We start from the raw sequence: 138456 nt of genomic DNA, 5'->3' as shown, positions 1-138456 counted from the left end.
TGAGCCCTGCATCAGGCTCTGTGCTGACAGCTCAGAGCCTGGAGCCTGCTTCATATTCTGTGTGTGTGTCTCTCTCTCTCTGCCCCTCCCTGCTCACGCTCTCTCTGTCTCTCTCAAAAATGAATAAACTTCAAAAAAAAAATTTAGAAGTGGACTTAAAGTAGGAACATCTTTGTATCACATGATTACATCCCCAGAGAGCATCCGCCATTGATGAGGAAGAGGACAAGCAATTAGACAGATGACTCAGCCCACCGACCTCAACCAGCCTCTCTCATCGGCCACTCTAGTGTTGGCACAATGGAAATATGAACAAAGTGTCGGAGCAGAGATGAAGGTTATCCATGGGCCAATGGCACAGACTCTCACTTACCAAAGATAATTTGGCTACTGCTGCCACTGGAGATATCCAGCCTACTGCAGCGAGCAGCACCAAGTCCCCAGTATGACGCCATATTGGTTGCTCTTCCTCAAGAGACAAACCCATCACTTGGCAACAAGTTGACCGCATTGAGCCCTTTCCATCCTGGAAAGGTCAGAAGTCTGTTCTTTGTTCTCAGCATATGTACATATTCAGGTCACGGATTCCTGACCACAGAGTCTCAAATAGCACCACCATGTGAAGGCTTACAGAATGTTCAATCCACTGGCATGGGATTCCGTATAATATCGCCTCAGACTAGAAGACCAACTTAACAGCATAGAAGTTATGTGAAAGAGCTCATGACCATGGGATTCACTTTATCGTAGCATACAATTCATCACCTAGAAGCTGCCGGCCTGACCTAGCTAAAGTGCCATATCAGAGGTAACATTCTGTGAGTATGGGTGTCACCCTCCAGGATTCAGTATATGCACTGAGTCAAAAACCTATATATGGTACCATGCCCACAAAAAGGACACAAGGGTCTGAGTCCCAAGGAGTAGCCGCACTTACCATCCTATTTATTAATCCACTTTCTGCTTTCTTTCCCCCTAACTCTGAGCTCTGCAGGCTTTGCAGTCCCGCTGAATTGTGAGCTTCCTATGTCCAAGCACTAGCAGGCAAGAGTAACCTTGTCAATAGTGTAACTGACCTGATCATCAGGAAGAGGAAGGGCTGCTATTACACGATGTGGGCAGAGAAGAATCTGTTTGGCACCCAGGTGTAGAAAAGATGTTTTTGTTTCAGTGGACGCTATGCATCATTTATAGAATACTTTTCCAGATTATCAGATTCTGGTCATGTTCCATGTCTTCAAGCTCTTTTTCAACTCTTTGTAAATTGTAGGTAATTATACGTAAATGCTGTCTCGTCTGGTAGTGATTTTGATTGACTTCCCCCTGTTGGAAAAAAAAAAAAATTGGTCTCTACTTGCAATTCATCCCAACATTCCTTAATGCCAAGTATGCCTGTGCTCTTTTGACTTTCTTGAATACACACATATAATAATACACATATAATTCATTCATCTTTGTGGCTGAGAGTCCTGATTTTTTTTTCTAAAAATAAAATTATCTTTTAACATGTGACTTGGGCACATCTGGTACTCTCTTGCCCAATAGTGGCTGTAAATAGAGAGCCATAGAAACCTCAGCTTACAAAGGGGCTCGCGCCCCTAGAGATGAGGTATGGGTCCTATCAGACTAGCTTCTGAAGCCAGGAGGAATGGTAACTGATGATGAAAGGCATCCACAATGGATGAGCATCACTTGTGACCCAGAATCCCACTGCACCATTTGGGGCTGGCTCATCCTACTAATTTCTCTCTTCTGAGTTTCTTCTCAGGAAGAAAAGCTCACCAGAATCCTGAAAGAACTGCTGTCTGAACGTGTATGGAAAAGCAAACTGAATGGCACAAAGAGTGAACTATGGTGGACACAGAAACGCACCGCCCAGACCTCTCTCCAAGAAAGGACCTGTTTCGCAGGTGTGGGCACAGGTCTGGGGGCTACAGGAAACAGTGTCTGAGCTGACAGCTCCTTCAAGGTCGGCCTCAGCGGCAGAGAGCTGCCTCACCCAAAACCATGCCCTTCCTGGGGCAACCCACACATGTTCAGTGACTAGACAAATCCACATGGAGTGAGTGTACTTTATACCGGGCACATAAAAGCACAGCCATCTTGTCCCCACACACGACACTCTGAGCTACCGCATTCGCTCCAGAGTTCCATGCTGGGTTGGCCAAGGTTTTGTCAGCCCTGCACTGCAGTTCAACTTCTCCCTGTCCCCATCCTCCTTCTCCCCCTTCATTTCACAGCTGCAGATCTCTAACAAACACCATCCACCCCCAACCCCCTCTCACTGCCTTCTTTTGGAAACCTACCCTGAAGTGCTAGTCCCTTGCTTCTAATCCATCTTGCCTCTACCCTCTGGAACGTCGTTTGGTTTGTTTTTTTTAAACACTCATCCAACCGTGTCATTCCATCAGTGACTCAAAATCATCAGTGACTTATCAAACCAGGGTATTTGTTCCTCTAGGTATGCCAGGAGATACGAGAAGTCAAAAATTGTACTCTCCTGTAATTTTAAACGTTACCTACAATCAGTTCTATGCATTGTAGGACACGAGGCCCGTTGGAATCTTACCTCCGTCTGTTAGGCCACCCTCATCTCTGTCTGTTCTCAAAATGGAACCTCTAGGAAGGCATGTGTCTCTGTCTCTGTGCGTGAGGCTGATTCTCCAGAGAACTCTCCCCTCCTGCTCTTTACCTGTCCAGGCAGTGCCAGCGAGCAATACTTCTCACTTACTCCTTCAAGAAGATTAACGTGCCCCCATTATTATTCCCCATTAGAACGCTTCCTTATCTTTTTTTTTTTTACTTTTTTTAATTGAAGTACAGTCAACATACAATGTTACATGAGTTTCAAGTGCATTAACATAGTGACTGGACACCTCTCTACATTATGCTCTCCTCATCACAAGTGTAGCTACCATCTGGCACCATACGACGCCATTGTCATTGACTGGATTCCTTATGCTGTACCTTTCATCGCCATGACTTATTAATGCCGTGACTGGAAGCCTATACCTCCCACTCTCCTTCACCCGTTTTGCCCACCTCCCTACCCCCTTTTCTCTGGCAACTATCAGTGTGTTCTCTGTATTTATGGGTCTGTTTCTGCTTTTTTGGGGGGTTCATTCATTTGCTTTGTTTTTTAGATTCCACATAGAAGTAAAATCGTATGGTATTTTTCTTTCTCCGTCTGACTTTTGCACTTAGCATTTTACCCTCTAGGTCCATCCACGTTGTTGCAAATGGCAAGATCTCATCCTTTTTTATGGCTGAGTGATAGAGCACTCCTTATCTTTACTAAATCTGGTAACTTTGGGGGCGCCTGGGTGGCTCAGTCAGTTGAACGTCCAACTTTGGCTCCGGTCATAATTTTGCAGTTCGTGAGTTCGAGCCCCGCGTTGGGCTCTGTGCTGGCCACTCAGAGCCTGGAGCCTGTTCCAGATTCTGTGTTTCCCTCTCTCTCTCTGCCCCTTCCTCACTCATGCTCTGTCTCTCTCTGTCTCTCAAAAATGAATAAACGTTAAAAAAAATTTTTTAAATAAAAAAAAAAATAAATCTGGTAACTTTTCAGTCTTCCCACCACTTCAACACCCCCCCCCCCTTCATGCTAGACTGTTCTCAAGGGCTAGAATGCTATCTATTTTTCTGTCTTTGGTGTCCAGCCATAATGCCTAGCTTACATTAGGAAAGATTAATTGAATAAATAAGTTGAACAAATTCACAAAAGATAACTTTTTGTGTATGAATGCTAATAGCTTTATTCATAATTGCCAAAAACTGAAAACAAGAAAATATCCATCTATAGGTAAATGAATAAACAAATTGGGTATATAGTCTTAGTCTGGTAAGGCTACCCCAACAAAATATTACACACTGTGTAGCTTAAACCACAGAAATTTATTTTTTATTGTTCCGGAGTCCAAGATCAAGGTATCAGCAGATTTGGTTACTCCAGAGGCCTCTCTCCTTGACTTGCTGATGACTATCTTCTCACTGTGTCCTCACATGGCCCTTTCTCTGTGGATGTGTCAAAAGATAGTTTTTAAAAGAGAGTGTAATCATGCCTCTCCTATAGCTATAAAATGGACACATGTCAGAAATTTTATTTAGGTCATTAATTAATGAGAGAACCAGTACAATGTTACAACCTACTTAAAAGAGAATCCAAAACACGGGCAAACATATAGACATCTGGAATGTTGAGAAAAACTTATAAATAAATGCAAAATCAGCAATATTTGGCTGGTCAATATTCATGAGGCAATTTCTCTAAACGCAACTGGCATTTCTATGGATAAAAATCATTTGTACTACTATCCATTTTTCTACAACTTATAGAATTCTAAAGTAACTTAGATAATCTGGAAGGAGGCACTAGATGGTCCCCCCAATAATCTTTTTGGTCCATGTCAGCATCTTTCACGTTTTCCCCTATAGTTTAATTAATTGCTAACCCCTCCACCCCAAATTATACATTTATTTATCAAGCCGTGTGACACAACTTTTTACAAGCCACACAACAAAATGCTCTAGTCTCAAAAACCCTAGAGAAAAGTCCTTTTCAGCTTTAGCCAGTTAGCTAAAGCCTGCAGCGTGGTTGAGGTCCTGGGGCAAATGGAATCCCCTTCAGTTGTCCTTGTTTCCTCTAAATCTTCACAGAAATGGCCCGACACTTAGTAAGAGATATCATCTCAATATCAATATTAGCAAGGGAAAGACTTTTTGTCTTAGATGCTCCATATCAAAGAGTGAGAAAAAGCTAACCATCTTTTTGGTGATGTGTAGGGATCTACCAAACATGATTTTCACCACTGCTTTCTTGGGGAAGAAAGAAAACTCGTGGGCCCAGCTCCCGAGGCTGGTGCCAAAATGGAGCTGGATGTTGGGGGAGAAATGTCGGGGGAGGGACCCAAGGGAGAGAAGGGAGAATAGGAATCCAGATGGGTGATTCTGAGTGAACAGCATCTTTTTTTTTTTTTATGTTTATTTATTTTTGAGAGAGACACAGAGTATAAACAAGGGAGGGGCGGAGAGAGAGGGAGATACAGAATCCGAAGCAGGCTCCAGGCTCTGAGCCATCAGCACAGAGCTGGACATGAGACTCAAACCCACGAACAGTAGTGAGATCGTGACCTGAGCCGAAATCAATGCTTAACCGACTGAGCCACCCAGATGCCCCTTAAGTGAACAGCATCTTGAAGGGAAAAGTAAACAGCAATGAACTGTACAGACTACGTCTGTAGACATGGCTGCTTATGAAGAGGCGATGCGGGGCTCAATGGGAGCAGGACTTCGCACATATAAAATCAGAGCTTTCAAGGGCTTGAAAACCCCCAGACACTGACCCTGCCAGAAGGCTTTCTAAGAAGTTGCACAGAATCCACTTGGGCCTGATCTCCGAGCCTACCTGACTCAGAGCTCTGCTTCCCTTAGCTCACTACAGATGGTACTTGACACCCTGTCTTAGCCCACTGACACCCTTTCTCAGGATGCTCTGAAAAGGGCCACTGTGTCACAGCCGCTCCATACCTTAAACACACGCCCCCACACACAAGCCGAGACCTCTCCCAGGAGCTCCTTGAGGACACCCTAACGTCCCCGCTGTCCCACCCACCCCTTTGCTCCCTACCACAGCACTTTTAAATTGGTTTGGGGCCCCAACCTCTTGAGTCAGGAGCGCCTTACCTTTTCATTACCAGCTGATCTCTTTATTACTTTTACAGATACTAAGTTTGTTAAAAAAAAAAAATCTGTCCAACAAACCTACCATATTTATTGCATAATAATCCTTGTCCCCCTGACAACCAATGCTGCCATACTGACTTGATACAATACCAGTCAAAAGCAAAGACACTTCTCATGGTAAATGTATAATTTCCATTAGACCTCTTTAAATATTAGAAATAGCTTATGCTTTTCTCCCCATTAGGTGTCTGAGGACCCCAGGTCGGGAACTTCCGAGGGCTAATGCTGTATGGGTGCCAATCAAGTCTCCCTAGCTCTCCCTTTTCACAGATGGGCAAACTGAGGCTGTTAGTTTTAGGGTGCATTGACATAATCAAATTGACAAAGAATCAGAGTATAAATTGGGTTGTTTTTTTTTTAAAGTCTCCCCTTTTTGGTCTCTAACTCATAGTACTAGGTTTTCTAAAATAAATAAAATAAAATAAAATATAAAATAAATAAAATAAAATAAAAAATAAAATAAAAAATAAAATAAAATAAAATAAATAAAATAAAATAAAATAAAATAAAAAATAAAATAAAATAAAATAAATAAAATAAAATAAAATAAAAAATAAAATAAAACAAAATAAAATAAAACAAAATAAAATAAATAAAATAAAATAGAGCTGGGAGGGGCTGCTCCTTGGCCCTGAGGGAGGCTTCTCTGCTTGCAGTGTGGACCTTTCTGTGGGATCTTGGAAAGCGCTGTACAGCAGCTGCCTGCTCCCCCCAACCCCCGGGGTGGAGAGGCCTGGCCGATCCTGGTGAGAAGAAACCTAAGAGGCCATCTGGTCAGGTGGTCCCAAAGTGGACATCCCAGGATGTCGATTGTTATTTTGAGGGAAACAGCTTCTATGGTCAATTACTTTTGAGGAAGGCAGGGTGAAACAAAGGCAAACTCATTTAGTCTGGTTTTGTTTTGTTTTGTTTTGTTTTGTTTTGTTTTGTTTTGTTTTGTTGTTAGTTCAAAACTTCCCTGAACCTCTGAAATGCCTTTGGGCCTAATGACCTGCCAGGAAAATGAGATAGCCTATATTATTACCCAAGCTTATGGGACCTGATTTCTCTTTGTCATAGGAGACATACGATGATAAATAGAGACAGAGTCTTTGCCCTCATAAAGCTTACATTCTTGAAGGCGAGATAGACAATAAGAAAGAGAGTTGCTGAATGAAATCTTGCCATTTGCAATTACGTGGATGGAACTGGAGGGTATCATGCTAAGCGAAATAAGTCAGTCAGAGAAAGACAAACATCATATGACTTCACTCATATGAGGAATTTAAGATACGAAACAGATGAACATAAGGAAAGGGAACCAAAAATAATATACAAACAGGAGGGGGACAAAACAGAAAAGACTTAAATACAGAGAACAAACAGAGGGTTGCTGGAGGGGCTGTGGGTGGGGGGATGGGCGAAATGGGCAAGGGGCATTAAGGAGGGCACTTGTTGGGATGAGCACTGGGTATTGTATGTAGGGGATGAATCACTGGAATCTACTCCTGAAATCATGACTGCACTATATGCTAACTAACTTGGATGTAAACTAAATATATATATAATATATATATAATATATAACATATATATTATTATATATTTTAATAAAGTTACTGAATAAAATAATTATTGACTATAATATCTAACCTCCACCTAGGAATAGGGATCTGACTCAGAGGGGTGAGGTATATTTCGCTGACTCCTTATCTCTACCCCACTGTGGAGTACTGTTTACCCAGTTCTATCTCCCTGATGCCCGGGAGACTCATCCTGTTCCCTGCAAGGGATAATACCACCAATCAGGGAAGATGCTTACTGACCCAGTAAACTTAAAACAAGAAGAGACACTTCCTTTATTTGATGGCTTACAGAAGGAAGACAGTGATAAGTGGTCCTCTAAAATTAAATGGCAGAGAGAATGTTGATTGATACTCTCAGAGAGGAACGTTATTCCTCTAAATGCTTTTTATAACATTATAATGACTCCTTTTCTGCCTATGTAAAAAGCCTGAAAATATCAAAAAGTATAAATTACCCAGGCCCCCAAACTCAGAGATGAATATTTTGATGTATTTTCTGTCTTATTTTGTATACAGATAGAGAAGTACAAATGTAGATTTCACATACATGTTTTATATACTTAAAATCCAACTGTAGATTGTTTCATATCCTGCTTCTTTGCTTAACGCTATTATTACATGAGCATGTTCCTTTTAAAAAATTTTTTACTTATTTTTTGCATGAGCATATTCCTATTACACACATTTCAAAATAGGGCTTACTTCTAATGGCTACATAATGCTCTACCTTTTGAAGATCATCATTTCCATTTTAGTTGGACATTTGGGTTGTTCCAATATTTTGCTCCTACAAATAATGCCAAATGAACTTCCTTTTATCAAATCTTTCTCCTCATTTTTTAGTTCCTTAACACAGATCTTAAGAAAGACGGGGGCACCTGGGTGACCCAGTCAGTTAAGCATTCAGCTTTTGATTTTGGCTCAGGTCATGATCTCATGGTTCAGGAAATCAAACGCCTGTCTGACTCTTTGCTGACAGCACAGCAAAGATTCTCTCTCTCTCTCTCTCCCTCTCTCTCTGCCCCTCCCCTGCTCCTGCTGTCTCTGTCTCTCTCTCAAAAGAAATAAATAAACTTTTAAAAAAAAAGAAAGAAAGAAAAACATTGCTTTGTCCAGAGCTGTTAGCATACTTCAGACCCCTGTTTCACAATGCCACATTGTCTTTAAAAGTGCTGTATCCCCACAAGAAGTATATGAGAAAGCTCATCTAACTGTATTCTCCCCAATGTTCAGTATTAACATTGAAACATGTTTTTCTATTTTAAAGTGTTAAAATGATAACTTTGGGATAGTTTGTTTTCATTTCTCTGTTTTCTAATGATTTTAAACATACCATTTTATGGTTATTAACTGTTTATAGTCCCTCTTCTATAAACTGTTTATGTACTTTGCTCATTTTTCTTTTCTTTATTTTGTTTTACTTTTTTTAAGTTTATTTATTTATTTTGACCGAGAGAGTGCGTGAGCAGGGAAGGGGCAGAAAGAGAGGGGGGAGAGAGAGAATCCCAAGCCGGCTCCTCACTGTCAGTGCAGAGCCCAGTGTGGGGCTAGAATTCACAAACTGTGAGATCATGACCTGAGCCAAAATCAAGAGTCTGAAGCTTAACTGACTGAGCCACCCAAGGGTCCCTTTCCTCTGCTCTTTAATGTAGTGGTATCACATTGTGATTTAATTTATACTCGTCTAATGACTAATAATTTTGAGCACCTATTCACATGTTTGTTGATCATTTGAATATCCTCCTTGTGAAATGCCTGTTCAAGTCTTTGGTCCATTTTAAAAATTGGTTTCTGTCTTTCCTTGATTTTAAGAAGTTCAGGTATATAGTGGCCATATATAGATATTGCAAACATCTTCTCCAAGTCTGTGGTTTTCCTTTTCAGTATCTTAAAGATGATTTTTGACAGAGATTCGTAATTTTGACAAAGTCCAATTTATCACTTCTGTCTGAAAATTAGTACTTCTTGTGCCCCCTGAGGGAAGATTTTCCTGACCCAACACCATAAAGATATTGTCCTGTTTTCTCCTAGAAGCTTGATTGTTTTGGCTTCCGTATTTTGTTCTATAATCAATCTCAAATTACTTTTTGTGAATGGTATGAGGTAGGGGTCAAGGGGTCAAGGTTTATTTCCTTTCTGATATGGATATACAATTGACCTTGCATTGATAATTGAAAAGACTATCCTCTCTTGCAATGCACTGCTGTAGAGCCTTGGTTGTACATCAGGAGACTGTGCCTGCGTGAGTCTGTTTCTGGACACTCTATTCTATTTGTCTATACTTTTACCAATACCACATTGTCTGAATTGGAGTCATTTTATTGTAAGTCTTGAGATCTACTAGCATAAGTCTTCCAGCACTGTTCTTTTTAAGAATTGTCTTAACAATTTTATATCCTTTACATGTCCATATAAACTTTAGGATCAGCTTGTCAATTGCTACCAGAAAGAAAACCTGTTGTAATACAGATCAGAATACATTGAGTACTGTTATGAGTTGAGCTGTGTCCCCTAAAATTTATACGTGGAAGTCTTAACTCTCAATACCTCAGAATGTGCCCTTGTTTGGAAATAGGACCGTTGCTAGATGTAATTAGTTAAGATGAGGTCATACCAGAGTAGGATGAGTCCCTAATCCAATATGACTATGTCCTTATACGAACAGGAGATTTGGACACAGACCCTCACACAGTGAGAATACCACGTGAAACTCAAGTTGTATTGCCACAAGCCAGCTACCAGAAGCTAGAAGAGAGGCCTGAACCTAGAGCCTTCAGATGGATCATGGCCCTGCTGAGACCTTGATTTTGGACTTCGGGCTTCCAGAACTGTGAGACAATACATTTTTGTTGTGTAAACCACCCAGTTTGGGGCACTTCATTACCACAGCCCTACCGAACTATAAAACGAATATTTAGATCAATCCTGGAGGAACTGACATCTTAATGACAGTAAGTTTTCTGATCAATGAACGTGGCGTATTCCTCCACTTATTCACATTTCTTTAATTTCTCCCGGTAACGTTTTGTAGTTTTCAATGTAAAGTCTTCCCAATGATCTTTGTCAGGTTTTATTCCTAGGCATTTGATGATTGATGCTTTCGTTCATGGTATTTTTTATAAATCTCACTTTCTACCTGTTGCTAAGTGCATAGAAATACAATAGATTTTTATATATTGATTCTGTAGCCAGAAGCCTTGCTGAATTTACTTCTAAATTTTGAGAGTTTCTTTTGGATTGTTTTGTAATCATGTAATTGGCAAGTAATTTTGTCTCATTATTCATGCTTTCTTTTCTTTTTCTAGCTGTATTGCACCAGATAGGGATTCCATTACAACACTGAATAGGAGTGCTGGTACTAGATGTCCTTTCCTTGTTCCCAAACTCAGGAGAAGTGTTCAACATTTCGCTACTGAGTATCATCCTGGTTATATATTTTTTGTAAATGCCCTTTATTAGATGAAGAAAGTTTAGGATCTGTTTTTATACTATGTGCATAAATATACTGTGTGTATACCATGTACATATACAACATACTATATATATATATATTCATACTATATTATATAGTGTGTGTATATATATATATATATATATATATATATATATATACTACATTCATTCTGTTACATTGCTCTGTTTATTTTGGCATCAGTCCATCTCTATATTAATTATTATAAACTTATAGCACAATTTTGTATTTTGTAGAGTAAGCCTCCTCTCATTTCTTTTTTTTCTTTCCTTCTCTTTCTTGTATACATTTTTTTCTCTTAAATATTTTTGCCTATATATGGACTCTTGGCTGAAATTATATTTAACTCTTTAGATCCAAGGAAAATTTTCATCTTCATAATATACAATAAGTATCAGGAACATGGAGTAAATATTTCTCCATTTACTCAGGTCTTCTTTCACATAGATGGTAAAGAGGGTTTTTTTTTCATATATAGATTCTATATTTGTAAAAAATTATGTTGTATGTACATTATATATATTTTAAATTATGGCATGTGTTGTATGCACATTATATATATGCTACATATTACATACATTATATATATTATATGGTGTGTGTGTATACACATGTGTATATATATATATGCGTGTATATATATATGCATATATATATATAATGTACATTGTAAACATCCATATATTCACCACCTAACTCAAAAAAGCATTACCTCTGCCTTTGAAACCCTTCATACCCTTCTCTCCAATTGTCATCTGACATTTTTTTCCCACACTGAGGCCATTATATTATTATCTGTTTTAATAATTCTCTTGCTTTCCACTAGTTTGACCTCCTATGTAGTGTATGTGTCTCTAAAGAATTTTCTGCTTAATGCCATCTGTTTCTTTTTTGACTTGTTTGCTCAACAACCTGTAAGAATCAGCCACGTTGTTCTATGTAGCTATCATGTGTTCATTTTTATTGATATCTAATATTCCATTTTACAAATATGCCAAAATTATCTTTTCTACTATTGATAAACCTTTGGATGGTCTTCGGATGTTTTGTACTGTGAACAATGTTGCCATTAACTTTCTTGTAAATGTCTTTTGGCATAAAAGTTATTTCTAAATGGGCTATTACTTTTCCAGATTATACTAATATATTCCTTCATCATCTCTCATATGTCTTTTTTTTTTTCATCTCTCATATGTCTTAAGCAAATTACTAATAGATTTCTGAGCACTTTTCTGTCTTTTCTCAAGATGAAAAACTGTCACAAACATGACTTCAGGGCTGAGTTCCTCCTCCAATATCTTTCTCCCTGAATCTGCTTTCATTTGTAGATGAGAAAATTGACTCAGCCAAGATGATAGTGGTTATTGATAGATAAGTTAAAGCCAGGTGCCCTCTCCTCACATTGATGCCCCCACCACAGAGCAGGCCATGGTAGAGTAGGAGGGAGAGCATTAAAATATTTTCCTAATCCTAGTCATTTCCCTGTGATTAGGATTATGAAATGAAAAGCTGCTGTTTGGACTTGGGCATAGGAACAGATGCCTAGCAGAGTCAGGACAGATGTGGGGTGAGTGGGCATCAAAGGCAGTGATGTCCAAAGTCTTTATCTTCGGGGAAGGTCCCTGTCCTGCCCCAGTGGGCTCCCTGCTGGGGGGAGTGGTTCAGACTAACTGAGGCCAGGTAAGAACCACGCTTCTGTTCTCCCTGGGACTTGGTCCATTCAGGCAGGTGTGGCATAGGAGAGCATGGCATGTATGTGTTCCCGCACATGTGTGTGTGTGTGTGTGTGTGTGTGTGTGTGTGTGTGTGTTGGAGTGTGCAGAGAGGCATGACAGGGTAGTTGCTCTCTGGAGGGCCCAGATGGTACATTGCCTGACCGTATGTATTTCTGGGATCCTCTCCCACCCTGTTTGTGCTTCCCTCTCGTGATCTGCTCTCTCTCCTCCCCCATCCATTTCTTCTTCTGGGAGCTATTTTATCTCCAAATTTCCAGGCTCACTCAGAATTGGAGTCCCATACCACTGCCGGTGACAAACGGCTGTTTGGAAAAGAGGGAGGAAGGGCAGAGGCCAGTAGGCCTGGACATCAGGTGAAAATCAGAGTTGGCCAGGAAGTCTGGGTGCTGGTCCTAGCCCTGCCAGTGACCTACTTTCTCACAGACCCTGGGGCAGGACTGGCCAAGTCAAGAGAATGAACCAAATCCTTTGGAAGGTGACCTTGATCCTTTGAACAAGCAGCGCCCCTATTCTCCTGTCAGGCATCCTTACCTGACAAGGATTTTTTTTCCTTCTTTTAAGCGCCTGGCATTTAGTCAATACCTTTTATGTGGCAGGCACGTTTCAGGGGCCAGGGACACAGATCCGGATCAGGAAGTGCTCTGTGAAGTGTCAGTGTGACAAATGGTCTGGAAGCAGCGGGCCCAAGGCGCTGTAACCCAGGTTAGGAGGACTGTGGCCGGCACTGGGGAAGGCTTTCCTGAGAAGGTGCCATGTGAGCTGTGTGGGAGTTCCAGGAGGAGACAGTCAAGTTGGCACGTATGTGGAGGGAAGCAGGTGGTTCAGGCTGGAGGAAAGGCTGGGCAAAGGCAAGAAGACATGACCCAGCATGCCCGTGGAGGGGGGAGTGGGGTGGGGGCTGGAAGTAGTTCCGTGTGGCAGGCGTGCAGGATGGGCTGTTGGGCCGTGAGCTCACACCGGAGGCCCACCAGGCCATACGAAGGGGTTTGAGTTTGCACATAGGGCCCATGCTTCTCCAAACTGAGCCTGAAAAGCATATAGGAAGACTATTAGGAGACAGACCCCTGGGCCTTACTCCAGCCTACAGAATCAGAACCTCCACGAGTCAGACCTCGGAATCAACCCTTCGCCGTGTCTCAGGAGAGTCCGCAGAGGCCCAAGGAAGTGGTGGGGGAGTTCTAAGCAGGGGAGAGGCAGGCACAAGGGAAACAAGTCCCAGTGCTCTCCTGGGCCTCTGCTGGAAAGAAAAGTCCCTGGGGCTATGAACAGCGTCCCCAGAAGCTTCTTCCAGGGTCCGTTGCCTGTGTGTTGAGACCAGGTGTCTCATGACCGAGACAGGGGCAGGCACAGAATTGGGGTTTCTGGTTGGACAAGCTCCCCCAGGTAGTACAGTAGAGGGACGGGAGAGGTGTCCCTCCCACCCCATTCCCACGCCACTCACCCCTAACGGTGTCACCTTATAGGACCATCTCTCGCCCATCCCTTCATCCTACATGAAACCCGATTTCCACATCCTATGCGGCTCCTTATTCAAGCTGCGTGTTCAGAACGTGTTGGGGGAAGGTGAGGAGGAGGACTGAGGCCGTGTTTTCACCCAGGCTAAGGGGAAGGAGGCTTCTTGGGATGGTGGGTTCCCTTAGTTGTTCAAAGCGGTTCCCTAGTTGTACGAGCCCTAGGAAGAAGGCTATGTGATGGCTTCGTACCTCCTAGTGTGATTGTGTCCCTCCTCCTAGACTTCTCTCCAGAAAATGGTAATGATGGATTCTGATACACAGGACGTAAATTAGTTCTCCAGTCCAGAAACGTGCTGTGCTCAAGGGAGCCCACCTCCTAGGGGTTCCCACGACACAGAACAGCACCCAAGTTCCTCACCCGGACCCCAGAGGAGTCACCCCTGCTTTGCAGCTTCAGCCCTGCCCTTGCCTTTTTTTTTTTTTTTAACGTTTATTTATTTTTGAGACAGAGAGAGGCAGAGCATGAATGGGGGAGGGTCAGAGAGAGAGGGAGACACAGAATCTGAAACAGGCTCCAGGCTCTGAGCTGTCAGCACAGAGCCCGACGCAGGGCTCGAACTCACGGACCGTGAGATCGTGACCTGGGCTGAAGTCGGATGCATACCGACAGACCGACCGAGCCACCCAGGCGCCCCACCCTTGCCTTTTAACCAGTGTAACTTTTGCACTTTAGAACAGTGAAACCAGGCAGTTTCGCACCTGGATGCCAGTGGTTATGCTAATCTCTCTGACAGAAATGGCTCTCCCACCCCTCCCCCTCTGTCTGGCTAACTCCAAGACCCACTCTCTGCGATACCCCTCCCACCCAAGACACACCTCAGTCTTGCTGTTCCTGGGAGCAGACCTATACCTCCACCCTGTGCTACCCTGCCTGGGGAGCACTCATATGGAAGTTTTGTTTCCCTTCCCCTGCACCAACTTGACCAGAAATTCCTCAAGGACAGGGCTTATGGTATTACATTGTGTCTTTTCAGTGCCTGGCATGTAGTAGAAACTCAACAGATATTTGCTGAACCAGACAGAATCCAGATGAATGAGAATCGCTCTCAGACATGTGAATGCGGTGATAATTTAATAGCTTGTGAGGATTTGCCTGTTGGTATTTTTAGATGGCTTTTAAAACCTCTATAGAGATGTGACACCCATTACCCCTACATTAAGTGTAAAGTAACAAACATAATGAGTCAACTGAAGGTGATTATTTGCATCTCAAAAGGCGGGGGGGAGCAGGTTTCCTTTAAACATTAAGCTTTTGCTGGAACTTTCAGAAACTTGCCTTACAGATCATTAACTTCTGGGGGTGGGGAGCAGGAGTCCTAAAGTTACCCTTAAGAGTCTGAGCTCTGAGAGCCTCTGGAAGAAGGAAGCAAGGCAGAAGATCGTGGAGCCATACAGGACTGGATTCAGATTCTGACTATATTAGCTGTGGGTCCTCAGGCAAGTCGGGTAATCTGTCTGTACCCCAATTTCCTTATCCCTAAAGTGGAGATGTACTATACTGACGTTGTGATTGTTGTAAAGACCTAAAGGATCCTATATTGAGTACCTTAGCTCATAGAAATTCCCCAATAACCGTAACAGTACTGTTGTTAGCCTTGACACCGCACATGGAAGAGAGGTTTGCAAGGTTTACGGGACTGTACCCTGGATCGCAGGAAGGATGGCAGAAGGTATCCAGACAGGGAGGGCCAGACTGTGCGGCAGCTAACTTTGCTCTTACAGCACTTCACAAGTTTTTGATTCTTTAAACTAAATCCTTCCGTGCTGAATGTGCACAAGCAGAAGGCTGGCGACAGCGCCGGGCAGTGTGGTTGAGGGGAGGGTCTCGGACTCTAGAGAGCCTACCACTCACTAGCTCTGTGATCCTGGCGAGATCACCTCACTCAGTTTCCTAAGCTGTAGAAAGGATGCTCCGTACACCCTCCATAGACGGCACATGACCGTATTATGAAGTGGTCAGGATTAATCAACAGCACAAAGTGCCCTGTTGGAGGAACTGATTGCTCTGGGAATAATGGAGAGAGAGGGGATGCAAGAGCTTTGGTCCCAGGCTTTGGACACCTGACAGGAGAGAGCTGTTTGAGCTTGCGTGTGTTCTGTAACACAAAGGGTTTGCCCTAGATAATCCACTGGGTTCCTAAAGTAGCCCAAGGCCAATCTAGCATAGTTCCCCAAACAGCTGCTCTCAGGCCTGGGGGGTTGTGCCCGGATGCCCCCACCTGCTGCAGGATAAGTCCTGCCCACTCCAGAGCCAGGCCTCCTCTGGAAACCATCCTTCCCTCGCGCCCCCGCCCCCCCATTGTGTGGTCCTCATTGCGCCCGTGCCTGTCATCTGGATGGTGACGGTAGTGAGCAAGGTACAAACAGGAGAGCAAACCATTTTGAGTGAGAAGCTTGTCATCTGAAGCAAAGATGGATGAGCACTTTGCCTTTGTAGAGATTTCTGGAATCTCCTGGGTCCTAACTCTTTTGCTGTTTCCCGTCCTTTGTGTAGAAATGTTTGGTAACAGGTGAGATTCTGTTACCTCCCTCTGGGTGGAAAGAGAAAGAAAGTCCCGTTGGTTTGGGTCACAGCTGCAGGTAAAGCCCTTGGCTGCTACTTGCTCCCGGGTGTGGAAGAAGCGACCCGGTCTCTTCAAGAGTCCCCAGGACTCTGAGAACCGATCCCTATCCCAGGGGCTGGCAACGCAGGGACCAGGCTCTCCCCCTGACCGGGCAGGATGAGGGAGCCCGCCTCCACTCCGGGTACCCGCGAGCGTCTGGAAAGGGCACCTCGGGGAGGGCGGACCGAGACCTCGGGAAAAGTTGTCTAAACAAAGGGCATTCCTTAGCTTCCCCCGGGACAGCCGAGCCTGCTCCCCAAGCCCCGGGTGTGGAGTTGCACGCTTCCCCGGGGAGCCGGGGAGGAACGCGAGGTCTTCCTGGCCCTCGCCCGCGTGGAGCCGCGTCCCCCGCTGCGCACGCCCCGAAGCCTGGCCCGGCCCCGCGCCAAGGGGTCGGTCCCCCGGCGCCCGGGCCCCGCTCGTCCTCCCGCCCGCGAGAAGGAGGCGAGCGGAGGGCGGCGGAGGCCTGGGTGGGGGCCCGGTCCCGCTCCTCCAGCCCCTTCCGCCGCCCCGCCTTTCTGCCCTCCGCGCTCCCTCTCTCCGCTCCCGGCCCGGGGCGCGCCCGGCTCGGCCTCTCTCCGCGCGGGCAGAGCCGGGACCTGGCAGCCCATGCCGCTTCCTTCCAGCCCGGGCCGCGCCCGCTTGGCCCTCGGACCCCGCAGGCAGGCGGCGGCCCGCACCCCACACCGCACGGCGGGGCCGGAGGGCAGAGGGCCGGAGCAGGGCCGCGCCGCGGGATGGAGGGGGTGCCGGAGGCGGCGGCGGCCCAGCCGGCGGGCGGCGGCCCCCAGTGAGTACTCGGGAGCGAGGCGCCGGGCGGGCCGGGGCGGAGGGGTGGGGGAGGGTGGGGGGGGGTGCGAGCAGAGGCGCGGGGGAGGGCGCGGAGAGTCCTTCCCGCTTCAGCCTGTGGGGGCGAGAGCCAGCGCCTCCCCGGAAGGCTGCCCGCGCCCCGGGGAGCCCCCGTTGGAGGAGACGTGTTCTCCGGGGACGCGGTGCCAGAAGTCTCCCCGTCGGAAGTGCTTTTCCCCTGGCTGGGATTGCCCCGAACCCCCTGTTTTCTGAACTGAACTTTACAAGAGAGGATTCGGCGGCCGGGCTGCAAGAGAAAGTTGTTAACTTCTAGATCAACCGGTGGAGGAAATGATCTCGCCCGCCTGACGATACCCCTGGCGCTTCCCCGGCGTAAGGCTTATGTGACATTTTTGCACTGTGTCCTTTGCTTTATGAAGTGTGTACATTCCTGCAACGTGTTTAAGTCGATTGGTCGTAAACGACTATTTCGGGGAATTCTGTGATGAACTTTTTTTGAAGTGAAAAATTAACTCCTAATTTGTCACTTAAGTAAATACGGATTTTTCTACATAAGCCGTTTACTTCAAGTGAGACATATATAAACGTATGGTGTTTCAGAGCATTTTCCCAGAGAGCGGGTGGATATTAACACGTCGTGGCACGTATGTGTGCACTGAACCACTTGGTGAATAAAATCCCGTGCTCATTTTCATTCCCTGTGAAGACTATGACATCAACCATGCCACCAAGGAGTGTTGTGATTCTGGCAAGTCACTTAACCCCTCCAGTCTGGATATTCTCCTCTACAGAATGAGGGGGGTGGGGGGTAAGTGATCCCTTGATCACTGAGTGCTTTGAAAAAGCCCTGGCCTTGGAAGGAGAAGCTTTGCGTTGCAAACCCGGCCTCCGCCTGCGTGACGGAATCTCTGTGTGCCTCAGTTTCCCTGTCTGTGAAAATGAGGAAGATAATCCCATCCTGGCAGAGTGTGTGAGGATTATTTGAGAGTGTCTGAAAGCCCTTGCAGGCCTGCCTGGTACACAGCACATGTGGACAGGAGTCCGCGACTAATTGTGGCCACCATCTGAGCGCAGCCCCATGCTGCAGTCCTGTGGCTTGTACACAGGTGGGCACCTTGAACCAGAGAGTCAGATCCTGTGGGGTATCTTCCTGAAGCCCCTCATCTGCACTGGCTTCCCTTAAAAAGGGAAGAGCGTGTCCGCTATTAGCAGAGGTTGACATCCTCTGAGGTCACTTGTCAGCAAAGCAAGAGGCCAGGGACTGGGAAATCTGGCCCCTGTTTTCACTCCGGTCCACAGTTGGCTGTTGTTTGAAGCTTCATTGTGCTCCATCTGTAAAATGGGGGTAGAAAAACCAGAACACTCCTCAGACTTGGAAGAAAAAACTCAATAGTAACTTGTTTGTCCCATCCAATGATTTATACTTTTCAAAGCTCTGTCCCCACGTTTTTCTCACCTGGACAGGGCTCAAAACCAAGGCACTCTGGGGACCCAGGAAGGTGTTGGAGCTACTAGCCATATGCTGGGTCTCAGGAGCTTTGTCTGTTTTCTTTTCCAGAGGGACCAAAACAGGGAGCGGAACAGCCAGCTCCATGGAGATGACCTCAGGTGTGGAGAGAAGTGGCCCTGAGCCACGGCTGGATAATGGACACCTCCCAGGACCCTGGTCCTGCTCTCTGGAAGACAGAACACCCAACCTGATGGTCCCCCAGCACCCCGGTGCACTGGGGATACACCGCCAAGGTCCCTCTGTGCTGGAGTCCAAGGTGAGGGCCTTGAAGGAAAAGATGACAGCAGGCAAACAGGGGGTGAGCCCCTGCCTCACTTCTCAGGAGAGGCCATCTAAGAAATCCAAATGCAGGCGGGTCAGGGTGGGTGGAGCTGGGACTCTGTCAGAGGGGTCTTCCTTGCCGGATGCTGAGGTGGTCCTCCCTGCTCAGAACCTGACTGATGCGCAGCTGGACAGTGTTGTCAACAAGAGTGACCCTGCCAGGAAGGAGGTTCCCAGACTGCCCAGGCCGCCTTCTCCTGGGCTTGAGTGCTGGAACGGGAAGAGCCCATGGCCTCCAGAAGCAGTGTGGGCATCGCCGGACAATGAGAGGAGCCTGCTTCCAGGGCCTGGCTCTTTGCCAGAGAGCCCTATCCACAGAGTCACTCCGGGCCGGCCTGGGGGCCCTGGTCCTTGTAACAAAATCACCCACGTGCCCCACCTGAGGAAAGGAAGGTCATATGCCCTTCAAGATGGTCTAGTTACAGGTGGAGACCTGGACAGCTTGTCTCTGACCTCCGAAGAAGACTTTGTCCCCAGGCCAGCCCTGCTCGGGGGGCTCTGGCGAGCTGGAGACCTGGGGGCTCTGGGCACTGGGGGCAGTGCCTTGTCCCTGTCTGACCGGGTGGAGAGGAACCGCCTTTTGCTGCAGGAGATGCTCAGTGTTGGGGGGCAAGGCCCCGCCAAGGTGGAAATCTCAGCCTGGACTCCATCCCGGGACAGAGGTATACCAGGTGAGGCTCACTCTGTAGGTCTGGGTGGTGGGGGCAGAAGGAGGGAGTCCAGGAGGGGACAAGGGGGAAGAGGGCACCTGTGGAGGGGTGGGGCGGGAAGGGGAGAAGAGCACAGCTGCCTGTCACCTAATTCATCAAGAAGTCCTTTTATTCTGGCTCTGACATAGATTCTCTACCTGTCTGCTGAAGACCCCATGACCTCCAGACCAACTGGAGGCCACCCTCTGCTTGGCGTGGAGGCTACCATGATTTCTTCCCTTTCGTTCTCTCTTGTGGTCCTTTTGGAGTGGGATTTTGCACCTCCCTCCTCTGACTTGCCCTCAGCTCCCAGGGGACCTCTTTTCCTCCTGGGGGAAACCCTACCCACAAACAGGTCAGGTGTTCTGTTAGGTGGGCGGTACTCGGGCAGCGGATGTGAAGTGTTCAGGTCCGAGAGCGCCTTCTTTCACGTCCTTCCTCCCACCCCAAAGTCCATTCCTCACCCCACACCTGACAGGACCCACACGGTCCCCTGGGCCCATGGCAGTGCCCGCCAGCTGTCACCGTGACAGGCCGTGCCTCCACTTCTTAGACTGAGACACAGAGTAGAGTTGAATTTATCTGGGGAGCAAACTGCTTGTGAAGAAGACTGTCTTCTCCATGTTCATTGAGTGGCCCCTGAGAGCCCAGTTTCTGGCTCTGCCCTGATCTCTGCTTCTGTTCTGCCTCTTAGAACGACCACCCGGGGACGTGGACTGGGACTCAGGCATCTCCCTGCAGGACTCAGACCAGAACAGGTAAGAGCCCAGGGTGCGCACCTCCTCTCCTGGCCTCCTTGCTGTGGTCCCCTCGCTTACCCAGCACCGGGAGAGTGGGAGACCTCGAGAAAGCAAGAGGCAGGCAGATCCCACACCAGGAGACCAGTGCACAGTGGACCGCTGGGGATCCTCCTATGTGAGACCCCATAGAATGTGCCAGTCACCCCCAGCGCCCACTGGTGCCTGGCTGCCGCTTGAGCAAAACTGCTGGGTGCAGGGCACAGTGCCATGAGTATACCAGCAACCTGCTCTGCCTCCCTGGGTCATATCCCCTGTTCTGGGCTCTGTCTCTTTATCTTTAAAGTGGCCCAAATAGTATCTGTCTGGTTGACTTCCCAAGACTGTCGTGAGACTAAAATGAGAGAAGAGTTTTGAAAATCCTTAGGGAGGGTACACAAATGCAGAGCTTTCACCCCACGGTCCCTTTCCCTTCCGGGGGGGTGCTGGCTCCTGTAAAGGATTTCACCTCCTCCAGTCTCTCCTGTGACATCCCACAGACTTTGCTCCAGCCCCTCCACCAGTGTCTCGGGGACCTGGCACACCAGGGTGGTTGGAGCAGTGGGGCCACTTTCTGACATGGGTAGTGTCCTGACCCGGCAGGACGTGCGCTCGGTTGGGGTGAGCGGCTCTCTCCGGCACCCACTCAGAGGTTGGCCTCGGCCTCAGTCTTTGCCGAGCTCTTGGCTGCAGAACGCCAGGCGCCGGAGAGGCTCCATTTCTCCGGCTGTGCAGTGTCGTCACTTGTTGAGGGTCTCATGGTTTCTGTGGAGGTCAGAGGTCGGAATTGTTACTTCTTCATCACCAGGCCATTCCATACATAAATTCCACTTCATCTGACCTGCCCTCCAGAAAATGTGGAGGGCACATTTCTTGGCCCTGCCTTTACAAATTGAGGACTCCCCAGATTCAGGCGACCCAGCTCCTGCTTGGCTACTGGCCTTTGCAGTGGCCTTGGCTAAGGGCCTGTTGGACAGGGGGCTGTCTGGCTCCTTCGTCCCTCACTATCTATGACTTGGAATCATAGTTGACTCCGCTCTGCTAGGGTTCTCTTCTTCTGCCTCCATGGCCACTGTCTTCTGCCTCCCATCAGGTCTCCCCGTAGCCCGGCCACGGCATGGAGTGTTGTGACCGCAGAAAGGACTGTGGTCCTCAGCGACACCCTGTCCTCCTCCCTCTCCCTCCTACTTCCTCGGAGAGCCCGCAGAGAAGGCAGCTGAGGCAGGCAAAGATGGTGCGTCCTCTTCCTGTGGCTGCTTCTGCCCCCCACCCCTCACACCCTTTCTTCCGGGGCTGGGAGAGAGGCCCAGCTGCAAGGTGCTGCCACTGGGGGCTTTGTCCGGACCTCTCTCTTGAAGGGAGAAGCCAAAGCTCCCAACTTGCATGTTGGATAATAAGTGATGAAAATACCTGTTTTAAAGGAGGAGAACCTCAACCATAGCAAAGGAAGGTATTCTCCCCCCAGCACTGTGAGGAGATGGCATTTGTGTATAATCCTCAGGATGGCGATTTCTAGACTGTGGTTTAAACTGCCAGGACACCTGCAGCATTTTAGGGTTCAGGTCGAGTGTATGTGTGCAGGTGCAGGATACATGAATGTGTGCATATATGTGTACTGTGTGATATGTAGGTATCTGCTGGGTGGGTATGGGTGTGTGGAGAGAAGTTGTGTGAGTGAGCTTTCAGACTGTGCCCAGCATATATCTGGGCATAGAGTTGGCATGGGGAAAACTTCATCCTCTGGTTTGTTTGGAAGGTCAGAGTGCCTCACTGACCTCTATTGGCAATCTACAGTCAGGCCCCTGCTGAGTAGACCCCCACGCTGAAGGGCCAGGGAACGTGTCTAGTTAAAGGATGAGAGAAAGGTCGGCCATGTGTTGAGGCCCCCTTGGACAGGGCTCCTCATTTGGTTCTATTACTGAGTCTCCTGGCAGATATGAAGGTGGTCCCTAAGACACGGCAGGCTCCATCTGTCCCCTGACGGGGGTGGATTTACTGATGCCATTTCTGTATAGCTAACCTCCCCAAGAGACTTCCGAAGTAAGGCATGCTACTCTCCGCTCTGCAGTCCAGGAGCACCACATGGGACCAGTGTCCTGGGGATTTCGCGTCTGTACTGAGAGACTTAGGACCCTGGGCAGTGGGGTGTTCTGAAGCTATGGCTGGGCATCAAGATGGCCATCCTTAAGGGGTCAGGACGTGCTCGGGCAGTGAGTCCTCTCCTCTGAGGGTTGGAGGCATAAATGGTCCTGCTTCACACTCAGGTTAGCATCAGTGCCATTCAGTATTGCATCAAGTAACCATTTGATGGAATTAACCCAAAGTGTATTTAATTATAAAATACACATTAATCCAATGTGTATTTGATTATAATTGTCTACAATTGTTACTGCTTTGCAAGGTGATAAGACAAGAAGCTCACGAAATGATGGTTACTGCAGAGCCTAAGACAGTCGTCACTGTCTGATGGTCGGGGGTGGGGATGTGTGGCCAGCCTGTTGAGGGGGGTGGTCACGGGGAGAGTCGGCCTTGGAGGTGAGGTACCTGTGATGCCGTGGGAACATCAGAAGTGCGCTGGGACCCTGCATGCTGAGGGCCAAATGCTGACCTCCATCCCCTGACCCCAGTGTTGCCCCCAGTGTTGCCTCTTGAGGGGCAAGACAAGGTCCTGTCCTAGAGAGCTGGAACATCCCAGTGGCCAGTCCTTCCCTCCAGAGGACCATGCGAGGGAGGAGGACAACGTGTTGTTGAGGACCACAGCTCTTGTTGTGTGCCAGGGCCTGTGCTAAGTGCTCACCACATTCTCACTTTATCCTCATAACTAGCTATATGGATTGTTCCTGCTTCGCTCACAAAGAGGCCCCTCTGGGGAGAGATTAAATGACTTGCCCAGGGTCATACAGCTATGAAGTATGGGAATGCAGGGCTGCTTGGTGCTGAAACCTGCGCTCTAACCCTCTTCCCACACTGCCACAGCTGTCCTGTCTGCGCCCCACAGGCCACTCCTTGAGTGGGGGTCTTCTGCCTCCCCCAGCGCTGGCCAGGTGTTCTCAGGGATAGGCAAAGAAGGGGAGGTGATGGGCTCCACAGGCCATTCTTGTTTCTTCCAAGCCACTGTTGAGATGATTTGGGAAGTGGGAATTTGGGGAGAAGAGGGGGGCGGTAAGCACTTCAGAGAGGGCAAACGGGGGCCAGTGCTGTCAGCCACCTGTTCACGGGCCAACTGGGAACTGGGCTTGTCAGAGACAGGAGTGGGGAGGACAGTGAAGCGTGTGCTCTGCCCAGGCCTGGCCCTGCCCTCTTCCATTCTTCGCAGCCCGCGAGCATCCCATCCCCACAACGTAAAATAGCCACGACCAGCTCAGCCTTTTCCCTATCTTGAGGCTCGGAGAGAGCAGATCAGGATTACAGATTGCCTCAGGATCTCAAGTGAAGCATGGGATCCCAGCGTGTGCAAAACCTGTGTGAAGCCAGAGGTGCCAGGGTGCCAGGGCGCCCTCTTGAGGCTGCTCCGGCTCAAATCAGGACCTTCCGTGTGCGCGATCAGTGCCCCAGGTCCTCAAGTGTGTCTGCAGGGCTTTAATTACCACTCTGCTGGGAGGGGGAAATGGAGAGGAGAGGGTCCCTGGGGCTGTGTTTTATTTGTGCTCTGATGATGAAGGAAACTCAGAGGATTCCCTAGGCTGTTGATTCCAACTCCCCCCCTCCCCAACCCCATCCCTGTGGTAGAATCGTGCCCACTTCAGAAGCTGAGGCTCAGGGGAAGCCCAGTCTCCAGTTCCCACGCCTCTTCATGAAAAGAGAGGGCAGAGTGCCAGCCTGCAGCAGCTCACACTCTGGTGGGTCCCAGTGTTCAGGCCCCTGTTGGGATTGCTAGAGGTCAAAACTCCCCGCCCAAAGCAGTTTGTGAGACTCCAGTTTAAAGTGAGGCAGGCAGGGAGCCCCCGAGAATTTCAGAGGCCGTGCCTGTGGCTCTAGTGGTCAGACCCACAGCTGCGAGAATATTGCCAGCTTTTTAGAAGTTAATGTATTCACTAACACTTTTAGAGAGTCTCCTGTGAACCGACCCCTGTGTATAATTTCAGAGGGAATTGCCCGTTGTTGTGCTCACTGCCTTCTCTGCCTGCCTCAGTGTTGGCCGTAGATGTTGCTGGTGGGTCTCCTCCTGGAGCTCCTTGGGGGCAAAAACTGTGCCGGTCTTATCTCCGGGACCCGGTACCGGCCAAGTAGCTGCACAGAACAGGCTTCTTGGCAGAAGCACATATGCATGAGTGTAGGTGGGCTTGATAGGATCTGGATGGAAACAGGAGAGGACACTCCCGGTGGGTAGGACCTACAGGAATGCTTGGGAGAAGGGTGAGGTGGAATGCGTGGGTACTATCGGGATACAGGGTGGGGAAGCTGGCTCTCCATAAGTGGAGAGCTTTGGAATTTAGATTTTAAGTAGGGCAGTAAAAAACGAGAGACATTAACCATCTTCCTCCTGCCACACCCACTCCCTCTGTGGTAAGACCACAGCGTCTTCTGACAGTGCGGGACCGTTGCTGTCCCCTGTGGCCTAGTGCCCATGCTACAGAGCTGGTGAGAGAGTTGGAGATCACTCTGGCTTACCAGTCCAGTTCTGGATCTTCTGGGCCCCTAGGATTAGGAGGTACGTGAAGAGTCCTGGGGGTGAGCATGGGAGAAGAGCCACTCTTGCACATCCCCAGGATGTTCAGGGCTATAGGTGTACCTGAGGACACCCCAGAGCAAGGGGTTAATGAAAGCTGGCAGAGCCAACCTGTCCTGCATATCCCCAGCCACCTGCCATCCTGCCTACCCAGATATACAGACACGAGGGCACCTGGGTGGCTCAGTTGGTTAACTGCCTGACTTTGGCTCAAGTCATGATCTCGTGGTTTGTGGGTTCGAGCCCTATGTTGGGCTCTGTGCTGACAGCTCAGAGCTTGAAGCCTGCTTTGGATTCTGTGTCTCCCTCTGCTCCTCCCCCATTCATACTTGGTCGGTCTGTCTGTCTCTTTCAATATTAAATAAAGATTAAAACAATTAAAAAATAAAAGATATACAGACACAAAGGAAAACTGGATGAAAGCCCCCTTAGCAATCTCAAGCCTACCAAGAATAAAACTAAAAAGAAAAATTAAACCACCCACCAGTGTTTTCAAATGCTTACTGTGCTCCCGCTCACCTAGTGCTCTTAAGTCCTGGGTGGAGAAGGAAGGACACTAACACTGAAACCCTAATGCACAGCGAGTGCCACCTGGAGCTTTCTGCCACGCCATTACCTCACTCACATACACGCCACACATTCTCATTATGGTCCCAATCTTTGTGAAAATAGAGGCTGTAGAAAATTACTTTACCCTAGACCGTCTGTGGGGGGTGGTCTGAAATTCAACAAGAGGAAACCCTCCTTCTTGGCCTCCAGAGTTGAGCCGGCCACTCTTCCCACTATGTGGGGGTGTTTCGGACACCTGCCTCCACACACTGAGGCCAGGCGGTGCTGACCAGAAGGGCAGCCCCATAGGGAGTTTGTTAGCCTTCTTCAAGAAGCCTTCAAGAAGAGTGGCAAAGCCAGCCCCTCTACTATCCCTGGATAAGAAGTTGGCATCTTAAGAAAGCTCTGGGATCCTCCACCCAGATCCTTTCAAAGGTGTTAAGTGAGGCAGGCGTATCCTACAGCAGCCATTCTGAAGGAGCCCGCTCCTCTTCCCTGTTGAGAATAAGCACCTGTTTATTATCTGTCAGCAGCTTCCCTCTGCTACCAGTCTCCTCTGGCTCCCATTCTATGGAAGGTGCCTCTTCTGTGAAGCCCTGTCAGAGGCTGTCTGGAGCAAAACCACCAAGGCTTCTCTAGCCTCAAGATGGCTTCCCTTCCAAACATACCTTCCCCTTGCAGACCATGACAAGGTGAGCTCTTCAGCAGGGATTCCAGTTCATGTTTAGGGATTCTATCCTTTGTGCATAAGGGGGCGAGAGTAACTTAAAATAATACTACTAATAATCACAGCAGTGGTAATAGTGATTGCTGGCCTTGGTTGACTCTTACCCAGTGCCCGACTCTGTGATGAGCTCTTTTAAGGAGCTCAAGCTCACTTATCAGCTGAGCCCTTAGCAGATGAGGAAACTGAGGCTTAACCCCAAAGTAACCTGCCAGGGTGACATGGCTCGTGAGGGGACAGCCCAGAATGAGAACCTGGCTAGGCTGCCCCAGAACCACGCTTTAACCAGCACTGTGGCTGCAGCCTGTCTGTGTGCTCCAGCCATGGGAAGAAGGTGGCTGTGATCGTGCACCCAGGGTACCATCCTGCCCTCATGGCACATGCAACCAGGAATCAGTTTCAGGCCCATCTTTTCTCTTCCCCTCCCTTGGGAAACTACACAGTATAACAGCAGGAGAGCTCGATCCTTGGCCATCTAGAGGCTTTATGATATACAGAGGTGGAAAAAATGGTGAGGGAAAAGACTTATATATGTTCTGTACACTATACGTTTCCCCTCTACCCCCCTGCATCCTGGAATCTGGGAAATATCAGATCTCTTTAGAGTCCAAATTATTTCCCTAATTCATGTTCTTGAGATGAAAGCGTTAGACCCGGACTTGCTGGAGCTTATTATTTTAATCCAGGATTATGATGGCTGCAGAAAGAGGCCAGTCTGTCCTGTTGACCCCCCCTTCCTCCTTGGCTAGGAGAGGAATGGCGTCTGTCCTGACTTGAGACCTCGACCTGTCTGGCCCTGAGGGGAGCTGAGGTTGGAGCTAAGCCTGTATCTCTCCACCAGGAAACTGGCTTAGATGAACAAGCCAGATTGGGGGGGGGGGGGCGGGGTGCATGCTGCCCGAGTCCTTGAAATCAGCTTGGGACACTGGTGGTTGGAGGGGCAGAGGGAAGGGCCAGAATCCTCATGTGGAACAACGGTCGTCCCCCCAAATTAGTTCCTGGTAGGTGTTGCTGCTCCTTGGTGGCCAAACATCTGTGGTGTGGATCCCCCCAGGGAGAGGACCTCAAAATCCCTCCCCCAGCCTTGTGGTGCACCGGACTACCTGGGCAGACCCAGACTCACAGGTAGCAGGTGTGAGTCTACTCCCGTATCCAACTCCCGCTCTTTACAGATGGGGAGACTAAAGCCCAGGAGAGAAAAGCACTCAGCCACTTTATCCCCATGCCCTGCCTGCTGAACGAATGAGTCTCAGACATGCAGGTTTTCCAGAGGGTAGCAAAAGCTGTTATTCTGAGATGGAGTTGCTTTAATCTAGCCCTGCACTGTCTGCCCCAGCCCTTCCAGGAAATTTTCACAGTTGTGGGAGCTGAGATTGTGGGGTATAGTCCATGATGGGAAGGGGTTGGCTCGAGGGCTGTGTGCCCTTGGCAGAGGCCAGGGCCAGATTAGACTGGAAAGCCTCCCTCAGGTGGAAGAGTCTGAACCTGTGTGCCTGGCAGGGCCGGCGCCTCTTGGGCGGACCAGCAGGATGCAGTGATGGATGGGGGCGGGGCCGGGGGGGGGGGTGGGCAGTCTGGCTGGGAAAGGCTCCGCATCCCACAACACCGCGGCTGCCTGCCCCCGCCTCCTGGGAGAAGACTGCTCTCCCCTCCACAGGGCTGGTCAGGGCCAGGAGTTCCTACCCTGCTGACCTTGACTGCCATCTGTGAAGGTGGCTGCCACTCCCCTCCCTGCTCAGCTTGTTACTGCATGGATGCCTTCAGGAGCCTTGCTTTTCTAATCAGTGGAGAAAGTAGCTTTGTCTGCCAGGAACCAAAGCAGGGCAGCTGATGGAAAAAAAAAAAAAAAAAAGAAAGAAAGAAAGAAAGAATTAACAGCTCCAAGTAGAGGGAGTAAAAAAGAAACAGCAAAGCTGGAAAATGGCTTAAAAACCTGGGGGCAAGGCCAATCCTGGCAGCATCTGGCCAGCTGCCTGTGGGCCCTCCTGCCTGCCCACCAGGTCTTGTGACAAATGCCCTCAGACAGCCGGGGAAGCACAGCTGTCACCGGAAGGCTCCAAGTGTGTGGGCAGACAGCCAGAGGCCCGCGGCTGCAGGGGCGTCTCTCGGGCTGGTAACCTCATTATCTCTGCTGTTGGAGCAGGAGCCCCAGGGAGTACAGCTGCTTGCAGCCGTGCATCGGAGGAGCTGCCTGCTTGGGAAGCTGTGCACAGCAAGGCCTCTCCTGCCAAAGGAGGCTCCACAGGGCTGCAGGCCTGGAGATTCACTTTCACGTCACTCCAGTAAACCCTCCTGGTTCCAGAACTGTGCCTGGGCCCTGCCAGGGTTCATGGGCACAGATGGTGCCTTTATTCTGCCAGCTCTTTCCACCCCTTGGGCCCCAAAGAAAGGTTAGGTGCAAATAATGAGCAAGAAAGAAAAGAAGGGAAGGCAAAGGGAAAGAAAAGAGAAACAGAAAGAGAAAGAAAGGACCTTAGACTGCCCAGAGCTTGTCCAAGGATGTCCCAAGGACGCCTCGGAATTATGCCATTTTCCACTCACATCTGTCCTCCATTATCCAGGAAACTACTTGGTACCTTCCCCCTGTCAGGCCCCTTTCTCCGGGTGACATACGGGGTGGGTAAGACAAGGGATTTGGGGCGCTACAGTCTGAAATGTAGGTATGCTTGGCTAGGCCTCTACCTGCCTTTTGTGGACCCTCCCTGGTAAGGACAGCCCCTGCATATATGACAGTGAGGACAGGGGAGGCCAAAGTCACATGAAGGAGCATGTCTGACTCCAGCTGCAAACATTCTCAAGCCTGCCCTGGGATCCAAGGAGGAGAGGAAGGAGGAGACAGAGGGTGTGGAAAGGATACTGGAAGCAGTGGGGCTGGCTATCGTCTGCTTTGCTCTCAATTGATGTTCGACCTTGAGCAACATGCCAAATGTTCCTCTCTGCTGCGGAACACCCTCATCTGTCAAGTGGAGAGCGCACCTGCCCTGGGCCAGCCTGGCTGGGGAGAGGGAGCTCTGTGGAGAGAAATGGCTTGTCAGCGGGAGGTTGTGGGGCTGCTGTTATTGCTGTAACCTGGCACTGGCTGTATGTCACTGTCTGCGAGACAGCTTTGAAAAAGGGCCACCGTCATTTTCCGCAGCTCTGGACTGGCTGGGGAGGCCACACATCTGGTAGGTGGGGAGGGCTGGGAGAGGACCCTTATTATTATGAAAATCGAGCCATTTGCTGACTTGGTGTGGGTCCAGCTTAATTTCTCTCAGCCCTGAGCCGATGCCTAACGGGTTTGGATTGGGACTGAGGCAAGCAAGCACCAGGATTTATAGAAATGTCATTCCCCCAAAAGGAGCAGAATGTGACAGGCTGAGGCCTGACTTCTTGAGTCTGCGGTGGGGGCTTGCATGGGTACGTGTGGGTGCAGAGAGAAGCAGAAGGAGAGAAGGAGGTGATGTGTGTAAAGACCATCTGGCTGGGCACAGGCCCAGTCCAACACGCCGGGCCCTTCCCCCGTCCTCCCAGATAACTCCGGCTGCCTGCCCAGGGAAGGAACAATAGAATAATCTGGAGATTCCCCTACCCTTCTTAGATCCTCCTGGGATTTCTGTCTCCACTTCCTGAGCAGATAATCTGTCCACGGTGGGTTAGCTCCCCGGCCCTGTCCAGAGACACTCAGGGCCATTGCCCAGACCCCAGGCCGGTGCCCTCTGTGTGGGAACTGGACAAGGAAGGCTGCACATGCAGGGCTTTTTCTGGCACCGCCATGCTCAGTGCTGTTAAAGCTCTTCTAATCCGTGTTATTTTCTTCTAATCCCTCCCCCGCCTGCTCTGGCCTGTGTGCCACCCTGTAGGACCTTTGGTCCCAAGCCGGAGTCCGTGCTGAGCCCCAGGCATGAGGAAGCCAAGCATCTGCTGCAGCGTGCCCGCATGAAGGCCAGGACCCGGCCCCTCCGTGCCAGCCATGATATCGTGCCCGCTGTTGCCCAGGGCAGCCGGTGAGTGGAGCCCTGGCCTAGGAGGGCTGAGGCAGGGAGAAGAGGTAGGATCCAGCCAACGTACTGCTGCTCACTGCTCCCTGTGTGTGTGTTTCCCATGTTAGGCGCGTGAGTTAATTCATTTAGTCGGTCAACACACCTTGACTGAGGGCCTACAGTGTCAAATATGGAGGATTCGAAGGTGAATGACACATAATCTGAGCTCCCTGGGGGACAGATGTCACGGTCTCCAGGGAGAAAGACCGGCAAACAGGCCAATACAGTTGTGGTGTAGGAGAGGATAGACGTGAATGCGGGGCAGGAAACCCGTACCTCCACCTGGGAAGGACAGCAGAGGCTCTAGAGGACGTGGCTTCTAAGTTGGGGCTTGGAGGAGATGTATACCTTCCCTGGGCGGATGATGGAGGCCGGGGTGAGCATCCCAGGGCAGACACCATGAGCAGAAACACCGTGCTCACGGGACGGGAGGGAGTGGCTTGAAGGCCAGAAAGCTCAGTGCAGGCTGGTCACGGAGGCCTCCAGGCTTGCTGAAAGATTTGGATGTCTCCAGTAACAGCTAGAAGCCACTACAGGATTTTAAGCAGGTAGATAGCATCATCACATTTGCATCTCAGTATAGCTGTCCTGGCTGCAGGGATGTGTTGGATCTGGGGGCCTGGGGCGGTAAGGAGGCTGCATGGTGGTCCTGGTGAGATGTGATAGGGAGGGGGGGGTGTGGAGATAAGGAATTGCCAAGAGCCAGAAGAATGCAGGTTTACTGAGGCAGCAGCAAAGTGTTTAAGATTCTGGAACCAGACCCCTGGGTTTGAATTCGGGCTCTGCCACTTGCTGGCTGTGTGCCTTTGGGGAAGTCTCTGTGCCTCAGTTTTGTCATCTGCAAAATGGGAATTGTAATGGTGCCAGTCTTACAGGGTTGTTGTGAGGATTATATTGAGTCAGTACGTGTAAGGTGTTCAGAACTGTGCCTGGGGCATAGCGAGTACTATGTGAGTGTTACCTCTTACCAGTAATCATTTAGTTAACCGGGTGTAGGAAATGTGAGAAGGGAAGGCATCCAGGGGGAAGCCCAGGGTTCTGACTGGGTGTCTGGAGGTTTGGTGGGGCCTTAGCCAAGGAATGAAGTTCAGGGTCACGCTTTAGAGGAGGTTGCCCTCCAAATGGAGGAAATGTTCATTTCCATACAGGCATTTGGATACAAGATCTGTAGAGGAGGAAAAGAGGTCAGAATGGCAGAGTTGGGCATTACCCTGCTTTCCTGATGCTAGAGCCATGGGTGAGGGCAAGTTCACTGGGCGTGAAGAGGCAGGCAGAGAACAAGTTGAAGGACATTCAGACCAGCCCTTCACATATGTGGCTGTTCCTGGAGTGACATCCCATCCCCATCCCCGACTGCCATTCCGTGTGCCATGCCCCTCCTGGAACCCCCTGCACGTGGAATGCACACCCCAGGGCCGGTACACCTGGTGGACCTGACACGGGGCTGCCAGCCCATGCCAAATTGTGCCTGCCCCAAGCAGGGCACCTGCGCTTTTGTCACGATGATGGGCATGCTGGGTGTGCTGGTTTCCATCACTGTGTGATACTGGAAGAACAGAGGATTCTCAGTGGAACTGGGCCATATGCTCTTTGATGGGAGACACTGAGCCTATGCATTGAAGGCCGTGGACTGTCGTGGCACCATTGAGATGACTCCAGCATAAGCAGAGGGCTGAGGCCTGCCTCTTGAGTTCAGTGTCATTATGACCCCCCTATGAGAGGGGCTCAGGAGATCCTAAATCTGGGCAAGCTGTGCCAAAAAGACTATCCTTTTCTTTCCACATTTTTGCTTTGTCTCGCTCTGGTTGGAGGAGACTAGTTAGGAATGGGCATGGCTTCTCTGAAGCATCCTAACTATTCTTCTCTTCATATATATGGAGCTCAGAGCCTTAGACTTTCACAGAGCCCTCTGTTCCACCTTCTGTAGGTTACTTAGGTTGGGCTGGGTAGTCTCAAAATTGGCAGGACTATTTGCAAAACAGACGTGACTGTGTAAATGTGCTCTTGGACACTTCCTCTTCCCCAGATTAGGCGAGCAGCTCATCACAACCCCAGTCGCCAACCTTAAAGTATGTTCCCTTTTGTCAGGCTGTCCCCTGGCCATAGAAATGCTATAGAAATGCAAGGTGACCCACTTTAGCAGCTGCCGTGTCCAGAAAAGAATTACTTTGACTTGGCAGCCCTGGTGAATCCTCAGAGGGTGCAGCTGAAAAATCAACGCCAGATGGCTTGCTGCAGATGCTTCTAAAGGTTATGCTTGTCAAATCACCCTGGAGAGCCATGCTGAGTTAACATGGTGATGCCACACAGGCCCCAGGCCCGAGTCAGATGCAGGAGCACCCCCGCACCCTCCCCCCCGCCTCAGCCCAGGGGCATCACTCCTTCCAAAGAGCAGCTTGATAAAAGATGGATGGAAGAGTGGGGGCGGGCAGAGCAGTCTCCAGAAGGCCTTCTTTATCCTCGGCCAGGCTGGAGGTGGCCGGGGCAAGCATGGACAGACAGGCTTTTCCAGGAGGTGAAGACGTATCAGTAGCTTCATTTTCTGGAAGCAAATCAGCGTAGAAATTGAGCAGCTCCCGGAAACACAGTCTCTTGCTATTTTGGGGACAGGCACACCTAGGTTGGAATTCCTAACACCAGGAGGGCACAACACGTCAGCAAGATGCAGGACCTGGGAAGGTGACCCACGAGGGCTGTCATCCTGTGTCAGCAGCAGCCGTGTTAAGACAGTAGAGCTTGTGTAGGTTGCGTTGATTGTGTGGTTGGCACAGCGTTGCTGTAGGAAGTGGGCCTCCAGAAAGTGGCCTTCCCACAGAGGCCATATCAACTCCAGGTACTGGGCCAGACGGTCCTCTCCGAGAGGGGTGATGGTTGAGGCAGCTTGAGGAGCTTTGCAGGTATGGTTTGCTACGGAAGGGTCTTTGCTGTGCAGTTGTCTCCAAAGCCCTCAGCGTACCTGTGTGGCGTGTTCCCAGCACTGCTGGCAGAGGCCTCTGGTTTCAGCAGTGGAGTTGAAAGTACCTTCTGTGATCAGACTCCCCTTCATTTCTCCTTTTAGAACAAAAAATGTTATTTCTACCTTTGGCATGAATTCCAGGATGACTCAATTCACCATCTTGTATGGAAAAGTTAAGGTCACTGATGCGGCTGATGGCACCTGGACTCCCTTATTAGGTTAGAAATGTACTGCCTTTAAAGCCGGGCTTTCTTCTTCCTCCCCCAAAGTATAGCCCACACCCTGTCAGCATAGCAGGGCAGTGCCATCTGGGGCCTACAGAGGGGTCGCCGTGTGCCGGCCAGTGTACCGAGTCTCCTGGTGAGCCTCTCCCTGCATTGGGTGGGCCTGGCCACCAGGGTATCCTGCCTGTGTGTGTGTGTGTGTGTGTGTGTGTGTGTGTGTGTGTGTGTGTGCATGCGCGCGTATACGTGCCTGCAGATATCGGGGGGGGGGCGGGTTCTGCTTAGTAGGGTGCCTCTTGTTTCTGGGGGAGGAGAGGTGATGCTGTTTCTCTGGCAGAGCCTCCTGTTCCTGGGCAAGAATGCCCTGGGGAGCTGACCCAGGAACCCCACATGCATGTGACCAGAGTGATTGTCCCACTGCGCCTTCCTCAGATCCTGAGAGGCTGAAGACATACAGGTGCAGGTGGGATCCTCAGGGGCAAGAGCTTGGGGCTCCAGTGCCTCATAGTCAGCAACAGAAAACTGTCACTAGCACAGGGATCAGGGGGACCACCCTAGCCATATTGAGACAAGCAGGGAGACCCTGAACCATCCTCATCAGGGGTGATCCTAGTGAAGAACTTCACATCTCTGCTGTGAACCCCTCTCTGAATGCAGACCCACATTATGACTTTTGGGGGTGCTAGGCACTCTTGCCTTCTCTGCCTTCCTCCATAAAAAAAAAGTTAAAAATTCTAGTTTCTGACCATGCTGGTTTAAAAGGTATTATATGTTTTCTTGGACTTAAGAGTTTGTTTTCTTCTGACTTGAAGACAAATGACTTTCATGGGTCCCTGGAAGTGTCCCGGCCCATAGACACTGTGGCTGCTGTGCCTAATGGATAAATTGGCCCAGCCTGAATGTGAGTTCCAGAAAACAGGATGATGGACAACTCTGCAGTATTCCTCAAAGCAGCCCTTTTAAGCACAGGCTCTGCTCCAGTCTCAAAGCAGGAAGATCAGTTGCTTAGCAGTAGTTCTTTAAAAAAGGAAATTCCTCCTGGAGCAGTGCTCATTGAGAGAAAACACTGGAGTCAGGAGTATCGGCAGATGTGCAGGCCCCCATCACCCACGGCCTCCTAGGGCAGGGTAAACATTTAGTGAACGCTGAGCCGCAGCCTCCAGGGAGGGTTCCAGGGAGTGGCACTTTAAGCTGCATGATTTAGGAAGTGCTCACTCCTCCTTAGTGTGCACTGGGGGTGGGGACACAGTGCTATGGCATGGTGGAACCTTGGCTCTAGCTTTATCCTGCCAGCTCAGCATTCACAGTTAGGTGACCACCAGCCCTGCCCCTCTGCAATCAGAGGCCTGGGGTCCAAGGTTTGAGCCTCTTGTCTGTCTGACATGGCACAGGTGAGGGAGTGCCTTAAGCTCCCAGCCATAGCTGGCTCCCATGGAGTTTTGCAGAGAATCAGTCTTGGACAATTTAACTCTAACCTCTCAGACCACCCGTTGATTCCAAAGTGTATGCATTTTTTATACATTGTATTCCACTCCCTCAGCAATCCAGAGCATTCTAATCCATCTGGATTGTGAGGCTAGTCAGTGGCTTTGTCAAGGCACAGAGGGAGGGGGTGGTTAGCAATGGCCAGTGACACCCCCAGGGCTCAGGTCATGTTCACCTGAGCCAGACAGGCAATGCCATTGATCCAGACACAAAGTACAGCTGAGAAGGGACACACTGTCTGGTCCAGTAAATGCTGTGAATAGGTTTAGATGCCAGCCGGTTCAATGGCTACTCTTCCCACTGGCTAGCATGTTTTAATAGTAATTGTTAAGCATGTATGTTTTCTTCCTGCTGTTATCTGAACTGCTTTTCTTTTAATTGCGTACCATATTTGTCTTTCTGTTGGGTAGCTATAAACTTGGTGAGGGAGGAACTCGTATTAAGACAGCCTTTTTGAAAGCACTGACACCCTTCTTCCAGAATCACTGAAGCACCTTGTTAGGGGAAGGATTAGTAAATCCACTAATTGTAGACATACATTTCATTATAATCAGTTGTTGGGAGTCTAGGCAAGCTTGAGCAAACAGTGCTATGTACATACAGTGTGCTATTGGAGGAGAGTTCACTTCTCTGGGGAGAGGGAGGGGAGAGGAACAGGAAGGCAAGGATAGGAAAGGCTTCGTAGACACTTTGAGGACTAAAAACAGCAACATAACACATGAAGTATGCCAGTATAGGTAGTTGTGTATACACAACGGGTGTACTTCTGGGTACTTGGAAAGAAATAGCAAGTCCCTAAAATCCAGGCTCCTCCCCAAATAAAACTTGACCACCAGCATCGTCAGTGTCTAGTTCTATTTTGCGGCTCCTTCTGAAGGAGAAAAAATATCCACAGCTTGCCTTTTCAGCTGCTCAGGTGCCGGTCAGCCTAGAAACTGGTCTTGTGTGGCCTCTCCTTTATAGGAATGAGGAGGGACCATGTGGTCATGGCAGTGCCTTCCAGCACTAACATCTTGTGAGTCTGTCATAACAAATGAGTGGTACAGGTGTTCATGGGAAGGAGATAATATCATGGTGTATTAGTCAGGTTTCTTCAGAGAAAACCATCAGAGAAAGAGCCAACAGACTGTGTGTGTGTGTGTGTGTGTGTGTGTGTGTGTGTGTATTTCTCCATATATATATGGGGAGAGAGAGAGAGAGATTTATTTTAAGGAATTGACTCATGTGATCATGGAGGCATGGTAAGTCCAAAATCTGCAGGGCAGGCTGGCAGGCTTCAGACTCAGGGAAGATAGCAACTCAAACCTAAAGGCAGTCTACTGGCAGAATTCTTTCTTGCTCAGGGAAGATCAGTGTTTGTGCTGTTAAGGGCTTCAACTGATTGGATGAGGTCAACCACGTTGTGGAGGATAATCAGCTTTATTCAAAATCCACCAATTTAAATGTTAATCTTATTCAAAAATGTCTTCACAAAAACATCCAGAATAATGTCTGACGAAGTCCCTGGGCATTGTGGTACCAATGAAGTTGACACATAAAATTAACCAGCACACGTGGTGTTTATACAACAGGTAACATTTAACAAATAGGATTCAAATGCAGGCAGGTCAAGAAAAAAAGTCTTCAGGATCTGATGCAAGAGTGCTGCATGAAGTGCACGAGGCAGGAGTCTGGTGACCATACAAGTGGCCGGGCGGCAGGACAGAACTGGGGAGGAAAACAGTGAGGAATGTGGAGGGCCTCTGTTTTTACCATAAAGATCTTGAACTTGATCCTGTGCCCCCTTGGGGGATGGTGTGATGAAGCTGTGCTTCGGGAAGACTGACAGGAGGCAGTGGGGGCTGGATACGAGGCAGGGGTCCAGTGCGAGTGATAAATGATAAATGAGAGAAAAGGTGTGAGTCCCAAACACTTAGCAGTAGATTGGTGCGACGTCACTGTAGGGAAACGGAAGGGAAAGAAGAGCCGTACTTAGGTGGCCTTTGATAGGAAATGCGGGGAGACTCAGGTTACCTGGCTCCAGGGGGCCCCCAGGGTGAGATTTAGGCAGGTGTTTTCCAGAGTGGACAGGACTTGACGGCCAGCACAGTGTTTCCCAGAGCAAAGGTTGGTGACAGAATGCAGAGGTTCTTCCTAGCACAGTACTCGTCCTCATAGCTTTTCCCCAGCATGGAAGGGGCTGTGGGGGGCCGGGGGGGGGGGTACAGAAGGTGGGCACTGAAACAGACAAGACAGAGAGTCCAAGGAGAAACATGGGTGTCATTGTCTAAATTCTGTCTAACCAAGAGGATTAGGAACCCAGAGTGGACACTTTTGGGAGCAAGAATGCTTAGAAAGCCTGACATCAGGTCCCACACAGTCTGTGTAGAGACTTATAATTCACTCTTCCCATTAAATCTTTTAAAAAAATTTTTTTAAATGTTTATTTATTTTTGAGACAGAGAGAGACAGAGCATGAACAGGGGAGGGTCAGAGAGAGGGCGACACAGAATCCAAAGCTGGCTCCAGGCTCTGAGCTGTCAGCACAGAGCCCTATGCCGGGCTCGAACTCAGACTGTGAGATCATGACCTGAGCCGAAGTCGGACGCTTAACGGACCGAGACACCCAGGCGCCCATTAAATCTTTATAGCCAAGTACAACATTGAGAGAATTCATCACTACCAGATGCCCATGAACGCCAGGCTCACTTCCTCTTGAGTGGAGTGTGTGTATGCAGGCACGTGCACACACACACACACACCATGAGGATTTTGCTATCATCCTTCCGTATATCCCGTGTTCAATGTAATGTTTTATTTTGGCTCAGGCTGAGCCAGGCAACAGAAGAAAAGCCAAAAGTAAAGAAGCTCCTGTTGATTTTGTTTAGCACCATGTCTCAGCTTCAAGATGGGCTTGGAAGCTACTCTGGTTTACTGCCTGACTCCCCAGGAATGTGGTGTGGGGTAACTGCAGTCATATTACCACGGAGCACCTTGGAAGCTCTGTACCCCGTGGTGCCATCCTCCCCATCTTCTGTCACCTGTCTGCTCCTGTTTCCCCCCGCAGAGACGGCCTGGACCCGAGGATGACCTTCGCCTGCAGAGACAACCTCCAGAACGGGAACACGAGTGACTCCTCCAGCGGGGAGTCCACCAGCGGGCAGTGGCCGAAGCGGGGCACCTCCCCGTCCCGCGTCCGCTTTGAGGACGAGTCCGCCCGCGACGCCGAGTCCCGCTACCTGGAGCGGCTGCAGCAGCGCCAGGACCAGGCGCGGAGCTGCGCGCTGCAGGCGCCGGCGGGCCAGGGCCCCCTGCGCTCCAAGCCCGACCTCGCTCACTACGTCAACAGGGGCTGCGCGCGCAGGGCCGCCGGCGAAGGGGCGCTCTGCAGGCTGGTGGGCCTACTGGACCGGAAGGCCGTCCCGGACGGCGAGAGGAAGTGCCGAGCCTGCGGCAGCCGCATCGACGACCGAAGGCCCACCCAGGCGAAGGCGAGCCCGGACCCGAGGTCCCTCCAGGAACGCGACCGTGGGGCGCAGGGGGTGCTGGCGGAGCCCCTTAGCTCTTGGGGCCCGAGCCCCCCCTCCAGGCTCCTCCCTGCCGAGCAGGGGCTCCACACGGAATGGATCCGGGAAACGCACATCGGAGACTCGGTGCGGCCCGAGGATGTGGACTCCGCCCTGGACAGCACGGACACCTCCGACAGCTGCAGGACCGACAGCGAGGAGGCTGGGACCTCGCAGCCAAGCAGGGCCCGCGGCCCGACCCGAGGCAGCGGCCCGCGTCTGCGGGGCGCCAGGCCTCGGGGAGGCCCCAGGTGGTTCCGGAAGGCTGAATCTCAGCTGCCCAGCAGCCCTCAGACCCCTCACTGCTCGCCTGGGGTTGATCACGTGGAGGTTGCAGATGAGGTGAAAGAAGGCAGAGGACACCCTGAGGGGACTCTGTTTGCCAGAGAAGATGCTTTCCCTAAGCCTCCTGTCCTGGAATCTAAAAGGGCTTCCCTGGGATCCCAGTGGCAGCCTGAAGCGGGGCTGGGAAATCACTGGGTTCCCCCGGTGGATTCCAGGGCTCTGTGCAGGACAGCCTGTGCCCCGGCATCTTCCATGAAGCTGGGGTCCTCAGCGCCAGCCAGACAAGCCCGGGATATAGAAAATCATGAGTCTCTGGAGACTGTCTCTTCTTCCTCCCTGCAACAGAGCCATGCAGAGCCCTCTGCCCTGCACCAGGCCCAGCAGCTAACCTCTTTCTTCTCCCCTGGAGGCTGGGTGCCAACCCCTCCACCTTCAAGGAAAACCACCTCACCTGTGTCTCACAGGAAGGCAGCCCTGCCTGGGTCCAGCAGGCTGGGTGAGCAGGGAGAGCCTGTGGACACCCCTCTGCCTCCTTCAAGAAGTGCAGTTCCCAGGACCTGTGAGCTCTCACCCACGCAGACCCAGCCCTACAGCCCCCAAGTCAGTCACCCACTGCTGGCCCTGTCCACCAACAGCTGCAACAAGAGCATGCCTCTGGGGCTGCAGGGGCCCTGGGGAGGAGCCATGGGTGAGCCCAAGGTGGACAGGGGCTCCTGCAGCCAGGAGCCGCCTCTGGAGAAACGCAGCGATGGTAAGCAGAGACCCCAGGCCAAGCACTCTGAGTCATCCTTTACCTTTCATCTTAATAGATGACATAGCTGTGCACACTCCTAGCAGCTCTTCAGAGCAGCAGCAGGTGTTCCGGAAGCTATGGGGTCTGTGGACTGGCTGCAAGACTCAACATCAGCCTGGAGGCAGATTAGCCAACTCTTGGTGGGGGGAGGCAGAAGGCAGGGAGCAGGAAGAGGCAACAGCTCCAGATTTATTATTTGCTTAGAGCAGTAAATGCCTAATAATCACATGGTTGAGGCCCTTTCCTTCAATATCTTCATTTCATTCATTCATTCATTCATTCATTCATTCAACACTGAGCACCTATTACATGCCAGGCACCATACCAGGCACTATAGGGAATGCATAAGTGAACTAATTCAGCAGGAGTCCTGCCCTTGAGACTTTCTGTGACCGGACAGACGTGCTCTCTGGAGGATACAGTGACCAGTGGACAGAGCCCTTCCAGACCCCAACTAGCCCCCCTGGGCAGGCTCGTGGTTTCAGCAGGCAGGGCTGCAGAAGTGTGTCGGGCATCAGTAGCCTTAGGCTCTGATCCCTGATGCTGTGATGTGAGGTGAGCGACTTGGCCATTCACTCGTAGGCAGAGATAGCAGGTCTGTGCCACATAGCCTCTCCTTAATGTGTCCATGACTTGATGTGTCCCCGGGGCTGGGACGGCTTGGGAGGGAGCCAGGGCTTGGAAACACAGTGGAGGAGGAGAGGGCGGAGAGCTGACAGATTGTGCTGACCTTACTGTGGATGTGGATGCCAAGCACCGCCACCCCCAGGTGTGTTGGCCCCCCCCCCCTTGCTGCGCAAGGGGACGTAGACGTTTTCCCTCACCCTCCCTTGCTCACGTGAACCTGAAGAAAGCAGGCACTACCTTGAGCTGCCTTCTGCCCTGTTCTAAGGTGTAGTCTCCTTCCATGGGGTGGGCTCTGGGCCAGCTGCTGACCACCTCTAACCACTCCTGAGGAGCTTTTATTCCACCAGCTGCTGGCCTTTCTGGGCAGCCTGGCCATTATCTCCTCAGACTCCTCTTGTCATTAGCCAGGAGGTCCTGGGCATGCCACATAAGCCCTCTGTGCTCCAGGCTTCTCTGTGACCCAGGGTAATAATAGAACCTATCTTCTAGGAACCCATGAAATAGTCTCTGCAGAGGGTTTCATTCATTGCCTGGCACATCAGAAATGCTCCAAAAATGGCACTTGTCACTAAAACTATTAGACGTCACATCCGGCAAGACTGTGGTTTTCATCCCAGGAATGCAAACTTTCCCTGTTCCCAACTCTCTTGATGCATTTTCCCGTGTCTCCTGATACAGGAGGGACACGACTTACCGCAGCTCCATCGCTGCACAGACATTTCTGAATCATCTGTGTGCCAGGCGCTGTGCCGCGGGTGATGGGTTCCGGCAGTAAACAAGACCCCTCATGCCCGGCCTGCTTTGTGGGTGCCTGACCACTGCCTCCACTGCTCTCCTGGGGCCCCCAACTCTCTCCAGCTTCCTCTGGCTCTCCTGCCTCTGTTTTTGGGCATGTCCCCTCCCCTGACCATGACCTGTGGTGGTGGCTCTGTGACAGGGAGGGCTGCGGCTGTTGCAGGAGGACTCCAGGGCTTTCTCGGCTCAGCAGCTGTTGGCATTGTCAGCTCCGTGGGCATCACCCTCTCCCTGGCCTCAGAGGAGTCAGAGTCCAGCCAGGAATCAGAGGGAGGCCTGCAGAGGACAGAGTTAAGTTCCAGAGAGCATGTGTCAACCCGGTGAGTAATGGGAGCAAGAGCCCTGGCTGCAGGAGGTGGGGGAGTGGGGGCACTGGGTGGGAAAAGAGACCCTCCCCCCCCCCCCCCCCCCACGGCATGACTAACCTCACTGCTCCCAAATCCTTAGAGGGTTCCTCAACTTATACTCGGCATGGCACCGTAACACTTCTCTCCCAGCCATTTTTCAGTCTGAGGTACTTGCTTATTCATTCACCAGGCCTTACGCTCCAGGTACTGTGCCGGGCACAGCTGAGCAGTCAGTCCCAACCCTCAGGGTGCTCCCAGGATGAGGCTGTTTGAGAGGGCTTGTTTCTGACTTGGACGCAGAGGAAACAGGCCGGCATCCACATTTCCGTTCTGTCCTTTAGTGCGGAGGGTCTGAGTCCTGGCCCTGGGGCCCCGGAGCCTCGGTGAGCCAGTGCTCTGGCCAGGCCCTTCTTTTCTGCACTACACGCCATTCCTGGCACCCCCGAGAGCCAGCTCTCCCTCGCCAGCGCTGTGTGCTCCCCAGAACTGCAGACCCCTACCTCCGGTGTCCCGGGACGTCTCCACGAGGGTGCCTGAGACACCCTGATGCAACCGATTCCCAGGTCCTCTTCCCAGCAGACACGCGATCCACGCGGTGATCCCATCCACGTGCCGTCATCTTGGCCACTCCCTCTTCCTTCCCTACCTCCCTGACCCACTGGCATGTCGCCTCCAGCTCCTGCGTCCTCCTTTGTCACCTTCCTCCTGGGTCTGAGCTGCATTACTTCCTTCTGACAACTGTCTGCTCTCTGCCTTCACTCTTGCCTCCACACTTCCATCTGCACACAGCCGTCAAAAGATATCTTTTTAAAACTGCAGTGAAATAACGTCATTTCTCCTGCTTACAACCCCCAATGATTTTTTTTTTCTCCCACTTGGGCTAGAATCCCAGCCCCTTTCCTTGGCTTAAGTGCTCAAGGTAATCTGGCACACCTGCCTTACCTCATCCAGTCCCTCTTTCCCCCTTGCTCGCTGCGTCCCAGTGCTGGTGGCCTGGCCCTGTTGTGTTCTGGAACTCTGAGAGCCTCTTCCTGCCCCAGGGCTATGGCATCGCTGTGGCCTCGACCCAGGATTTCTTACCTCCAGCCTCGGCAGGATGGCTCCTTATCATTCAGCTTCCGGCTTAAACACCATCTTCTCAGAAAGACCTTCCCCGGCCACCCTGTCACTCTCTGCTCGACATTTCTCAACAGTCGCTGTGGTTTTTCTCCTTTGTTCACTAGTCGGTTGTCTGTAAGCTCCTGAGAATAAGGGCCTTGTCTGTTTACCACAAGCCCCAGTGCCTAGAAGGCACAGAGGCTCTGAGGGTCTTGTCTGAGCTCTCTTCCCTAAAAGCCACCCTAGCAGAGCATCCTGCACACGCCCTCTCAGCCTCTCTTTCTGCAGCCGCTGTCTCGGCCTCCACCAGGCCTGGGTGCTGGCCCAGCCGGGGCCCACGGGGCCCTGAGGTGCTGTCTGCCCTGGCCTCTGCCCCTGCCCCCCGCTGTCCCCTTCACGTCCACCCTTGCATTTCAGAGCATCACCGGGGGTCAGTGCAGGACCCGGCCCGCCCTCCGCTACCCCTTCCGACAGGAGCAAGAAAAGCAGCAGCAGCTTGGCCTCTACCCTGGGGCTGAAAAAGCTCTTCTTGGCCCTGGGCCAGGGCACAAGGCCCAAGCTGGGCAAGGCCCGCAGCTACAGCGTGGAGCAGCTGCGGGCCCCTGCGCCTGGCCCGGCGTCACACACCAGCACCCCCAAAGTGAAGAGAGCCCCATCGTTACAGTCCCTGCATCTGGTGAGTCTGAAGGGCCCCAGCCAAAAGGTGGGCGACACCAGCTGCCCATGGAGTGGAAGGTGACAGGAGGAATGAAGTGCAGAGGGGGCCACCTCAGGGAGCCCAGGTGGAGAAAGGGAGGCTACTGGGCTCCCCACAGTTGACCCATGAGACCTGGCTTCCCCTGGACACCATGGGGTGGGCAGCATCCCACGGTTCTGTTCTTCCAGCCAGCTGCCCCAGCACGGGCTCATCCTAACCTCCTCCTCCTCCTCCCCCCCTTCTCTCCCTCAACTCTACCCCCTCTGCCAAGACCTAGAGTCTAGTGCCCGATCATTTCGGAACCTTCTCCATGGTCACAGTGACTCTGTTAGTCTAGCACAAATCACTCCACACCCAGACCAACACAACAGCCTCCTGACTGACATCCCTGCCACGTCTGTCCCCACCTGGTTCCATAGGGGTCCTTCTGATGGGCACATCTGGTCATGCTGCCCCCTTGCTGATCATCTGCCTTTGGCCCCTTGCCACCCACAGGATAAAGTGCAGATCACCTGACATGGGTGAAGGGCTTCTGTGATCTGCCTTCATCTTTCCTCAGTTGCCTTCTAACACCTGACCCGTTATCTTTGACCTTGCAGTTCTGTAATCAGGCCATACACTCTCTGACTTTGAACCTTCACTTGAAATGTTTCCCCCACCTTCTCTCCCTGCTAACGTCTGCTCATCCATCAACACTTCAGGAATTGCCTCCTCCATGAAGCCACTTCCAATCCTTTCTTGGGCTGAGCTAAGGGGCCTCTGCTCTGTGTTCCCATCTCATCCTGTGCTTCCCTCCTTTAGGGAACTTGCCACATAGTATTTTAATTAATTTTTGTCTGTCTCCCCTCACTGGGGTGTGAATTCTTTGAGGGAACACCACTTGATCTTTCTCTTCCTAGGACAGGTTCCCCCGCTGTCTGAAAGTAGAGCATTTCCTGTGAAAACTTTCATAAGCCGAAATCGCATACATCGAAGAAGCAATTACCATTAAGTTATATGGAGAATTTTTGAGCACCCCCTGACCCAAAAAATAACCTCTTTCAGGCTTTTCTGATACCCTAGGACACATCTTGCTAATGGATACACAAAATAAATCGAGATGAAGCACAGATGCTCACAGACACTGTTCAAAGCTATTGTGGCTTGATGCTAAGATGCTGAGTGGAGTCCCTGGGGGAGGAGCTTGGTGGGGCCACTTTGGGTGCACTGCCCCATAATGGCTCACTGCAAAACAAATGCTGAATGCTATTTTTGCTTTTCACCTCTTTTTGTAAAAGTGAAAATCCTCCGGATTTATTTTGGTTAGTCAAAACAGGTACTAATGTAGGTCTTTCATAAAAGCAAACTTTCAAAAAGTGGGGGATGCTCCTGTGCTGAGTACAATGGCTAATATATAAATATATGTAAGACACAGTGAATGAACAGGTGAGTCAGTGAGTGTATGAATGAATGCAGGGCGGCTAGCCGAAGGTCTCTCTCCATGTGCTAGCAGATAAACCAACAGCAAATCAACAATGGTGTGCTAACTCCCAACTAATTTTCTGAAAACCCTGCTCTGTTCCAGGTGTTTCCAGGTATTATGTTTGTTCTTTTGTTCCCTGCCCCTGTCCTTTTTGCAGAGCAACGGCAGGTGATTGTGGTTTGGGGCAATGGAGACTTCCATTTTTCAGGCTGCAGTGGGGGAGAGAATGCAGGCCGAATGAAAATGACATCAGTTTGTCTTGTACCGGGAGCCGTACCTACTATGCGATCGGTGCTCACTACGTATTTGCTGGATGAATCAATGGAAGGCTAAGAAACAGAAGCAAAGTGATAGTAAGCTGGGCAGAAAAGTCTAGAGTTGACGCCGTGCTCCAGGAATTCATTTTCCTCATGAAGTTAGATTTGTCCCTTGTGTGTCTGAGCCATGGCATCCGGATGTATCACCACCAGAACTTCGATCTCTGTAAACCCTCGAGGGAAATGACCGCGCCGTTGGTGTGGCAGTGAGGTTATCAGCAATGTAAGCTGCGTGGGCAAAGATAGAAAGGAAGCTGGCCAACAAAGGGTGGGAACAAGTGCAGGGCGGACTGAGCATCACAGAGAACTGTTCAGGGAAGATAAAACAAGTCTCTGTCTCACTCAGAAATATTTGTGATGCATCTCAGGGGTAACTACCTCCTTTAGACTGTCATTTACTTCCTTAGACTCTGGAGCTGCCTAAATGTGGACAGGTGCTGGCTGGATCTGGTGTTCATGTTCATGTCCACCTCCTGGGTAGGCAGTGGCCCCGTTCTCACACCCAACCACACTGGTGGCTTCCACGACACCACCCCACCCCCCCACCCCACAGCCATGGCTTTTTGACATTTGACCTTGCATCATCTAGAGTGCTGTCCTCTGTTTTCTCCTTGGGGAACTCCTCGTCTTTCAGGTCTGAGTTAAGCAGGACTTCTCCCAGGAAGCCTTCCTTAATGCTAATATAAGGCTAGGGCCCCCTCTAAACCTCTTGATAACATCACTTACTGCTTGAGAGTGTGGGTTCCAAATGTGATAAATAATATGCATTGTATTTGTTTAAAAGTCTGCTACTCCCTGCCTACATCTCCACCACCCCCACCCCCACAGTAGCCTCCTCATTGGGTCAGTTTCTAGAACGCAGATCTAATCTTACAATCTTCTGATTAACATCGCTCATTGGCTCCTTAGCAGGCCATATACGGTCCTTCCAGTTCCGGCCTCAGGCTCCAGCCCATCTCCTATCACCTCTGCAGCCCAGCCACCCAAACCATGTTCCAGAACATATGCTTTCTGTCGTCTCTCCATGTCTTTGCACCTGCTGTTTCTTCTGCCTGGAGCACCCTTACCAGTCTTCACCCGGGGAGCTCATGCTTCAAGCCTCACTCAGGCATCAGTTTCTCTAGTGTCCCCAAACTTCCTAAACTGGAGTCTCTCTCTGCTTCCCTGCACATCCATCTTTTAGCCCAGCACTTACATGTATTTAGGGCTGTTAACTCACCTGTGCTCACCCCACCTCCACTGATGGGTGAACTCCTTAAGGTATGTTTGTCTTGTCCACCTTTTAATGTAGAATATTTTAAGGTGCATATTTTAAGGAATTTTTTTAAAAATTCCAGTATAGTTAACATACAGTGTTATATTAGATTCAGGTATAGAATATAGTGATTCAACAATTCTGTTTAATACACAGTGCTCATCAGGATATGTGTACATGGTATGTGTACTCTTAACCTCCTTCACCTATTTCGACCATCCCCCTACACACCTCCCCTCTGGTAACCACCTGTTTGCTCTCTATAGTTAAGAGTCTGTTTTTTGGTTTGTCTCTTTTTCTCTTTGTCTATTTGTTTTGTTTCTTAAATTCCACATATGATTGAAATCATGTGGTATTTATCTTTCTCTGACTGACTTGTTTTGTTTAGCATAATACTCTGTAGATCTATCCATGTCGTTGCAAATGGCAAGATTGCATTCATTTTAATGGCTGAGTAATATTCCATTATATATATAACCATTTATCTAAGTATCTATCTATATTTATATTTATCCATTCATCTATCAGTGGACACTGGGACTACTTCCATAATTTGGCTATTGTAAATAATGCTACAGTAAAATAGGGGTGCATGTATCTGTTAGGATTAGTGTTTTCATTTTCTTTGGGTAAAAACCCAGTGGTGGAATTGCTTTTCTATTCTTCCTTCGTTCTTTCCTATTCTATTTTCTATTCTTTTCTGTTCTTCCTTTTCTATTTTTTTGGATTACTTTGAGAAAAATAGAGGGGCGTCTGAGTGGCTCAATTGGTTAAACATTCAACCCTTGATTTTGGTTCAGGTCATGATCTCATGGTTTGTGAGCTCGATCCCCACATCAGGCTTCATGCTGACAGTATGGAGCCTGCTTGCGCTTCTCTCTCTCTCTCTCTCTCTCTCTCTCTCTCTCTCTCTCTCTTTCAAAAAAATAAATACACCTAAAAAGTAAAAAAATAAATAAATGGTTGGTAGAATTCACCTGTAAAGCTGTCTGGCCCTGTACTTTTATTTGGAGTTTTTTGATTACTGATTCAACTTAATTGCTGGTATTCAGTCTGTTCTAGTTTTCTATTTCTTCCTGATTTGGCTTTGGGAGGTTATATGTTTTAGGAATTTATCTGTTTCTTCTAGGTTGTCCAGTTTGTTTCATAATATTCCCTTATAATCCTTTGTATTTCTGTGGTGTCATTTGTTATTTCTTGTCTTTCGTTTCTGATTTTGTTTATTTGAATCCTCTCCTCTCCCCCTCTTTTTTTTTTAATTTTTTTTATGAGTTTGGCTAAAGGTTTATTGGTTTTGTTGATCTTTTCAAAGAACCAGCTCCTGGTTTTATCCATCAGCCAATAAGGATTTTTTGTTTAGTTTCTATTTTGTTTGTGCTCTAATATTTATTATATCCTTACATATTGTATCTAATACTTATTATATCCTTCCTTTTGCTTGTTTTGAGTTTTGTTTGTTGCTCTTTTTCGAGTTCCTTTAGTTGTAAGGTTAAGTTGTTTATTTGAGATTTTTCTTGCTTCTTGAGGTAAGCCTGTGTTGCTGTAAACTTCCCTCTTAGAACAGCATTTGCTGCATCCCAATGATTTTGGACCATTGTGTTTTCATTTTTATTTCTCTCCATGTATTTTTTAATTTCTTCATTGATTTCTTGGTTGACCCATTCATTTTTTCTTAGTTGCAAGTTATTTAACCTCCATGTATTTGTGTTCTTTCCAGATTTTTTTCTTGTGGTTGATTTCTAGTTTCAACTAGAAACTAGAAAAGATAAGAAAAGTGGTCAGAAAAGATACATGGTATGACTTCGATCTTTTTGAATTTGTTGAGACTTGTTTTGTGGCCTAATATGTGATCTGTTCTGTAGAATGTTCCATGTGCATTTGAAAAGAATGTGTATTTAGATGGAATACTCTGAATATATCTGTTAAGTCTGTTTGGTCCAGTGAGTCATTAAAAGCCACTGTGTCTTTGTTGATTTTCTGGTTGAACAGTCTGTCCATTGATGTTAGTGGGGTGTTAAAGTCCCCTACTATTATTGTATTACTATCGATTACTTCCTTTATATTTGTTATTAATTGCTTTAAGAATTTGGGTGCTTCCATGTTGGCTACATTAATACTTATAATTGTTATATCTTCTTGTTGGATTGTCCCCTTAATGGTGATATGGTGTCCTTCTTTGTCTCTTGCTACAGTCTTTGTTTTAATGTCTATTTTGTCTGATGTAAGTATTTCTACCCTGGCTTTCTTTTCACATCCTTTTGCATGATAAATACTTCTCCATCCCCTCACGTTCAATCTTCAGGTGTCTTTAGGTCTAAAATGAGTCTCTTGTAGGCAGCAGGTCTTGCTTTTTTATCCATTCCATCACCCTATGTCTTTTAACTGGAGAGTTTAGTCCACTTACATTCAAAGTAATTATTGACACATATGTACCATTTTGGTACTTCTTTTGGGGTTGTTTTTGTAGTTCTTCTCTATTCATTTCTTATGTTGCTTTTCTCTCATGGTTTGCTGGCATTCTTTAGTCATATACTTGGATTCCTTTCTCTTTATTTTTTGTGTATGTGTTACTGGTTTTGATTTGTGGTTACTGTTAGGTTTGTATATAACATCTTCTGCATATAGCAGTCCATATTAAGTTGATGGTCACTTCAGTTTGAACCCATTCTTTACTCCTCTCCCCACTCCATGTTTTAAGTATATGGTGTCATACTTTTCAGCTTTTTCTTTTGTGAATATCTTGACTGATCTTTTATAGATACACTTAATTTTACCGCCTTTGTGCTTCATAGTTTTCTTACTCCTAATTATAGTTTTTCCTTTCAACTCAAAAAACTTCCCTTCAACATTTCTTATAGGACTGATTTAGTGGTCATGAACTCCTTTATCTTTTGTTTCTCTGGGAAACTCTCTATCTCTCCTATTTTGAATGATAGTCTTGCTGTTTAGAGTATTCCTGGCTGCAGATTTTTCTTTCCAGCACTTTGAATATATCATGCCACTCCTTTCTGGCCTATAAAGTTTCTACTAAAAACCAGCTGATAGCCATATAGGGTTTCTTTTGTATGTAAGTGTTTTCTCTTTACTGCTTTTAAAATTCTCTTTATCACTACTTTTTATCTTTTTAATTACTAAGTGTCTTGGTGTGGACTTCAACATTTCATTGGGTTGATTTTGTTGGGGGTTCTTGTGCTTCCTGGCTCTGGATTTCTGTTTCCTTCCCCAGGAAGGAATCCCCAGATTTGGGAAGTTTTGTGCCCCCTTTTCCCTCTCTTCTTCTTTTGGGATCCCTATAATGAGAATGTTATTATACTTGATTGTGTCTCTGAGTTTTCTAAGTCTGTTTTCCTTTTTTTTTTTTTTAATTTTTTTTCTCTCTGCTGTTCAGCTTGATTGCTTTCTATTACTCTGTCCTCCAGGTCAGCGATCCATTGTTCTGCTTCCTCTAGTCTACTATTTATTCCTTCTAGTGTGTTTTTAATTTCAGTTATTGAGCTTTTCATCTCTGATCGGTTCTTTTTTATATTTTCTATCTCTTTGTTATGGGTCTGAGGTCCTCAACTCTGTTCTCAAGTCCATTGAGTATGTTTATGACCATTATTTTAGATTCTTTATCAGGCATATTACTTATCTCCATTTTGTTTAGCTCTCTTGCTGTGATTTTGTACTGTTCTTTCACTTGGGACGTATTTCTCTGTCTCCTCATTTTGTCTAATTCTCTGTGTCTGTTTCTGTGTGTTAGGAAAGTCAGCTATGTCTCCTGCTCTTGAAAGTAGTGGCCTCGGGGTGCCCGGGTCATTCAGTTGGTTAAGCATCTGACTTCAGCTCAGGTCATGATCTCACAGTTTGTGAGTTTGAGCCCCATGTCGGGCTCTGTACTGACAGCTCAGAGCCTGGAGCCTGCTTCAGATTCTGTGTCTCCCTCTCTCTCTGCTCCTCCCCCACTCATGCTCTGTCTCTCTCTCCTTTGAAAATAAATAAACATTAAAAATTTTTTGAAAAGAAAGTAGTGGCCTTATGAAGAAGAGGTCTTGTAATGCACTGTAGTGTAGTGTCCCCTGTTCCCCAGAACCTGGTGCTTCGGGGGTGTCTCTTATGTGTGTTGCATTTACCCTTCTGTTGTGGCTGAGCTGTTTTTGCCTTTAGTCCAGTTGTCTGCAATGACTGTCTTTACCTGTTGTGGGCAGTGTTTGGCCCCTGTGGTATTAGTGGCCACTCCTGGCCTGCCTTAGGCTTGAGCTAAGTCAGAGTAGGCATTTGCCAGAGATGCAGTAGCACTGAACTGCAAGGCTCTTTCTCTGCATTGTCCTCTGAGAAGCTTTTGTTGGTGGGTGGGGCCTATGTCAGACCAGATTGTGGTGCTAGGGCCACACACTGTTGTGTGTGGTTGTTTTCCCCTCTCTTCAGGGTAGGAGTCACTGTCAGGGCTTCTTTACACACTGCCAGACTTGTGGCACCACTTTTGGATGCACTTCCACCGAGGCTTATTGTAGGGGGGCAGGGCCACAGGAAAATGAGGGGGTGGGCAGTGCTGTTAGCAAGTAAGGTGGAGAGTGTCAGCACTGTGCTGGTTCCCCCAGCTGTCTGTGTATCTAGGCTGTGGGGCAGGGGAGGGAAATGGTTCCTATCGACTTTTTTGTTCCTAGAGAATTCTCCCAGAGATCCCTGCCCTTCTAGCACAGGCTCTGAGATTAGTAAACAAATCTCCCTCCCATATACCCCAGGCATTTTTCAAATTGCTGCTTCTCTATGCTGTACCTCAGTGGGGCTGTTTGTTGTGCTGTCTCTTTAAGGGTGGGGATTCAGTTTCCCATCATCTTCCCAAGTCTCCCAGATCCAAGCCCACTGATTTTTCCAGGTGTTAAGCCTCGGTGATTTTAAGAACTGGCAAAATTAGGGGCGCCTGGGTGGCTTGGTCAGTTGAGCGTCCGACTTCGGCTCAGGTCATGATCTTGCGGTTTGTGAGTTCAAGCCCTACGGCAGGCTCTGTGCTCAGAGCCTGAAGCTGCTTCGGATTCTGTGTCTTCTCCCTCTCTTCCCCTCCCCTGCTCATGCTCATGCTCTGTCTCTCTCTCTCTCTCTCTCTCAAAAATAAACAAACATTAAAAAAAATTTTTAAAAGCTGGCAAAATTAGGCCCATCTGGTTTTCAAAGCCGAATGTTATGGGGATTCATCTTCCCTGTGCAGGTTCCTCATGCCTGATGTACCTGATGTGAGGATCTGGTCCCCTTGTCTCTCTGCACCCAGCCTCCCTCCCTCCTTGGGACAGTCCTCTAGGTCCATTTAGCTCCCACGGAAATCTCTACCCCTCCTACCCTCTTGGACATGGACTTTTCTCTACAATTAGCTGTGGAGAGTCTGTTCTACCAGTCTTTGGATTGTTTTCTGGTTATCTAATATGGTGTTATATAACTATATCCATGGGACTAGGTGAGTTTAGGATCTTTGAACTCTGCCATTTTCCCTGGAAGTCCTTAGATAAACATTTTTAATGTGAATAACCATAAAAGGGATACTAAACAATCACAAAATATTTAATATTTTAATTCTAAAATCATATTTATTATTCTGTAGTTAATTTGCTTTCACTTTTTTCTTAGAGAAAATTAGATTTTCATAATCAATGAAATTATTAGTATTCTAGTAGTACTAAGTTATTTCAGCCAAAGAAAATTGAACCTGATCACCTATATGGGTCCATCTTCTTAAGTAAATCATGGTGATTCCTGACGGGCACTTTTAAGTAGTGACAAAAACTTGTATCATTACTCTCTTAAAAAACCCTCAGGTTCATGGATGGGGTAAGGTCAACTCCTGCATCCGCCCCCCGCCCCCCCCCCTCCCAGCCCTCTCCATGGCTTTTCTCACCTGCAATATTGGACCTTTACCACCAGGTGTCACCGTCTCACCATCATCGGAAAGCTGTCTCCTTTCAGAACCTCCATTCTCTGCTGAGTGGCAAGGGGGACAGGTCCAGCCTCTACGTGGTAGGAGAGCCAGGGGACCACAGTGCAGATGTCCGGTAAGAGTGGGCAAGTGGTGTAGGAGCAAACTCAGAGCATGGGCAGTGGAGCTATGGGCTTAACTCCTTCCTGCCTCGGGAGCCAGAGGAGTCTTGGAACCCACACCTCAGTGCCTTGCCCTGTGCAACTGGGCTCTGAGAAGGTGTGGAGTTGGTGGAATGGGTAGAGTTGGAAGGTTCGATTCCTCTATCCCTCTGCTGTCTGACAACATCCTGAGATCAGAGAGCTTCCTTAACCCAGTTAAAGATCAGGTTAGAGATCCAGAGACGGGCCCCCAAAGAAGCACCTGACCTGGGACCCTGCCTAGAGAAGTCCCACCCACTGATGAGATCCTCTAGCTGCTCTTACCCGGGGCCCCATGGAGGGTCTTCAGGTGGCCTGTTCACCCCTGGAATTTTTATATAACATTATAGCTTTGTTAGATTCTCAGAGAGGTCTCTGCACCCACAAAGATTTGAAATCACGTGTCCAGGCAGGGGTAGCAGGGGGCACCGCTGTGACAACCCTCCAGTCTTGATCCTAGCAGGTTGTTTTTGCTGGTTGAGGTCAGTCAAGAGGCATCTGTCACCTTTAAGGTGGGGAATGGTGGGGTCCCAGTGCCCAGCCCTCCTTGCACTCACTGTCTCCGGTCCCCTGGCAGGCCAGCCAAGGCCCCACCCCAGCGTGCCCTCAGCGTGGAGGATGTGAGCGCCCCCAGCCAGGCGCGCACAGTGGGTCGTGTGGTGGAGGTGTTCCCAGATGGCACAACCCAGCTGCAGCTACAACGCTCCCCGGAGGGCACTTTTGGCTTCTGTGTGGCCTCTGGGAATGGGCGCCGGGACTCAGGTAAGCCCCCCCCCCCCTTTCTGGGCTCCACATCCCTGGGGCCTTAGTAAACCACAGCAATGCCTTTTGGCCGTGATCATTTCCAGTCTGTGGCTGAGAAGTGGAGCTCTCAATGCAGACAGCCTCTTAGCAAAAGGACTGGAATTCTCCCTTCAGGCACTCTTCTGGAAGGGTCTGGTGTGGGGCTGCTGGAGGGGGCAGAGATAGTAAGCCTGACTCCAGTGCCCCTCTGCTCTCTGCTGACGTCTTGAAATCAGAATCTTGAAGGCCATCTTTTTGTTGTAGTGCCCAAGGGAGACTGTGCCTGCTGGTTCCCGGCGATCCCTTTGATGTGACTGATGTGTTTAATGGTTCCCTTCCTCCAGCTGCTGAGTATGTCTGGGCATGTGGAATGTGCCTGCCTGTCTGTGCGTCCAGGTCCCTCCCTCGGTGCTGGCTCCAAAGGGTGATGTTCACAGGGATCCTGCCCTGGCTGCACTCTGCTGAGGAGGGTTTAGTCCTGTGCTTTGATCTCCTAGGTCAAAGTCATTTAACCTGGGAAAAATCTGCTCACTGCCAGATATGCAGACCACAGCAAGTTCTGACATCTGATCCATCATTCATTGTTTCAACACGTTTATACTGAGCACCTACTAGGTGTTTTAGATGCTGGGTATCTGGCAGTAAACAGAACAGACAGAACTCCTGTCCTCAGGAGTCCACATTCCAGTGACGGAGATAGACTATATCTACAAAAAGGTTTGCATTTGTATACGTTTTGCTTTATATGTGCCAGAGAGCCGAAAGTACTGAGACACAAACCCAAACAAAGCAGGGTAAGGGCCCGAGAGATGGGAGTGCCTGTGGGAGCAGGGGGCGACAGCTTTTCTGTGCAGAGGACACAACAGCACTTACAGGAGTGAAGGAGCAGCAGTATGGTGTCTGGAGAAAGAGCGTTCCAGGCAGAGGGAAGGGGCTCGAAGAGGCCCAGAGGGTGGGAATGAGCTTGGCTGTCAGAAGACCTGCAAGGAGGTGGATCTGGACAGAGTGGCAAGAGGAAGAGACAGCGCTGAGCCCAGAAGGGCTTTGGCTTTCCCGCCAAGTGAGCTGGGAGCCACCAGGGGCTTGGAGCAGGGACTATTATTGTGCCCTGATTTGTGCTTGTAACACTGTCGCTGACCAGCTGCTGGACTGTGAATGGACGTTAGTGGGTTAAAGGTGGACCAGGGAGACCGGTTTTAAAGTTATTTCAGTGGAAAAACTTGACAGTGGCGACTTGGGCGGGGGGGGGGGGGGGGGTCAGCAGAAATGGTGAGAAGTGGTTGCATTCTGGTTGACTTGAAGGCAGTTTGACTCAGTTTGCTGATGGATTTTCTATGAGCGTGAGAGGAAGAAAATGAGTTTCTCCCCACTCTAGACCTTAGGAGGGTACAATGACCTCACAGGGAGATGGCATTTGTGAACCTATACTGATCATCATACAGCAATCAGCAGACTGTTAGCTACTCCACCTTTTCCCTCAGCTTCCTCCCTCCTCAGGTGAGAGGCGGTCGGCCTCCCAGAGGGGTGGTACAGAGGCATAGAGTTAGACAACACGGCATGGTTCGTACTCTAGAGCCTCTGCTGGCTGTGTGACCTTGAGCAGGTTCCTTAACCCCTCTGAATCTCAGTTCTCGAATCTGTAAAATGAAAATAATAAAACCTACCTGGAAGAGTCATAAGGAGCGTCCAGTGATGTGCATAGGAAAATGCCCGGCTCTTTTCTCCCCTTTCCTCTTCAGAAAGAGAACTTGTATTTGGGGAGCAGAACTCCAACCGGGACCACCGTGATCTGTACCGCCTGTCCGTGTGAGGTCACACACAACCAGACATGGTGCTATGCGCCTCATGCTCCCCAAAAGTCCCGTTAGGCCCCTTTGCAGACCGTGGGAGCCCCTCCCCCACCTGTCATGGAGTTGATGTCGGATGGGCAGGGGTCTGTAATGACCAAGGGCTCCTTGGGCTCCGCCCTGGCTTGCCCCCCAGGGCACCCCTCCCCTGGGTTGGTACGACCTCTCCCCTGCCCTGCTCCTGCTGCAGTTGGCCATCGGATATAACACAGAGATCCGCAGGCACCCGGAGCATGACTGGTCCTAGGGCCTCCTTGCCACAGACTGGCCTCCAACAGCCACGGCTCCACTTCTGCTGGGCCTCAGGCGGGCCGTGAGCTGGGGCTGGTCTGCATTCCCCGCTAAAACGTCAGGATGCTGGGGTTCACTTGCTGGCTGTCACATCCGATTGTATACAAGCATTTGAGAACAGCAGGCTTTGTCTTCTGCTTCTGAGTACCATAGAGACCATACATGCTTAACAAAGGCCATTTCCAGCAGGCAATAAATACCTACAACAGCGGTCTCTCCGTCACATTTTTGTCATGACTTTCCATTGTGAAGCCTACCTCAGAGACTCCTCGAGAACGCTGGCACGTCAGTGTCTGTCTGGTCCAGGTCTGGCTGCTACATGCTTCTGGGGTTTCTCATCACTCTGCACCCGCCTGTCTGCTGTAGGGCAGCCATTTCTGTAGGCAGCACACTGCCTCCCCCACGCTACCAGCACACTGACGAGGCAGGCAAGCGGGTAGAGCCCCCAGACGGAAGAGGTGGAAGATGGGGCCGGGAGAAAAGCTTCACACAGTGGATGGCAGGCAGGCCGGTGGGCAGGGAGGCGACCCTGCAGCAAAGGCACCGATCGGCCAAGAAGCACCTAGAGGGAGTTCCACGACTCAGCCCCGGGAGAGGGAATGTGTCAGAAGATTGGTTTTGCTAAACTCAGAGTTATCAGCCTTCAGGTGCTTTAAAGGAGATGGTGGTGCTTCCAGACTCCCATTTCAGTGGGCAGCTTTGGACAGCTTGCTTTCTGCTGGGGCCAGAAGCTGGGCTGAGCAAAGCTCCTATGGGGCTGTGGGGAGCAGAGGGAGGACCTCCCCTGGCCCGTGTGTTAAATGCCTTCAGGCCAGAGTCGGAAGAACCGGTGAGGTGCCCTATGCGGCCCTTTCTAAGGACGCTGATTCCAGGAAGAGGAGTAGAGGGCAGCGTGCAGGCCAGGCCAGCCGGGGCTGGGCAGCGGTGAGGGTGTCTCCGGTGGGGCTGAGCTGCCCACTGAGTTCCACAGGTGATGTCTGCTGCACACAGTCCGCACCCCAGGCTTGTGCTCTCAGATACCTGTGTGCACTCAGCCTGTGAAGCAGGGTGGTGGCCAGCTTTCCCTGAAAGACCCTTTAAGTCCAAGGGGAGTTTGGAAGGTTTTCAGCAGAAGTTGAGGTGAGAAAGGTCCCTCAGCAGGACTCCCTGCACTGTGTAGCCAGGAGAGGCAAGGGGAACTCAGCCTCGCCAGCCCCAAGCCTCCACAGGGCCTGCTCCACTGACGTGGGTTTGCCAAGTTGGACCCAGGGAAAGGGGAAGAAGCAGGCTCTCTCCAGCTCGCTCTGCACCTAAGAGACCCAGGGGATATGGTCATACTGGCCAGCAGGGCCTTCTTAGGGGCAGTGTGGGGGACAGGATGTGTGTGAATAAAGGTCAAGTGAGCCACCACATCCGAGGAAGATTGAGGCTAGTGCTAGTCCTAGACACTAATAGGAAGCAAACCAGATTTGCATTTGACCTCAGCCACGTTCATTACTCCAGTGAGCCTTCCCACCACTCCAGCTACTTGAAGACAGCAACTTGATCGTATTTATGAATCCTGCTTAGCACAGTACCAGGCACATAGTGGGTCTTTTTCTTAATTTTCGAACATCAGTTTCCTCCTTATTCTACAATCAAAGCTCATCCCAGAAAAAGATAAGGTTAGCTCATTCACACTGGGGTACACACAAATAATAACAGCTTAAAGGGCATTTTAAAAGAGGAGACAGAAAAATGAAATTATACCATGAGGGCAGGCACACTGTATCTGTGTAGAAAGCCTTGTGGTTATGAGGTAGAATAATGAGGGTGTGTGTATGTGTGTGCATGGAGAAGTGCCCTGTGTGAGCACCTGCTTCCCCACCCCACGCTCACCAGCACCCACCTGGTCAGCGTTCCACAGAGCTGCGTGTCCTTGGATTTCACCTGTTAAATTGTTCTGTTTTCCTTTGCAGGGTTCTACGTGCAGGAGATAGCTGATTCGAGCATGGCCAAGCTGTACTCAGGGCTGCTGGGGGTAGGGGATGAGATCCTCGAGGTAAATGGGGCCAAAGTTGCAGGGCTGGGCTTGGCTCATATCAAGGAGCTCCTGGCCCACGCACACAGCTTGTCAATCCGTGTGCTGAGGCAGAGGCCCGTCCCTCGGTGACCCAGCGATGCTCCCGCCCCGCACAGTCACTCCCGCAGAAGCCCTGAACTGGCCTAGGAAGAATGGAAATGCACTGCACAAAGCTGCTTTGTGGACCAAAGACCGATGACAGTGGCATGTAACCCCTGTGGCAGGGCGTCCGTGATTGACCACCATACGTGAGGGCAGGAGCCTGCTTGTGTGTTTTAAGGATGTTAATTTACATGGAACTGGGGAAAAAAGACCTGGATCTCCTTCAATGCAAGAAGCGGGGTCTGCCTCTTTCCTTACCTTTGTTGGCAAGAGGAGAGAGAGGCGGCAGGTACTGGGGTTGGCCCCTGACCACCTCTTCACCCCCAAGTCCTGTCCCACTCTCTGTCAAGGGCTCCCCCAGCCTTCCACACTCCAGAACCAAAGAAAGTTCTTGGCCATATTGGCCTTGAGCCTGCCTTTAAAGTCTCATTCCTTCCACATCCCATTGAACACCTTTGTTCTTTTTCTGGAAATGGGCAAAGTGTCCTGGAGTGACAGCCTTACAGCCCTTGGCCATATATTCCAAGCCAAACATTGGAACATGTGGTCTGGTGTGAGAACATCTGGGAGATGTTATCTGGTAGCCAGAATATTAAGAGTTTCTGGGAAATTTTTGTGATATATAAAGTTGAAGGGAAAAAAAAAACCAGACGAATTTCCAGGAAGAGCAGCCATGGCCAGTAGGACTGGCCAGCCCCGCCCCCACCAGCCTGCCCTCTGCCTCTGCCCAAGGCAACACTGGAGCTGGCGGTGAGGGCCTGTCTTCCTTCTCCTGTAGAGTGTGGGCATGGCTGTGGCTGGTGCCAGGCTGTCCCCAGCCACAAGCTCTCTGCCCAGACTCCCCGGTGGCAGCTGTGGGTGGGTCAGCAGGAAGTGCAATGACAGGGTACAGGCAGGGGGATGGGCTGTCTCACCAGGTTGCTTCCCTGCTCTAGGCCCAAAGCGTTGGGACTCTCTGGGAATGGATGGCTGTGTGTCAGCCTTAAATTATTAAAAAGCAAAGCTGAAGCTTCTCTCACTCCAAGTCGCTAAATTCTGGGCTGGATGTTCACTTGACCTTGAGTGGCCAAGAGCAGGGTCCTGAATTGGGGGCAGAGGGAGGGAGGACACAGGGACAGAAGTGAACTGTATTGAGCATGCCAGAGGGAAGGCTAGGGTAGTCCCCCAGGGTTGGGGTGACAGCCAGGGTGGATGCAGAAGCCTCCAGGGACAGTCCTCTGGCTGAGAGAGGAGCCTGGGGCAAGGTGCGTTTATGAACAGGGGAAAGAATGGAGCTAGGGGCCTCCGGTGGGTGATGCTGGGGTGAGGGGTGCAGTGAGCAGTTCAGTACTGTTTTAGAACTTGATAAAACACACAGCCTTAGTTAAAATGAGTGTTCATAGCAGCTTTCACTGGGCAAGGTCACTGAAGGGTACATGTGGCCTGAGGGAAAGGTGATGGGGGGGAGGGGACTGGCAATCCTGTGGAATGTATAGTGAATGTTCTCCTGGGTCCAGGCCTTACCTGCAGGAGCCAGTTAAAACTCCCTTTTACTGCCCCCTGGAGGCTAGGGGGTGAAGGGTACTCCCAGAGCCCCAGAGCGCTGCAGGATGGGGAGACTGAGCCACCTGGGATGGGGAATGAGGAGGGGTGGCTCCAGCAGGTGAGCAGAGGGGCCAGTGGAACAAGTGTTTGGGCCTTCAGGGTGTGAAGAGGGTGCTGGAACATCTCAGAGACCAACCTGGGGCCCCCAAAGCTTGGAAATGGCCCCATGGCAGGACAGGAAGTAGTCATGGGGAAAACCCTGGCAGCTCCTGTACCCCCAATTCCTGGCCTTGAGCTCATGAAACTTGGGAAATTTCATATTGAAAAAAACTTATGGGAGCGCACCTCTGTTTTCTCTGTATGGTGAGGACAACGTGCCTTCCCAGCTCCAGCTGGGAAGGAAGGGAAAGTAGGGGGCTCTGGCCAGGACAGGACTGGGAAAGGTCTCTAAGCAATACTGGGCATCTGCTTTTGTTACCTCCCAGGGCCAGGGCCAGGCTCTTGACACATTTTATTTAGTCCTTAAAAACAGACCTGCCATTTATGCCCTGTGTATCATCTGCCTTTACACAGATGGGAGAGCTGAGTTGAGCAACAGTGACAGGACATTCAGACCTGGCCTCTCTGACTCAAGGCCACTCTTCCAGCTGTGACATCTCCCACCTCCCCCCCCCCCCCGAAAAAGGCTGGACTGTGTGAACTAGACCTGCACTTCTTCCTGAGTAACGTGAGGCCAGGGGCCCTGACTCGTGTAGGTGGGTGGGGACTTTGGTTCCTCCAGACACCTGTCTGACGTCCCCATCTGCTCTGTCTGGGGAGCTGCTAACCAGGTCAGCCCTGTGTCACCCACAGGACTGTCAGAAAGCGCCTGCTTAGAACCTAGTGGAGTAACTAGGAGCTAGGCCCTTTGACAGGCAAGGATCCCCTGGAGATGAGAAAGACGGGCTCAAGCTGCCATAGTCTCAGGGAGACACAAACATGCCCACGTGGCCTGGTGTGTGCAGCAGGAGACCCTGGCGCCTGGCCTCTGGGGTAGACAGCCTGAGTGATCAGCTGGGGGGAGGGAGCTTACCGACAAGGGACACCCACGCAGGGTTTTGTAACATGAGTAGGAACTTACAGGAAGGATGAAGAAAAGGACGTTCAGGCACAGAAGATAACAGCATGCGCAAAGGTGGCTTTTTCCTGTACCTAACCTATGACCTTCCCTCATCCCCCCACCCCCCAGGGCAGTTTATTGGTATTCTGTGTCCATAGCTCTCTCCACAGAAGCCATCAGATTTGGGGACTACACAGAACAGAAAGTGGCTCCAACTTGGGCCTCAGACATGTCAATATCCTTAGGGTGACAGGTGGGGGTGGGGCGCAAGGTCAGAAGTCGCTAGCGGAAGCCGGGGGTGGGGGGATCTGGGAGGGAAGGGCGGTCCCTGGCCAACCTCCCTCCCACCGTCGCCTGCTAGAACCTTTTTTTTTCAGGGCGCCTCTTCTCGGTGGCGGAGGGGCCGGCGGGGGGCGAGAGCTCATCTCCAAGACGGAGTGCGGTCGGCACCAGGTTCCCTGGGAAGGGGGACCGAAATTTGTCGCGTGTCAGCGACCTGGAGGCGACTGTTCGCAGGCAACCGCCCCGCGCCCTCCCCACCAGGCTACTCTGCTCCGACGCGCGTGTCGCCTGCAAGTCGGGACGGCCGGGCGGGGCGATCCCGCGGGTCCGGGCAGGTCGCACAGGCGGCTGGCTCCCCGCGGGTGCGCCCTCCCTGCCACTCGGCCGCCCGGGAGGTGCCCTCCGCGCCGGCCTCCCGGCCTTTGTTGCGCGCCGCCCGCCATCCCGCTGTCGTGTCCGCGCTGTCCTTCCTGGCGTCCGCGGGGGCCGGCGCGGGAGACGGGGCTCTGGCCGCACTGCCCCGCCCCGGGGCCGCCCGGCCTGGCGCGGGCTCGGTTGGAGGCGCAGGACGGCTGGAGCCGGCAGTTTTCCAGAGGCTGGGGGCGGGGTGGGGACGGGTTGCACGCTCCCAGCCCCCAACAGACACACGACGCAGGAGCCCTCGCTGGGCGCCGGAGGCCGGGAAGAGGCTGGCCCTCACTTTGCCCCGGAGGGACGCACGGCTGGGGACCGCGGGAGCGGACAACCGGGAGGACTGGCCTGAGCAGGAGGGAGGGATGGGACGGGAAGCGAGGCGACTCAGGACTGGCACGCGTGGCGGGGGGCGCAGAATGGGGACCGGTACACGCAGTGTTCCGAGTCTCAGGATGGAGGAACCACAGGCGCAGCTCGGATTTGGGAAATGAAGGTTAATTCAAAGGCCGTCTCCCAGCCTGCACTGCTCCTCCGATCTCCCAGAGCTCTGTTGGGGACGTTAAGGATTCAGTACTGAATCCTTGAGGCAATTCTGCGAGGAACGGACTACTTATCTCTGCTTGCAAACTGGCAGCCGAAGACTCAGGTTTAAATTATTAATCTAAGGTCACATTGCAAATATTACTAGCGGAGAATGGATTTGAACCCGGCCCTCTGTGACGGCCAGCCTGTGCACGTCCTCCCTCCTGGAACCCTGTGGGGCTCACCTCATCCGGAGGCCCTCGAACACCCGGGTTGGGCCGACCCCTGCCCCCAGCACCCCCGTCCCCCATCTTCACCAGGGCGGCGTGGGGGTTCGGCTTGTTTTTCTGCAGGGAAATTGCCTTGGCGCTCCCATCTCCCCGCGGGGGGCGGGAGGAAGTGGGGACAAGATCATTTTCCAGAACAGAGTTTCCGAAAAGCAGGCGTAACCCACTCGAGGGTCATGTCTTGTGGGTCGACACCAATATTTTAAAAAGTAGCGTTTCGCACAAGGCACGTGTAGGTTTTGTTTGAGAACCAATTTTTTCAGAGGGGTGTGTGTGTCCTGAGCTGTAACTTAAAGGATACTTCTGACCCCTGCTCTGGAGTGCGCTGAGAACACGCCCTCGGCACGGCCTGGGGGAGTGGTGGTTGGAGGGGAGGCTGCCTCCGTCCTCTATTACCCAGAACTCCACATCCGACCTCCGCGACCTCTTCCAGCGGTGCGCTGCCTGCAGAACGCTGCTGAACCTTCCCGGACTGGTGGCTCGTCCGTATGTGCGTGGCCCCTAGGGGAAGAGGCATCCTTGATCCTACAGCCTTGTCGCCGAGAAGCCCGTGTCCCAGGGGCAGGGTACAGTGAGGTGACTGGACTTCCTGGTCCTCCAACCGGCCTCCGTGCAGTGGGATTCCCGCGTGGGTACTTAGGGGCAGGAGCTGTTGGATCCCTGATCTGGCCACGCCCCAGATTCCCGCATTCACTCACCCATTTCCTGCTGCTAATTCGTATACCCTTGCTGGAACACCCTTTCACTTGTCCACCCGCGGACTCCTTGGCAGCCTTCAAAAATACTAGAGATGCCTGTCCAGCTGTCCAGGGAAGCATTCCAGGAACACCTGCATGCTGACTTTGTTCCTCTTCCCTGTGCTCCCATATAAGTGCCAGGGCTCTTTATTGTGGCTCTCTTTTCAAATAGAGTTTCTTGCTTATCCTCCATCAAACTTACCTGGCAACACCTGGGCTTCCCTGGTCCATCTGTTCAACCCATTTCCTACCCCAAATCCCCAGGTTGGTTCTGGAGCCATTCACAAGGCTGTCACCGGATCCCCTCTCTCCCCTCCCCCTCTCTCCCTCCCTCCCCACCATCCTCTCTGAAGTTTCCCTCCTTCCTACAGAGCCAGAGCACCTGCTTAGAAATGGCAGCAGCCTTCCTTGGCAAGAAGCTCTGCCCAGCTCTCTCAGGCTATGGGCTTGGCCAGGTCGGAGCGCCAGGCCCTGAGGAAGGGGCTGCTGTCATTGGCTCTGAATCTCTGCCCATGGAGCCAGGCTTTAACAGCTGCCCTGCCAGGCCTGGAGGGCATCCGGGGCTCTTCTGTGGATGCCTGGGTGCCCGCTGGGCCTGCCTTTGTCTTGTCCTTCTGCAATCTGGGCTCAGGCCCCAATTCACAGTGTGGGGCTGTCCTCAGGGGTCTGGCCAGGTGCCAGGTACTGGGGAGAGGCCTGCCCCGCCCTTGGGATGCCCACGTCCCCAGGGTGGAGACAGCTACAGCTGTGAAGAGAGACCAGTGTGCCAAGGGGTACAATGGAAGCTCCAGGCAGGAGGCCCCACTCCACCTGGTGAGAAGAAAGGCTTCCCAGACGAGCCAGCCGTGGGCTCAGCAGCCTCCATCCGAGCTCTGGTGTTCTCTCAGGAGCACAGAACGCTGGCAGTGGCGGGAGCTCACAGCAGCATTCGGATGCCACAGCTCTGATCCTCACCCTGGGCTCCACAGACGTCTCCAGGCTTTTCCGAGTTCGTATCAGGAGTCTGGCTCACTTACTTTTTGCCCGTTTCCAGCCAAATAAAAGTTCCAAAACATTTTATCAGCAAGGCCAGCCTGCCTGAGGTCCTTGGCTTAGCAGATCTCTTAACTGTACAGTGGGCATATGGGATTTGAGATGCGGTCAAGTCCAGGGTACCTGGTGTCTGTGCTTTATCTTCACTTCTTAGAGCAGTGCTTTAACCCACCACCAACTCCTACTACAGCTCTTTTCTCTTTGAAGGGACGCTGGCCTCATACTGGTCCAGTCAGACCTGGGTCCTCCTCCTGACCCTACCTCTTCCTCATTTACCCTTGGGCAAACGTCTTTGATGCTCATGCCCGTTTGTGGGTGTAAACTGGGCCTCAACGGGGTTTCCCTCGTGGGGTTGTAAGAATGAAATGAAGACCAAAATTTCACTCCCCGTCGTGTCTCCGATGCCCATGATCAAAGACCTGCCAGCACGTCAGATTCTTATCAAATGTTGGCCAGAAGTTTTAGCTGCTAATTAGGTATAAAATTTGAGAAATCTGTTCCTATGAGTTGATGACCTCTTCCCAAAGGCTGGCCAATCTTAATGTGAACTTCTGTGAACGCAGGTAGAATGCATCCGACGGTGTGGTGAGGAAGGGGATACCACTGCAGAGGTCAGAAAGGTTGGCGATTTGGCCATCCAAGCTGGGTTCTGGAACACCTCACCTACCGAGAGGTGTATTGGTGGGGATGTTCGTGCCCAGGCTCTGCCTGCATCTGCACCAAATGGAGCCGCCGCTAATGTTGCAGTTGTCAGTGTCGTCTTGGTAGAAGGGTCCCTGTTTCCAGACCAGTGACGCCCCCAAGGTGCCAAGGATCAAGGTTTATGTGTCCTCTTGGATGGTGCAGCATTGTGGCAGTATGGACAGGCCTTCTCTTCCTGGGAGTTTCATTTTTGCCCCAGGTCTCCTCTTGTATTTTCAACGTGAGTTTTATGTAAGACTTGTAGCCAGTGGGGACCTTGTGAGAGACAGCAAATCACTCTTTTGCTGTGCAGCAGAGCCACGAGTGGAGTCAACGTGCTGTTGGCTACAGAACCCTCAGCCTTGTACACGGCCGGCTTTTTCTCAACGCCACACAGTCCACAGCTCCCCAGGCCTGGGAGAGGGGCAGATTTGCTTTTATCAGGGGGTACACACAGCCCTTCCTTCTCAAATACTAACTGTAACCCTCAAAATAAGCATTCATTCCTCTAGCAAGGCTGGTTAGTATGTTGACGTGTGTTAACCCTCCTTAGCTATTACATTTGGGGGAAGTCAAGCTGGGGACTCATGCACGGATGTCCCAATTTCTGTGGTAGCACTGAGAGCCAGCAAGTGGCTCTGCCTCGTCTCAGCTGTGTGACCTTGAGAAATCACTTGTGTCCCCGTTCCCTCATCTGCACATTTGAGATAATACTAGATGAGGTAACTTCATAGTTTCAAAACACCATTTTAAGTATCATCTGCATTAATACAGATGAAGCACCTAGAATGGTGCTGGGCACATAGAAGGTGTTCAGATAATGAGGGAAGATGAGGAGGACAGATGGGATGATGAAGGTCCCTGTCTTTAAGCTTATATAGCCTCGTCATCTTGTCCAACACAGAATTGAAGGAAGGCTCTTTCACCTGCCAACTGGGATGGCCAGTGTTCTTGCTGGCCAACACTTGGATGAGGGGGAAATAAAAGACTCAGGTCCTTTTGTGTTGTTTCTCTGCTCCCCACACTCCTTGTCCCAACTGAAACTGTGCCGTATGGTATTCTGAATCCATAATGTGGTTATTTTGGGGTTTAATAATTCACGTAACTTGCCCAGCCCAAGAGGGCACAATTTATAATTCAGATCTTCCAACAGCCACACGCTTTCCCCACCCCAGGCATATGCATATGTCTGTGTTTACTGGTGGGGGCAGAAGGAAGGAGCTGTATGTAAGTATGAAAAGAAATAAGAGAAAAACAAAACTTAAAAAACAACAACTGACAAAGGTCATGGTCTCTCCATTTCTCTTTTAATACTGAACAGTATTCTTTGTACAGCTGTAACATGATTTCAAGAGCAGAAATAAGAAACATTACTGATAGACTTCAGGGTGTAAAAATACCACTTTGAAAGACGGCTAGTTGAGATTTTTCTTACGCAAGTATTTTTAAAAAGTTTTCAAGTTTATAGTGTCATCAGTTTGTTTAATGTCAGGATTACGATCAAAGCTATGGAAGAGGTTTTATTATGCAGGGATGGTTTACTGTAGCCTAAATTCCATGATGCAGGAGCAGTGATTCTGAAACTACAGTGGGCAGCAGAATCCCCTGGAAGGCTTGTGAAACACAGCCCACTGGCCTCACCCCCAGAGTCTGTGATTCGGCAGATCCAGGTGGGCCTGAGAACCTGCATTTCTAGCAAGCTCAGGGGCCATGCCGCCGCCGCTGGTCCCACACCACACTTGGGAGACCCAGCCTGTCGAAAGAGCAAGAATGTATCTACCTGTGGAGGGGCGTGTAAACTGGCACCAGGGCTACTGGGCTCTTCTCGTGGGGAGGAAGGGGGGGTGCGCACCATCTGGAAATCACCCAGGCATTTTAAATTCGAATCCTTGATCTCATGTCTTTAGTTTGTGCCTTCTGGTTATTTAAAAATAAAACACCGTAGGTTATTTATCCTTGGAAGAAAAATACGACAATTTAGTCCTGCTGAGTGTTGCCACGTGTTACACATTCGATTTTTTCATCACACTAATTTCTGATTACAAATGAGCCAGCGAGAGCCGATCTCCACTTAACACAAAACGAATCCACAATCATTTACAGCTTGTGGTCTTTGGCCCTTTCCTGGTTTCCAGGCCACCCTCACCCAGGGCATTCTCCTGGGTCAAGTTAGGACACACCCACATCAAGCTTACAGGTAAGTTCTAGTAACTTCTTAGTGGGAACACCTGGCTGGCCTCTCCCCACCCTGCAGACTCTCTCTTTTCCTGAGGATTAGGACGTCTGCCTCTCCCAGAGCAGACTTACCCCCAGGGCTGCGATTCCTGTTCAGTAGCATGGTCCCGGCTAAAGCCCGCTCTCTGCAGAGTCCAGCAAGAACAGCCCTGGACGTGGGGTCACCCCCGGGCTGACACACAGCCCGGCTCGTGTGGAGCGCTGGGGTACCGCCAGGACGACAGAACAAGGCCCGAGAGCTTTGGTCAACAAACAATGAAGCCGGGTGGTCTTATGTCTAACACCCCCTGGAGGATCAAGTGGCTTCTGGGTTCAAGAATTCATAGCCTTAAAAAAAAAAGAAGGTAAAATACACTTTCTCACTGGCTGCACTTGGCAAACCAGGTCCCTACCAAGCAGTCGGGCAGGTGACTGGGACAATGACTGCTGAAGTGCAGTTACCGACCACACGGCCTTGGGGAGGGGCATTTCTGGACAAAGGTCACATTGGAAGGAAAACAGCACCAACACATTAGTCTATGTCAGAGGGAAACCAAGCTCTTTCTCCTTCCTCCCCACCTCCCCACCCCTGCGCATTGGTAAAGAGACTCTAACGTAATAAGGAGCTGTCACATGCAGGTAGATGGCAGCAACACGGCCAAGGGGCCGCTGGAACTTTCGGAGCTTCAGTGTTTGTCCAAAAGCAGACGCCCAGAAGCTGGAGCGAGGGGTGAGCACGACAGGCCACCGCCGGCCTACCCTCTTGTGCCGCTGAGGTCACTGGCCGCATGCAGTGTACGAGCTCCCTGGGGCCCAGCCCAAGACGCACCCCGGCAAATGCCGCCCCGTCTGCTGGGGGAGCTGCAGTGAGTGGTCTCCTCTCTAAAACAAAAGGGCCGCACTGGGTGGCCCGCACGCTTCTGAGCGTAGGTCAGGGATGCTGGCCCCAGAAGCCAGCAGGTCTGGAGTTTCGGCCCCACCGAGCGACCTGTGCTAAGCTGTGCGGGCTTCTGTCTCAGAGGGTCACCGCAGGGCTGCCCTCGCCCGGACGGCTGTTTCCCTCTGCTCAGAATTCTCTTGATTTTCTGGACTCAATACCAGTCGGCAGCTTCCCAGTGAGCAGGACTGCAAGTAAACACGGGGAGCCTGGTGTCCGCATTCACATCCGATGGACTGCTGCGCAAGCACATTCACGGGAGCTGGGACAGGGCAGCGGACAGAACAGAGAGTGGGTCTCCCCTCATCAGGCCAGCCTGGTGACGGGACTGCCCCTCCCTCAGAAGCAGAGGCCCGGCGGGGGGGGGGGGGGGGGGGGGCGGGGCGCTGCTGCGCCCCTGCCAGCAGCCCAGGCCCATTCCGTGGGGCGTGGTCTTCGTGAACCAACTCGGGTCAGGCGTGACGCGGTGTGACAGAAGGGCGGAAGGTCTGAGAGCTCTTTGGTTTCACCTCTCTCTGCTCTTGGTGGAGAAAGAACACGTTTTTCAAAAATGTTATTCTTCAAAAACCTGGGAGGGAAAGAAATGCCAGCGAGAGGAACACAAAGAGGGAGGTAGTGCATGCCGCGTTTTGGAACTTCTGCTTTTCAGACTGTCCCAATTTTGTTCCGCTTCCAAGTTCATCCTGCAGTACAAGGTGAAGCCAAGCGATCCGAGTCCACAGAGCTGAAAAGCAACTCCTATGTATAATTCAGTTCCTAGATCTTCAAATGCTATGAATTCTCTAGAAAGGTAATGGTCTCACTTTATAGCCAGGGAAATTACCAGAAGAAAGATCTTGGCTCTGCCACCTTCGCTTACAGAAGGTAAAACACTTAACAGAGACAGATTTCTGTTGGAGTTAGACTAGATTTCTCTTCACAGCCCTGAATCTCACGAGGTGAGAAGGAGTAGAAGTTGCCAAGTGGTTGGCTACCAGACCCATCAGTCTGTTTAACTCTGGCTAAAAGCAGAGAATAATGGGCAGGCTCCCAAGTCTCTCCCCCTTCGGCTCTGGCGTGAAGATCGTCATGTAACACACACGCAGTGACTTCCAACTGCCACCCAGCAGCGGGCACACAGAGAGCACGGGGCGTTTTCAGTCCACACAAAGGCAAGATCAAAGACGAGGACGAAAACCTAAAGGTATTTCGGTTTTCCAGCTGGATCCCCCACTCTGGCTAACTCAACGGTTCATTCCCCCAATTAACCCCCCAAATCAGCTGATTAGAAAAACGTTCTTGCAATAACGCAAGTTGAGCTGTTTCTCTCTATCCATCACATTCTGCCACTTCCTTAGAAATGATGAGTACGTGTCGAGGTGCAGAGGCTGGAGAAAGCCCAACTGCTTCTAGGATGTGCCCCTGAGCAGCGCGGGGGGGGGTCGCCGGTGTCCACTGCTCTCCCCCTCCTATCGGCCGGGGAACCACTTAGGTGCCCTCTGGAGCCCAGCAGTGTCAGGATCACCGAGGAGGCAACATTTGTCCTCAAAAGTCAACCTAAGCCCCTGGGTTACTCTCTTGGACCGCCCTGGTTTGCGGTCTGGGTGGAGGCTTTCAAATGAACACTCATCTGTAGCGATGCCCCGTAGGCCCAACAGGGTCAAGCCCAGGATCAAGCCCGCTGGGCCAGGAGTTATGCCTGGGGCAGAGCCGGCTCTGACGAAGATATTAAGAGGCTGCCTGTCAAAGAGCAGTTCCTCTGAGGCGAGGAGACAGGGGCCTGCAGGGAGCACGCATGCAGTGCTTGTATTTTCAAGTAAACTTTCCTCCTCATAAATAATTCCCTCTTCAGCTTCAGGAGTCTCGTCTACAATAGCCACTGTTCAGCAAACACTTGAAATTAGGTGAGGTCATCATGCCGATTCTAGATTCATCCACTTAATAATTAAGCCTTCAGATCACAAAACCTGCCGCCCCCCCAGCCCCCCTCCCCTCCGACACCAGGGAAGCATCTTACTCATTCATGACCAGGCGTGTTCCCAACAAGCCCCACTGACACATGCGACAGTTGTGTGGGGCACAGTAAATCTGGTAATAGGAGGACAACAGCATGGCTTGTAAAGAGCATAATCCTACAGGCCATTAGGATGCCTACTGCCTCTTGTGATGTGGAGTGTGGATACAGTACTGAGACAAGGTCTTCATTTATGTTTAACAAAGACCTGTATATTTTAATGCAAATCTAAGGACCATCCCTGTTCTAAGTTTAGAGAAGACTATTTGAATGAGTCTCGAAACTTTGTAAAACAAATAACCTAGTACCCTATATTGGAAGCCCTTTGTAGTAATCTTTTTTTTTTTTTTTTGCTAATTTGAAAAAAATAACTTATTTATATATCAGAGTTGACTGTAAACGTGGATGTCAACCACCCTTTTAGTTTTATAAATCTGCTTTTAGCTTTCATCAACAGGCAGATTTACTTACCTACCATGATCCTAACCATGAGAAAATACCTTTCTTTAAAAAACTGTTACAAATATTTATTAAAAAGTGCAAGTCAAAAGTCAGCTGGGCAAGTACATCATTGCAAATCACAAAAAAGGGCGGGGGGGGGGGGGGGAGCCGAAAGCAAATAAACAAGAAAGACAAACAAGAAAAAAAATTAAAAAGAAAAAAAACCAACCAGTGTGCCAAGGAGTGGACCCCAACAGATGAGGAAACAAGAAGTCCAAGCTAGAGCTCTATCCGGATGTTGGCTGTGCTTTCCAAGTGCACAAAAAGATGGTGAGGACAGCCACGGCCTCCCCTGCCAGGCTCTGGGTCAGCTGCTGCTTCAACAGTGGTGACAGCATCAGGGAGGCTATATAAATATCCTATAGACACGTGTACGTTGGAGGCATTTAAAAAGTCATCAGAAGTCTGAAATTTAGCATCTCAGCAGTTTCAGCTACTAAAACTCAATTAAAGCATCCATTATTTAAATTTGGATTGGCTCAGTTATTTGAATGGATGATTAAAAAAACCAAAAAACTGAGTTGTCATCTTAGGGGGGGAAAAACCCTCAAGTTCACCTACCCATTCTTGCCATGACTCACAGGGTAAGACAAGTCTGGTTCAGAACTAGCCTTTTTTGTCATTATGGTTTCTGAGTGTCGCTGTGCTAATGATGTACTAACCACTCCCAACTGTGACCTCCCTCCCCCCCACCCCCCGCCCCCCAGTGCAGAGTGCCACAGGAGTGACCTAACCGTCGAGGAGGCTGGCCAGGGACCCTAACCCCTTCAAGTGTGCTGTAGCCATACAGTTAAAGGTGGTCCTAAAAATACAAGCTGCACCAGGACAGCAACGTGAATTTGGCAAGGCTCTGACCTCCAGCAACCTCACCCACCGTTCCCTCAGCTGTGCAAACTGGGTCCTGCCACCCTCTCCTCCCTTCAGTTCAAGCCACCCGTTGTTAGCATCCCCAAAGCCTAGTGCTTTCCGTTATTCTCCATTAGCTATTTCTACCACAAAATAATGTGCCTGGAAAAGCAATTTTATCCCAGCACTTATCCCTGAAAAATGGATCGGTGCGTCTTCTGTCACAAACTGCTTCTTGGGCCTTCTGTTCCCATCAGCGACCGGCTGTCAGGGGCGGCGGGGAATGAAACGTGCCCGGGAGCCCGCACTCCGGACAGGGCTCATCAGGACGGGACCGCGGTGCGCCGTCGGAGCCGGGGGAAGGGTCTGGGCCGGAGAAAAGAGCTGTCCGAGATGGATGGAATGAGCAACAGCAAGCGCTAGTGGAGTCTGCGGAATTTTCTGGATTCCTCCGAGGCTGTCCTTGGGGCGTGAGGCCTGGGAGGCAAAGCAGTGGCGGGCCATCCTCAGAGCGGGCCAGGTGGGCCAGGAGCGCACGGTCGTCCACCCGGTGTTCCCCGTGGCCCTGCCAGCGCCGGGTCAGAGCAGCTGTCAGTGGTGGGGTCACGGGGAGGGGGGTCAGTGCAGGCCGCGTCTTCCAGAGAGAAGCGGGAGGGGACGGCAACGCCCGGCGCCGCTGCCCGCCTCCCCGGGTTCGAGTGCAGGAGGGGCTGCACCAGCCGTGTCACAGCACAAGGAGGAGGACCAGCACGACCAGCAGGACCACGAAGAGGACGGCGATGGCACACCACTGGCGCCTGTCTGGAAGGCAGGACACGAGGATTAGCGCTCTCGGGACTCTACGTTCCCCAAGGTACAGTCACATGCAACTCCCCGCAGCAGAAAGGGGCCAGAGTGTGCCGATGACGGGGGCTCGGAGGATCTGGAACCCGCCCGTGGGCCGGGTGTCTGTGCCTGCACCGCATGTGCACCCACAGCTCTGCCGGTCCCTCGAACACGGGCCTGTAACCAGTACGTGCTCCGCGCTTCAAGTCTTTCATTAAAACCCATGGCTCTCAGCTGGCTGCTGGTGGGTACCATGCCCCTGGCAAGGTGCTGGCACTGGCATTACAGATCAAAGCCCATTTGCTTTAATCCTCTACCGAAGCCAAATCACTTAATTCAACAAGAATCCTGTTCTTTGCTCAATGGGCACTAGGGGAGGACGGAAAGAGGATAAAAGCTCCCGCTGGTCACTCCAGGAAATGAAGGGCTGAAAAAGCAAACTCCAGGGACCATAAGCACGATCACTGTTACGCCACACCCCTCCAGGAGAGATTACTGGGAAAGTAACTTACACAGCTTACCACTGAATCCAAGTGGAAGGCCTTCTCTGAAACCTGCCCTACCAACACTTCATAACAAGCACCGGAAACTAAGCGGCTAGAGTCCATCTAAACACCAAGAGCAAGGAGGCGCGGAGGAACAGAAGGGCCCACACAGACCCCAGCAGAGCCCCAGCTCCACCCACAATCCCCCGCGTGCCTGGCAGGAAACACGAATACCCTCGCTCACCCTGGGCCGGGCCGGGTGTGGAGCCCAGGGTGCCGCCATTGCCAGGATGCCTCCTGAACTTGTGGAGGTAGAAAGAACAAGCAGTCTTTCTACAAAGGGCCAGACTGACAGAACAGACTTTCACTGGCCTATGAAAACATATTTCCGCTGCTAGAGAGGAGTCCTCCATTTAAACAAAGATATGAAGGTAAACTGACTCATCAAAAGTCTACTTGAAAGCCTGCAGATTCTAGGACACCATGGCTATGGAGGATCACAGTATAAGAAGGTCCGCATCTAGGAAAATTGATTGCAAAGCTTTCCTCAAAGCAATGCTAAGTCCACAAACCAGTACTTAAATTATCTGCCACGGCTGGCAAAATTTTAGAACCGGCCAAAAGACTGCCACCAAGTGACAGTAAGCAAAGTAAGTACCTTCTTGGTGGTGATCACCTTGCTCTACTTCAGACACTCTAGAAACTCACTTAGAAACTGTGATCAGGGCAAAGACCCCATGTCTGTTGGTTCCTTGTCTGAACAGGACTAGTCCAATGGGCACAGGAGGCAGAATTGGCCTACTCAGATAATATTTTTAATCTGTTTAACTATCACTTCACTGCTCAAGAGAACTTGAGTTAATCTAGCATTCTTTCATCTATTTAAAAATGCCTATAAGAACTTCAAAACACTCATTAAAATGATTAGTTGGTATTCTTCCAGGACAAAACAGCAAGATAATTGCTTCCTAACCATCCCTGCCCCCCAACCTTACACATATCCCTGTCCCCCCAGCCCCCCAACATTCTCAACCCTAGATTCCCAATATCGAACCAGTTTTCCACTTTTTGGCTTTCCATCAGCCTCTCCCAAGCCCCTCCCACCTCCGATCACGCTCTCTTCCAGGATTGCATTAAATAGGGGTTTTCATCAAGGACAACATCCCTCATACAAGCTAGCACAACCGGGGACGCTCCTTTAAAGCCATTTCCCTTTGAAGTGCTAAGCTGCTGCTAGAAAGCCTGAACCAGGTAACCTCACCCGCTGACTTCTCCCCAGAAGGGGGGCAAAACTAACCACAAAGGCTTCTGCGCTCTCAAGGGAAAAGCCTAACCAGCTTTGTAAGCTCAAGACCTGCTTCAAAAAGTAGATGGGAACAAAGAGAGCTCCAATGGCAGGTGTTTCTCCCCTTCCAGTATATTTTCCTCCACTGGGGAGAAAAGATAAAAAAATTTTAGAAGGTGAGGGAAGACTCAAAAGAACCTTCTACTCAAAAGAATACACCGTCCTTGGGTCACTCATAAAGCGAGTGTGGCATCTCGGCTGATTTCTTCCACGAAGCAGCCAGCCACGGGGAAGGGCAGACGTTCTGATTCTCCGGAACCGTGTGGCTGGCACGTGAGCGCGGTTACTGCCTGATCAACTTCAACGTGTCTTCATATACTTTAAGTACAGATTAAAAAGCCGCGAACTTGCCCAGAAGTTATGGAGAACAGAGGCAAATACAAATTGCCTTGGTGTCAACCTGAAGCCAAGAGCACCAAGCAGGAGGCCCTGAGCAATCTTTCTCTTGGGAGCAGGCAAAGCTTAAAATGAAAAAACCATGGGCAAGCTGTCTAAACTGAAGGGCCTTTCAGGCTGAATTCTCCATCTCCTGGCCCTTTTTCTTAGACAAATATAATTGAAGTCCCTACTTTGCTCCCCAAACTTTTCTTTCAGGATAAAGTAGCATAAAGCATAAGCAAGGCTCAGTGCTATTTATACACACTGAACGGCTTATCACAATGCAAGCACTTTTCTAAATTATTCATTCCCGGAATGCTGAGAAACAAAGACACAGTGCATCTTTGTTCTTTGCTCTTCCCCAAACAAAACTGGTGCTGAAGTAGCTACTTGACTTTGTGATGAATACACACACTAGAGAGGGCCTGGGGTTTACACTGGTTATGTAATACTTCACTAATTATTATTATTTTTTTTTTAAGTAGAAGCATGAAGGTGGGAGAGAACAGAGGAATAGGGAAGAAGGCTTTGCAAACCTTTCTCTAAGTGTGTGAAAGATTAACTAAGCTGGTGCCTGCTTCAGGCAATGAAAAGCTGCTGGAGGCATAAAGGTATTTGTATTTGTCCCTGGAGAGAAAGAAGGAACTAAGTCTGGCTACGAGCTTCCCTCTGTTTTGGATAAAAAAAACAAAACAAAACAGGTCCTTTGCCCTGCAGGGCCATATTCTGCCTGACTTCCTATTTTTTAAAAAAGAAACAAACATTAAGTAAGTACTAATACGTGGGAGACACTTTAAACACTTGTACATTAATTACTATTATTTAATTTAACTTCCACAATGCTCTGAAGAGGCAGGCAACAACCTATTTTTTTACAGGTAAGAAGCTGAGCCCCAGACAACTGTTCTTTAACTTGACTATGAGTTAAACTGCTGGAAAGCAAATATAGATCTGTATTAGCCTTAGCGCAGAAGGCTGAATGAACCATTAGACCCCATAACACATACCTGATGAGAGGAAACCCACAGAAGAATGAGGCAAGAAATGGGAAGCTCCAGCGGGGGTGCTAGTGCTCTGCTTCAACCACATTTACATCACCTCAAGGAGTACCTCAGTTCCTCCCTTGACCAAGCCACCCCCTGCCGACTAAAGAAGAAAGGAGATACTGGATGTTCTTAAGCTTTAAAATACAGTATTTCTAATGTACTAGGGGAGGTGGGTTGCTGCCATCAACAAATAGAGTCACTGGAACATATCTTCCTACATAGTGACCAGTTTGAAAACTGTTAAAATTTCACCCCACTCTGGCGCAAATCTGCTGGAATATTTCACTTACGACTTTAAGTGAGAATAATTTATTTTTTATTTAAAAAGATTTTTTTTAAGTTTGTTTATTTTGAGAAAGAAAGAGAGAGAGACTGCACGCATTGAGAGTGGGGGAGGGGCAGAGAGCGAGAGAGAGAATCACAAGCAGGATCCCCGCTGTCAGCATGGAGTCCAATGCAGGGCTCGATCTCACAAACTAGAAGATCAATGAGATCATGACCTGAGCCAAAATTAAGAGTCAGATGCTTAAATGATGGAACCACCCAGGTGCCCCTGAAAGAAATTTAAATTAGATCTGTAAGGCCATCTGATTCTGAAATGGTAGGAGTTTTTCAATAAAAGAAAGTCCAGGGAAAACAATAACCGGCTTCTTCATTACTGTTCCCTATTTGGGCAAGGAAATAAGAAAGTGAAATAAAAAAGGATTTTGTAATTGCAATGAGAGTTGCTCCACTAGGAGAAAAGCCACCCACCACACCAGCCTTGTGCGGTGGGGGCACACAAAGACCACTTCTCCAGTGAAGGCCACAAGTGGCAGACGAGGCCTGTGCCTACCGGTCTTCCTTCTCTGACAAGAAAGCAGACCCAAAAATGTACGACAGGAGGGAGATCTGAAGGGGCACACCTGTGAGAACGCTATAGACCATGTTTCTAGAATGAAGTAGGAATTCTTAAGCTTTAAATGCCATACATACCACTGGTCATGTGAGATACTTTTGCAAGTTTCTTCATCACATTGTCCAGCCGGGACTGAGTGCTCTCCAACTCATGGGAGAAATCATCCAACATACTGGAAAGAGAAGCAGACGCAGAGGGGTGGCTGGTAAGCACAAAGTCTTGGCAACGCACTGGCCATGAAATTAAATCATGGCAAGGTATGATCTTACCCCACGCCTCAGTGTTAGCAAACCTAAAACAGGTAATGTGGGGGTTTGATCAATCTATTATCCAAACTCCTTAGCACAAGACATGTTTTTTTGATTTCAGAATTTTAGGAATTTAAAAAAGCAATGAATTACATATGCTGGATATTAGCCAGCACTCACAAGCAGGGTCTGGGGCAGACCCCATAATCAAGCATGTTAATGTTTCTGCAGAGGAAACTAACAGGAATCATAGCTGCAGTGAGTTCAGGTTAGGTTTCCTGTAATATGGGCTTGCTGAAAACTTAAAAAAAATTTTTTTAGAGCTTTGTAGATTTTAGAAGCGTAGACCAGGCAGTGTGGAGCTGACTGATAGAAGAACAGAAACTCAGTGGCAACGCATTGCTCTAGAAAGAGGCTGTGTGAGGTCAGACAACCAGGCTTTGCCACTTGCTTCCCCTGCTACCTTGACAAGGCACCCCACAACTCTTTGGCACAGTTTCCACATCCGTAAAATGGGATAGCTTCCCTGCCGGGGGTCTTGTGAGCACCAGGTCATAACACAAAGCACTTTGTGGCGACAGGAGCCAAACATACTTTAATCTAATAATCATTGCCTGTAATGCACTCTGTGCTTTGTCATAACGCCGGGAGGCCCTGGGACTGCCATTCCTGACGGTGTGTGCTCCTCACCTACACCGGCAGAGAAGCCAGTGTTTTCCCACGGGGAGAAGCGGCTCCAGGAAGCTAACACTATTTTGCTGTCCAAGGTGCAGCTGGGAAAGAAAACACCAAAATACTCTCATCCCAACAATGTTTATTTCATAAATCACCAAACATTCCAGACTTTTCAACTCTGGGCTAACATGTGATCATCTCAAATATAGAATGCAACATACCAATTAGTCTTATTAAGACCAGAGGTCTTATTAGTAAGGCTCTAGTACTCTGACAGCATCAATGGTGGCTAGAAAGTCCTGGGCTCGGTCTGTGCCCACATGAAGCAGCCGACAACCCTTCAGGATTCAGGGCAACCGACTCCTCATTAAGTCAATTAGGAAATACAGTCCATGTTGACAACTAAATAAGCAAGTCTTTGTCCCTTACCTGAATTTTCACATTAAGACATTATTAGTTCATCTTAGATCCTGGTAGCATCTTAGCCCTGCAGCTGCAGACCTATCCAGGCAGGGCCAAACGCCGAAAACACAAGAGCCACCTTTGTATGCCGGGCATGACTTTTCCGACTGAGGACAAAAAGGCCAGTCACCCAGCCTCCAGCCCAAGGACACCCACTAACTAGGTTTCCAGCCCCGACCTATCTCCTCGGCGCTGTCCAAAAGAAACAGGCTGTGAATCTGTATGCTATTTTGTATTTCTGGTAGCCACACATTTAAAACAAAAAGGAAGAAATTAATTTTCATAATCTGCTTTATTTGGCTCCATATAGCCAAAACATTATTGTTTCAACATGTATTCAATATTTAAGAAATCATGCACAAGCTACTTTGTGGGGTTTTTTTTTTTTTTTTCATAGTAAGTCTTCAAAGTCTGGTGCATTTACATTTCGGCCACATCTCAGGTCAGACTGACCACATGTTACGTGGCCAACGGCACAGCTGCCAGTGGCTACACGTCCTGGGGAACACAGGTCAGAGTCCAAGACCCATGTGTTCTCCTTTGAATTTACTTATTATTTTTACCAAAGTGACACACACTTTATTATTATTTTTTAAATATTTTTCTTTTTTTAAAAAAATAGTTATTTATTTTTGAGAGAGAGAGAGAGAGAGACAGAGTGCAAGCAGGGGAGGGGTGGAGAGAGAGAGGGAGACATAGAATCTGAAGCAGGTTCTAGGCTCTGAGCTGTCAGCACAGAGCCCAATGCCAGGCTCGAACCCATGAACTGTGAGATCATGACCTGAGCCGAAGTCGGACCCTTAACCAATTGAACCACCCAGGTGCCTCGACACACACTTTAAAGAGCTAAATAGCACGTTAAGAGTTTTCATTAAAAACAAAAAACAAAAAACAAAACCCAAAAAAAACCACAGCTGTTTCCCGCCCCCAGGACAACTGCTCCAGCCCCTCCCACTCTTCTCTTGGGCTTTCTCCACTTTTTGAAGTAAATGCTTGCACCAGAATCCTGTCCTGCTGACTCTGCACTAGAAGGGCTAGGGCTTTGCTCTGCTCCCATTTCCTTCCCCATCTCTGCATCCACCCCACACCTCCTCCTCCTTCCTTCCAACATGATTTTGTCACAGTGTGAGGAGATCGCCCTTCGGGGCTCATGCTGTCTAGAGTGAGAAAATGCTCTTCCCAGCCGGTGGCTCGTGGCCACCAGCTTGCTCCTTGGCTCTCCCCACGGCTGGCCAAGGGTTCAGCTTCCTCTGGTCGGTAGAGTCGGTAACCATCCAGGATCTAAATGTTATGCTTATTGTTTGTTATTTCATGCTCTATGTCCCCATAGGTTTTACGCCGCTAAAAAACAAAATCCCTCTGCCTGCACTCTAGTGGGCTTTAGGGAGGGAGCGGAGATAAAAGGTGTATTCGGTGTGTTCAAAGTCACCATCTTTAACTGGAAGTCTACCAGGCTTCTCTGTTATCTACCGAAGCCCAAGGAGTTCAGGCAATTAGTCCTTTCCCGTCCCCCAACTGGCATTTTAGGGGAAGAATGCATTTTAGACGGAAATTAAACACACATGCCTAGATTCCACTCTTGTAGCTTCCCACCTAGTCTCCCTGTCTCCAGTCTTGCTCCACTATGGTTGGTCATCTAAACCGCAGCTAGACATGGTGCCTGGTGGCTCAGCTGGTTAAGCATCCGACTTCAGCTCAGGTCATGATCATCCCACAGTTCATGGGTTTGAGCCCTGTGTTGGGTTCTGTGCTGATGGCTCAGAGCCTGGAGCCTGCTTCCGATTCTGTGTCTCCCTTTCTCTCTGCCCCTCCCCTGCTTGTGCTTTGTCTCTCTCTCTCTCTCAAAAATAAACGTTGAAAAAATTTTTTTTATGCCACGGCTAGATGGGCCTGCCTGAAATGTAAACCTGACCATGGTGTCATTCCTAACACAACCTTCATGGTTTCCCATCACCCTCAAAAGAGAAAGTCCTAACCCCATAACAGGGCTTCTAAGGCCTCCCTGTCTTGACTTCTGCACCCCTCCCCACTCCCATGCTCTATACACAGTAAACCTTTCTGCCCCATGCACTTCCTCACTCTCTGTCTGGCTTGGCCCTCCCCTCACCCCCAACCCTTCACTGGGACACCTTCTCCTCATCCTTCAGGTTCCAGTTAAACACATCTTCTCAGGGACCTGGGCTAAGTCAGGTCTGCAGCTTGTGCTAGGTGAGGGCTCCCAGGTCCCATGTCCTTCCTCCTTCCTTCTCTGTCACCTCTTAATGACTTACACCATTTGTAGAACGTCCGTTCTACACAGTAAATGGTAAACTCTCTGATGGCAAAGACGGTCTGTTCTGATCGCTCCCCTATCAATACCCAGGACCTCCAGCAGAGCAGGTGCCATTCTGAATTTATGAAGAATGAATGTATAATGCTGAACTTAAGAGTGCAACTGGAGAGGTTCTGAAACATCCTAGTGGATGGTCTTACTTTTTCAGAAAAAAAAAAATTGTGAAATGAACGGGTTTTAGAAGGATGCTTTGGGGCCATGCTTCCAAGCACAAAAGGAGACTGTCCCGAGGGAAAAACAAAGAAACCCAATTGTTTTTTCTTGTTTGCTCTGTGTTTACTTTTTACTTTTGAGGGAAGATTTTTTTATTAATTGAGGTTAAATTTATAAACTTTTTTTCATAATGTTAAAGTTTAAGATGCAGAGTAAGAAGTTTTATTCAATGGAGCAGGAGAGTCATGGGGTGATAAAGTGAAGCCAGCTCATGTCCTATCCTCTTCGGGACCCAAATCCCCAGGGAGGTTACAAAAGCCAGATCTGTCTCATGCTCCCATTCGTCATAACACTCCAAGAGTCTGCTCAGAGGAGACTGGATCTGTTTTTGCAAGGTGTAAAACTAACATGAGAATAACTCTGCCTAAACCCTGCTGAAAATTTTATCTGATAAATTTGCTTCTTTGGGGGAGGTCAGTCCGCAAGACAGAATGAAGACAGAGCTGTAAGTAAAACAGCTTTTGGTTTCACTGGCCCTGTAACTGTCAGGCTTTTCAGGGGTCTCTGAACACGGCTCTGCCCCTCAGTTTCCCTGCAGTAAGAGGGGCATGTCAATACTCACACTGCCTGTTCCTCCAGCTCCCCTCCGATGCGCTGGGACATGTTCTTCAGCACCCCGATGCTGCCAGAGACCAGCTCCAACTGCTCATCCTGCTGCTCCACAATCAGCTGGTGCCAGAGAAACGGGAAATAAGCAATGAGAATCCATCTTACCTGGCTCCAGTCCCGGTACTCTAGCAGCTGCTCGCGTCTTTGCCAACTTGGGACAATTCTCATTCAGAAGCAAAGCCCAGAAATCCAAGGACCAGACTATCGCCTCTGAGAACACACTGCTCAAAAGGCTGGGTTGTCAGGCTACTGATACCTCCTGCTGATCCAACGTGTGAACAGTCAGCAAACCTTGAAACCACCAAGGGGGACTGATGCCGTGTGGCTCGAGTCCATTGAGGGAAAAGGCCAGGGCCAAAAGCACCTGTGCAGTAACCACTGAGCCAGGGGGGATTTGGGAAGAGGAAGCCCACACCAGGGTCAAGGTCTCAATCCACAACAGGCTGCCACAGCCTGACTACGAGAGAGAGCCTGGCAAACCTCTGAATGTGGGAAAACTGTGCACACCGAGTCCTTTCCTTCCTGCTCAAGGACAAACCAGAGGCGGCCCTGTGGCAGTGAGCTGTCTCAAGGACAACAACTGAGTGATAAATAATTACTGTTAATTGTGCTGTACCTTCCTCATTTTTTGTATATAAAAAAGTCTACTTGATTAACAGCAATTTAAGTAGACAACTGGTTAAACAGACATGCTAATGGAAAGAGAACACACAGTCCTACATGTATACATACAACTTCGCATTTAAGAACCAGTAGTTTCAATGCGTAGAAAACCCTCAAATCCCCAGATACATTGTTCTCAGCTTCCTTTTTAAAATACAACTACATATCAAAAGCAACAATGTGAATATAACCAACCTCGCTTTCTTTCTGCTGTATAACCTCCACCAAAGCAATTATTTTTACATATAATAGATTTTCAATGAAAAAACAAGGACTCAATTTTTCTGAAAGTGCCTTTGTTGAAATGAACAAAAAACGGAGTATAGAAGTGGAGGCGGGGAAAGACGTTGCTAGTTTTTTGTGTTTTGTTTTTTTCAATCAATGGCCTTGTCTGTCAGTTGTGGATGTCTGGTCTGCTTTTCCTGAGAGAGCTAATCAAGCTTGGATCTCTTGACAAGGTCGTGCTCCGAAGGAGGTTCACGGCACAGGCGGACGCAGGCCGCCGCAAGACAAGTCCCCCCCCTCCCACACACACCTGCTGGCAGTGGACGGAGGGAGGGCCTGGCTCCCACCGCAGCCTACGGGCCCTCGGGTACCTGCTGCTGGGCCTGCTGCTCCTCGATGAAATGGGAGTTGGCTAACTGGAGCTCACGGTCGAGGCGCACATACTTCTCCGTCGTTCCGGCACTCCAGTTCTGACCACCACTGTCCCCTAGCAGCGCCTGTGAGAGCAGGACGGGGCAGCCAGGTTGGGGGGGGGTGGGAAACAAGCCATTACTATCTGCATAAATGCTCCACAGCAGGGACATAAAGAGTTCTCATACTGCTCACGGTGCATTTTCCACCGGGTCAGCCTTTTGTGTGGTGGTGGAGGTTGGTGCCTGCGTGGCACAATTTCAGGAATGCCGGGAAGGGCACCCGCTGCCTCCAAGCTTTCCCAATGGGACTCAAAAATGGCCTTTGGTCCCATTAAAATGCAAATAAATGTCACCTTCAAACCAACAAGTGCCCATCTGTACACACTACATAATGTAAAAGCACTCGGCCTCTGTAGGTCAGCTCTTTCTACCCTGGGAAGTTCACCAGAGACTCACAGGTTCTAGTGTAATCCCACAGATCTAGAATCCTTTTTATTCAAGTGTGAGCCAGGGAAGTTTCTGGGGTTGTTTTGGAAGGAGGTGGGAGAGCACCCTAGTATGATAAGAAGCTAAGTCACAGCCTCTCACACACAGAAGCCCCAAGAACCACCAACGTCTCTTCAGTTTAACCCATACATAAATCCCAGTGCTCTTCCAGTTGAACGAAAGGGCTACAGGCTTCCCAGATAGGACCTGGGGGTTGATTCACAGGGGGACATGGCCACGAATGAGTGCCTGATCCTGATAACCCAGGCGAGTGCTGGGCCTGAAGTTAGAGCTCTTCACCAGGGTCAGGTTTCCCAATATGAATTCAAGGAAGTTTGTAGCCAGAACAGGATAAGTCTGGAAAAAGGATAAGTCTCCCTTATATGAAAAGGCCTGTCAGGAATGGGAAAGCTCATTCTCCGCTGCGGGCTCGGACTGGGAGCCCCACAATCCTGTCTGACTAGTTGGTCAAAGTTACTGCTCACACCAGTCCTGCATAAAGAGCCAGAAGATGCTGCTGACTAAGATTCTTTCTCCTTGTGCGGTTGCCAGATCTTCTTACCGGGTACTTTTAATCTCCGGAACTGTTAAAAGCCTAACTGATTACTTGCTTCTCTGTCTGAAAAGCCCTTTACTAGCCCCTCGGGACTGACGTGGCCCACTTCACCTGATGCTCAGAGCTGAATTCGGTCAAAGGGCCACACTTTGGGGACTGGGCTTGGCAAAGCTCCAAAGACAGAGCCTAAGTGCTGAGATGATTATGAGAAGGGGACCAGGGCACAGGAGAGCCTCCGGCAGTCCTTGGCAACGTGGCCTCTGGAGGAAGCAGACCCAAGGCCTTTTGAAGATGGCCCTGCCCTGCCCTGATTGTAGGGTTGTCAAGATGAAGAGATCCTGCTCCTTCTGAGCTGAAGACTCTAAGAATCTCTAAGGAGGGCAGTGGGGCCTAGTGACAGTTTTTTCAAGGTCAGAATAAGGCTATATATAGTGCATCATTAGGCTACCGACAGAGAACTGGGGGCTCCACCAGCCTGGTGTGCTCCTGGGGACACAATCAGGGCTATTTTTCTAGCGCATCCATGGTCTACACTCAGGTGGACATATGTCACACCATTAACAGTCGTCTATGCTTTACTGTGAACCAGCTTAGATTTCACCAGTCTGACTTCCAGGACTCTGTTTTAATGGGAAAGGAGACGGCAAGGGCCCAGGGCACTGGAGGACCAGCCTGTGTGCAGGTGCCAGAGCCAGAGGTCCCAGCTCAGCCGGGGTAGCACAGCACCTGATCTGGCAGGAAACAGCGAGGCCTGCCTGCCTGAGTGCGTACAGAAAACCGGCCCTGCGATTCTTTGACAATTTGTGACCCTATGATGTTTCGCGCAACACTGAAAACAAAATTCCAGTCCACACTTGGAAAGGCAATGTGTAACTACACAGTTTGTGTATGTCAGCTCAACTTCTACTATCTGGGGAATAAAACAATTCAAGTTCAGGGTAATGGAGGCCAAGAGTTCCTGATCTCACTGTCACAACTACCTTAGGTCACTCAGCTCCTGTGAGCTGAAGGGGGGACAAAAAGGGAACTTCAAAACTAGCCAGCTATGGCCAGACCCTCAGCTTCTCCCAAGAGCTAGTGCCAGATGGACCAGGTCAGTCACTGGCTGTTCCTCGCTGCACCGTTAAGAGGAAGGGAGGTAGACAGGAAGAAAATAAAACACAACAATGACTTGAAAAATGAAATGCGAGAAAGGAAACAGGAAAATTAAGTTGGGTGATATCTGGAGAGCCCCCTCCCTTTCTTTGAGCTCTTACAATACTTGTTTTCAAAATTAAGTGGGTCAACAAACACATGCAGGTATAAAGTAAGGACTTACTGATATCCAGTTGGTTAAAAATGATGAGCTGATTCTGGAGTTAACAGTCTACTAAATGGACTGACTACTGGTAACTTTATGGAGTCTGAACGGAACTGAAGTTAAATCTAAATTTTAGGTGACTGGTGTGTGTGTGTGTATTAAGTATTTATTTGAGGGGGGGCGGGGAGATGGGGCAGAAGGAGAGGGAGAGAGAATCCCAAGAGAATCTCTGTGCTGACAGTGCAGAGACGTGGGGCTCGATCTCACAAATTGTGAGATCATGACTTGAGCCAAAATCCAGGGTCTGACGCTTAACCGACTGAGCCACCCAGGTGCCCCTGTTGTACATTTTTTAAAACTATTTTATTTTATTTTATCAGTCAGAAAGAAATGTCTACACAAAGCATCTAACTTTAAAAAGATACTTAAAATTCAAGGACTGGTCTCTTGTAGCTTTTATTTTTGATATGTCATTATCTGTGCTTTGGTTTCTGAAATGAGATTTCATGATGTATCTTTAATAACTAATAGAAACTAGACCTCATGTCAAAAAAATATTTAAGGGGCACTTGGGTGGCTCAGTTGGTTAAATGTCCGACTTTGGCTCAGGTCATGATGTCATGATTCGTGAGTTTGAGCCCCATGTCGGGCTCTGTGCTGACAGCTCAGAGTTTGGAGCCTGCTTCGGATTCTGTGTCTCCCTCTCTTTCCACCCCTCCCCCACTCACACTCTGTCTCTCTCAAAAATAAATAAAAATTTCTAAAAATAATAAAATAAAAATAAATACTTAAAATGACGAAGGACTTAAATTCACATGTTACATTAATTTAACACACATTAAGTTTCCTCCAGTGTCTTTACATAAAATTTCACTCATTCGATGTCTAGTAAGTTCTATGGGCAATGTAACAGCAGCCAGAGATTTAAAAACAGCCTGTGACACAAACTGTTCCTCACTTTCAAGGAGCATGGGGTCCAGCAGAGAAAAAGACATGAAACGGAGCAATTACAGCACTTAACAGAGCCTTGCACACGGAGCATGCACGACACGTCCAGAAGAAATGCCGTGTGGTGGGGGCTACAAGGATAAGCAGAGGGAGCTATGGGAGCCCAGACGAGAGAGCCAAAGGGTGTGAGGGAGCGGAGGGGCAGCTGACCAGGCTTTCTCACACCTGCCGACCTCACTCCAGGCTCAGTGTGTACATGTCCTCTGCTTAAACACACAATACGCAGACATCAGCATTTTTTAATTACAAATACCTAACCATGCTATTTTCTTTGACTGATGTTGTGTATTCAGATGTTTACTCACCTGTCTGTTTTTTCGTTCAGCTAATGCCTGCACAGAGGAAGGTGACATGTGATCCTTCATGTCCTAATGAGGTAAGGAGAAGACCAGAAAACAAACGAATACCCTCAGATTAAACAAAATCATGGTTAATATTTTACATGCTAGCAAAATACACATACATTATTATGAAATTTTTAAAACAAAAAGACAGCATTCTTTAAAGTCTCAAAAATAAAGGAAATAAAATAGTGGGACTGGCATTCCTTTAAAAGGGCATAACCTGGATACTAAATTTAAAGAGGAAGACAGAGGAAGGGAGCTGGGATTTCCTGAGTACCAACCACGGGTCAGAAACACCACCGAACACTTACATTTATCACTGAATTTTCATAACAACTCTATGAAGCTGGTATTATTTCTGCTTTACAGGTGAGGAGTTTGAGATCTACCAAGGCTGAGGTACTCTCTTAAGGTCACACGGTCAGTAAACGGCAATCCTGGGACACAAACTCAAGAACCTGTGCTCAAGGACTGAGATCTTCAAACAGAATACATGTGAAAAATCATGCACTTTAGGATAAAGTATATCTATCATTAAACACCAGAGAATACTTCCTAGTATTCTATCTTATTTTATTTCTGGGTTGGATTCATGTGAAGTATAGACTATTCTAATCCAAGAGTGAATTTCCAGAGCAGTATCAAAAATAATTTTGTAAAGGGATGCTTGGGTGGCTCAGTCAGGTAAGTGTCCGACTTCAGCTCAGGTCATGATCTCACTGCTTGTGGGTTTGGGCCTGGCGTCAGGGTCTGTGCTGACAGCTTAGAGCCTGGAGCCTGCTTTGGATTCTGTGTGTCCCTCTCTCTCTGCCCCTCCCCCGCTCAAGCTCTGTCTCTCTCTCTCAAAAATAAACATTAAAAAATAATTTTGTATGGAAAGAAAAATGAGTGGACCCATTACTTACTCTGAAGTAAAACACCTGATTAAATATGAGCCATTTTCCTTATCATATTTAACCACAACCCAATATCCTTTAAAATTATTTGAATTGAGTACGATTGCTGTAATACAATTTTTCTTTAAAAAAATAAATGCTGCCAAAATAACTTCATAACTTTCTGTTGGCAAGTAGGCTATTTTATAGATGCAAATGTTGAGGGATTAGGCGCTCAGAAACTTTTTCCAAGACACATGACAAGTGAACAGCAGATGAGACAGTGCCACAGTTTTCCTAATTCCTATGGGCAGTCTGAATAACCACCTTGCTTCAACTTTCCCAGCACCCATTTTTACGCTCACCAAATGCTCACTAAAGCCTAATACGTGCCCACGTACAGCAGTGAGCAATACAGGCCGGGTCCCTGCCCACATGGAGCCGACACTATGGTGGAGAAAAGGCAAACAGTAATCCCACAGATAAGTCAACAAAGTGGTTGCTGTGTTGGGAAGGAGGGGAATAAATAGGGCTGGAATTGAGTGGGTGATGAATGCCACTCTAGAGGCATAGGATAGGGGTGACAATGGAATCGAGACCTGAAGGGCAAGAATGAGTCAACCACAGAAAGAACTAAAGGCCGGGAAATCTGGGCAAAGGGAACAGCAAATACAAAAGCCTGGAGGTGGGAAACAGCTCAGTGCCTTTGGCTCTTGAGAAAGCAGGCCAGGGTGGTCCAAGGAGCCAGCTGCGTGTTTGGGGCTAGGGGACAGAAGAGAAGGTTGGCCAAACGTGCAGGCCCTTCAGGCTGCTTAGATTTTATTCTGAGGCAGGGGCTGGCAAACTTTGTTTGTCAAGGAGTAAATATTAAATATTCAGCCCATCATACACTGCTGTGTGTGTGTGTGTGTGTGTGTGTGCGCGCGCGCGCGCGCGCACATTTTCTAACTATACTTTAAAAAATGTAGAACTGTTCTTAGATCTCATGGGTCATAGATTGCAGGCCCCTGTGCAAAGGCAAATGAGAAGCATTAAAGTATTTTAAGCATGGCCATGGAGTATTCTGGTTCATGTTTTAGAAGATCACTTCGGGTATTTTGTAGAAAAAAATGTTATTAATCCAGCAGAGCAAAGGTAAAGAGATCATTTTACTATAACCTGTCACTATGTCCCTCCCAGTGCTGCCCATCTAAGGGTGCATCCAGAAGGAGCAAACCCCCTCTGTTGGGGGCCTTCAACAAGAGGATATGTGAGCCCTTGGAAATGACACTGGGTAGGTAGCACATCCGAGGGGTGTTCTGTCTAGGGTCCAGTTGACCCAGAAATTCTAGAATTCTCTACCTATTTCGCTGTTCACAAACCTCAAAAAAAAAAAAAAAATTAAAAAAAAATGGCCACCCATAGAAACTGAGAAAAATATACTTAGTTTAAAAAAAAAAAAAAAAAGCACCCACCATGAACATACAGATATTGGCTTATTTAAAACAAAGGGAATGCAGTGGTATAAGCCATGTTTCTTAAATGTGTGAGATTTACCTGAGTGAGTCACCTGGGGTGGTGTTAAATGTTCACTGGTGGGATAACATATGCTTTAAAAATGCACTTAATACATTTTATAATAGTTAAAAAAAAAAAACAGTGAACACTACTTGCATAAAGAAATAATGAAAATATCAACATGTATCCAAACATGTATGGAAAAAATAACTGAAATTCAATTAAACCTTGAACTTTATCTGTAGAACGTGTTTTTGCTGTTAGAAGTCAGGACAGTGTGGGGCGCCTGGGCGGCTTAGTTGGTTAAGTGCCCAACTTCAGCTCGGGTCATGATCTCACAGTTTGTGAGTTTGAGCCCTGCGTCAGGCTCTGTGCTGACACCTCAGAGCCTGGAGCCTGCTTCGGATTCTGTGTTTCCCTCTCTCTCTGCCCCCTCCCCTGCTCGTGCTCTGTCTCTCAAAAATAAACATTAAAAAAATGAAAAGAAAAAAAAAGAAGTCAGCACAGTGAACAGGGAAGTAGAGACCGTAAAGGCGCACAAGGAGGCTTCTAGGGGTGCTGGGAATGCTCTGGAATGCTTCCATGGCTGTCACCAGTTTACAAACTCTTCAAGCTGTGTACCTGGGATACATGCACTTTTCTCTATTTTTGTACTTCAATAAAAATGTAAAAAAAACAAAAAACAAAAAAAACTGCTGCTCTGGAACAATGGCTGGAAAGTAAACTGGACTAACTGAAAAAACTTGACATTTTGTAACAGGAGCCTTGATATTTGTGTCAAATATTCACGGCCTTGACCTAGCAATTCCACTATTAGGATTTATTTTAAGAAAACAATATAAAAGGGGCGCCTGGCTGGCTCAGTCAGTAGAGCATGCAACTCTTGATCTGAGGGTTGTGAGTTAGAGCCCCATGGTGGGTGTGGGGATTACTTAAAAATAAAATCTTAAAAAAAGAACAGTATAAAATATATACCAGAAAAAAAGCAAAGATGTACACTGCAGTGCTATTTATAATAGGAAAGAAAAATAGAAAAAAGCAGCATGTCCCTAGAAGAGAATAGTAACTTAGAGTAAACTCAGACTAATGTGCCATTTCTTTTAAGAGTCTATTTCAGGGGTGGCTGGGTGGCTCAGTTGGTTGACTGTCCAACTTCGGCTCGGGTCATGATCTTATGGTTTGTGAGTTCGAGCCCCATGTTGGGCTCTGTGCTGACAGCTTGCTCAGAGCCTAGAGCCTGCTCGGGATTCTGTCTCCCTTTCTCTCTGCCCCTCCCCCATTCACACTTTGTCTCTGTCTCTCTCAAAAATAAACAAACATTAAAAAAATTTTTTTTTGTTTTAAAAGAGTCTATTTCAATGTCATATAATGACTAGAGGAAATATGTAAAACTGTTAATAGTGATTATTTCCAGGGAGTGGAATGACAGAATGGAGGGGCATTTTTTACCTTTCTCATCCAGCAAAATTATTTGCATTTTAAAAATAGCAAGTATGAACTGTTTTTAATTTTAAAAATTAAAATACAAAATGCTTATGATGGCTTAACACTATGATCACAACTGTAAAAATACAACTATCATACACTGAGAAGAAAATCACCATGAGAAAAATATAGCAAAGGTTGTGTTCATTATTTGGAGCTTAGATTTCTTTTTTCTATTTTTTCTTCTTATAAACTTTTCTAATTTTCCTTCATGAACATGCATTACTTTAATGAAATACGTATTTAAAAGCTCCAGGTTTTTAAAGTGTCTGCTTACTAAAATATATGTGGAGGGGCCGTTAGCCCTGATGGCGAGTGACTCTTCCAATGGCTGTGCAGCGTGTGTCCTGTGTGGCCACGACAGCAGGTAAAACAGCCAGGCTTTCACTTCTGGTCGCCATTTGTTTCTACGTCCGTTAAAAGTTATCAGCCACCAGCCTCCTTATTAGGATTTGGAATTTTAAGCTAAGTCACCGAACACTGTTAAGCATTCTGTAACAGCCTATCAGGCAAAAAGGTAATCAGTCATCTTCTTTCTAACACATGAAATTTAGAACCAGCAGTCCAGAAGCAGCTAATACCAATACAATTTGGTTCGTCTGTCAAAAAAAACAACAACAACAAAAAAAAAAACCCACAACACAATAAATGTCCTAGTTACTTATGCTCCTGTTCCCATTCCATGGTGTCTTCCAAACTGAGTGAATGGGACACCATACATCCCAGTACTCAGCACTCAGAGGTCACACATCCCAATGTCATCTCTGTCCACATTGTACACCTCCCCCTTTTTGGTTAACCATGTCTATCTTGACTTACAATGAAATGGAAACAATTCTTGGGTTGGAACAAGTTGGATTTTTTTTCGCAAGGGGTACAGTTCTCATCATCTTTGAAAGTTAGAGAATGTCTGTGAGGACCATTTAACTGATAAAGAAAACATAGAGCCAGAGAGGCTAAATCACTTGCCATGATGAAAATTTATTAAGGTCACAAATGAGCCTAGAACTCAGGTCTCCTCACAGTTCATTCCCTGTGCCTCTGCCATATACTTCGAAACCTTCTGCTACTAAGTTAAGACAAAGTCACTTCTGGAACATATTTCCACAACACAAAGATTTCACATGCAAGATCTCTGATGTGTAGGTGACCCCACAAATATAAAAATGATTACTTCAAAAATATCAAAGGCTATTTACACACACACAAAAATATTTTTGCTCTCTTCAATAAAAACTGCCAGCAAAACTTAGTAAAAACTACATAAACTTCAAAGACACTTGGGAAAACACACAAACAAGACTCTTGAAACCAGGGATGCTTCTAAAAGCAAAGCCAATGGACATGAATTGCAAGGAAAAATGAGGGAAAGATGTAATTCTTCAGACAGAACAACCACACACACAAATGTACAATGTGTTACCAACTCTCCTGCCTAAGAAAGAGAAAGCTGTGGATCAAAATGTACTCCTTTTGGAGCAAATAAACGAAAACGTACTAATAACAGGTTAACAGAGGACTTTATGTAAGCTTGTGATATACACATCCCAAACCTGAGCTTGGTCGTAGGTTTCTTTTCCCAAATCTCCTAACTCTCTGATCCTACTCTACCTCCTCCAACTAGAACCCAGAGATCTCAGTATATAAATACTGCTTAACTAGAGACTCAGTAGGGTAAGTGTCTCTTACTTAATCTCAGCTCAGGTCATGATCTCATGGTTCATGGGATGGAACCCTATGTCAGCGGAAGCCTGGTTGGGATTCTCTCTCTCCCCCTCTCTCTCTCTCTGCCCCTCCCTTGCATGCATTCGCTTTCTCTCTCTCTCAAAATAAATAAATAAACATAAAAAAAAAAAAACCCTGCAAATACTGCTTAGCCAAATGCAATAATATTTTTTTAATTAAAACAATTTTTTTTATTTTTTTTTTATTTTTGATAGACAGAGAGACACAGAGCACAAGTTGGGGAGGGGCAGAAAGAGAAGGAGACACAGAATCCGAAGCAGGCTCCATGCTCTGAGCCGTCAGCACAGAGCCTGACGTGGGGCTCGAGCTCACAAACCGCAAGATCATGACCCGAGCTGAAGTTAGATGCTTAACTGACTGAGCCACCCAGGTGCCCCCCAAATGCAATAATATTCAATCAACACATGGTGCTTTAAGAAAAAAAATTCAAGTAAGCCTCATTACTATGTCCTTCTCTTCTGAAGGATTTCAATTAGAATGTATTAAAATGAGATCAACAAAAGCTCAATTAGGTACTGTTAACCTACAACTAGCAAACAGTAACAGCTTTCCAAAAAGAAGTCACAATTAAAACAAGAATGACTAAAAACTCTACAATACTCAGTTGGATGATACAGTGGAGTATGATTTAGACCTCAACCCTAGAAGGGCTGCAGCATTATGAAGCGTGGACTTGATTTTAAACAGTTCTATCAAAGAATACACTTTAAAAAGCTTTTCAAAATGAACTTCAGTTTCTACTTCCAGTTATACCAATTAACTTAACTTTCAATATACTTACCTCTGAATTTCAATTTGCAAAACTTACAAGTAGTACTATTTTGCAGAAAGAATAAATATAATGATTAAGGTCAGGGATATATGCTTCACTGCAAGGCACCATTTAAATACTAACATCTACAGAAGTGTCTTTCAGAAAATCTATTACAAAAAATAGAAAAGCAAACCATATGTATCAAATAAGTAATTGGAGATTTACCTTATTGGAATAAAAGGCTTCCTTATTAGAACAGTGTTCTGAACCGGCTAGAAATTAAGAGTGTCTAATTCAAATGCTCAGTGTATATAGATGGGGCACCCAGGTCCAAAAATATGAGGCCCATTAAAGTATGGCCTTATTTAAAAATAATTTAGATATATGTATATAGAAAGGCAACTAATGAATAAAAGAAGAAACAAGAATAAAGTTCAGTGATAACCTACCATCTGAAATAATTTCAAAAGGAAATCACATGACATAAAGTTTTTGGCAAACACATACCAAGGTTCCTGCCTAAGATGACTCTTAAAAAGCCATATGTTAGCGCTGGTATGATCCCAAGTCTTTTTATTCAAGGAAGCTGCTTTCTAGTACATATGTTAAAGACAGCTGGTTCTCTTACATCTAGTTATGCTAATCAAATGGCTTAGCCATATAGTTTCAAATACAAACATATCTCAAGGATACAGGATTTGACTTAAATGATATTTTCTCTTAGGTTTTTTTTTAACAATAGATTATTAGCTATGTAATTTGAGACTAAAGATTTGTTCAACTTGGACTGGCTTTTAACACTCTTGATGGATGCTTGCTCTGGACAGCTCCCGAAAGGCTGTCAAGCAGTTGTATATGGAAATGTCAGTAACACGGGTTGCAAAAGTTCCAGAAGCAATTCAGATGGTGGAAGAGGCCGCTATCCAAACCTGGTAAGAGTCACTCTGCACAATGCAAAGTGATTACCAATCCATCAAGGAACCAAATGGTTTCTACAATGGTAATTCTTCCTTTTGTCCAAAAACGCAGTAGAGCAAGAAATAAAGAGGAAACAAGAGAACTGGTTTGGAGGAATGAGAGCTATGGCCAAGTAGGACACCCTTAAAGTAACTTCTCCAGGGCCAGGCATCTACTCTCTCCATTTTGCTCCAAGAAATAAGCCTGACAATACTAGAAACAAATTTATTTCTTTGAATCAGAGAAATTATGATGGAAAGCAGCATTTAATTCATACTAAAAAGTGGTTTCAGAGTCGACCTATTAGTTTACAATTAAGAAAAGCAGTTTGGCTATTTCTTGCACAAATAACACAGTAAGCTCATATTCCTTACCCTGACAACTTGCCGAGTGCTTGTGATGAAGGTTTTTCTTATACTCAATTCAGTCGCATCAAGGTTGAATTTTCTAGGGTTTGCTTCAACTATGCGTGGGTCAAAGAGTCAAGGTAAAGCAATTTCATCATCAAAAGTCTAACAGGGGCGCCTGGGTGGCGCAGTCGGTTAAGCGTCCGACTTCAGCCAGGTCACGATCTCGCGGTTCGTGAGTTCGAGCCCCGCGTCGGGCTCTGGGCTGATGGCTCAGAGCCTGGAGCCTGTTTCCGATTCTGTGTCTCCCTCTCTCTCTGCCCCTCCCCCGTTCATGCTCTGTCTCTCTCTGTCCCAAAAATAAATAAACGTTGAAAAAAAAAATTTAAAAAAAAAAAAATAAAAAAAAAAAGTCTAACAAATGACATCATGTTAAACCACAGAATCTCTCACAGGCAAGCAATAAAATCTGGCTCGATGTCTCTGAACACACAGGCAACTTGACACACATCATTCTCAAACTCTCTTCCCACAGCTATGAGGATCTCCGTGCTTCAAAGTGGAGAAGACCCTCCGGGTTAAGACTGCTGACTGGGTTCACTATAAATCCATGGCAGTCTGACCACAGCTGAGCTGGGCTCTTCCAGAGACCTGCCAGCACTTTGTATCTATTCTTTTCTGACTCCAGATCACCTTTCCCATGACAGCTCTGAAAACCTGTTTCATCTGCTATTCCAAACCATTCCTCTTATGGCAAGAAGCTAACCCTGCTTACAAATCTAGAGATCGAGGCTTCTTCAGTGAAGCTTCCCCTGATCTCCTCACCCCCAGCCTGGTCCTGCTGCCCCATGTCAGACACTCACATGGCTCTCTGTACTTTTCTCTTACAGTTTGCAAATAGACATTTGTGTTATTCTGATTAATGTCTGTTCCCCTGTCCCCAGAGCTCCTCACTACTCCCCACCATAAATTCCATGAGGGCCAGTACACTGTTCTGCTCATCAGTCCCATCCCAGTAACTAACAAAATACATGGCACACTCAGGGATTACTTGCTGAATGCGTGATGAAAACAGCATACTTCACTTTATTGTGCTTTGTTTTACTGCACTTAGTAGACACTGTGTGTTTTACCAATTGAAGGTTTGTGGCAACCCAGTGTCAAGCAAGTCTATTGGTACCATTTTTCCAACAGCATTTGTTCCCTTTGTGTCTCTGTGTCACCTTTTGGTAATTCTAGCAATATTTCAAGCTTTTTCACTGTTATATTGGTTATGGTGATCTGTGGTTGTAACTCACTGAAAGCTCAGATGATGACTAGGATTTTTCAGCAATATTTTTATGTTAAAGATTTTATTTTTAAGTAATCTCTACACCCAACATGGGGCTCAAATTTACAATCCCGAGATCAAGAGACACGTGTTTTACCAACTGAGTCAGCCAGGCACCCCAGCAATAAAGTATTTTTAAATTAAAGTATATACACTGTTTTTAGACAACATCCTATTGCACACTTAACAGAGTACAGTCTAGTGTCGACATCACTTCTATGCACAGAGAAACCCCAAAACTTCACTTGACTTGCTTTATTGCGATACTCACTTGACTGTGGTGATCTGGAACCGAACCCACAGTATCTCCTCTTTCTCTCGTAATTTCTGTCTCCCCAATCTTGTCTTCTTCCATCTCAAGGGAAGACGGATCTTCCTGTATCTGTGCTTTTGATCCCATCCTCTCACATATTTTGTTCCACTAATTTTAAAGAACATGCTTGTTTTTTAAAAATAATTTAAAAAGAGGACGCCTGGGTGGCTCAGTCGGTTAAGCAACCGACTCTTGACCTCAGCTCAGGTCATGATCTCATGGTTCGTGGGTTTGAGCCCCACATGGGGCTCTGCACTGACAGTGCAGAGCCTGCTTGGGATTTTCTCGTCCTCTCTCTCCCTTGCTTGTGCCCCCCTCCCTTGCTTGTGCACACACTCGCTCTCTCAAAAAATCAATAAATAAACTTAAAAAATAGTAATTTAAAAGGCACCCAGGGTCATTATGATTAACAGAAATATATATAAATTATGCAGTCCACACATCAACTGCACATGAACCCATGCTATGGAGTGATTCTGACGAAAGCCGGTTTCCTAGGTCACACTTACTGAAAGAACAAAAGAGAACTGAGAACGTGCAGCTGGCATACCGTCAACGTTTTTGATTGGCTGGAATTTTTCCACCTGAGAAAAGGCCACATAGTTCAGCTTTTACAGTTCTCTGGTTCGTCAGTCAGGTCAGTGCACTTCTTTAACATCAAGAGCATGACTTAAATGTAACAGATCTGCTTTTACTGAATGCAACTGGATGGTTTAGAATGCTTCTCCGATGGACACTGGCATTCTAGCATCACCTCCTGAATTGGAAGAAGACAATCCACAAAAGGATCTTCTTTTGATTTCTAATCAACAACGTATAACACTGGCCTGTATACACCTCTATGTAATAATGACCGCTAACACAGAAGCTCACTGTGCGTCAGGCACCATACTCTACCTGCTACACTTCCAACAATCCTACGAGCTAGGTACTACTATTATCCTAACTTTCTACTGAAGAGGAAACTGAAGCAGAGAACAACGCTCCAAGTCAAACAGATAGTAACTGGTATAGTTAGGGCTTGAACACACAATCTGACTCCAGGGTCTGACCTTATAACCACTGCACTACACTGTCTCCACACTGCCTGACTTATCATGCACCGTAGAAGAACGTGGCCCCTAAACCTTAGCTCACTGGGCAACTATTTTGAGTGTATCATGGTACAAAGAAGAGCAACATCAATCAACTAGAAAAGGAAATATCTAATCTATGTACTTGAGACATCTGGACAAAAATGTGTTCATTTTTCTGTCCATCCCAGAGGCACAGGCACCATAGAGAAGGATATTGATGGTCTCGTCAAGGTCCTCCAGATCCCACTCTATGCTCCGGAGGTTGTTTCTCAGCTCATTGGTGGTCCAGTCGATTTCTTCCCTTGTCGCTGTGGAGGGGTCCTGGAGGAGCTCTGTCCATCTCTGAAACAAGCCCTGGGCAGTGTTGACTGCTTTCTGTACCTCTCTGTAATCAAGGTGAAGGGAAAGGGCAGAAATCAGAGACAATACATTCCATGAACAAGTTACTACTGCTTGACTTTAAGTTGACGCCTGTGATCATGTACCATCTTCAGCACCTACCACTCCTAAAAGTATTTTTAGCTCTTTACAGAAGGCTCCTCATGAACAAATATCACAGTTCAAACCTTTAAAGATGCCAGGCCTAGTATTATGTTCTCAGCTGATTTGGGGATAAAACAGTCATTATTTAAGTAGTTATATCAAGTTGATTAGAGAAGGACAAAATGTAATTTTTCTCTCAATGGACTATATACTTAAAAATCCTGTAAGAAGCAATCCTACAAATTAACTAAAGTGCCATTAACATTCACACATGCTGCCATTTGGTGTGATATTTTATATTCATATGAACAAGTCCTAACACAGCTTCCCTTTTCCTGCATGGAGGAAGAATGAGGGTAAAAAGGGTGGAGGAAGGGTTACTCACACAGCTAGTCTTTTTGAAGGTAAGTATTTAAAAAAATTTTTTTTAATCTTTATTTTTGAGGGAGAGAGAGAGAGAGAGAGAGCAAGTGGGGGAGGAGCAGAGAGAGAGGGAGACACAAAATCTGAAGCAGGCTCCAGGCTCTGAGCTGTCAGCACAGAGCCCAATGCGGGGCTTGAACCCACGAACCATGAGATCATGACCTCAGTGGAAGTCGGACGCTTACCTGACTGAGCCACCCAGGCACCCCTGAAGGTAAGTATTTTAATCTGAAGGTAAGTATTTTAATTTAGCCATTCTGATAGGTGTGAGGTGATATCTCATTGTAGTCTTGATTTGCATTTCCCTGATGATGAGTGATGTTGAGCATCTTTTCATGTATTTGTTGGCCATCCATATGTCTGCTTTGGAGAAATGCCTGCTCATGTCTTCTGCCCATTTTTTAAATTGGATTATTTGTTTTTTGAGTGTTGAGCTATATCAGTTCTTTATATATTTTGGATACTAACCCTGTATCAGAGGTATCATCTGCAAATATCTTCTCCCATTTAGGAGCTTGTCTTTTAATCTGAGACATTTTTAAATCCAAAATCTCACTGGACTTCCTAATATTATTACCTTTAAATATATACATGTATACAATACACATATAGCAGGTGAGTGTGTTTCTTGTTCAGAGAGAAACCAGGTCATTAAGTGTTATGATCTAGCATGCTTTCAACTTAGATAGAGCCACAAGGTTTTAAAAACTTCCCCTCACCTTCCATGCTCATGGGTTAGAAGAACAAATACTGTTAAAATGTCTACACCACCCAATCTACACATTTAATGCAACCCCTATCAAAATATCACCAGCCTTTTTCACAGAGCTAGAACAATCCTAAAATTGGAATGGGACTGCAAAAGATCCTGCATAGCCAAAGTAATCTTAAAAAAGAAAAAGCAAAGTGGGAAGCCTCGCAATTCCGGACTTCAAGCTGTATTACAAAGCTGTAGTCATCAAGACAGTATGGTACTGGCATAAAAACAGACACACAGATCAGTGGAATAGAACAGAAAACCCAGAAACGCACTCAACTATATGGTAAACTAATCTTTGACAAAGCAGGAAAGAATATCCGATGGAAAAAAGACAGTCTCTTCAATAAATGGTGCTGGGAAAACCAGACAGCAACATGCAAAAGAATGAAACTGGACCACTTTCTTACACCATACACAAAAATAAATTCGAAATGGATGAAAGACCTAAATGTGAGACAGGAAACCCTCAAAATCCTAGAGGAGAACAGAAGCAGCAACGTCTTTGACCTTGGCCGCCGGAGCAACTTCTTACTTGTTCCAGAGGCAAGGGAAAGAAAAGCAAATACGAACTACTGGGATCTCATCAAGATAAAAAGCTTCCCCACAGTGAAAGAAACAACAAAACTAAAAAGCAACCTTCAAAATGGGAGAAGACATTTGCAAATGACATATCTGATAAAGGGTTAGTACCCAAAATCTATAAAGAACTTATCAAATTCAACATCCAAAAAACAAATAATCCAGTTAAGAAATGGGCAGAAGGGAGGTGCCTGGGTGGCTCAGGTGGTTAAGTGTCCAACTCTTGATTTCAGCTCAGGTCATGATCTCAAGGTATGTGAGATCCAGCCTCACATCAGGCTCTGTTCTGACAGCAGAAGACATGAATAGAAATTTTTCCAAAGAAAACATACAGATGGCTAACAGACACATGAAAAGATGCTCAACATCATGTAAATACAAATCAAAACTACAATGAGATATCACCTCATACCAATCATAATGGCTAAAATTAACAACACAGAAAAAAACAGGTGTAAGTGATGATGCAGAGAAAGGGGAGCCCTCTTATACTGTTGGTGGAAAACAATATGGAAGTTCCTGAAAAAGTTAAAAATAGAACTACCCTATCATCAAGTTAGAATACTAACTTGAAGCAATACCTGCACCCCAATGTTTATAGCAACATTATCAACAACAGCCAAATTATGGAAAGAGCCCAAATGTCAATCAACTGATGAACGGGTAACAAAGATGTGGTGGAATAGGGGCACCGGGGTGGCTCAGTCGGTTAAGCATCTGACTTTGGCTCAGGTTGTGAACTCGTGGTTCATGAGTTTAAGCCCCATGTCGGGCTCTGTGCTGTCGGCTCAGGCCCTGGAGCCTGCTTCAGATTCATGTCTCTCTCTCTCTCTGTTCCTCCCCAGCTTCCACTCTGTCCCTCTCTCTCTCTCTCTCTCTCAAAAATAAAGATTAAAAAAAAAAGAAGAGGATATGGTGGAGTAAAAAAGAATGAAATCTTGACATTTGATGTGGATGGAGCTAAAAAGTATTATGCTATGAGAAATAAGTCAGTCAGAGAGACAAACACCATATGATTTCACTCTTATGTGGAATTTAAGAAACAAAACAAATGAACATGGCAGGAGAAAGAGAGGAAAACCAAGAAACAGACTCTTAAGTGTAGAGAACAAATTGATGGTTGTTACCAGAGGGGAGATGATGGGGTGCAGTTGGAGGAGGTGGGTTGAGTAGGTGATGTTGGAATTAAGGAGGCCACTTGTTGTGATGAGCACCAGGTGTGGTATGCAAGTGTTGAATTACTAAATTCTATACCTGAAACTAATATTATATTGTATGTTAACTGAAATTTAAATAAAAACTTGGGAAAATAAATAAATAAATAGATAGATAAATAAATGAATAAATAAATAAATGTGATACACATTTAAAAAAAGACCAACCACTTTTGAGGCAGCATTCTATATTGGTGTGGTAAAAATTACACTATATAACTTTTGGGAAGTACAGATAGACCTAGAAAAGAAAAAAACAAACAAAAAATTGGGGTGCCCAGATGGCTCAGTCAGTTGACTGTCTGACTCCGGCTCTGGTCATCATCTTGTGGTTGGGGAGTTTGAGCTCCACTTCAGAGTCTCTGCTGTCAACATGGAGCCCATTTCGGATCCTCTGTCCACCCTCCCTCAAAAATAAATAAACATTAAAAAAAAAAAAGGCAAAACTTTGCCCCCTACCAATGGGCCAACACCCATAATTTATTTTTTAATGTTTATTTATTTATTTTTTAATTTTTTTTTCAATGTTTATTTATTTTTGGGACAGAGAGAGACAGAGCATGAACGGGGGAGGGGCAGAGAGAGAGGGAGACACAGAATCGGAAACAGGCTCCAGGCTCCGAGCCATCAGCCCAGAGCCCGACGCGGGGCTCGAACTCACGGACCGCGAGATCGTGACCTGGCTGAAGTCGGACGCTTAACCGACTGCGCCACCCAGGCGCCCCTATGTTTATTTATTGAGAAAGAGAAAGAAAGAGAGAGAGGGAGGAAGGGAGGGAGAGGGGCAGAGAAAGAGAATCCTAAGCAGGCTCTGCACTGTCAGCACAGAGTCCAATGTGGGGCTCGAACTCATGAAATGGGAGATCATGACCTGAGCCAAAATCAAGAGTCGGACACTTAACCAACTGAGCCACTCAGGTGCCCCCAATATCTACAATTTAAATGTTGTAATTGAATACTATTGCTTATAAAAGCCAAAAAGGAATCATTTTACTATCATATGGTCTATTGCGTACAAAGATTATAATCTTCATGCACCCAAACTATGAGACCTGTTTTGATCCTTCTATGACTTCTTAACCGATTCTTCTGGGTGCACACTCAGGGTGTTTGCTACCTGTAGCTTTAAGACAGAAACTGCATGCATCCTATTCCCTCTGACATTTCAAGTACCAGAAGACAAAGCACTTACAAAATGAAGAAAGGTGCATAACAATAATATTTTGGTTTGAGACCACTCATGAGAGCTAGAACGCTGAGTGTTAAACACAGAATACAGCTATTGGGCCAGGCTGAATACACCAATGAGCTATATGGCCAACAGTGAATCTCCTCAGGTAAGTTCAGCACCCAGTTTATGAGTTAGCAGAGTTCTCTCATTGTCCCTCCCCTATCAGCCTTATACTTGCAGTGCTAATGAGAAACTCTAACATAAAATGGGGAAGGACTAACTGACATATAAATCCACTTTTAAACTTTTAGTAAGGTTTCTGGCTGATCTGGTAGAGAAGGAGGTACACACCTTCCCATAATCCGAGGTAACTGGTTTATTTGTAAGTGTTGAGTATCATCTATGATAATAAAAGAGTTTCAAGAGGTATCTATAATGACATCTCATTTTAAAGAATATAAAATTACCACTTCTGTAAAGTAAACATAAATTCCTTTTTGAGACCTAGAAGCCTTAAACCACAGAAGCCTCAGGCCAGGGCATCCCTCATTCTCCATCACCAGAACACAACCATGGTGCTTGAATTGAATTATCTTAACTAAACATTCATATACTTTTCTGATCTCAGGGTTTCTTTGCACTCTTCAAAATTACTGAAGACCCCCAAAACTTAAATTGATGTGGGTTATTTATCTACTGCCACTTACCATATTAGAAATCCAAATATGTTTAAAAAAGTATCAAGTAATCAAACATGACAATGAACTTACTACATGTTAACATAATGTTTTTACAAAAAAATAACATCTTAAAAATCCACACTCTTTCACATGTTTGCAAATCTCTTTAATATCTGGTTTAACAGAAGACAGCTAGATTCTCATATCTGCTTCTACATTCAGTCTGTGAACATGTTTGTTGAAGTATATGAGGAAAACCCAGCCTCATGCAGATAGACAGATGGAAAAGGGAGGAGTATTTTAACAGTCTTTTTAGATAATTGTGGATATTCCTTTTTGCCACTATACCAAAACTCAACAAAACGGCCGCTTCTTAAAGGTTAGTTGCAATGTGGAACCTGAAACTGTATCAAAGACTTTTTGAACTCTCATGTATTACAATCCATTGCCCTACCTTGTATTTTGAATGGATCTTTCACCCACCCATGTCTAATTTTTTTTTTAATTTTTTTAAAAGTTTATTTATTTTTGAGACAGAGGGAAACAAAGCATGAATGGGGGAGGGGCAGAGAGAGGGGGAGACACAGAACCGGAAGCAGGCTCCAGGCTCTGAGCCATCAGCCCAGAGCCCCACGCGGGGCTCGAACTCACGGAACGTGAGATCGTGACCTGAGCTGAAGTCGGACGCTTAACCGACTGAGCCACCCAGGCGCCCCACCCATGTCTAATTTTATCACATGTACTGGTCATCTGGAAAATACTAGTTTACTGAGTATCACAGGTCTTGAAAATGCTGAGTCTTTCCATTATACACTATCCAAAATCATATAATATCACCACCAATATCATCAGAAAAACTTAATTACTGGGAATATGTAAGGTGATAGTACTTGAGAGAAGTTTTCCAAAATTCTGTTTTTAAACAAAGGCTCTAATTTTATGATCATTGAAAATACTGTCAATTGTTTTCTGTTAAGTGACAGGTTCACTTCATTCATTTCTGAGAAAATATCTCAAGTATTTTTTAATTTTGAAATTTGAGAACATATGCAAGTTCCAATAACAAGTTTGCCAGGCATTCTTTCAAGTAAAAATGGGATCTGTGAAGGGAAAAAACGAGCTATTTCAGCTTGCAACTCAATCACAAATTATTTTTCCTGGAGATAGCCATCTTATTTCATTCACAATATAGCAAAAGTGCTTTGGCACACTCTCATTTTGCCACACAGAATGTCAAAATGTGTACTGAGGGGATGCCTGGGTGGCTCAGTCAGTTAAGCAACTTCAGCTCAGGTCATAATCTCACGGTTTGCGGGTTCGAGACCCGCATCGGGCTCTGTGCTGACAGCTCAGAGCCTGGAGCCTGCTTCAGATTTTGTGTCTCCCTCTCTCTGCCCCTCCCCTGCTCATGTTCTGTCTCTGTCTCTCTCTCAAAAAATAAACATTAAATTTTTTAAAAATGTGTACTAAGACTGGGAGAAAACGTTCATGAATTATATATCTGATCAATGTCTTTTATCTAGAATATAATTTTTAAAAAACTCTCAAAACTTAATAAGAAAACAAACCCAACTAAGAACTGGGAGTATGGTGCCTGAGTGGCTCAGTCGGTTAACTGTCCATCTTTTGGCTCAGGTCATGATCTCACGGTTTGGGGATTTGGGAGATCGAGTCCCATGTGTCAAGAGCTCTGTTTGGGATTCTCTTTTCCTCTCTCTCTGCTCCTCCTGCACATGCTCTCTCAAAATAAATAAACTTAAAAGACATTTTAAAGAAATGGAGGGAAAGGGGCACCTCGGTGGCTTAGTCAGCTGAGCATCCAACTCTTGATTTCAGGGTCAGGTCATGATCCCTGGGTGGTGAAATCAAGCCCCAAGCCAGGCTCCACACTGATTCTCTCTTTTTCTCCCTCTGTCCCTCTCCCCCAATGGAGCTCATTCTCTCAAAAACACAAACAAACAAACAACAACAAAACCCAGAAAGAAATGGGGGGCAGGGAATGGGCAGGGGCGACTGGGGGGGTGGGGCTCAGTCAGTTAAACATCTGACTTCAGTTCAGGTCATGATCTCGCAGCAGGTGAGCGCGAGCCCTGAATCGGGCTCTGTGCTGACAGTGTGGAGCCTGCTTGGGATTCTCTCTCTCCCTCTCTCTCTTGCCCCTCCCCACCTTACGCTTTCTCTCTCTCTCAAATAAGTAAAAACTTAAAAGCAAAAACAGCAAAAGGGAAACGGGCAAAAGATGTGAATAGTGCTTTCCCCAAAGATGACATACAGATGACAGCTTAAGAACATAAAACGTCCAATACCATTAGTCATTAGAGACATGCAAATTAAATGCACAGTGAGATACCACTACACATGGCCTAAAACAAACCAAGGATGCCCAAATGCTGACCGGGCGGCGGAGTAGCCGGGATTCTCCTGCATTTCTCAAGGGAATGCAAAATGGCACAGCGACTTCGTAAAATAGTGTGGCTGTGTCTTAAAATTAAACATACGTTTACCATATAACCCAACAATCTCACTTCTAGGTGACATGAAAACTTACGTTCACACAACCACCTGCAAATTCTTAGAGCAGCTTTAGTCGTCACTGCCAAAAATTGAAAACACCCAAGCGACAGCAACTCAGGCAGTTGCACCTGCCCTGACAAAAGCTCCGGCCAGCCCAGAGCGCCCAGACGAGTTTGAGTGTGACCCCCCCTGACTCAAGCCTCAAGGGTAAGATGGAGCGTGGAGTGACCTCCAGAAGGACCTACAACTCCCTTTCCCTCATTATAACGCTAAAACCTCCCCCAATCCCCCAATGAGGAGCGCAAGCCTCATTTACATAACATACGAAGCTCACACAGGCAGGTTTTCTTATGGTGCAGGCACCTTACACCCACCTCCACATTTGATGACAAGGCTCCCCTTTTTAAATATTCATCCTAACCCTAAGTAAAAGGAACGCATCCATACTTGCTTGGGGAGTCACAGTTTTAGAAGTTATTCCCTGTGAACTCCTTCTTTGATGCAAATACTTCCTTTGTGCAACGACTCACCTGCTGTAGTTTTTTTTTAAAATTTTTTAATGTTTATTCATTTTTGAGAGACAGAGTGCGAGTAGGGGAGGGGCAGAGAGAGGGAGACAGAATCCAAAGCAGGCTCCAGGCTCTGAGCTGTCAGCACAGGGCCCGCTGTGGGGCTCAAAACCCACAAACTGTGAGATCATGACCTGAGCCGAAGTTGCATGCTTAACCTACTGAGCCACCCAAGTGCCCCTCACCTGCTGTAGTTTCTATCTGTGACTCACCAAGGAGTAAACTTGCAGAGAACTTTTTAGGGGAGATGTATCGGTCCCATACCTTATTTGTGAGATGGTAGTTACGCACGACTGTATCAGTTTGTCAAATCTTGAAGAACTGTACACTAAAAATTAGGGTCAGTTTTACTGTAGGTAAATCATAACTTTTAAAAAAGAAGGGTCTTGGGGCACCTGGATGGCTCAGTCGGTTAAGCGTCCGACTTCAGCTCAGGTCATGATCTCACCGTCCATGAGTTCAAGCCCCACGATGGGCTCTGTGCAGACAGCTCGGAGCCCGGAACCTGCTTTGGATTCTGTGTCTCCCTCTCTCTCTGCCCCTCTCCCACTCATGCTCCGTCTCTCTCTCTCTAAAACAAACATCAAAAAGAAAGAAAGAGAGAAAGAGAGAAAGAAAGAAAGAAAGGTCTTCAAGGATAGATTTGACACAACTAACAATTTTTACTGTTTCAGGAAGGGCATTCTTAAGGGTACATGACCTCCCCCTCCACCCCCCCTGCTGTGAGGGAGGAACACAACGAGTACCAGACCGGTGTAGTGCCACGGCCTGGGTTTAGGTGACGGGATCAACAGTTTTATCTGCCACAGGTTTCTGCACATTGGTGTAAATGTGAGTACAATGGAAAAAACAAACAACACCTGAGTTTTATTACGAAAAGCATTTTAAGCCAAGGGACTCTTCTGTGAGAGGGGCAGGAACCCCTTGAGATTCAAGGACCACACTTTCATAACCATAACTCTGAAGACACTGATAGACTTGAGGGGGAGGTGGGGCACATGCATGGATTCAATCCTAGCAGCACAGAGTGAAATCAGGGAGCTCTTAAGCATGTTCTGAAGAAGTAATCAAAGAAATGGCAGGAAACAGAAAAATGCCACAAAGCAATTCCAGGATAACATCCAACACCCCACAGGCCCAACTGGTCACCTGGCTTATTCCACTCTCAATCTCTTGTTTTTCAATAAGTTTCATCTTTAGCTATCAGTTAGTGGCACAGACAAAAGAAAGGCAAAGTAGGCATTAGACTGCATTTCTAAGACACACGTTTCAAAGAATTACAAAAATGGGAACTATCGGCAATGGTTCAAATCTTGAAAAGCCAGAACCTGCCGTGTGTCAAGGAATCCCATTTTAAGAGCAGCTAGAGGGGTCACTCGAAGTTTAAAACATCTCCCAACTTCATGTCAGCTTAGCATCAGCCTGGAAAAGAAGGCCTGAAAGGAGAATAGAAAACAACATGTGGCACAAATTCTTTTTTACGCCAAATATTAATGGTAACCAGAATTTTCCAAAGAACTTGGGATTTCTGAACAGTTTCAAGAGCCACAAGACACACCCAATAAATGTGCAAGACTCTAGTGACACAACTCAATTAACAACCATTTGTAAATATCTGGAGCTGAATATTTAAAATCACTAGGCATCCCCAGTAAATCAATTAACAGAACAGAGGAGAGAGAGAGAAAAAAAGAGGAGTATATAACAACGTCATCTGCTTCAGATCTGTGAGGGTTTTAACGAGAAAGAAGAGAGCCCACTGAGTTTTCTTCACATTCCTTTCTCAGCAAGGGCGGGGGGTGGGGGGGGAGGAGCTGTTTCTCTAAGAACTGACTAGTTAGGTACTCCCCCCCCCCGCCAAGTCCAGCACAGCCCATGTGAACATGGCACCCTGGGAGGAGCACCACACCCCGTGAGGAGCACTTTACCCTGTGAGGAACACGGCACCCTGACCAAACAGCAGCAGCTGCTGACTTCCCAGGCAGCAGCGATCTACTTTTGTCTATGGTCTCCAAAAAGGTCAAAATCACAAAATATTGCTATCTTTTTCCTGTAAAGTCTGGTCTATCTATTTGAGGTTTTTCTTTCAACTGTGTGATGGGGACAACTGAAGTCTGACACCCAGAACTTTCCATGAGGGGCCAGGTATACCTTGAATTTTTGGAGCTCTTTGGCTTAACAAACTTCCTGGTTAATAACAATCTGCTCACCAACAGCACTGGGAATCATGTCTGGCACCGTTTCACCAAAAACTCGCTAATTGGGGCGCCTGGGTGGCGCAGTCGGTTAAGCGTCCGACTTCAGCCAGGTCACGATCTCGCGGTCTGTGAGTTCGAGCCCCGCGTCAGGCTCTGGGCTGATGGCTCAGAGCCTGGAGCCTGTTTCCGATTCTGTGTCTCCCTCTCTCTCTGCCCCTCCCCCGTTCATGCTCTGTCTCTCTCTGTCCCAAAAATAAATAAACGTTGAAAAAAAAAAATTAAAAAAAAAAAAAACCTCGCTAATTATTTTCCTAGGAATTACAGGTTTAGCTCTTGACCCAGAGAAGGTCTCCACAACAGTCAGGCCGATTTTCTGCTGCCACATCTGTTGCAGATGTTTCCAAAGTCGGTTCTGTCTTACACATTTCATGGGCAATGAGAGTCACAGTGTTGGAAAATGCTAGGGATGAAGCTCTTCCCCATCGCTGTCCACCAAATGGTCAATCAAAATCATGGGACTTGTCATATCCTAGTGGATTAAATTCCAAGAACACCAGAATGAAGGTCCTTTGCTGTAATCCACCTCAATGCCCAGGGAACTAGAGGTAAATAACTGTCAAAAGTGAGAACACAGTCTGTATCTTTGAAGAATGTATCTTTGGGGCAAAAATGAAGTCATCAAAGCTTTGGAAACCAGAGTCTTCCATTCATTATAAATAAAAAGTTGACACCGTCAGAACTAACCTAGTTTGTTTCCGAAGCCAGGCAAACACTAACCCTGTCGTTGCTAGCTGAGCCTCTCCCATACAACGTTCCAGTCTGTTCCACCATACGGAAGGGCCCACCCTCCCATCCAACCTCTAGGGTTAAAGGCAATACATCCAGATGTCCATAAAAATCACAAAGTTTTCTCATCCACATCTCACCAAGTTTATCAGTAAAGTTGGAGGAAGGAGCATCTCAGCCATTAGGGATTTTGAGTTTCGCAGAATCTTCCATTCAGCTACACCAACAAGTTGTAGGATAATTGGAGCTGCAACACCCAGCAAGCAGCCTTCTGATTTCTCCTTTCTTCTCAGATCATGCTGACAGACTCTGAATTGGCATCTGTTCCAGTTACGGTGGTTGTGTAACAACCGTCCCAAAACTTAGAGGTGTAAAACAACCAGTTATTATGCTCGTGGACTCTGTGGGTCGGGAAATCGTGCCGAACACGGAGGAGACGGCTGGTCCCTGCTCCACCATGTCTGGGGTGGCAAGAACATGTGCTCTTTGGTGTCTATGCCGTCTGTCCACATGTCTCCCTTGCGGCTTCAGTACAGCTGCACTCTTCCCATGTTAGCTCAGGACCCCCAAGGCTTGTGTCCTGGGTCAGAGAGATACAGGCAGAAGCTGTGCTGGTTGTCCTTTAGGACCTGAGCTTCAGGAGTCAAGCAGTGTCATTTCCCCCTCGCTCTGTCGGGTGAGGCAGTTACAAAGGTCTGCCCAGGTTCAAGGGAAAGGATCCCAGCTTGACAGAAGAATGCCAGCTTTGCAATCAGAGAAAAGCAAATGGGGCAAGATGTATACTGGGGTGGCCACCTTTGGACAAATACAATCTGCCCCAATACCGGTATCTGGGGCAGCCCTCGTTCTGCATGACTCTACCGACAGGTTCCTGTTTCATCAATATACTACGAAAGGCACATGGTTTCCACTCTAGTAATGAAACGCCTGTAACCATATCACCGGCCCGCCCCATATCCTACCAACCTCGTTCTGCCACCAATCCCTCGTGCAGGGTGAGAGAGGAGCTCCGGTTACTGCTTGACTTCCACACTCACATCTTTTGTATTTAAGGGGAAAAGCACACACTCTCCTTTCACTTGACCTCACTTCATTTCCAAATTCAACTGTACTGTGATACCTTTTGCAATTACTCTTGTGGGGGAGAAATTGCCTCTGCTTAGTCACCTGCAGTTATATACAATTTTGACCTCAATTTGCTGCTGCTTCCACAACTCCCCAGGGATACTACCAATGACACTGCAGGTCAAAGTCACGAGTGGCTTGCACTCGTGCTCACTTTCAAGGTACTTGCCACCACAGCCTGTTTTCTTGAAACTCTCACTTCCTTTGCTTTTGTGTCATTGTGCTCTTCTAGTTTCTACCAGTTTTCTCTTTCCTCTTCCTCCACTTGGTCCCAGTGTTTCTGAGCACTTTTTTTCTTTTCACAGAGAGAGAAAGAGAGCAAGCAGGTGGGAGGAGGGGGAGGGGCCGAGGGAGAGGGAGAATCTTAAGCAGCCTCAGCACAAAGCCCGACATGGGGCTCAATCCCATGACCATGAGATCACAACCTGAGCCAAAATCAAGAGTCAGAAGCTTAACTGACTGATCCCCCCAGGTGCCCCTCTCAGCACTTTTTATAGATTTTTTTACTCACAGGTTCAAAATGTCCCTTTAAGCTGATGACTCCCCAACTGCATTACCAACTTTAGCCACTCACCCAGGATTAATTCCTATATTTTCAGCTGCCCATAGGACCATTCTATTTGCCTAAAACCAAACTAATCCTATCCTGCCTACAAAAAAAAAAAAAAAAAAGCAAGTATTAAAAAGATAAAACAAAAAACGTCTGCATCCCTTTCTAACTTCCCCTTTTCAGTCAATGGCGCCACTATCTTCCAAGACTTGAAACTTGTCTAGACGCTTTTCCTCTTAAACTTCTCACCTTGCACAGCTTCTACTGAAGCCCAATCACTGGATTTTAGATCTGGAAGGAACTTTCAAGATATCTAGTCTGCACTCGTTGAACAAATAGGAGAATGGGGCTTGGGCATCTTGGCTGTTTGCCTCAAATGCTTCTGACCCTGACTATGAGGCGCCTTCCAGCACCAAGACCTATTCAATCCCATCTCTGCTAAGCCTCCAGACAATCTATTTTCTTTGTGGAATCAGAACACCTGGGTTTGAGCCCTTAACAGTTGTTTGCCCAAAGGCAAGTGAACAGTAACTGCTAGTTAAAACTGCCTCCTGATTAGGAACTTGTAACAGGAAACAGATTAAATTGAAACTCTTTCAGCTGGGTATTCCACACCTTCCTCCCCCAAACTGGCCGACTTTAATATCCAACCTGATTTCTCATTAAAACAAAATCTGTGTCACTTGGCAGGTCTCCTTCCCATCCTCCCCTTTCTCATTCCTGGCTCCAGACTTCTGCTTGCTGCTTCCCCAGCCAAGAGTCCCTACATCTCTGCAAATGAAAAGCAGACATTTCCTTAAGGCCCAGATTGAGACCCTATACTTGCTTCACTAAAATGTTATTGACCAACATTCCCACTGGGGTCTTTACTTTTTTTACTCTCCACGGCATCTTAACTCTCTTCCAAAATCTTACACACAATGCATACTGTCTTTCGCCTGCACTCCTCTGCGTTTCTGTATAGCATTCTCCAATGAGACTATAATTTCAGCCAAATATAGTATTAGGCATTGGATAAATTTGTAACAAATGTTTGCAAGGCTGTTTTTATAGTGAAACATCTGATTCTGATTTTTAAAAAGTAGAAAATGAGAGGTGCCTGGGTGGCTCAGTAGGTTAAGCATCCGACTTCGGCTCAGGTCATGATGTCACAGTTCGTGGGTTTGAGCCCTGCGTCTGGCTCGGTGTTGACAGCTCAGAGCCTGGAGCCTGCTTCAGATTCTGTCTCCCTCTCTCTCTGCCCTTCCCCCACTCACACTCTGTCTTTCTCTGTCTCTCAAAAATAAATAAATGTTAAAAAATAGAAATTAAAAAAGTAGAAAATGAGATTTGACTTATATTCAAATTTATTAGATTAAAACTACTCTACAAACAAGTGATTTTTTTCAGTGATTATACTAATAGTTTTCTCAACATTGTGAATAAAATACACAAGGCCTGCCTTCAAGGAACGCACAATCTAGCTGCAGAGACAGGTGCTGGCTAGAGAACACAACACAACATACACCATACTGCTCATCTGCTCACTTATGCCATTATCTCAACATTGATCCACAGCCAAGAACCTAGAAATTATCCTTATTCAGGTGCACAAAGCCTCCCAAACAGCAAAATATTAAGGAGCCACAACATTCGTGCCTTTTACCTATAGGAGAGGCTCACTTGGTACCAAGAGACTCTCATACCCAATGCTCAATGTTGTGGTTTTCTTGGCCTCTTCGGTTAGAAGTCACAAATTCTAAAAGGTTGCCAACAAGATAGGGGAAAAATACAGAATCCAAAACTCATCAAACAAGTACTGCATGCGTCCCTACTGAATACAAAGATGAAATAGGATTCAAATACGGTATTTTTTTCACCTCACAATTTAGTACAGATTTCTTAAAATGAGAATCCCAGTACTATTAAGAGATTAAGGGAAATGGGTGGGGTGAGGGACAGAGTGGAGATAGGGGTGTATTCTGGAGGGCAATCCGGTAGTATGTACCAAAAACTTTAAAAATGTGCATACTCTCTGGGGTACCTGAGTGGCTCAGTCGGTTAAGCAACCGACTTCGGCTCGGGTCATGATCTCAGGGTCTGTGGGTTCAAGCCCTGCATCGGGCTTGGTGCTGACAGCTCAGAGCCTGGAGCCTGCTTTGGGATTCTGTGTCTCCCTCTCTCTCTGCCCCTCCCTGCTCCTCTCAAAAATAAATAAACATTTTTTTTTAAGTGTGCATACTCTCTGAATTAGCAATTCTACTACAGGAACCCAGGCTATGGGAATAATCAGAAACAGCAATAAAAACCTGTCAGGCATTCTCTTTGCCACTACATTAATTGTAATAGTGAAAAATCAGAAACATCACAACTGTCATCCTGGGTAATAAACTATATTAAATTTGTACGACAAAATACAACAGAGTCATTAAAAGCCCTCCTCACTGAAGACATTTAAAGGATATAAAAAGTACAGATTAAAAGATTTAAAACAGTATGATTCCAATTTCTAAACAATTACTAAATAATATAATAATAATACACTTCTATATAAATCCCAGCCTTTCCACAGATAAGCTTATAAGCTTGAAGTTTTCTTTTTTGTTTTTTTTTTTTTTTTACTCTCTAAGTTTCATTTTCTTCCTTTGTGAAATGATAATAGTACTACTACTTACTTCATAAGGATTAAAAAGATAATTCCTATTAGGTTCTTAGAACAGTGCCTGATAATATAGTAAGAGATCAAAAACTCTATTAGTAGTATTGCCTAAAACTATTAATAGAAATAAAGATCAAAAAAGACACCAAAAGGAGTGCCTGGGTGGCTGAGTGGGTTAAGTATCTGACTCTTGATTTCAGGTCAGGTCACAATTTCAGCTCAGGTTATGATCTCACTGATTCACAAGATCGAGTTGGGGGCTCTGTGCTGAAGGCTAGGGGCCTGCTTGGGATTCTCTCTTTCCCTTGCTCTCTGCCCCTCCCCGTTTTCTCTCTCTCTCTCAAAATAAATAAGCATTAAAAAAAAGACACCAAAATTTTAATGAATTATTTCTGGATGGTGGCATTTCAGTAAATTTTTTAAGGTTTATTTCTTTTGTGAAAGAGAGAGAGAGAGTGTGTGTGAGAAGGGGAGGGGTACAGAGAGAGGGTGGGACAATCCCACGCAGGCTCCACACCGTCGGTGAGGAGCCTGACACAGGGCTCGAGGTCACAACCATGAGATCATGACTTGAGCTGAAATCAAGAGTCAGATCCTTAACCGACTAAGCCACCCAGTTTCCTCAATAAATATTTATTTTCCTTTTTATATTTTTGTTTCCTAATTTTCCAAAAGAAGCATATATTCCTCTAACATTATTTTAAATGTTACTCAAAAACCAGGGTTTTCCTCTCAGAAAGGGCAGCCAATTTGGATGGAAACATTTAAAAGAGAATGTCTGTTGGGCATTTAATATGTGCCCCCAACTGCTAGGCCAAGTTACATGCATTAACTCATTTAATACCTTACAACTAATAAAGCAGGTATTGTTAAGCCAATTTTGTACCTTGCTAAGACATTTTGTACAAATAGACTCAAAGAGGAGAATTAACTTGCCAAAAGTTACACCAAATAATTGATAGGTGAGATCTCAACATTGAGTCAGCCTGATCACCAAAAACCAGTTCTTTCACCAAACTTCACTGCTTCCTGAAGTCAGAGAAAGAGAAAAATTACACCCAGAATCCACTTTCCCTTTCTCTTCACCCAGCTTTATTCTCACTGAACTTATCACCACCTGACATACCACATATTTGTTCGTTTCCTGTCCTTAGAATGTAAGCTCCATAACGATGGGACGTTGTTTGTTCGCTGCTCTATACCCTCAGCTCCTGGCACACAAAACAGACCCTCAATATTTTAGAATAAAAGATTCTGAATAGAGAAATGATCTGACCGTGTCCCTGTGGACACATCTGGTAGCAGTGGGAAGCTTGCTGAAGAAGTTGCTTACACGAGTCCAGGTAGGAGAGAACAAGGACATGAACCAGGGTAGAAGAACCGTAACTAAAGAGGGAGATAAGATTCTAGAGATAGCTAAGGGATGGCACTGACCGAACACAATGCCTAGTGGACATGGGACGAAGGAGAATGCAGAGTCAGGAGTAGAGGGCTAAGAGGAGGAAGGCCTGGTCAGGCATTGGGAGCGAGGGGGAAGAGAGTGGGGTCAGACTGACCTGGATGTGCACAGAGTACCTGACATAATGGGAATAATCAATCTCACCCAGTGAGAACGCATGGAGAGGATCCACCAGAGAGGCTAGGTTAAGGGCAGGCTAGAGGTGATTCAGTAAAACCTGGAGTTTCAGGGACCGAGTCTGGTGGTGTAAATACCACTACGAAGGTCTACTCCAGGTAGAGGCTGGCTTCATGTGTCCTAAGAGCTCAGCTGCCCCATTGTGGTCATTTTCTCCTGTGTTCTGGGATTCTCCTCTGAACAGGACGTTCGTTGATAGTGTTCAAACCCCACAAAACTAGCCTCAAACATCCAGGCATTAAGAACTACACATTTAGATTAAAACAGCTTTCTATCTGGTCCCCTTCTTAATCTTTCCTCACATTGATGTATCCAACACTACCATCAAATTAGTATTCCTAAAAAAAACCAAAAACTAATTTCACACCATTTCCTAGATTTAAAAATCTCCCATGGCTTCAAAATGAGACTCTCCTTGACCCTATTCTACCTATACTGTGAAATATTAACAGTGTGAGTAGAACTAGGCAGTTCAAATTTGAATCCTGGGTCTACTACTTGTTAGCTGTGTAACCCTAGGCAAATAACTTAACCCCTCTATGCTTCCTCAGGTCCTCATCTCTAAAATGTGGCTAGTACTCACATCACAGAGCTGCTCTTATCAAGTGAAAAATTTGATAGTGCTTACTTAGCACAAACTGCCTGGATAGGAGTTGCGTCCCCTAAACGTTCGTTATTATTATTACTTCCCCCAAATAAACTTCCTACACACCTGAGATGCTCTCCTTGATAATTTCTAATACACAATGCCCATCTCAGGGCCCTTGCTGGCAGCGTTCCCACCCATGACTCACTACTCCTTAAGCACCACCACCACAACCACCACCACCTTTGAGTATTTATTTAACATTTATGCTGTATATTCAAAGTGCTGGGTTGGAAGTACAGGAAAAATAAACAGCCCCAACCCTCAGAGCTCATAGTCTAATAATGAAAGACAGCCAGAGGAAGAGGGGCAAGGGAAGCACTTCCTGGAGGCAGTGCAGATGCTTACACTGAATCTTCAAAGCTTAGTGGGTGAACCAGGCAGAGTGGGTGCGTGTGAAGTAAGAGCGCCCAGTATCGGGTCAGACTCACCATACTGAGTCTGACGTTGTGGGAGCTCTGAGCTGAGGGTAGGCAGAGTGGGCGGAGGGGAAAGGACGGCTGGATCATACTGGCCATGAAGTGTTTGGACTTTGTTCTGTAGGCAACAGGCAGCCACTAAAAGATGTGAAGTAGGAAACCCCTGCTTGGGTTCTAGAAGAGCTAGAACCCAATATGGGCTCCACAGGTGACCACTTGCAATGCACCAGTAGGATGAAGGAACTGATTTTTTTTATTTCAATCAATTTAAATTTAAAAACTCATACGCCATTCAGTTACTGGAAAATTTTTAAGTATGTTTGAAATATTTGGGTATGTGAATCTGCTTTTTCAAGTATAAATTTAATGAAGTCTAAATACAGATCAAAGATTTCTGATGCAAATTTAGTGTCCAAATTGAGCTGTACTATACGTGTAAAATAGACACCAAATTTGAAGACCAGGTACAAAAAAATAAAATATCCCATTATAATCTTCTCTTTTATGTTTATTTTTGAGAGAGACAGAGTGTGAGGGGAGGAGGGGCAGACAAAGGGGGAGACACAGCATCCAAAGCAGGCTCCAGGCTCTGAGCTGTCAGCACAGAGCCTGATGCAGGGTTTGAACTCATGGACCAAGAGACCATGACCTGAGCTGAAGCCAGACACTTAACCGACTGAGCTACCCAGGCACCCGCCATTATAATCTTTATAATAATCACATGCTGAAATATTTTGATTATATTAAAGATGACATTAATATTAATTTCACCTGTTTCTTTTTAGTTTTTAACATGGCTACTAGAAAATATCAAATGGCATATATGGCTCACGTTATATTTTAGACAGCTCTGATCCAATAGAACCAAAGGCAGATGACCAGAAGCAGGCAGACCAATTAAGAGACTCATTTTAGTAAGAGTCCAGATGAGACTCGGGCCTGAATTCACTAAATTCTACCCATCTTCAAAACCTAATCCAAGACCTACTACTATCTCTAAAAGCTTTTCCAATCATAACCATTTCTAATGAGTAGCTTTTCTCAGAACTACTGGGGCACTTAATCTTCTGTAGCATTCGCTTCAGCGCTTAATTTATCACCTGTCATTTCTACTTAATTTTGGGGTGAGTTGCTTCTCAGAACCATAGCTGCTAGGCTAAGAGCCATAACTTAGGCATCTAATTTTTCTACACCGTGCAATACATTTTCAATATTAATAAATAGAGGTACATGGCTCCCCAAATATTCTCTCACAGTCTGGAAGTATTGTGAATCTCTTTCTTCAGACACCTTAAGGGCATGAGCTAACATGATATAAAGTCAACCAACAATCCAGGCCAGTGTTCCAATACAACAGTGATATCTAATCAGTGAGCAAGCATTGGTAGAATGTATTAGATACTATCAGGAAAAAAAAGGCCAAGATGGCAGGGCAATTTAGCATTTTTGCAAATTCCATTAAAAATCAAACAATTTCTGATTCTCTCTGCTTTCCACTGCCAGAGACAACCTTTGCAACCTAAGCATTAAGAACATCCCTTTAAGGAAAAGACACACGGCTTTGATATTTAAAAATGAACCCCGAAACTAATCCTTCCAACAAATAACACATTTTCCAAGCAGAGAGCCACATATTACTAATCAATCTACAACTCGTCACTTTCCCATCTACCTTAAAGTAAGATGAAGAAACCCCTTTTAAGAAAACGTTAAGAAGTGTATAGATTTTACTGTATCATGGATAACAAAGTCCTTCACCTAAAGTACCATGTGAATTTTCTGAGAAGAATCCTTAAAAAACACACTCAAGCAACTGGTCAGCTTTTACCACTACAGAAATAGGAAGCTAGTAGCAACTAGTTGCAAGCAAAGGGACACTTCGTGATTACTAGTACTGATCTTCTGGGAATTTAGTAGTTCTCAGATTTTTTTTTTTTTTTATGTCTAACACTTAAAACATAGAAGTGACAAGTTACAACAACATAAGAATCCATCTTTCTTAATGGCTACAAAGATAATACAACAAAGTGCAAACCAAGTTTCTACCTCCAAACAATCAAGCAATCAAAGATGGAGTCAGGACAGCTCATAGGGAAAAGTTAAGGCAGTTCTGTTCTGAAAGGCTGGATAAGAATGGGGGGAACCTGTCAAATAGCCTGGATGAAATCAGGGAGTTAAAAAGAAAGCGCTCACTTCCTTTAGCACTGTGGGAAAATCCCAGTTGCTAATATAAAGCTGAGGAAAGTTTAGTTTGGCTGATTTCATTTTGTTTTCCTTCCAACATCATCGCCGAGTTCGAACGGCTGCTTTCCTCCCCTCACATTACTCAGTAAAAACGCCCCCACTGAATTGAGTTGTCTTCCGGAGCCGTGCTCCCCCGCAGCCCAGCCTGCAAACGTGCTCAGGCGCCTCTGGGCATGTTGTGGTCTCACCAGTCTGCGGGCCAGAGCTCCAAACTCAATGGACAATGGGAACTCACCCCCATCAACGCCAACTACAAAGCTCAGGAGGGCCATTTCCCTTTTCCTGCCCAGATGCTGTTTTCCCTCCTTCGAAGTAGGGCCCCGTGCTCCACCGGAGCCCCAGTTGGGGCTAGGACGCGCGTCTCCCTCCCCACCTGCAGAGCTGCTGGTCCCCTCGAACCCCAAATAAGTTGTATCTCGGCGCACAGGCCAAAGAGGACCTCCTTCCCCAGGGGCTTGGCTGGGGACATGGTTTTCACAGTCCAGGTAGGACTGGGAAGGGATGTCTCTGGACGCTTGGTCATGGCCCTGCAGGCTAAGCCGTCCCCACTGTCCCCTCCCTAGCCTCCACTTGTCTCCCCTCCCCCTCCGGCGAGGAGAGCGGGGAGGTGCGGGCTGGCAACACGGCCACCTCCTCCTCCAGTGGAGACCGCGGGGACACTCACCCTTTCACCACAAAGAAGGGGTCCTCCATGGACATGGCGTCCCGGCCCCCGGCTGCCTCACGCCTGCTCCGTGCACCGGGCGCCCGCGCCCTCCGAGCCTCCCTCTCCCCACCACACCGGCCTGCCGCAGCCGCCGGCGCCTCGGCCTGGGGAACCCAGAGCAGCTGGCGCGCGCAGGCCGGGGAGCACGGGACCGCCGCTGGTCCAGCAATCGATCGCCCAGAAGACCAAATCCCAGTCTCCGACGCCGGCCCCCGCGCCTGCCTCCACCCCCGGCTCCTCCCGGCGCGTCTGGCAGACTTGACCCCGCCCCCGGGACCTGCGGCCTCGTCCAACCACGAACACGGGTCCTCTGCACCACTTCCGCACCCGCGCTCACGTGACCAGGGCCGGCCCCGCCTCCCGTCGGCGGAGCCTGGGCGCCGCGTCGAGCAACCCTGGAGGCGGGGCTCTGGGGTGGGTGGAGGGCCGGTGTTCCCCCGCCTCCCTACTCAGGTTTCAGGGGAGGTGCTGCTCGCTCCCCCCTTGGGGTTGGTTAGGTTTTCAAGACATACACCCCAGTACCTGATTTGCACAATCCTTTTACCTTTCCTATACTTTTAACACTTGATTTTGATAACATATGATTTATAAATCCATCTCGTCCTCGACTTGCATTAAAACGAGCTCATATAACATTATCTGACTATGATAAAGTTGCACAATTCCTTTATGTGGGTCTTAACTATGTGTCCCGCAATGTCCTAAAGGCTGTATGTGCGTTATCTCAATATTCTTGGGGGGAAGGAATTATTTCCAATTTGTAAATGACAAAGCTCAGACATTTCAAGATTTCCCATGGTTACACACCTGACAGGGCACAGCCATAGATTCTGTGCACTTTCCACCAGACTGGATGTATTTTCTAATGTGTGCATTGCGCAGGTGAACAGTAAGGTAATTTTTTCATACAGCATACAGTGCTTCCCTGGGGAGAGCACCTTTGAGGGATTACGAAGAGACCACGTATGGCAGTTTCTTCCCAGCTATAGTTCAAGAGCTCTTCAGATAGCATTTTGGTCAGAACAATTAGCCAACTCATTCTGTGTATGCTATATAGGCTTTGTGAACTCTAATTGCTAATTATCTCTGAGCACTTACTGTGTGTCAGGCACTGTACTAAGTGTTATCTCAGTTGCTCTAATAATAAGGTAATTACTGTCATTATCCCCATTTTACAAATGAGAAGTCTGAGACTCTTGGAGATTAAGTGACTTGCTGAAGGTCACCAGTCTTTGGAGATGGTAGAGTCCTCAGAGCTAGACAAAATCCGTTTGAACCTGGGTTCTATTATTCAGTTTCTTATCTACAAAATGTGAATAATAATTTTTGGCTTGTGGATTATTGTGAATGTTAAATAAAAATGCATGTAAACCCCAAGGCCCCCAAAGAGTGAGGCAGCACTTGTAAAGGTGTGACCAAACCAATGTGAGTTTGCTCCTAGGTGAGTCCCAAACTGCACCATGTTGAGTAGTTGCTCAAAGAAAACTTTAATTTGCAGCAAATAAGAAAGGGCTTCCAAAGTGATGGCTCCCCAAGAGAGGGTGAATGAGTTGATTTTGTTCTAAGCTAGGATGAATATTTAGATAGGGAAGCCTCATCATCGTATGTGGAGGCAGGCATAAGGTTGCCCATGCACCTTAAGGAAACATGCCCTATATGGACATTGTATGTTATGTAAATGAGTCTGAGGCTCCTCCTTGGGCAGATATTTTAGTATTATAATGTCATAAAGGTAGTTGTAGGTCATTCCAGAGGTTACTCCATGGTCCATGTTCTCAGGCACAAGGTTGGGGCGGGGGTGGGGGTGGGGGTGGGGCACGTGGTTAGCTCAAAAGGGCTTGGTGGTCTGGGCCAGTGGGCGTTCTCTTCAGAGCTGTCAGGAGTGCTTTGGGGTTTCATTTGCCTGAGTTAAGAGGTAAGCCAGAAAAAAGAGCTCAAGGAAAAATGTAAGACAAAGGTTAGTGAGTACAGGCAGGTGGGCAATAAATGTCAGGTCTTGGGGTCTAGCGGGTGACAAAGGGAGAGGAAGGGGTGAATCTGATAGATGTTTTCTAGGAAGGACAAAAAAAAAAGGACACCTAGACATGAGAGATTAAGTGAGGCTAGGGAGCCAAGAGGTGAAAGGTTCTGTGCTTCTTAGACCCTGCAGGGTCTCCTGCAGGAGCAGTGAGGTCAGTTGTGGGGAAGAGAAACTTTTGGGAGACCACCATTTAATTTGGCTATGGACATACTGAGATGGGAAGGTGAAAAAGGATCATTTTTCATTCATTCAACAAGCACATGTAATTAAAGGGCAGATGAGAATACTGAGTAAGAGCCATATGTGGAGCCAGGTTGCTCCAGTTCAAATCCCAGTTCTGCTGCTTCCTGACTATGGTGTCTTTAACACTAAACTGTTAAATCTCTCACTGTCCTCATCTGTGAAATGGACCCCATCATAACACCTTCCTCCTAGAGTTTTACAAGGATTAAATGAATTGATGTGTAAAAAGCACTTAGAACAGTGCCTGGGACATGTTGTGTGCTTACTATGTGCTAGGCACTGAAGAACAGAGGTAAATAGGCTTGGTCCTTGCCTTCAAGGCACTCTCAGACCATTGGGACAGACAGGCTCCATGGAAAGGGAAGCTATAATTAAAATGAGGAAAAAAAAAAAAAGATAAAATGAGGAAGAAACAAAGGAAGCTACTTTATTCTTTTCTTCTCTTTTCTTTTCTTTTTTTTTTTTTTTTTTTTTTTTAAGTTTAATAGGTCCAAGGTCCTGGCATAAACAACCACTCAGGAAGGATACTCAGCAAAAAGCCATCTCCTCCCATCCCCCCACCAAAAAAAAAAAAAAAAAAAAGAATTAAAAATTCTCATGGAATAAAATACCAAAATAGTAGTTGCCTTGGGCTTGTTGTATTGACTGGGAAGGGAAACTTCCTGAGGTGATGGAAATGTTTTCTATCCTGATGGGAGCATGGGTTACAGTTATATGCCTTTGTTAGAACTCATCAAACTGTAACACTCAGATTCTGTTCATTCTGGTGGCAGAGGCTACAACTCCACCTCTGAGTTTTCTGTACAGTCCTGAGAGGACATCCAGGAGAACCTCCAGTCCCTGAGTGAGTCTGCAAAGTTAGGAGAGTGAGTGACAGAGGGAGCTTGCTGGGGCCCAGGCACAGGCCACTAGGCCAGGGATCCAATGAGAATGAGGATCAGAAAGTGTGGAATCACATCCTGTCATTAAGGACTCTGGGTAGACGGAAGCCATCCCTTCCCCCTAAAATCTGTGGGAGCTCCATGACACCCCTACAAGGCAATCTCGTCTACTCCAAATGGGAGTAATAATACCCAGCCTGCTCCCTCACTAGGTTGTTCTAATGATCAACTGGGATAATGTATATGAAAGCATTTTGGAAAGAACGGGGTACTCTAAGTACCCTAAATCCTTTTTAAAAAGTAATTGAAAATCGCTTCATTGTGGTAAAATACGCATAACAAAACCTACCATCTTAGCCATTTTTAAGAATACAGTCCAGGAGTGGTAAGTACATTGACACTGTCGCTGAACCAATTTCCAGAACTCTTTTCGTCTTTGCAAAAATAAAACTGTACCAATTAAACAACTCCCTATTCCCCCTCCCCCCACCCCCTGGCAACCACTATTCTGCTTTCTGTCTCTGTGAATTTGACTGCTGTAGGAACCTCATAATTGAAAGCATACAGCATTTGTCTTTTCATGACTGGCTTATTTCACTCAGCGTATGGTCTTCAAGGTTCATTCATGTTGTAGCATGTGTCAGCATTTCCTTCCTTTTTTTTTTAAATGTTTATTTATTTTTGAGAGAGAGAGAGGAAGAGAGAGAATGAGCCGGGTAGGGGCAGAGAGAGAGGTGGGTACAGAGGGTCTGCATTGGGCTTTGTGCTGACAGCAGAAAACTTGATGCGGGACTCGAACCCACAAACCATGAGATCATGACCTGAACTGATGTTGGATGATTAACCAACTGAGCCACCCAGGAGCCCCAGAATTTCCCTCCTTTTTAAGGCTGGATAATATTCAGTTGTATGTACATACCACATTTTGTTTATCCATTCATCCATCCATGGTCACTCAGGTTCCTTGAACCTTTTGGCTCTCATAAATAATAATGCATGAACATAAGCGTACAAATATCACTTCAAAACCCTGCTTTCAATTCTTTTGGGTATATATCCAGAAGTGGAATTACTGGATCATATGCTAATTCTATTTTTAATTTTTTCGGAAACCACCAGACTGTTTTGCACAGTAGCTGCACCATTATGCAATCCCACTAACAGTGCACGAGGGCTTCAATTTCTCCACATCCTTTCCAACACTTGTTATTTTGTTTATTTGTTTGTTTGTTTTTAATAGCAGCCATCCTAACGGATACAAGGCAGTATCTCATGGTGGTTTTGATTTACATTTCTCTAACGATTATTGATGTTCAGCATCTTTTCTGTGCTTATTGGCCATTTGTGTATCTTCTTGAGCAAAATGTCTATTCAGATTTTTTTTTTTAGGTTTTATTTTTAAGTAATCCCTACACCTAATATGGGGCTAGAACTCACAACCCCAAGATCAAGAGTCTCATGCTCTACTGGCTGAGCCAGAGAGGCACCCCTCAAACACTTCGCTCATCTTTTAACTGGGTTGTTTTTTGTTGTTGAGTTCACGCTAAATCCTTTTTGAATCAGCATAGAGTAAGGGAGAAAAGTGTTACATAGAAGTTAGGTATTATGCTCTTCATCATTTTCCCAATCTTCTGAAAGCCCTGATATACATGTGTGTGTTCTAGAACACTCTAGGAAACATTCACTCATATTGGTTTCCATTGATCCAGCTATGGCTGTCTATGTTTCCTAGCGCCAACCACAGGAAATATCCACACAGTGGTTATGTTTTCTTTCCTCTCCTTGGATGTTACCAACACCTCCCACTCTTACCCTTTACACACTGGTGTAAAATAAACAAAGAGGAATTCTAGTCAGCTTATATATCCCAAATACTAAGAAGTGATTAAGAATTTATGGAAGAGGGGCGCCTGGGTGGCTCAGTCAGTTAAGCGTCCGACTTCAGCTCACGTCACGATCTCACGGCCCATGAGTTCGAGCCCCGCGTCGGGCTCTGGGCTGATGATGGCCCAGAGCCTGGAGCCTGCTTCCGATTCTGTGTCTCCCTCTCTCTCTGACCCTCCCCCGTTCATGCTCTGCCTCTCTCTGTCTCAAAAATAAATAAATGTTAAAAAAAAAAAAAATTAAAAAAATTAAAAAAAAGAATTTATGGAAGATACATTTGATGGCTGTTAGAAATGTTAAAAAGTGTATAATTACATGTATGCAAAACAGCAAGACACAAAATTATATATATGATATACATTTTTGTATACACTTTAGATGCACCTTTATACATATATATACACTCTTGTCATTTTTACATACACATTTGTACATATATACTAACATTTTTATACATAAAAAATATTTATATTTAGAAAAAAGAAAATGTGAGTTTGGCAATTTTTACCTGGATAATCAGAAATACAAAAAGTGAAAAAAAATCAAAAAAGAGAAATAAGAAAGCCAACTGACCACATATGCAAAAAGTACATCAAAAGTTAGCAGTTTAAAACTCTTTCTAGAATAAAGCAAGTTAGTCATGTCTGAATGAATGGATATTGGTAAGTATTAAAAGTTAAAATATGTTAATGAATTTGAACCATTGCAGGAGGGTAGGTATGACCTTTACCATTTTCTATAAATCTGTCGGTGCACAGAGAAGTAAAAACCATAATCTCTCTTGGTATACTAGTGAATAACTAGAATGGTAATAACGATGGCTAACATTTACTTACTATGTACCAGACATTGCGCTAAGTGATCATCCATGTATAATCTTCAGAAGTGGCTCCAGAATTTCTACGTTGGGCAGGTTTTAGAATGTAACCAACTTGTTTGTACACCAGGGCTAGGGGGCTTGAACTGAGATTACCAGATAGACCCACTGTCTTTTCTTAAACTACAGATTTATTTGGGATGGCTAAAGGGTGATGATGGTGATTGCACGTGTGATAATAGTGCTCTAAAGTCCCAGCAAGTGACAAGTCACAAGTCCTGGAAATCACTGGGGATCTTATTGAATCTTCACAACAACTCTGTAAGGAGTTATGACCCTCATTTTCCACATGAGAAATCTGAGGCTTAGAGAGGCTGATAATATGTTCAAGGTCTTATAGGTAGGGAAGGCAGAGCCCCATTTGGAAACAAGTTTTTCTGACTCCTAAACCTGTGTTCTTTGCAACAGGATCCTACTGCCCATTTGTATAAGGGCTAGCCTTGTCCCAAAATTAGCAAATGGATTTTACCTAAGCACAAAAATGGATCAGACTTCACACACACACCCACGCACATACACATGCAGGCTCACACAGGCTTGAACACATGCACACCTATTGAATTTTTAAAAATAGCCAAGGGGAGGGGCACCTGGGTGGCTCAGTCGGTTGAGCGGGGGACTTTGGCTCAGGTCATGATCTCATGGTCCGTGAGTTCCAGCCCCACGCGGGCTTTGTGCTGACAGCTCGCAGCCTGGAGCCTGCTTCAGATTCTGTGTCTCCCTCTCTCTCTGACCCTCCCCCATTCATGCTCTGTCTCTCTCTGTCTCAAAAATAAAAAAAATAAACATTAAATTTTTTTTTAAATAGCCAAGAGGAAACTACTTATTGACTGTAATAAGTTACATTATGTGGAAAACACCATTATTTAACAAACAAGACCCTTCTGCTAACTTGATAATTTGTCTTTGGTTTTTGAGGATGATTTGTCCCACTGGCAAATAGGTCAGATTCGTCAGAAAAGCCTTATGATACATATAATAAATTGGGTGTTAAAAGTCAAGACACACACACACACACACACACACACACACGAAGCCAAGACATAGTTAAAGGGATCCATAGTGAACAAGATAAGCACAGGACACTGAAAAGTGCAGCCTGAGATTTAAGGCTAGACAATTCCGCAGAGGGAGACTTGCTCTTCCCAAGGACAATTCCCAGGACACTCCTTACCCCAGTGATTCCCAGCTTAGTGGGCAGGGCAGGCTTCATTGTCCTTTAGGATCTTGATTGTCATTAAATCTATTTATTTAAGAATTTAAGGACTATTAAAGCTATTCTACTTTTTAAAATGCATTGTTGATATTGCTAAGTGAAAAACAATTTACAAAATAGTATTAGGATGTGAAACCCTTTTTTGGTAAAATGAACAGCCCCCCAAGTGTGTTTATATACATGCATATGTAGTCAGATGCATATATATATGCACTGTTAACATTTAGTATATGTCTTTTATATATATATAAAAGACATATACTAAATGTTAACAGTGGCTTTCTCTCAAGGGTGACTTTTATCTTTTACTCTGATTTTTTTTTTCAAGTTTTCTGGATTGTATTTGCTAATTTGCAATTTGAAAAAATGGCTTAAACATGAAAGGCATGGTCACCATACCTGCTTTTTTAATGTAAATGCTGTAGATTATGGTATAGTATGCATTTTTGGAACAACATATGAACAGAAAATGAAAGGAACAAATACATTGCCAAGGAGCAAATACATTGCCAAGAGACATGTAGGACTACTGGGGGCTCTAGGAGGGGCACAAAGGTACTCCACATTTGTTAAATGAGGAGCAGAGGGAGGAACAAAGGAGAGAAGGAAGAAGAAAAAGAAAAAAGAAATACAAAGATCTGAGAAGGGAAAGTACTAGGAGGGCCTGAGAGGTTGCCAAATATTAATTTCACTACCTGGCTTCTTTTCTCTTTGAGGAAATGGGAGACAAGTAATCTCCTATCGCTGCTGTAACGAATGACCCTAAACTTAGTGACCTAAGACAACACATGTGTTCTCGTACAGTTCCGCAGGTCAGAAGTTTGAAAGTGGATCTCATCTCGTGAGCTAAAATCAAAGTGTTGAGAGGGTGGCATTCCTTCTAGAGCCTTAGGGAAGAATCTGTTCCTTCTATTTCCAGTCCTAGAGGTTGTCTGCATTCCTTGGTGTAGGTCCCCTTTCGACAATGGCATCCCTTTGACCTTGCTTCCTTTGTCACATCTTCTCTGAATCTGACCCCTTTGCCTTCCTTTTATAAGGACCCTTGGGATTCCCTTGGGCCCACCAGATAATCCAGGGTAACTTCCTATCTCAAGATTCTTAATTTAATCATATCTGCTAAATCCCTTTTGCCAGGTAAGGTAACATAGTCACAGGTTCTGGAGATTAGGATGTGGATATCTTTGGAGTGATGGGGGTGAGGACATTATTCAGCCTCCCACAGAAGGAAACCAATATTTATAGTTCTACTACCTGCCAGGAGCATCATAAACAGAACCTCATCTGATATTTCAACAACCTTGTGCAATATATGCCAGGATTTGCTTTTAAAGTTGAAGAGACTGAGCCTTGGTGAGATTTGGGATTCTGCCCAAGGTCACACAGCTGGGATGCAGACCCAGGCCCCTCAACCCCAGTGCAAGCCAGCCTGCCTCGTGGCCCTACCTCCACTCCTCTCTCCCATTCATCTCTACTTCCTCTTTCCTGTCTGGGCCCGTCTCTGGCTCCCTGAATAAGCTCAAGCTGCTGTTTCCCATCGTGGCATGCTCTTCTGATGACAGCGCAGTCCCAGCTTGATCCTGGGGATTGCTAATCAAACGAGCCAAGTGGCTGCCCCTCAGAATCTTCAGTCAGGCCTTTTCCTTGTCCTCCTTTATTCAACAAGCATTTTTTGAGCTTATTTTGCACGGTGCGAGAGCAGCAAGGAGGATAGACGTAAGCTAAAAGTAACTGGACCCTCGAAGCGGCACTGCAATAGCAGACAAAGGGGTCTAAGACTGTCAGAAGCCAGAGCAGGGAGTTCCAAGTCCTGGGAACTTTGTGTGAATCTTTTGCATTGACCTTAGGTGAAATCTAAGCTCCAGGGAAGAACTAAAGACTTCTTTTCTTTTGAGCTCCTTAAGGGACCAGGTATTCTTAGTCTTTCTGTGCCTTGCACATAGCTATGCTCCAGAAATATTTAAAAGTTAGGAGTAGGGTTGAGCCCAGCACACCAGAAGTGTGTGAGCATTTTTTGCATTTCAAAAATGCTTGTTGAATAAAGGAGGCCAAGGAAAAGGCCTGACAGAAGATTCTGAGGGGCAGCCGCTTGGCTCTCTTGATTAGCAACCCCCAGGATCAAGCTGGGACTGCGCTGTCATCAGAAGAGCATGCCACATTGGGAAACAGCAGCTTGAGTTTGTCCAGGGAGCTGGGGGACAGGCCCAGACAGGAAAAAGGAAGTAGAGCTGAATGGGCAGTGTGTGAGACCAATAAAGGGTTAAAAGTCACCTTAGAAGGCAGTCAACACCGTCATTTTGTCTCCCTATTCTACCTAGCAACTGATGACACTATTTCTCCCCTAGGTGTTGCTCAGTTAAGTCACTGAAGAGCAAGGGCTGGTGTTTCAATTCAAAGATTCCTAAAGAGAAGGACTTTAGGGGCTGACGGTTCTCTCATTACCTCTCATCATTGTATTAACAGTGAAGCACAGCCTGTGAATATCACAACTTTTCTTTGCTCTGAACCCAAAGCTGAGGCAGCCTGAGGGGAACAGCTTGTCTTCCCCCTGTGGTGAAATGATGAAGCCAAGGGTGGAAAAGCATATTTATGAAACCCAGGACTTGCATGAGTGATGGCCAGCTGGACAGTTTTCCAGTTCATGTGTGTAGACTTTTGAGGTCACCTACCTGCTGAGGGGCAGAAGCCATTCCGGAAAGACACTGCTGGTAACCCCCTCACTTTCCTTCTGATCATTGCTACCCTTCTTTTTTGCTCAAATCCTTTCCTTTCCTTTTGTTTCTCTTTACTAGCTTAGTGAAGTTCATGGGGATGTGCCCAGAGTTTCAGGGGCATTGAATAGAGGAGCAGATCCATTGCTCAGGTTTACTTTGTTTGTTTGTTTGTTTTTCCTCCTTACCATAAGCCCTACCTATAACAAAAGATCATAGAAAGATAAAACCATGGTTCTGGACTTGTTTACTGGGTGTAAGAAATATCAATTGAGTAGGAGGATTTTTTTATTTTTTTAGGGGATCCATGTCACTGGAAAAGCAGATGCCTTCTGTTGTCCTAAATACAGGAGAAGGCCCATGGACTGGAAGCACCAGGCTTCTCTGCCTTAAGCAACTGTTCATCCAGCGAGGGACTGGTCCTCCTGAGTGGGTTGGCAAGCAATGTCTAGAACTCGGTCTGGGTCACCACCATAGGTGGTGACTCATGAACTTGACAGTCAGAGCTCTTTTAAATCATCTGTGTATTAATTCCACAAATGTTGGTTGATGGGCTACTATGTGTCAAGCACTTTTGGAGATATAACAGTGAACAAGACAGACATAGTTCCTACTTCCACAGAAATTTAATCCAGTAAAGTCCCACCATTCAAGTCAGAAATGGGAAAGACTAGAGGTGAAGAGGATAAGATACAAATGATGGAAAGAGGAAGAGAGAAAGAAATGGATGATATTCTAGAAGCTCAAAGCTTATATATCACCTACATTTGATCCTCAAAGAACTCGCCAATAATATCCCCTGCACAGAATCTTTCATGTAATTGTCTCACTAACACTTGTAGGCTAAGGAAAGAAAAAAAACAATCAAGGTGAGGAAACCCAGGCCCAGAATAGAGAGGTTGACTCAGCTCATATAATGAGCAGAGTCCGAAGAAGATACAGGTTTTCGAGCCCACAGTCTGGGGTTTACCACAATGTCACAGCACCTTTGGATGTGGATATTTGGCACTTTGATCATTGGTGTAATTTGAAATTAAACAAGTCAGCTATAAAGGGTAGGAAAGGTCATTTTGTGTTGGTTATTCTCCTGTTGACTCGTTAGACTCCAAGCCTTCTCTGTCCTGCCTTGTGCCCTAGGAAGTTGACTGCTACAGATTGCATTACCTAGTGCTCTTGCAGGCTAATTTCAATTTGGGTTCACCAATGGGAGGCACTGAAAGGAGAGAGATGAGAGAGCAGGGAGGAAAGAGAGGTTGGGGGTATTTTCTTCTTCCTCCTTGCCCTCTTTCTGCAATGCCTCTGGTAGTAGCTGTGTCCCTCTGCAATATAGTTTTGCCTGAGTAGTCGCTTCTTCATGGATCTAGACCAACTGAACCTTGATAACACTATTTGCTTCTCTTATCTCTGCAACTCTAGGAGTGATAATGGCTTTCCATGATTGCTAGCTTCTATGTGCGCCATCATCCCTCATTTAGTCCCTTAACCTTGCCCATGCATACACAAAGAGTCTCTTCCTTCAGGTCTCTTTATGTGACTCATTTGGAGTGAAGGCTGTGTCCTGCCAAACCCCGACTGAGCATTCTGAGGGATGTTGACAAGGAAGGGAGACAGGGTTATGAATGAGACTTGGTCTACGTGATATTTGTGCCTAATGCTGGCCTTGAGTAGGAGCTTCTAGATAGGGAAATATGGGGAAGAGATACCAGAGTGTTTGGGGTCACGACTCCAGGAAATGTCAAGATAACTCCAATGTCACTTCCAGAGTGTTGCTTTCATTGGCTCCCCAGCCTGTAGTAGACTGTTCCTCTGTAGTCCATAGTGCCTGTCTACAGTTCTATAATTTTCTATTTGCAAAACTCTTCCCTTAAAGGCAGGGAGAGATCACCTCATTCTTTTCTTCTTTATTTCCCAGGCAATACCTAGTGACCAATAGGCACTTAATACTTCCTGAGTGAATTTATATTAAAGGTATTATCTCTAAGAAGTTGAAGTTATCTGACTGTGAGCCATATAGAATTTGGGCAGCAATCATGACTACAAATTTGCAACTGTGGTTTTCTGTAGTTGTAGAATGTGTATAGAAATGTGTGTAGAATGTGTAGGGGAAAAAATGATGTTTCACACTTTACAACTCATCCTGTTCTTCACTTCAGCCTGTGTGAAACTGTGACCTGATGTGTGTGGGTGTAATTAGTGTGGGGCATATATGGGATCTCTCTTGCAAAGCCATATGTGGTTTGCGTGTTTCATCTTGAAATAATCAAGGTCAGTCTCTCGGTACTAACTCAGAATTCTATGGGTGTATCAATCTGCTATATCAATCTGTTTCACAAATGGTAGGGTCCTTCAGAGACAAGGACTGGTGATGGATAAGCCCCCTAAGTTGCCAACCAGACTAGTGTTAAAAGGCAGACTTGCAGATTATCTGCTTAGAAATGGCCTAGAGTTCAAAGAGTTAACATGAGAAAATGTGGGCCTTTGCTATAGACTTTATTAGACTTCGGTCTGTTTCCATGGAGCTGTTGCCAAGGTACGTGTAACCAAAATTTCTCTAAGACAATGTTCCACTCCCCTAAGGCTCTCTTCTTTTTGGCTGACATGGAATCTATCTAAACTTGAGAAATTGAACTCATTTGTAGGTTTTTCTTCTGACTAGTTAAAATATCTGCCTATTCTTTCTTAAAACCCATTGACCTCAATCTTCTTACCCCAGGGGGTTGCCAAGAACTGGAGGGAAGGGGCATAAGTTAAAGATGAGGCAATGGCTCTTTACACACTTGTTTTATGAAACCCAAATTGAGACAGATGACAAAGGACATTCTTTCTGATGTCCCAATTTATATTTATTCTGGAATACCTTTCAAGAGTATGCATATTAAATTACATTTTCTTACAACTTCAGTGAATCACTTAAAAAGAGTAAGATTCATAAGTTGGAGTTCTTCTGGGAAATATGAGACCATATGGTCATCATTGTATACAGAGAGTACTAAGAAAAAAACCTACCAGAGCTCATTCATTCATTCTCTAAAGCTCTACGTGGCCCTACGGGGTTCTCCTTACTATTTATATTCCTCTGTGCACCCTCCTCAAGGACTTGGGCTTGCTGTTCTCTCTGGAAGTTTCTTCTCCTATGGCTCACTTCCTCCCTGTACCCAAATTTCTTCTCAAATGCCACCTGCTCAGAGAGGCCTTTACTGGTCCCTCTATCTAAAAGATCAGCTCTCTTCATACGGTCTCTGTCTCTGCTTTACTTTTCTTCACACACGTTATTACCACTTGATCTTGTATTATGTATTTATCTATTGCCAGTCTTTGTCATTGAGAAGAGCTCAGAGAAAGGGACTTTGATGTATTCATTGCTGTATGCCTAGCAGCTGGGTCTGTGCCTACTGGAAATTCAGAAAAGAATAAAATTTATATGAGATAAGACATTGGTAACCTCCAAAAAGGTAGCCTTGAAAGAGGAACTTAAAAAATCAACTTGTCACATTCAGTACTTGGGGGCCTTCAATAAGTTCCTGTCTTAGGTGAGTGGTGAGGAGATTAGCAGTTCTTACTGGGCATAGAAGCACCCACATGACTGCATGGTTTGAGGAGTGTCCAAAGATCCTTCTAACTAAAAGTATTACTGTCTGCTTCTCCCCCTCATTCCCACAATGCCTGAAATTCCAAAGAGTAGTTCCCAGGAATCATAATCATTCTGATTTATTAAGGCATAGGGCCATTTGGGAGAACGAACAAATACTAATTGGAATTTTGTTGACGTGGTTATCCAATCAGGACCCACAGCCACTTGTAAGATCTGGAGCCTGGGCCCTCAGGGACTGGGAAATCGGGGACAATGAGTCATTGTGACACAAGGGGGCGGGAGAGAACAGGGATGACCAGGCGAGGAGGCGATTGAAATAGAGCCTGGAAAGGGGAAGTGCCCCTATGGTAGGGCCAGTTGGGTAATCTAAGGTGGAGGGAGTGCCCATGCAAGAGATCACAGTGTGAATCCTGTCTCCTCCACTTAAGGATTCTAGGGATAATCTTAGGCAATTTTTTTGATCTCTCTGCCCCTAATTTCCATCTGCGAGATGGGAATTACAAGACCTACTTCAAAGGGTTGCTGTGAGGAATAAATGAAACTCATGTTTATCAAGGACTTAGCATAGTACCTAACACACGGCCTGTACTCAAGAGATAAATTGGAGTTCTGATGGCTATGATTCAAATGCTGCTGCCCTTCACGGACCATTGGAGGCCCAACTTCATGGACGGTTTGCTACCTCTGTCTTGGAGCATTTCTGGATTCCTTCATACGAGAACAGAGTCTGTCTTTGCCGAGCTACTGGAGTACTCTGTTGGTACTTCCTTCATAGCACTTACTGCTTGCTGCCCTGTGTTGCTGCCTTGTATTTATTTCTGTCCATGCTTTAGGTCTGCAATAATACTGTAAGTTCCTGGAGGACAGAACTGGGATCTGATTTGTTTACTGTTCCTGACATTGCCTCACCATTCCTTGTACATCACAGATACCCATAAATGTACATCGCCCCCACGGATGAATATCTGCAAACACCTCATCAATTATTGTATAATCCAGTAATTTTCACAGTCCTTTGTAAAAATGGCCCAACTAGTCAATCTATGGGTTAAAGGGAACGCAATTTAGAATGTGACCACTGCATCTGGTCTAAGGGTGGTTTAGTTGTGGTGTTCAGGCTTGTCAGCAATATCTGTCAGAGGCTGCTGGGACAGGGCAGCCGAGGTCCTTTAAGAAGCAGTTGGACTGGCCTGGATAGAAGACTAAATTCTAAATTGCAAATTTCCAGGGCGCCTGGGTGGCTCAGTGGGTTGATCTTCCCACTTTGGCTCAGGTCATGATCTCACAGTTTGTGGGTTCGGGCCCCACGTTGGGCACTGTGATGACAGCTCAGAGCCTGGAGTCTGCTTCGGATTCTGTGTCTCTGTCACTCTCTGCCCTCTCCCCTCCCCCAACTTGAGCTCTGTCTCTGTCTCTCAAAAACAGACGTTAAAAAAAAATAAACTGCAAATTTCCATTCAATAAGTGAGTTGATGCTGATAATCTGTCCGTGAAAAAGGTGAGAGAAATCTAATTTCATAATTATTGCAACAAGAAGAAAGAATCAAAAGATCAGATTGAATTGTATGAAATACAAAATGGTCAGATACAGGTTTTTTTCAAATGATTCTCAACCTGCGTAATTATACTATCTGATCATCTGAGCAACGTATCTGTAGGATATAAATTATCATAAGGTCTAATGCACCAAGAGAGAAAGGGTACCATGGATCTCCCTCTATCTTTTCTGTTCTGTTACTGACTTAACATCTGTCCAGCAACTTCCCATCACGGCTGAAGTAGCATTTCGGAAGCCCAACTAAGGAGCAAGCGTGACCTGTACTTGTGGACACACCAGATGGGAAAGTGGGCCTGTGGCAAAGCAAGGGGAGAGGGCTGCGATGCCCTGGAGCAGAGCCACGCTGCAGCTGCAGGAGGGTAGGCGGGCAGATGACCGGCAGATGAAGGCCAGCCTTCAGGGGCAGAGCAGCCTTTGAAGTCAGGCCTGGCTGGTGGAGACAGACTGCTCGGAAAAACCAGGACCTGGCTTGAGATTGAGGTTGGCAAAAAGACATCACGCTGTACTTGGACAGCATTGTCGACGGACCATGTTTCTAATTCCCTCTTATAAACTCTGGATAATGCAGATTTTTATAAGGTTATATTTTCATAAGAAAGTGAAATTATATGAGTTGTAAATATGTATGTAAATATGTACGGAGATGATGTCAGCGACACTCATAGCCCAGATCCTCCCGTTGTGCAGGGATGCTCCAAGTTGCTGATGCTTGTTTGTTTTGTTTTTTGCTTGTTGGCGTGGCCCGGGCATATAGACCTGATGTCATAAAAGGAACCCCAGATTCCAAGGGAAGTTCTATCTATACCAATCCAGCTTAGCTCAGAAACACAGTCTCTTTGAGGGTGGCTCAGTTGGTTAAGCGTCCAACTCTTGGTTTCAGCTCAGGTCATGAACTCATGGTTCAGGAGTTTGAGCCCCGCCTAGGGCTCCATTAGCACAGACCCTGTTTAGGACTCTCTCTCCCTCTCTCTGCCACTCCCCCTCTTCAAACTAAACTAAAAAAAAAAAAAGAAAAGAAAAGAAACAATCTCTTTTTAAATCCCTTTTCCTTCTCTCCCATTCTTTGCCTGGAATTTGATTTCTGTAGGTTTTTTTCCTATGAATAAGTGTGGAAGCGATTCTGACTTATTCTTCCCCCCTCTGTCCGCTCGAGCCCCAGGCCTTCTTGCTGCTCCTGGAACATGCCCTGCCTTCCCTTTCCTCCAGGTCTTTGTACAGTCCCCTGCCTGGACTGGTGTCCCTGGATACCTGCCTGGCTCCCTCACTCCTGGCAGTCACTGGTTCAGAGGTCACCTTGTGGGGAACGCCTTTCACAAGCATCGCTGTTTTAAATTGTACTGCATAGTCCCCTTTGCAACTTTATATCCATTCTACCTTTTAAAGAGACATGATATATATTTCATGTATTTTGCATTGTCTGCCTTCCTCCCCTCCCTCTATTAGGGCGAAGCCTTCACAAGGGCAGACATTTGTATCTGCTTTGTGTGCTGTGTGCTTAGGGCCTGGAACAGTGCCTGGCACAGAGGAAGTGCTCACATGCTTGTCGAATACACGGATGGATACTAAGAAGATGTGAGAACTAATGTTCATGACTTGCTCTTCCTCTTGCCTCCTTCTTTAAACCGTTGCGTATCTGCAGAGTAGCCACAAAAGCCTTTCCAGATGTAGAGAAGTGGAATGGTTTCAAAATCGGTTGCAGGTTCAAGCACATACACCTTGTGCAGATTCCAGACTGGGTGTAAATTAGATTTCAGCTCTGCTCCCCATTCGCCAGCCTGCACTTTCCGAAAAGTATTTTTAAAGGTATGCATTCCAGGTTAAATAGATTCCTGTGCATCTCAGCATATTTCAAGGCAGAGAAATAAAATGCTCTGCCAACAACTTAATTCACAAATATTTATGAAGCTCCTACCATGTGCCAAGCCTCCCTGTGGTAGGCCTTGGCAGGAAACACAAAGGAAAAAAGCAAAGTCCCAGCCCTTAAGGGCTTTAGCATCGAGAAAGCAGTAGAAGGTAAGTGAAGATAAAGAGAATAGAAGGCAGAATGTGATAACTATTGATTCGGGGGTAGTGCTTGTCCTTCTGCTTCAATCTCTGGATCTTATTTTTACAAGAACCAACACTTTTTTGGGGAAAGACACTTATGCCCAACTTGAGAGTGTCTTCCACTGTTGCCTCCTCATCCCAACCCTCATCCCCCCACCCCCCCAGCCCCAGGAAGGAAACGGAGACGGTAAAAGTTCAGAGCCATGGAAAGGGGCCTTGGGGTCTTCAGTTCCGCCCAGGCCTAAGGAAGGAAGACCAGACTCCATCTTGCTCAGTGCTGCAGCTGATGTGCAGAATACCACCTCCACGGAGGGGCCCACGGGGCTGGGTGCCTACTCTGAGCCCTGCCAAGCGGCCGCCACCTCTGCTAGAGAAGCAGGGAGAAAGGAGAGAACAGTTCTGCTTTTACAGAACTGGTGCAATCAGGCGGAAGGGGCCCCGGCAGGCCTGGTTTCAGCCTCAGGGAATCCTGTGTCCCCCCATAGTTTAGGTAAAGGCATCCTGGCCTTGGGGCGGCCGGTTCTAAAAGACAGCCTACATGAATTCTTTCAGACACAGTTTTAGAAAAAAGCAAAGTGTGGACAGACTTGTATACACCAAAGATGACCTAACCGCTTGTGAGATGATTTTGTTAAATTCTCTCTATATATTTTAAATGTTTTTAATGTTTATTTTTGAGAGAGAGAGATAGAGAGACAGAGAACAAGCAGGGGAGGGACAGAGAGAGGGAGACACAGAATTCGAAGCAGGCTCCAGGTGCTGAGCTGTCAGCACAGAGCCCGATGTGGGGCTAGAACTCATAAACAGTGAGATCATGACCTGATCCGAAGTCAGATGCTTAACCGACTGAGCCCCCAGGTGCCCCGATATTTTTTCTTAAATATATCTTACAAATAAAGAGGAAGGAATAAACATCATTAAGTAGTATTCAGCCTGGGGAATGGGAACCTGACACCCATCCACGATTCTCTGCAGTGGCAAGGGCCACATGGGGAGATCTGAGTTCTCAGAGAGTTCACACAAGGACAACAGCATCCACCTGGGTAATCTGGAAACACTCTGGGGAGGAGGTGTCTAGTACCATCCCTAGACAACCAAGAGAAGTCCCTGGATGTGGATGTGGCCCCACATGTTAGAGGACCTCACTCTGCTCAGCCCCCACAGCCTTCCGCACAGAGCGAGGAAAAGCACTGTGCTTTCAAAGCACTTTTTTTCTCAGGAGGCTGAGCCCTCACGTGGGTTCTCTGAGTGATCTAGGGTGTGTGTGTGGGTGTGCGTGTGTGTGTGTTTGTGTACGTACCTGCCCATGCACACACAGGGGCAAGGTGGGAGCCCTCATTTATCTACCTAGAGCCTTCATTCATAAAACAAGGGGGTGGGTTATCAGGGTTTGCAAGCCCTCTTACGGCAACCCTGGGGGACCAATGAGTGATCACGGGTCCTTCCCCGAAGCCCAGAACAGGGCTCTCTGCTTCACTTCCAAGATGAGATTACCTGTAAAATTTCATCCTAAATTTCCAAACCTGGACAGAAAAAGCCTCCAGGTCTTGGGCTGGAGCTCTAAGATCCTTTCTAGGCCCCGGTTCCTAGGGTTCTGTGATTCTGTGAAAGGAAGTGACAGCTAGGTCCCAGGATGCAGCTGAACCCAGAGCACTAACGTGGGTTGTCTGTGACTCTAAATATCTTCCTTTTATGCCTCCTTCCCGGGGACTCACTCTGACATCTTTTCACCTGGACAATTCACTGCATTTATTTATTTCACTGAATTTATTTCTCATCCTGTCATTACCTACGAGTGTCTCTTGGCAGAAAGAGCCATGGGCTCTGTAGATGGTGGAGAACCCCATGCCTGGTCACCGGGAGAGGTACACTCAGCCGCCAAAGGGCCAGCAGCAGACCTTCAAGGTGGAACGGAAGCAGCTGCAGAGTCAGCACAATCACTCAGGTGGCAGCAGAGATGGGCCCGCCCCTGCACCAACCCCCATCCCTGCAGGTGGTTGCCCTGGGCTGACAGTGAACTCTGAGCAGCTGGTTGCTGAGCTGCACTCTTTTGGCAAAGCCTGATGGCGTTCAGTGCCTGCCACCTGCCCTAAGCATCTTCCGAGTCGTCTCTTCTCAGGAGCCCTCTGTCCTTTGCCCTCCATATCTCTATGCCATGCCCATTCAGGCTTCTAACCTGTATCTTCTTTCTCATTCTGAATCTGGCCATTCTGTGTCTCACTTCCTGGCAGCCCGGCTCAGTGAGCCGCTTGCTTATGTACAGTGACTTGCTATGTTAACTTTCCCAGGATATTTTTGGCTCTTGCATATCTTTCCCTCCTTTACCACATTATAAAGTTTATCAGTGTGGGTCATTCCCATTATCGGATAATTCCCCAAGGCAAAAATGATCATGTTCCTATGGCATGTAGGAGGTATTCTGCAAACATCTGTTGATGAGTGGGTTATCTCACAGGAACCTCCTGGAGGCATGCCTGTGGGGTGATGTATTTGGGGGCAGAAGACGCTTCCAGCCATTCCCCTAGTCATCACCTGGATGCCCACTTCCACGTCCCTGTCTAAGCCCCTTCGTGATCTGCACGTGTGTGCCAGGGTTTCACAGTTACCAGAGAATCATTGGCTCGGAGTTGTTGGAGGACAGAAGCACCATGTTTCTCCAGCAGGCCTATGATGGACAAGATTTCACGATCTTCACTAAAGATATCCTTTCCTAGATGGTTATTGATAATGTGGCTCACATTACCAAGTGGGCACAGGAGGCTAATTGGCATGAGTTAATATCAAAAGAATTGGCTAGAAGAAGAACATACTGCTTCATTAGAGAGGTTCCTGCAGTTTGGGGAAGATATCCTGCAAAGGATAGGTAACAAGAAGGGGGAACACCAGGTCCCTACATCCTCAGAACCCTTGGGTTTATATATAACTTCCTCTAATCTAGGTTATAGTCACCCTATTCTGAAATCCACCTTGTTAGTTGCACTGTGGTGATCTGTAACTCCCCGTGAAAACTTCCCTTAGTTACTTTTTATCAGCATCTGGACAAGATTCAGCAACTCCACTTGTCTTGATAGAGTGGAGTACCTCCAAGGGACACCTCCTTTTTGAGGTATCCGGTGAGACAAATCCTTCCATCTCCTGTCAGTGATAAGCTGGGAAATACTTTGGGAGGGAGCCATTCCTATAAGTGGTTTATTAAACTGAGGGCTCATACAGTACCAGTATGAGCGAAAATCTGGACTTATAAAGAAAACAAATGGAGGGTCTTTACTAGATTTATCATAAGATTCCTTTCAGTATAAAGTTCCTCTTAGACATTAAAGATATGACTCAGTTGGTCAACTTTTAGTTAATACAGACTTTTCACATAATCTTACCATTCAAAATGCATTTATGTCTGTATCATGCTATGGGTAACTCCTAGATACAACATGCCTTTTCCCCTAGGAGTGATCTTTAATGGTGGGACTTTCCAGAGCTGTGACAGGCTTTGGGGAGGCATCTGGGTCACAGTTATGAATGTGGACTATCTGCCCGAGAATATCAGCTTTGGAGGCAGATGACTAGAGTTTGAACTTCAACCCTCCCACTCACTAGCTGAATAACCATCTTAATTGCAATGGTTGCTGGTAACAGAAATCTACTCAAACTGGCTTAGACACAAAGAGGAAGCTATTTGAAAGACAAGAATCAGGGCTGTGTGAGAACCCAAGAAACTAAAACCAAGATTCGGATGGCTTTTTCCATGAGGTGGGGATGTGGCAGCCAGCATAAAGCTTATGCATATCCTCCTAGCTTCACCATTCTAGAGGAATGGGCTTCTCTCTCCCAATTCTAGCTACAAAAATACTTTTTTTCGCAGGAGAACTACGGTTGGTCTGAATCGGATCGTGTGCCACTCCCCAGACTAATCACTGCAACCATCAGGACGAGTTTCTAAGATTGGCTGTGGGTAACAGAATCCCGGTAAGAAATAACTGGCACACTCAAAATGATTTCACTGAATAGAATTCAATCACGGGATCATGCACAGAGGTACAATCAGGATTGGGGAGACCAGTAAGGCACAGTGAAGTACCCAGAGACTTGCAGCACAGGGAAACTGTTACACCCCCAAATCTGAAGGGGCGAGCAAGGGTCGGTGCCCTAGAAGAAGCGCCTTCTAGCAAGTGCTGTGCCTGTGGAGAAACACAGCAGCTGGCAGACTGCAGTGAGGTGGTTGGGGAACAGGTGTTTGTGACCCCAACCCTTCCCTCTTTTGGCTCTCTGACATTTGCTGAGGATGCTCCTCCACTGGCCAAAACTACTCAGGCCAAGGAGACCCCAGGGGCAGTCTGATGAGCATAACCTCCCAGGGCACGAAGCCAAGCACAGAAGGTCAGAGACCGGATCTGG

The 138456-nt window shown here is 47.1% G+C and overlaps 3 protein-coding genes across 6 annotated transcripts; 2 read left to right on the top strand and 1 right to left on the bottom strand.

The window, feature by feature from the left end:
• Positions 1-17045: 17045 nt before the first annotated feature.
• KIAA1614 (KIAA1614 ortholog) lies at positions 17046-79335 on the top strand. 3 transcript variants are annotated; one of them, XM_047840329.1, is made up of 12 exons: positions 17046-17421; positions 19000-19943; positions 20656-20719; positions 30522-30665; positions 38413-39947; positions 41575-41731; positions 43274-43532; positions 52483-52610; positions 53252-53436; positions 57533-58762; positions 69308-69311; positions 79324-79335. In XM_047840329.1, the coding sequence occupies exons 1-10, from the start codon at positions 17369-17371 to the stop codon at positions 57724-57726; spliced, it is 3663 nt and encodes a 1220-aa protein (XP_047696285.1). In that variant the 5' UTR covers positions 17046-17368; the 3' UTR covers positions 57727-58762; positions 69308-69311; positions 79324-79335. The 3 variants fall into 3 exon arrangements, with proteins under 3 accessions (XP_047696285.1, XP_047696284.1, XP_047696286.1); XM_047840328.1 differs by having other exon boundaries at positions 41554-41731; XM_047840330.1 differs by lacking the exon at positions 17046-17421 and adding an exon at positions 17580-17813 and having other exon boundaries at positions 41554-41731.
• STX6 (syntaxin 6) lies at positions 65605-117274 on the bottom strand. 2 transcript variants are annotated; one of them, XR_007148107.1, is made up of 9 exons: positions 116998-117274; positions 95914-96083; positions 93007-93101; positions 85280-85342; positions 81583-81708; positions 80277-80383; positions 75862-75956; positions 70131-71608; positions 65605-66878 (listed from the first exon to the last, which is right to left on the bottom strand). XR_007148107.1 is itself a non-coding variant. In XM_047840331.1 (8 exons), exons 1-8 carry the CDS (start codon positions 117030-117032, stop codon positions 71532-71534), a joined length of 768 nt encoding a protein of 255 aa, XP_047696287.1. In that variant the 5' UTR covers positions 117033-117274; the 3' UTR covers positions 65605-71531. The 2 variants fall into 2 exon arrangements, 1 of the variants encoding a protein (XP_047696287.1); XM_047840331.1 differs by having other exon boundaries at positions 65605-71608.
• Positions 117275-135867: 18593 nt separating this feature from the next.
• Positions 135868-138399, top strand: LOC125155045 (major histocompatibility complex class I-related gene protein). The gene is given in 4 exon segments (XM_047839853.1): positions 135868-136009; positions 136657-136840; positions 136842-136950; positions 138187-138399. Coding segments are annotated over 4 exon segments (621 nt in total). The 5' UTR covers positions 135868-135894.
• Positions 138400-138456: the final 57 nt, after the last annotated feature.

The sequence above is a fragment of the Prionailurus viverrinus genome, chromosome F1 (assembly GCF_022837055.1).
Source record: "Prionailurus viverrinus isolate Anna chromosome F1, UM_Priviv_1.0, whole genome shotgun sequence".
In the NCBI taxonomy this organism is placed as follows: domain Eukaryota; kingdom Metazoa; phylum Chordata; class Mammalia; order Carnivora; family Felidae; genus Prionailurus; species Prionailurus viverrinus.
Note: the sequence above shows the minus strand (reverse complement) of the source record. Positions and strands in the feature narration are given on the sequence as shown.

Bases quoted from the DNA above. Each gene is read 5' to 3' on its own strand.
- STX6 (XM_047840331.1), bottom strand. From the start codon at position 117,032: ATGTCCATGGAGGACCCCTTCTTTGTGGTGAAAGG. The intron at 80,384-81,582 runs GTACCCGAGGGC...CTCTGGCACCAG, and splicing joins AGCAGCAGGCCCAGCAGCAG to CTGATTGTGGAGCAGCAGGA. The intron at 75,957-80,276 runs GTGAGTATTGAC...TTCTCTTTCCAG, and splicing joins GAGCTGGAGGAACAGGCAGT to TATGTTGGATGATTTCTCCC.
- KIAA1614 (XM_047840328.1), top strand. From the start codon at position 17,369: ATGGAGGGGGTGCCGGAGGCGGCGGCGGCCCAGCCGGCGGGCGGCGGC. The intron at 20,720-30,521 runs GTAAGAGCCCAG...GCCACCCTGTAG, and splicing joins CAGGACTCAGACCAGAACAG to GACCTTTGGTCCCAAGCCGG. The intron at 52,611-53,251 runs GTAAGAGTGGGC...GTCCCCTGGCAG, and splicing joins GACCACAGTGCAGATGTCCG to GCCAGCCAAGGCCCCACCCC.